The sequence below is a fragment of the Dysidea avara genome, chromosome 14 (assembly GCF_963678975.1).
Source record: "Dysidea avara chromosome 14, odDysAvar1.4, whole genome shotgun sequence".
Classification (NCBI taxonomy): domain Eukaryota; kingdom Metazoa; phylum Porifera; class Demospongiae; order Dictyoceratida; family Dysideidae; genus Dysidea; species Dysidea avara.
This window is the reverse complement of record NC_089285.1, coordinates 3334511-3445442: the sequence shown is the minus strand read 5'-3', so window position 1 is coordinate 3445442 and position 110932 is coordinate 3334511. Positions and strand designations below refer to the sequence as shown.

General features: G+C 37.4%; 5 protein-coding genes across 11 annotated transcripts; 2 read left to right on the top strand and 3 right to left on the bottom strand.

The window, feature by feature from the left end:
* Window positions 1-10181: 10181 nt before the first annotated feature.
* On the bottom strand, window positions 10182-15585 carry LOC136244308 (uncharacterized). Its single transcript, XM_066035862.1, has 7 exons — window positions 15388-15585; window positions 14804-15118; window positions 13161-13439; window positions 12742-12984; window positions 12328-12395; window positions 11007-11374; window positions 10182-10712 (listed from the first exon to the last, which is right to left on the bottom strand). Exons 1-7 carry the CDS (start codon window positions 15440-15442, stop codon window positions 10346-10348), a joined length of 1695 nt encoding a protein of 564 aa, XP_065891934.1. The 5' UTR covers window positions 15443-15585; the 3' UTR covers window positions 10182-10345.
* A 36-nt stretch (window positions 15586-15621) lies between these two features.
* Window positions 15622-38453, top strand: LOC136244309 (uncharacterized). Of its 3 annotated transcripts, none has more exons than XM_066035864.1 (12): window positions 15622-15953; window positions 18135-18425; window positions 19832-19906; window positions 20790-20837; window positions 22927-22980; window positions 29095-29175; window positions 30001-30033; window positions 30086-30112; window positions 30249-30308; window positions 31636-31686; window positions 32042-32074; window positions 38259-38453. In XM_066035864.1, exons 1-11 carry the CDS (start codon window positions 15662-15664, stop codon window positions 32071-32073), a joined length of 1044 nt encoding a protein of 347 aa, XP_065891936.1. In that variant the 5' UTR covers window positions 15622-15661; the 3' UTR covers window position 32074; window positions 38259-38453. The 3 variants fall into 3 exon arrangements, with proteins under 3 accessions (XP_065891936.1, XP_065891935.1, XP_065891937.1); XM_066035863.1 differs by lacking the exon at window positions 38259-38453 and adding an exon at window positions 34966-35249; XM_066035865.1 differs by lacking the exons at window positions 20790-20837; window positions 38259-38453 and adding an exon at window positions 34966-35249.
* Window positions 38454-42993: 4540 nt separating this feature from the next.
* On the bottom strand, window positions 42994-50645 carry LOC136244379 (uncharacterized). 3 transcript variants are annotated; one of them, XM_066035951.1, is made up of 7 exons: window positions 50533-50645; window positions 49411-49713; window positions 48378-48653; window positions 47895-48137; window positions 47449-47516; window positions 45416-45762; window positions 42994-43701 (listed from the first exon to the last, which is right to left on the bottom strand). In XM_066035951.1, exons 2-7 carry the CDS (start codon window positions 49709-49711, stop codon window positions 43152-43154), a joined length of 1785 nt encoding a protein of 594 aa, XP_065892023.1. In that variant the 5' UTR covers window positions 49712-49713; window positions 50533-50645; the 3' UTR covers window positions 42994-43151. The 3 variants fall into 3 exon arrangements, with proteins under 3 accessions (XP_065892023.1, XP_065892022.1, XP_065892024.1); XM_066035950.1 differs by lacking the exon at window positions 50533-50645 and adding an exon at window positions 50008-50190; XM_066035952.1 differs by lacking the exon at window positions 50533-50645 and adding an exon at window positions 48835-48923 and having other exon boundaries at window positions 49411-49548.
* Window positions 50646-59207: 8562 nt separating this feature from the next.
* Window positions 59208-104272, top strand: LOC136244209 (uncharacterized). Of its 3 annotated transcripts, XM_066035757.1 has the most exons (9): window positions 59212-59713; window positions 83569-83643; window positions 89292-89378; window positions 96492-96518; window positions 96568-96615; window positions 98559-98603; window positions 100705-100785; window positions 103887-103950; window positions 104112-104272. In XM_066035757.1, exons 1-8 carry the CDS (start codon window positions 59395-59397, stop codon window positions 103946-103948), a joined length of 744 nt encoding a protein of 247 aa, XP_065891829.1. In that variant the 5' UTR covers window positions 59212-59394; the 3' UTR covers window positions 103949-103950; window positions 104112-104272. The 3 variants fall into 3 exon arrangements, with proteins under 3 accessions (XP_065891830.1, XP_065891831.1, XP_065891829.1); XM_066035758.1 differs by lacking the exon at window positions 96492-96518 and having other exon boundaries at window positions 59208-59713; XM_066035759.1 differs by lacking the exon at window positions 83569-83643 and having other exon boundaries at window positions 59210-59713.
* An 863-nt stretch (window positions 104273-105135) lies between these two features.
* On the bottom strand, window positions 105136-110420 carry LOC136244184 (uncharacterized). Its single transcript, XM_066035722.1, has 7 exons — window positions 110174-110420; window positions 108724-109023; window positions 108397-108672; window positions 108017-108259; window positions 106994-107061; window positions 106507-106931; window positions 105136-105892 (listed from the first exon to the last, which is right to left on the bottom strand). Exons 1-7 carry the CDS (start codon window positions 110250-110252, stop codon window positions 105373-105375), a joined length of 1911 nt encoding a protein of 636 aa, XP_065891794.1. The 5' UTR covers window positions 110253-110420; the 3' UTR covers window positions 105136-105372.
* Between the last annotated feature and the right edge of the window lie 512 nt (window positions 110421-110932).

Here is a 110932-nt window from a genome sequence, read left to right as displayed (position 1 = left end):
TTGAAATATTATTACACAGGCACTATTTATTGTGTTTTGCAATAATTATCATACTTATTGTCTAATTTTGTCTATTCTGAGCTTCATATTTGATACAGTTCATGCATACTATAACTTATTAGCAAAGAGGTTGTTTGCAAAACAGTTCTCAGTGAAAGCAAGCACTTGTATTGACATTACAGACTTTCAAACTATGTGGTTGTGTTTCAGTTTTTTACACTCAATAGTGCAATAATAGCTCATGCAATAAATGCACGTCACAAATTAAATATTGCCAAACCATAGCTACTACCACCAGCTACTCCATTAGTGCATTTAGATATTTTTATTCATGCTCAGTACAATAATCATGCCTGCAGCCAGGATTTAATAGATGAATAATAACACACTTAGGTCTATGTGTCAAGCAATAGCAGAAGAGAACATATGAATTGTGCATATTATTACATTGTTCTACATCATTGGAAGTGTTATCAACCAGAGGGACCAGGGACCTGTAAAAAGTTAAATACAAGAAACTATGAAAAATGTTAGACCCAGTGATAATCAATCCTGTCTAATGACATGCAGTGTAGTCAAGTGCAAAAGAAGCCAACACAGTTGCAATGTCTCTATTAATCTGTTTATTAAAATAAGAATTTAATTGAAAAACACTATTCCACTAGGGACTTGTGATATTGGGTATAAAGCCAGGAAGTAAGCCAGAATCATCTGATTTGGACTGTTTAAAAAATTGGTCACTGATTCTGATACTCAACATCAGTAGGTGTAGTTGACCTAGTAACTTGCAAAGCCAATAGGTTTGTGGGTTATACATATTAAGTCCACTGTAAACAGTGACATAGTCAAATCAGGGTTATGGTCAGGGATAGAACTGTAAATCACACTAAAAGTCCTGGTTATTGAAGTTCAACCTGTCAGCCCAAACTACAGTTGTACAGTACTACTGGAAGCCCAAGTAATTCACGAATGGCTGGCTATCCCACAGACTGTAAAGCCACCAAGTGTGCAGTAAACAAGTTCCTGGAAAAGCCACCATTAGTTATCACTTACATCCTGGGAGGATAAAATGAATTTCCAAGAAATACCACCAAGAAGCCAAATACCTAATTTAGTTAAAAGCAAACTATACAGTACAGTAATCATACATATGTAAACCTGTAGATATTTACACACCATTCACACATCGACACTATATCTAGGAATAATGGTCTATAAGATATGTGTTGTGCAGGTGGCACATTTTGATGGTGCACATATAAGACTGTATGTAGCCCACTCCATTATCTGATATGAGACTTGTAAGAACAGATATGTTGCATTACATACTGACACTGAATTGAAAATGGAGTATTATGGTAGACTAACTGTATTTGGCCTGTACATCTCTATAGTAAACATGCAGTACATGCTGTGTGAGCTTGTTCACTGCTAGGTTATCAAAAGTACAATAACTAACATTTGTGACATTTTGCAATACTGCATAATGTTGTTTACTCTATAAATAAAAGTTTACATCATTGACCGTTATGGGAGGTAAAGGGAGGACAATGGGTCACGTGCACCATGCAGCATTACTATTTATAGCTATGCATGTGCATACTCAACTCAAGGCACAGACAAAAGTATTGAAATTGGGCGCAGCGATGCTGCTTGACCAGAATGATGCTCGCTACTTAATAGCTATGGTGATGAGATCATGATATTAATGCAGAATGCTGTGCACTAACTTGGTCAGGCACTTCACTCAGCCTTGTTCTGGGCTGCCCAATATTTTCCCAAATTAGGCCAATCATGCACCTGAGCTTGGGTAATCTTGGCTAATACAATAAGATGTTAATTTGTAGTTTGGGATGAAGTACAAATACAGTGCTATAATAATTGGACTGTACCATTTCACTTTATAACTACTCTGATGAATTTTCATAGGTTTCTCTGTATCAACACTGTTTATAGAGTCATAACTTTTTTGCACTTTTTGTGACTTTGACTGATTGCGGCAAGAACACATCTATATACATGTGCTAAAAACCAAATACACACTTCTGTTGATACAATTAGCTTAGCCTGAATGATTACTCCAACTTAATCATCTGCAATTTTGTATGAGTGTATGTATCACACACATGCATGCACGCACGCACGCACGCACACACACACACAAACACACACACATCATTGTATATGCTACCCTCCATGATTGGATAATTCATGACATATACAATCTCTTATCATTTCTAGGAACTGCTTTTACAAAACCACAAATTGTAAACATGATACTTCTAGGAATACAAGGTACATTTCTTTTATAATAAATATGGACTAGTAAGGGTAATTTTTGGTATATGCAGCACTGATAAGTCATACTGTCTGGTCACTCTGGTATGTTGTTCAGAAAGAAACATAGCAACAAGTTAATGGCTAATGATTATATATCATGATCTATACCCACTGCAAAACTATGGACACTACTGAGAAAGCAATGAAACATGAAGAAATTGTTGGTAAAAAATTCAGTACAACACACACTACCATACATGTTTTAGACTTATTCATTAGTAATAGTAGTACAAATGTATTGTATGTGGTGATGGCTCATTGCAAACTTGTCCATTGCATGTGGTGGACTTTTTTTATAGTGTATACCTTGATTTAGGCTCAAACATTGCTAAAGGGTCTCTCACAACCAAAAGCTTTTTCTAAAAGTGCTGTATATAAATAAATTTTGGTTTTATAAACTTAACTTTGGACTGACATCTTTAGCTATGTACATACTATGATAGCTCTGCATATCAGTGCAATAAAATTAGTAGCTAATTTAATGCAGTGTAGCGTATTTGGCATATTGATGAACCCATATGGTGAAATACCTATGCTTGTGGTGAGTAACTGGGGGAAGTACTATGGTGCAAAAAACAGTTACTACAAATGATATATAAAAATCACTTGGAATAGGCAGAATAACCGCATGACTGGCCTCACATTCAACATTCCTCCATTATACTCACAATAGCTACTAGCTTACCTTCTAAAGTAAGCAATATGAAGTATATATGGCATGACTAAAGATGTGTGCATGTACTAGTATTGAATGCTCACCTTATCATATATACTACACATTGCTGGAATGCTGGACATGTTGCATTATAAACAAGGTCACAAGGAACTGCAATGGAATTGTAATGTAGTAGTATATACTGTCAACATATATACGTACTCCACAGTACATGCACACACACACACACGTACACACACACACACACACACACACACACACACACACACACACACACATGCACACGCACACACACATGCACACACACGCACACACACGCACGCATGCACACCCACACACGCACATACGCACGCACACACGCACACACGCACACACGCACACACACACACGCACACTACACACGCGCGCACACACACACACACACACATACACACACAGTAAAGCAAAGCAAAGCCTTCAGCTTAGCATGGTCATGCCTACCAGCACTGGGACACTAGTGCGCTACTCAGGTGCTTGGAGTCAGTGCAGCCAAATCGTCCTGGGGCAAGACTAGTAATTTGCAGGTGACCCACAGGTGAACTTATGTGTGGGCACCTGAAATCCCACCTAGACCTTCACCTGCTGTATGAGACATGAGCAGTTAAGATTTGCTTCCCCGGTTAATACCAGATACCCATTGATGTTACAGCTGGGTGGGCTGCTTTCCCAGTTGACACCAAGCCACCAGGTCCCCATTTGAACAGCTGGGAAGACTGGAGCAATGTGAGTAAAGTTTCTTGCTCAAGGAAACAACAACACCAATTTGGCGTCATCAAACTGGGAACCTTTTGATTACCAGAATGATACTCTAGCCAGTTGGCTATACTGCCTCACCTGCAGACACACATACACACACAGAGGTAAGAACACTTACAGTGAAAATTAAAGTTCAACGCAGTTTCTTTTTTGATAGCTATCATGGTGGGTTTGCTCTGTTGCTATTTTTTGAGGCCCATTTCTGGTTTGCTTTTCTAGTAAGTGCCTACGGAGCTCTAAACAATTCTCCAAGTTCAGTCTGCTGTAAGGGATAGTTGGCTTCAAGAGCCACTTAGCTACAATTGCAATGTTGCAACAATGTACGCACATGCAAAGGTATGCAATGTGATAACATGTAACAACAAACAATTATGTAGGTATAAATTTTTCTTATGTACAAGCTGCTAGGTACATGCATATATAGAGAGATTGCTACTACACTGTGCTGTGCTATTTATACCATGGCTACAGAATTCAGAATAGTGAAGTAATGATCAATGATGAGAAGAGAATCCAGAGGTGCATAAGAAACAAAAATAATGCAATCTCTTTACTCTACCCATTTCACATTTATAATAATTTAACAATTATCAACCAGAAACAGGGACACATAGCCAAAATACAAGCTGAAGGCATAGTTATATACTCTAATAGAACAGTCACCATACAATATAAATTAAAGTTCCCTACTCTCTGCCATGGTGTACGTTAGCCTAGCATACTTTCAATCTATTGATCAATCCACTGATCCCATATAATACTTGTAATGTAAAGCATCTTTTAATGTGACTTCAAAATATGGCTCATTAGTAAATTGGATCTCCCCACATCCAACCTGTCTGTCGCATAGTTAAAGTTGTTAACTTGATACTTGAGGCATCAGTGGAGGTATAGTCAAGTCAGTTGTGTAAGTTCTCCCAGTGAGCACAAAGACCACCAAATATTTGAATAAACTCTTTAATTTTTGTTCTCACAGGGTTTCTGTACATACGTATGTTGTTGATCACCACGATGTAATGTATGCTCTCCACAGGTTGTCCAATAGTATCAGTATGCTATAGTGATGAGTCATGGTGTAATGCTGCTGGTAGGTTTGTATGATGTTTGTCAGCAAGTACGTAACTGCATGTATATGTTGTGTCTGAGAAGTACTATGATGACAATGCTGACATTATTATGTTGTTGTGCCTATAGCATTTAGCTGCATGTACACATTCAATTTTTCACATTGTTCATTGAAGTACACTACACACAGCGACAATACAGTATGATCAACTGTTTCAAACAATATTACAATCTGCATGACATGCATGTAAGTATGGTAATGCAGGAATCATTAATGGCTGGCTATCCCCCTGGTTGTAAATTCACATGTTCAATAAACAAGTTCCTGGAGAAGCCACCACCAGTTTATTACCTACCACCAAGAAGCCAAATATCTAATTTAGATATCTAATTTAGTTAAAAGCAAACCATACAGTGCATTAATCATATATACATAAACCTGTAGATGTTTACACAACATTTGCTATACATAGGAATAATGTTGCTCTATAAGAATATCGTGTGTTGTGTAGGTGGCACATAGATGGTGCAGCATACGCACATAAAAGACTATATGTAGCCCACTCCATTATCTGATATGAGACTTGTAAGAACAGATTTGTTGCATTGTATAGATAGTACTATGAAGTGCGCGAAACTGAAAAGGAGTTACATGTGTAGACTAGTGGCCTGTATATCTCTATAGTTACATAATAAACTTGCAGTACCTGCTGTGTGAGCATGCTCTTCATAATATGTTTAGGTTATCAAAAGTACAGCAACTAAATTTGTGGCATTTTGCTTACTGCATATACAGTACAAATACAGTACTATAATGGACTGTATAACTACTTTGATGAATTTTTGTATGTTTCTCTATACCAATAGTATTTATAGTGTGTGATGTTGACTGATTGTGGAAAGAAAACATTTACGTATATGCATGTGCTTAAAACTAGATACTCACATACCTCTGTTGATACAAATAGCTTATAGCTAGCCTGCCCGAATGATTACCCAACCTAATCATCTGCAATTTTGTATGCATGTATGTATATTTGTGTGTAAGACGCACACATCATTGTATATGCTACCCTTCCACACATCCATGATCAGATAATTCATGACAAACCATCTCTTATCATTTCTAGGAACTGCTTTTACAAAACCACAAATTGTAAACATGATACTTCTAGGAATACAAGGTACATTTCTTTTATAGTAAATATGGACTAGTAAGGGTAGTTTTGGGTATACAGCACTGATAAATCATAATCATACTGTCTGGTGACTCTGTATGTTGTTTAGAAAAAAACATAGCAACAAGTACTGACCAATGATTATAATATAATTTACCCACTGCAAAACTATGGACACTACTGAGAAAGCAATGAAATATGAAGAAATTGTTGGTAAACAATTCAGTACAACACACACTACCACACATGTTTTAGACTTATTCATTAGTAATAGTACAAATGTATTGTACGTAGTGATGGCTCATTACAAACTTGTTTATTGCATGTGGTTGGACTTGTATACCTTGATTTAGGCTCAAGCATTGCTAAATGGTCTCTCACAACCAAAAGCTTTTCTAAAAGTGCTGTATATAAATAAAGTTTGGTATCATAACTGAACTTTGGACTGACCTCTTTAGCTATGTACATACTATGATAGCTCTGCATATCAGTGCAATAAAATTAGTAGCTAATTTAATGCAGTGTAGCATATTTGGCACATCAATGAACCACATGGTGAAATACCTTGCATGTGGTGAGTAACTGAGGGAAGTACTATAGTGCAAAAAAACAGTTACTACAAATGAGATATAAAAATCACTTGGAATAGGCAGAATAACTGCATGACTGGCCTCACATTCAACATTCAACATTCCCCCATTATACTCACAATAGCTACTAGCTTACCTTCTAAAGTAAGCAATATGAAGTATATATGGCATGACTAAAGATGTGTACATGTACTAGTATTGAATGCTCACCTTATAATATATACTACTACACATTACTGGAATGCTGGACATGTTGCATTATAACAAGGTCACAAGGAACTGCAGTGGAATTGTAAAGTAGTAGTATACACTGTCAACATACATATGTACTCCACAGTACATGCACACACACACACACACACACACACACACACACACACACACACACACACACACACACACACACACACACACACACACACACACACACACACACACACACACACACACACAAAGCAAAAGCATTCAAAAGCAAAGCCTTCAGCTGTTGCACTTGCACTGTCATGCCTACATAGTGAACCAACACTGGGACACCTGTGCATTACTCAGGTGTCAGGAGTCAGCACAGCCAAATCCTCCTGGAGCAGCACACACATGTGTGTAGACACATTATATATCGTGTAAAAATGGTAAGCACACTTGCAGCGAAAATTAAGGTCTGTTTTTTTTTTTTTTTTTTTTTTTTTGCTAGCTGTCATGGTGGGCTTACTCTGGTGCTATTGTTTGAGGCCTATTACTGGTTTGCTTTTCTGATGAGGAGCTCTAAATAATGTTCAAGTTCGGTCTGCTGTGGATCTTCCTGAGGGATAGTTGGCTTCAAAAGTACAATTGCTATATGTGTTGCAACAATGTACGGTGGTGGATCTAGAAAATTTCAGAGGGAATTTCAGGTTAAAACAATTAGGATAATTAGGATATTCTTTGCATGGGCATTAGTGGAAGTCTTTCAACAAGTGTGTGGAGCACCATGCTCCAACTAGGAGTCTAGGAGCATGCCTCCCCACAGGAAAATTAGAAAAATTAGCTGTAGCCTTCTGAGATTAACGCTTTTGATTAAATGAACACTATATGAATAACTACATGGTGATATTTTATTGTCCAACTCTAGAAGTGGCAATTCTAAAAGCTGACATTCAGAGGACAAAGCAAACCAACTGAATGCCCCCACCCTCCCTCACACACACACACACACACACACACACACACACACAACACACACACACACACACACACACACACACACACACACACACACACACACACACACACACACGCGCGCGCACACACACACACACACACAGAGGAAACTTATTTGGTGCTGAACTTGTTGAATAAACATTGTAAGTGATCTTGTTGAAAGAAAGCTCATTATTCAATACCAGTCTCTAGAAGTGGCAGTTATGAATCTGCATGATATACAATACGTGGGGCACAACATAAAATTAATGTAGTAGTAGTAGTAGTAGTAGTAGTAGTAGTAGTAGTAGTAGTAGTAGTAGTAGTAGTAGTAGTAGTAGTAGTAGTAGTAGTAGTAGTAGTAGTAGTAGTAGTAGTAGTAGTAGTAGTAGTAGTAGTAGTAGTAGTAGTAGTAGTAGTAGTAGTAGTAGTAGTAGTAGTAGTAGTAGTAGTAGTAGTAGTAGTAGTAGTAGTAGTAGTAGTAGTAGTAGTAGTAGTAGTAGTAGTAGTAGTAGTAGTAGTAGTAGTAGTAGTAGTAGTAGTAGTAGTAGTAGTAGTAGTAGTAGTAGTAGTAGTAGTAGTAGTAGTAGTAGTAGTAGTAGTAGTAGTAGTAGTAGTAGTAGTAGTAGTAGTAGTAGTAGTAGTAGTAGTAGTAGTAGTAGTAGTAGTAGTAGTAGTAGTAGTAGTAGTAGTAGTAGTAGTAGTAGTAGTAGTAGTAGTAGTAGTAGTAGTAGTAGTATGATTTCATGCATCCAGAAAACTCCTGATTTTATCCCACATTGGAATGACTGATAGGTTCATCTAGCCTACTGACAGAAGTAAGTTATGGAGAATTGTTCAGAATGGTTACCAGGAGTGGATCCAGACTTTCAATGAAAATTGAAGTTCAACACAGTTTCTTTTTTGATAGCTATCATGGTGGGTTTGCTCTGTTGCTACTATTTGAGGCCCATTTCTGGTTTGCTTTTCCAGTAAGTGCCTATGGAGCTCTAAACAATGTTCCAAGTTCAGCCTGCTGTGAGGGATAGTTGGCTTCAAGGGCCACTTAATTGGCTACACACATGCAAAGGTATGAAATGTGATAACAAGTATTTACAAACAATTATGTAGGTATATGTACAAGCTGGTACATACATACATATATAGAGAGATTGCTACTACAGTGTGCTATGTTATCTGCACCATGGCTACTGAATTCAGAATGGTGGAGTAAAGATCAATGATCAGAGAAGAATCCAAGAGGTGCACAGGGAGCAAAACTAATGCAACCTCTTCACTGTCTCATTTACAATAATTAGTTTTAACAACTATCAACCAGTGAACAGGGACACATAGCCAAAATACAAGCTGAAGGTATAGTTATATACTCTAATAGAACAGTTATCAAACAATATATAAAATAAATTGCCCTGCTTTACATACTCTCTGCCATGGTGTGTATTAGTTTAGTAAATTTTCAATCCATTGATCACACCATTAATCAAGCCAATGATTCCCCTTTAATACTTGTAATGCAAAACAAATATTTAATGTGACTTCAAGATATGGGAAAAATATTGTTATGGCTCATTAGTATACTGGACCTCCCCACATCCAGCCTGCCCGGCAGACTATTCATACACCATTAAAGTTGTTAACTTGATACTTGAGGCATCAGTGGAGGTACAGTCAAGCCAGTTGTGTAAGTTCCCCAGTGAGCAGAAAGATCACCAAGTATTTGAGTAAACTGTTTAATATTTTGCTCTCACAGGATTTCTATGCATATGTTGTTGAACATTACAATGTAATGTATGCTCTCCACAGCATGCAAGGTTGTCCAGTAGTATAAATTTGGTACATAAGTCATGGATTGTTTCTCCAATATCCATTTGGTTCCACATGGGGTACTTTGAGATAATAAGTCACTCTCTAGAGTTCCTTGGATACATATACATGAAATTGACAAGGAGAAAACATCCTGACTGCCTGGCAGACTCCTGTAAGTGTTCGAGCGTTAATTGGATGGCTGCAGGTTCGAGGCTGCCTAGGTCCAGTCATGGATTTTTCTCCTTTCTCCACCTTTTCAAACACACTTTCAGTAACAACTTTAAACAGGCTGTAGGACCAGGTGTCCTACAGACCTTCAGCACTTGTGCTGTAAAGCCTTAATAAATAAATGAATAAAATTAATAATGATGAGCCATACTGTAATGCTGCTGGTAGATCTGTAACACGTCCATCAAACATAACCTATAAAAGTACATGCAATGCGCAATGATAATGCCAGCATGTAAGTGCATTCATATGTTGTCTGAGAAGTATTACCATGATATCATCACGTCTTGGTGTGTCTATAGCATTTAGCTACATGTACACATTCGATTCATTTACATTGTTCATTAAAGCACACTACACACAGTGACATTACAGTGTCATCAACTGTCTATATTACAATCTGTATGACCGACATGCATACATGTAATTTAATCAAATGACAAAATTAATATTATAAAACATTTATGTATCTATGCCAAACAAATGTCATGCTACACATCAGTTCCTGTTGATGATGCAAAGTCTCTTGTAACTCTTTGTACCATAGCTTCATATTTTAGAATCTCCAATCCATTATTTCGATCAACTTGTGTATAACATCTGTTTCTTTGCAATGTGGATTGTTTTGGTACAGTAGTGATTGTGTCATTAGGCTGGATACTTGACAGTGTCTCACTATTGCTGCTTGCTACCACTACATCCTTGCTAGCTGGTACTCGTATGTTTTCTTCAGGTATAGTCTCCTTTGTTAAATGCAACTGTTGAAATGTAGTTACAGGGTCTCTAGCAAGTGGATTAGGTGTATGATCAGCTGAAGTTTCCTTCCGTGGTACACACTCATTCACTCCATTTAGAAGCCTATTTGTGTAATACAGGTACATAATAATAAGTCAATTGCAAATTTAAAAGTACAGCAATGTTATGGGAGTGTGGTTATAAAGATAATATAGAATCATTGATATGTACTTCAGAATGATGATATGTCATAAAATTACACATAGCAAGTAGACATATATAAATTTATAACAGCCAATAATGATGAAAAGGTTGAAATGCTGTGTATCTGTAATAGTCCCTGTAGATTTAGAATTTTGGATAGGGTGATTATAAACAGATGTCTGAATACTACATTTACAAAGCAACAATACATACTTGTATATTACAAAACTGATGATGACTACCAGCAGGATTACTACTGCTGACAAAGCCATCCAAATTGCTATTCTATTATCACCATGGTGATTGTTGTTATGATGATCGTCTTGATCAGTTATGTCAGTGACCTCTTCACATGGTGTATCACATATGTGTAGTGTTGCAGTTTCAGAACCAATTTCAATAGCCAATTCTTCATTTGTTAAAATTTCCTTGATATTTCCTGCCATAAATCCAGTCACAGTAACATAATAAAGTGCTCTTCTGTCACTAATACATTCAAATCTCTCAGTTGATATGTTGACATTACATTTACAAATTTCATATACGTTGTTTTTTAAAATCGCAGAAAGAACTCTTCCATACTAAAGAAATATATGAAGAACAGAGTAAATTATTTAATTACATTATATATTTTTTGTAGTGATATTCACATGCTAAGTAAAGAAAAAATAGAGGCACTCAACTATACAGTTGGTTGCACAATTCATGCATGCACTGCAGCAATTACATATGACAGGATATCACAGGTAATGTTTGTAGTGAGCATTGTAAGATTGTGACCAATAATTATTTAGGTGAAATTTGGTATGGCTACTATATGTGTGTTGTGTGTGTGTGGTGTGTAGTGTATGTGTGTGTGTGTGTGTGTGTATGTGTGTGTGTGTGTGTGTGTGTGTGTGTGTGTGTGTGTGTGTGTGTGTGTGTGTGTGTGTGTGTGTGTGTGTGTGTGTGTGTGTGTGTGTGTGTGTGTGTGTGTGTGTGTGTGTGTGTGTGTGTGTGTGTGTGTGTGTGTTTACTCACATTGCTCCAGTCTATCTAGCTGTTAAAATAGGGACCTGGTGGCCTGGTGCCAACTGGGGAAGCAGCCCACCCAGCTGTAACATCAGTGGGTACTTGGTGTAAACTAGGGAAGCAAATGCTCAACTCTTTGTGTCTCATATGGCAGTTAAAGGTCCAGGTGTGACTTCGGGCGCCCACACTTTCACCTGAGACATGGTACAGCCCCTTGTGGGTTACCAGCCGTGTCCCAGGAGGGCATGCCTGTGCTGACTCATAGCAACTGTACAGGTGCCCCAGTGCTGGCTACTAGGCAGCGTGACCATGTAGCGGGAGCTGAAGGCTTTACTTTTGTGTGTGCGTTGTATGTGTGTAGAGTGTGTGTGTGTAGAGTGTGTGTGTTACCTGGCTTCCCAACCAAAATAATATCAAAATATAACAGCTAGCAATAATAATTATTGACAGATTAAATAATCTTAAATAGCTTATGTGATAAACTGGCACATCACAATTAATTTAACTTAATCAAGATATTTACCTTAAAGTGACAATCGCTATTATGAATAATAGCCAAGAACTGAAGGTGGCTAGTTACATTGTTAATGTCTGTAAATAAACATAACCAATAATATAATAGTGTATCCCATAACTAGCTGTTGTGCAAGGTTTAGCCTGTTGAGGCATGCTTAGGACTGCCTACAGGATATGTAGTGATGCACATTTGTCCTGATAAGGTAATTCATGTCCAACACCTGTTAGGTGTTAACTGTCTCATTACCTTAACATCTGTGCTCGCACATGAATAACATAACAGATAGAGTGATTGTGGTAAAGCACAATAACAAACCATACTTGTGGTGAAAACCCTTAGAGTTATATTGTAAACACACCGTACTGCTATAGTATTCCACTTCACATAATAATGTGTATTTCACTAAAACGAGCACCTTACCATACACATACAAATAATGATCCTCAGTAACAATTTGTGTTGAAATATTTGCAGTACAAGTGTATTTTCCAGTATGTTGAGCTTTAGCAGAAAATGTTATTTCATGTTTTTCTGTAATTTCTCCCAGTGGGCTGGAAATATGAACATCTGGTGAAGGTCTTCCTTCTAGTACGGTGCATATAATGTTTACTATCTCTCCAATGTGTGCTATCATCAGTCCATCTATTGCTATTTTTGGTGGAACTAAATTGTGTACAAAATAGCCATGGCAATATATATGCTAACTACTAACAATTTATTTGAACCACACAGTTAGCCTTATATGGACCTATATCAGTTAGTTTTAACTACTGCTATACACATAGTTTAGGGCATGGCAAACATGTGGTTTTCTAGTCTGCATCATATATGGGACAAACCTTGTAAATAAAGGAGCATCTGCCTGCCATATAATCGAAAAGTTGCATTTGCAATACACAAATATCTTCCATTGTCTTGTTCAGTTAAATTGTTCAGCAATAATGTAGTATGTGTATCATTAGTCTGAACAAGATCATTTGATAAGAACTCTTCTTGTGGTGTCTTCCAATAAATTGTTGCCTTAGGTTTTCCCCAATAAATAATCTTACAGGAAAGAGTAATGTGTGATCCAAGGAATGCAGTATAGTTTACAATGACAGCGTTGATGACAGGAGCAGCTATGTGCAAAACATAATAATTAGTGTGTGGTTAAGACGATCAACGACAGTTTAATTTCAGAATAAGTGTCACATGCATTTATATAAATATGCTTGCACAAAATTTAAATCAAATCTCTGCTGATACATTTAAGTATAGCACAATCATGGCTAAGAGGTCTGGGGCAAAATGTGACAGTTGCAGCCTTAGGAATAGAGAGGAATGTACTGACTGAGAGCCCTGCAGGAATCATTGCTGAAATTAGAGCATTTTCTGTTAAAAATGACTGGCTGCTTGCAGAGATTCTGCTTCAGAAATTTACTGTGATCTTTTGCTAACTTCAGCTAATAATAAAGTCTACATTTAAAAATCCATGCAAAGTTCCCTCCAAGAGATTACAGCACACCCTTAAATTGTATATGTACTAAACACTACATTGCATACATACAAGTTCCATAGTATAATTGAATAATGTGCCAACTTTACACTTAGGTGTGAAGATAATTTATTTAAAATTATAGTAACTAAGTTTATTGTAGTACATAGTCTCATGCTTCATTAGTTTGTACTGTACCTAAAACTAAAGTTTCCATACTTCTGAATGGCTGTAATTGATATTGCAGCCATAACATGTGCTGCAGCCTTTGGATTATATACATACATACATATATACATACATAAATATATATATACTCAAACAGTTACATTTCCTTTTCATTCATTAGAATGTATGAATCATTTAATGGATGTTGATTTGCTTATGAATGCACAACTGCTATCCCATGCACTGCATACAACAGATTTGGGCAGCTGCGATGGTTTATGGTCATGTGACTACCCCACTTGGCTAATGCATACAGAAGGTCACTATGCTCATTAACACTATAATATTAAAACAACATACAATGCTGGTAACCTTTCAAATATATTAATGCTTACTGTCACCACTATACAAAGTGAATATCATGCAGAGAAGTTCTATTGCTGCATTCAAATTTTTAACCCAGTTTGCATGTGGTTGCCAAGCTGGGTTAAGAAATTAAACATGCTGTAGGAGAACTATCCAAGTTAGGCTGTCACTCGCAAAGATTTGTTTTGCTATCTTAATGCAGCCGGCTATTAAATACTTATAACACTATTTTATGACTTAGAAAGTGTATATAGGCATTACAAAAATAGGACATGATACCTTGAAGCCATATATAGCTAGTATAAACACTTTACACCTCATAAATCACACCTATATTGTCACCCATACATAGCTCAGCAGTTTATTTTTAGAATGTCCATCATGCACTAATGCATGCATGCATTCACTTTCATGCATGCTTAAATGTAGCTATATGTATGTACTGTATTGTTGGCATATGACTATATTACTTACCAAAAAGTGTTATATTAACATGTTCACTGCATTGTCTATTTGGTATACAGCAGTAATACTGTCCCTGGTCACTATTTATCACTGATGGCCAAAACACTAGGGTGTTTCGGTGAACTGCTACTCTAACTGAATCTGAAGTAGTGAACTGATGTATGGTTTTATTTGAAAATGATCTAATCCATATTGAGTTGGAGGGCTCCTCAGTAGTGCCATCTTCCTTGATAATACAACACTCCAGTCTAGCATATTGACCTTCAAAAATGTACTTAATGTTGGGCAAGTCTGTGCGGACGACGACACTTTCAGATAACACCCCTGCATGCGATAAATTCACACATAGCAATAGTCGATAATTTATCTACCGACTAGCTAGCTCACTTATATAGGTATTATATAGCTAGCTACACATGATTAGCTATAGCTACCATAATAGCAATGTAAAACTGTTGTATATAATTGTGACGAATTATACACCTGCATGCATAGCCGAACACAGCTATGTAGCTAGCTACTGCATATTGATGGCATCACCGATCGGCAACTCAAGTTGCTAGCAATTACTGATCTGCTACTGGAAGCTTCACCTGTTGCGTGTAGCACTGCTACGAGGATTGCAAACGAGAACGGTGTCCACGGCATGATGAAGATGACTCGGGTAGCTATCAGACTAGCTCAGCGATATAAAAACGCCGTAACTGGTATAAGATGCATGAAAAGTGGATAGGCTACATTATCCTAAATCAGTTGCAATACTTGAGAAACTCCACTTGTTGGTACGTCGATTTTATACTGATTGTGCAGCTCACGTGTCCGAACTGCTAGTGTCACGTGAGATGCAGTGTCAGCTGTTTATAAAACATGGTCAATTATAAGTTACTTGTTACGATCATATTATGGTCTTTAGTAAAAAAGGCCATTTGTGTTACTGACATCGTCTTTCGTAGTTTGATAGAAGATGCGCAGCTTGACATAAGTAGTGATCATCATGAATGTTTTTGGTATTATCGTTGTCCACTCGAGGATAATAGCCGATTACTTACAAGCGTGGCCGGATCAGATTTAACACTAGATAATGATAGCGACATCGGGGAATATTTCTGCTGGGACCAACAATCTGAAAATACTGATAAACTGGTGTTTGTTCATCGTGGTAAGTCTCAGAGTCCTACTAGCTAGCTAGCTATAGTAATAGCTAGCTAGCTACTTGTGCACATGTTGTACCATTGTAGATATACGCTCCTGTCTACTTATTATAAATCATCATACTATAATGTGGTCAAAAAACGAATAGTAATATTGAAGTAATTATGTGGCTTCTCAAACCTCCCACATGCACTGTGTGCATTAATTGGATTATAATATATAGCATTTAGGAGTCGCCATTTATCGGCAGGTACCACTTGTAAATTATACAGACTAAGGAATATATGTTAGCTGAAGTTGCCATATCCACTAATGAAGCTTTGTGCATTGAAGCTACAGTGCCAATACTGATGGAAAATAAATTATTTAATCGGTCATAAGTCACAGCTACAAAGTTGGGACTTGTGTCATTGTATTCACCATGAACCAGGGCATTGTATAGTTTTTGCCCTATATTATATCCACCCGTGCTTGTAAACAAGAAGACTTTCAAGCTTAGAAACGGTGACAATATGATTTTGTTACTTGTAAACAAACATAACGTAAGCAACCAATTAACGGAACGTTTATTTCTGCCGCACATCTCTTCTTGTCAGAACATTCCTGGAGCACGATTTTTGGCAGAGGTATTCCACTTGACTTCATCTTCCTGTGTACCAAGTTTGGTGTCAAAAGGTGCTTCCCCTGACCAGTAACAGCTGAAAAGGTAAAAAGTTGAAGTAATTGTTTATCGAAACCATGGCTCAATTACCAGAACTCCATAGGCTTGCATGTTTCAATTACCGGACAATAGTCCAATGACTGGTCATGGCCTTGTGCTGGACCTCACCAAAATTTGAAAAAACCTGCTTATTTATGAAGGTCTATCTGACATCCATGCAAAATTTCAGCACATCAGATCACGTAACGTATGAGCTATGTTTTTTTTGTAAAATTGCATACAAATTGCTTGATAATTAAATACACAATGATCATTCAAGGCCTCTACAGTATTTAATGGTGGAACAACCAGCTCCCAACCAATTATAAATTGTTCTCTTGGTTCTGTTCTTGATCTCTTGGTGGTTTCTAGATGCTTTGTAGGGAAAGCATGGTGGCATACTTGAACTCCGGTCATGGAGATGAATATTAATTAGGTTTCCTACGTTTCTCAACAGTTGGCTAGATGGTAGTACACTATTTTGGACTACATTCTCACCAAACTTTGCCTTCATTACAGCCACCATGTCATCCTAGGTTACGCCAGTTCAACTGGCAAGTTTGACACTAGCCTTACCATGTTTTTCTGTGAAAGTTTCAGTGGCTGCTGGTCTTGATCATGGCTTGGCTTGTTTCCTTTATTGTTTGGTAACTAACATTGAAGCAGAAATCAGGCTGAGCTCGCTTCTGAAAACAGCTCCAAATCTACAGTACGGAAGTTATATGAACTTTTAACCTTTGTCCATTCCTTTATCGGTAGAATTACAACCTTTAATAAACATAACACACTCTTTGTCAACCATGCCACTTCCTTGTACCATGGAATTCCACTGTTTTTATTAGTATAACACCCGTTTAATAATTGAAGCATGTGTTTCCAGTAAATGAGCCCTTCCGACAAATGGTTGCTTACGCTACATAACTCACATTTGCTTTGTGGTACAGAGAGATATTTTACTCTCCATGAAAAGGCAGTCTTCCTATCACTGTTTACTAAAGCATTTATTTTACTTAAGTGGAGTGCCCAAAATGTAGGTCTTGGTGCATGCCTTCATTAATCCAGGTCTGATCTGTATTACCATCCACCAAAATGAACCAATTTCACCCCAACCAGCTATTGTTGTTTGGGAAAATCCATGCTAGCCATTCTTGCAAACCCATGTCTCCTAAGGATAACTAGATGTTAGTGGTTTCATGTTGTAAATGTCTCAATCTTGATCAGTCAACTGTAGTCAACCTTTTAAAAGTTATTTCTTCTGATCAAACAATAAAACTTTCACATGTATGGTTCACACACATAGCTAGATGTGACATGTGTATGTATTGATCAACATTTTGTGGAAGGCAAACTTTACACTAGCTATTAGAGATATTGCAAATCAAACATTCTGAAGAATGTTACTGTGGTGTATCTTATTTAAATTAATCTTTTGGTAATTAAGTGTGTAGCATTTACAGTGCGTGATATTGGTATCATTTTCTTCTGTAGGTCAGCAATCTGAATGTGGCTATTGCATGAAGCCGACACTTTGTCAGGGTGTGGAAGGTGTCTTTGTACGGCTAGAAACATTTGTGCAGCCTGGAATATTCAACTTAAGTAAATGTAAGTTGGTCAAAAATGGACGTACAATATGTGACAACATTGGGATTATGGATTGTGAAAACCCTGGCTTCACTCTTGATGATCATGTCTGGACAGAATGTGAACTGAATTCAACAAAAATTATAATTACATCAACCAAGCAGCGAGCTGGTTCCATGCCAACGACATCATGTTTGAGTAAGTAAAGCATTTTGTGTGTGTAAGTGATTGCTGTGACTGATTTTGTTCTTCATGAAATAGTTTCTTTGGACACTAACATGATAGTTGGATAGGAAACTGCAAATTATAAAATATTTTGCATTTCTAAAGTTCACATAGGATACCTCTACCGAAGACTTAGTCAAGATTAATAGTGTATTATAAAACTTATTAATTTATAAATGTAGTATGATTTAAAATGATTAGTAGTGAAGCAATGATATGTGAACGATAGATAGTTATGTGGAAAATCTTTACTTTTGTATTGAACAAATTGTGTTAATATGCCAATGTAGGGATTTCCAAATGACATAGCTATGCTGTAATACCATACCATTCATTATCTTGTTTTACTACTGTAATTTAATAGATTTTTGTACACAAATTTCCTGGTCTTGTGAAGAGTAATATATATTTTCACTGAGTGAAATTGATTTTAATCTTTTTTGTACCACTGGTAGCTGCAGTGGTAAAACCGATATGTTTGATGTGTCTTAGTCGTAAACAAAAGGCTGTAATAGTGATGTGCGATATATCGAAAAAATATCGATTTCGCGATAATTTTGTCGATATCGTTATCGTATTGATTTTTGATACTGCTTTAGCAGATTTCGATATTTATCGAAAAGGTGATATTTTGCGATAATTATCGAAATATCGAAGAATGTTTCAATAAATCTACAGCATTTAGTGTGTGATTGTGCAATCACGCTAGAAATGAAGGTTGGTTTTGTACTATCTAGCCACTTTAAAAACTTGTCTGCCAGTTTTCTAGGCTTATTATTAGTTTTATGCAATAATTTGTGTGCAAATTGTATTTCAAGCATATTTATAAATATCGGCCGCCCACGCAATTACACCACCCACACAATTAAAAATTATTGAAAATCGTATCGAAATTTCGATATTTACCCCAATATCGTATCGATATAATATCGAAATAAAAATCCTGATATCGCACACCACTACGCTGTAATACTTAAACCAGTATAGGTAAGCTACACAGTTGGAAGTTGTCTAATGTTGGAACCTTTTACATTTTTAGTAGGCAAGTAGCTGTTATAGCTGTCTCTATGTATCCTTTGCCTGTGCTTTCGAATCAGAATCCACTGAAAGTTCAAACCACATGCTGGAAAGCTGAAATGAATGCAGTACAAAGTGCAATGTCGTTTCTTGTGTGTGCATGTGATCAAAAATGTACTAATTAGAAGGCATGGCAGGTAGTGAGTCATATTAGCAAAATGGCTGTTATGCCTTTAGTGACTTGCTAGCAAAATGACTGCAACGCCCTTAGTGCATTTTTTATTCATGCACACTCATGAGAAATGACGTTGTGCTTGGGCAGTGCAGATATTAAATGGATTTTCATATATGTTCTATTCTAGGCACAAGTGTTGCTCCAACTACTGTAGTCCCACCATCAAGTGAACTTTTTGTATCACCAGCATCTGAAATAAAAGGTATAGTTTATTGTGGTGTTTACAGAATAATGTAACACTTTCACACCTCAGATCAAAGGAGTCAACCGAGCTACATTTCATATGTAACCCAGCTAACCGGGCTACATATGAAACGTAGCCAGGCTACAACTGGGCAGTGATTATATAGATGTTGAGGCTGAAACCAATTTTGGGGATTGATTAATACTCACATGATTAGGATGCATGACTTGGATTTCACCATGAAAACTACTCAGACGGAGAGCGCTTTGTTATCCTTGCCATCCTACAAGTTGACAAACATTGGGCTAACTAGTGTTATAGCTTATTCACTGATCGTTTTTCTATGTTTTCAAATATGGACACGCCTCCATCACGAAGCTACCACTCTGCATGGAGTAACCTCTGTACAAGCAAACTTACCTATCTAGGCCTATAGTAAACTCTGTTCTTTTTCCAGAAATGATTCAATAGCACTGATTAAAACATTAAACTTGCATAACTGAAATTCTCCATGATATCTCCAGGATATGTCCATTCATCATAACTGAACGTAACCAGGACGTACTAGCTGCTGACCTATAATCAAAAATTTTATGTATGCATATATAATACATCCAGTGGCTGTACTCATATTGGCTTGGGTGATTGATTGCCTGTACAGACTATCAGCCTGATAGGTGTTACATATTAGCTGTAACACGGGACATTCGGGCTTTGCCTGATATGTATACCCGGGCCTGCGGCCTTTGGGCAGTCGGACATACATATCAGGCAAAGCCCTCATGCTCGTGTTACAACTATTACTTGTAGTATCTTTACTGTATAGTATTCACTGATGACCATGCACATACTGTTTAATTTCTTAATACTGTACATCAATGTATGGCTGTTGTTCATTTAGATGCTACAACATCCTTTGGAGTAATGATTTCAATTACTGCACAACACAGTGAGAATGTTTTGTAAATGCACAACTGTACACTTATAATCTGTTTGCAATAGCTGTCAATATAGTGAACACGTTGGTATCATGTTTTCATGTTAACATGTTCAGAGACACAGGCCATGATGAAAATGGGGCTAACTCTCACTGGCGTTTAGTACAGTCCTTAGCTTTCATTTGTCTCCTTTGAGGCTTGAAATGTTTGCTCACGTGGGTAAAATAATATGGACAGACATGTATACTTTGCTTTCTCAAACCAATTTCACTAGACCAGGCATGTTCCCTGGGATAAACATGAGTGCTGATATTAATGAGCACAGAGTATGTATAAAATAGATAAAATCCTTACCGTCAAATTGTACATGCTCTAATCTACTAAAGCTATCTTATCTGGGTCATTTGGGTCACTTTTCTGGGTCATTATCTGTATTATTGACTATCTGGTGTCTGACTCAGATGAGATCACTTGTGATCATAAAATAACAATATAGATGGAAATGTAGTTGAACATACTCCTTATGTGGAGCCACACCCACCATTTGGAATGTACTTTTTTGTCCATATGCCCACTTATCTCGAGTGTCTGCGTTGCTGCTTGTAGGTAACTAGTCTTGTGTCAAGCGAACCCACTTATGGGAATATTGTGTTGCTGTAGCTGCCTGTTGACTTATGTGGAGCCACACCCACTTATCAATTGTTAATAGTGATTCTTTTCTTTGATGCCAACTTAAAGAATGTCACATAAAGTTTACATATAAGTGTGGGCTAACTAGTAGAGCTTGAGACTTGTGGAGTTCTTAAAATATCTAGCCTTGATGCAAGCCTTTGTTTCAGGTCCCATCTGATCAGTGGATCAACCGGCAATCAGTATTGATCTGATGGGTGCTGCACAAACTCCAACCTCAAACTCACCAAAATCTTACCTTCATACAGACTGTGAATGACATTATTTTACTTAACAGGGAAACCTCAGTTAGTACTAGGGTCAATTTCAGCTTTGATTATTCAGCTGAGTTTTTCATTGGTGCTCACCAGTGCAGTATAACTACTTTTTTTGTCTGGTGCTAGTAGTTGTTCGATGGCTTCTTAGTGCTACCAGTATCCAGTGGAAATAGACATTGTTTTGCTCTAAGCAATGCCAGCCTTTAGGTACAGATGGATATACAGCCAAGCTTTAATGTTATCAAATGTGTTATTATTGAATACAGTAATTAGTTAGCAAATTTATTAAAAAGTGCACCTGGTATTCAAGCTAAACCTGGAATACTTCCGGTGTCAACTTGATCTGTTTTCATGTATGTGTTACGGACGTCAGTATTTGGCCATTCCACCAATCAAAGAGCAGCTACCAATAACATTAGTGCTGCGCTGCATGAAGGACACAACTTTACCCCAATGAGCTGATCACACCAGTAGAGTTTGCTCGTCTGTGGAATGAGATACCAGAAAAACTCACACAATCGAAATGCTGTTCTTTAGATAAGGAAACAGCAGATTCATCTGAACGCAAGATGTCTAATGTGTCAGTTGCAACCTTGACGGTGCAGGAGGAGACGTTATCAAGGAGATCCAGTCTGTCTGACTTCTCTCTGGACCAGAGGTCTGGCAGTACCAGTACACTAATGAACATGCACGAGAAGCACAAACAGCAGCTAGAAGAGGAGAAGAAATGTTGGAAGGAGACAATTGTATTTGTAGAGAGATACCTCAATGTACCACAAGTGTGGAACTTCTCCAGTTAAGAGCAGAACACCTTGACCAAAGAGGTGGTAAACCTTGCAAAGTCCTTGGTATATTTTGGGTTTTACAACTTCCAAAATCTTCTACAACTGACTAAAGTGTTACTGTCCATGCTGGATTGCAAGAACCCACAGACTCACACTTCATTTGGGTTTGGACCTAACAGTGGTGGCATGCATAAGCCAAGTCTTGGTGGTGTCATTGGGCCCCTTCGATTGCTGCTGTGGCAAAGGCAGATATTTATATTTACATTGTTCCTAGATAGTGCTTGATAATTACACCTTTTTGTGGCTCATTGATTATATCAATGTGTACTTGATGTAGCTTAGCTGGTTACTTTGTTTTTTAATCATAGGTACTACAGCAACTGTTGTGCCACCAACATCTAAACCAGGAACAAAAAATACAGGTAATGTCATGTTTAGTATAGCATACAGTATGGTGCTACGGTATATTAGGGAATGTGGAGGTTTGCACTTCATCACAAAAAAATATTTACCATAAAGAAGCTTCACAATACCATCATGGTGCATTGGTAGTATTGGTTAGTATAACCAAGCCCCACAATTGCCAGCCTGAAACACTTCCAATAGGCTGCTACAGTTTTTTCTTTACTTAATCAGTGGAATTTTCTATTGACTGACTTCCTGCCTAACTGACTGACTGACTGACTGATGCCATTAGACAAACCTAACTCGATAATGGCTAAGGCTACAGGTGTGATATTTTTGTACTAAATTCAGCCTGAAAGGTACCTTTTGACATACCACAGTATATACGATGTATGCTTTATGTACTTACCTGTGTTCTCCTTTGTGTGCATGGTATTAATTTGCAGTAGTGCTGTGTAATGGCTTCCCTACATTTGTAATGGGACTTGTCCAAGTTGATTACAAAGGCTTCTCGTAGTGTTCTTCATTTGTAATGTTATGTAATGGACTGAAAATAGCTGAAAATGACTTTCAATAATTGATAGTTGAGGTATGTGTTCAGACAGAAGCAATAAGCCTGGTGCCATGTTGTCTAATGTGATATTCACAGGTTCACCAGTCATAACAATGTTACAAAAGTATACAAACAAATGAGGAAATATTAGGAATTTGTCCAATTAGGGATCACAGTAATAGGGATTAAATCTCCACTAGCATATCTTTAGGTGTAGGCAACTTCCCTTGCTTCACCGCTTTTTATTTCTGTGATCCCTAACATTCCCAATTTTGCCTTGTACTTGTGTAACATGGCTATATGGTCCTATATACACCCCAAATCTAAAGTCAAGAAGTTTACTTTTGAAGCCCAAAACCTCAGTTACCTGAAGATGAGGGATGTATATGAGTGTAGTCCACGGGCACACAATTAACACGAGATACACAAAGTACTAACACACTATACATGCACAAAATAATGTAACAAAGTAACTTACGTGTGATTCAGTGTAGTTTGGCAGCTATAGTACTCTAGCATCAAATGTAATATTATGGGCAACCCACAATCAATTAGGCTTGAGCCAATTATGCTTTGAAAATTGCCTATTATGCTTTTGAGCAGTGCTCAAAAATCCAGCCTATTATGCTCAAAAATTAGGCTCTCAAAATCAAGATTATTCTCGAGAGCTGACTGTTTTATTAGAGTATATCTGCATTTCCTGACTGCTGTATTAGAGTAAGTGACTGTTCTATTAGAGTATCTCAATCTTATTTCCATAAAGTGTGAATAATCAGTCAAGAAATAGTAAAAATAATAACACTGCAATTTTTTTTGATATGAAATGCAGTAATAATGTGCAGTGTGTTCATGTTGTGCAGTATTTTTGGCACGCACATTGCGTGATTTAATTAAAATTCTTGAAAATCGTCCTATTATGCTGGCATAATGCTTGATGCTTTTGCTAGCCTATTATGCTTAAAATTATGCCGGCATAATTGGTGCAAGCCTAGTGTTTACCCACATTCTACAATCGATTGTGGCATGCACACATATTTCCATGATATCCCTGGAGCTTGCCTGTTTATATCAACAAACATAGTAAAACATTATCTACTGCTTACCACAAGCAACCATCATCAAATAAAGTCTTCAGGTATGTCTATAAATGAATCAGTGAGGGGCGATTGGTCACCCAGTGCAGTGCAGGTAATTAGCCTGCACTGGCTTTGGTGATAGGTTGTACTGCCATGGGTGATTGTTTGCCTGTGCAGACTATTAGCTTGCAAATAGTCATGACACATTAGTGCATCTTGACCTTAAACCACAGGTGAGTATATAGTACTAGTATTTTTTAAAATTGTAAATTTGAAAATGAAGTAGGGATCTATGTAACAAAAAGTACTGAAACAAGAGATGAATGATGGTGTTACAGCATAGCTCAGTGGGAATGTCCCTACTTTGGCATTGAGGTTATAGCTAATGTGCCAAAGTAGGGATTTTCCCACTGAGCTATGCTGTAACACCATCATACACCTCTTGCTTCACTACACATAGATCCCTACTTCATTTTTAAATTTACAATTTTTGAGACCACATCAAGGTAAAATCCTTGAATTTCATTGGTTACTTACAGATCCTGTAGATCCCTTGTTCATGTCTCAATAGGTCCCTGTCTCTGGGGCAATGCAAAACACGGCAATTATGTGTCTGTAATATTGGCAATGCATGGGCATTAAACTGGATAGTTAGTGCCGTTACAAGTTACAGGGGGGCTTGTTCTACTCACGAACACTACATTTCTTTTGTTACAAGCAGCTGGGAAGGTACAACAAGCAACAGTGAAGGTACATGAACGAGCTGTGATCTAAATTAGTTAGACACCGAAATACAGGGTTTTATGGAATTTAGAAACCCTCAGGCCCTGTAGTAGTGCCCTCGCTTTACTTGTGCGCCACAACACTGGGCCTTTTGGGTTTCTAAATTCCGTAGAACCCTGTGTTTTGATATCTAACTATTATTTAAAATACTAGTTTGCTTAGTTTTTGCTGTAGCACAGCTAGCTGCAATGTAACTTGTGACTGTTCTATTAGAATATCATACATGACTGTTGTATTAGAGTATATCTCAAGTCAGCCAAGAGGTGTGCAGCTAGTTAGACCAATGAGTGGTGAAATCATCTTGTTTACTGTTAAGTAAACAGATAGATTGTTAAGAGAGGTGTGGTCTCCATACTCTATCGCTATTAGTCCACCTATATCTTTAATTGATGGGCGTGGTCGCAAACCTATCGCGAATGGGATCCCAATTACAATCTTGCACATATCTAGTCTTATAGTAGCGCCAGGACTAAAGCACTTCTGAAATCCAGCTCTGAAATAATTCACATTAATAAATCCAGCTCTGAATGGTAGGATATTTCCCATCCCAAATTTGAGTTGAATCTACCAGCCATAGATATGTGCCTTCAGAGTTTATTTTTCTTATCTTCTTTAGTTTCTTTTCTTTAAAATTGTTTATACTTGCACATTCTTTGAATGACCTCCTTTAAATTTGGAACATAATACAGCACCTTTACAGTCCAATTTTTGTAAGTATATTATGTTAAAGCACTGCCGTGAGTGCTATATGAAAAATAAAGCATGAGGCATGTGGCCAAGCTGTTAATAAAGTACAAGGAAAAGCCAAGTGCTTTATTTTTCATAAAGGACGAGCAAGGCAATACTTTAAATGATTTATGGAACTTTCTAGTGGTAGCTTGAGGCCATACACTAGGACTCGTAATTAACACACGTTGCACAAATTATTGCACACAAACTAGTTTTAACAAAGTAACTCTCACATAGTTTACCATAGTTTGGCATGGTAGATGTTCATCGCATATTATGGCAGGTTTTGGTCACAACCCACAATCGATTCTACTGTGACACATGGTGAAGTATTTCCGTGATATCTCCAGGACTTGTCTGTTTACATTAACAAACGTAGCAGCACTGTTCTTCTCCCACCCATTATTGAAGTATTTAGATATGTCTATAAAAGCAATCCAGTAAGTAGAACTGGTATTAGCTGAGATGATTGACCACTCAGCACAGCAAGGGCTATCAGCCTGCACCAGCTTGGGTGATTAGTCGTACTGGTGTGAGCGCCACAGGCTATTAGCCTACACTAAGGCACGTGGGCAACTGTGCTTTATTACCCACAAAGAGTGCTTTATTACCCACAAAGAGTGCTTTATTGCACCGCTAAAAGTGCTTTATGTATATGTTAAAGCATAGCCGCGAGTCAGTGCTATATGAAATAAAGTACGAGGCGCATGGCCGAGTACTTTATTTTTCATATAGCACAAGCAAAGCTATGCTTTAAATGATTTATGGAACTTTCTATTGTGTAGCTTCACCATACACTAGAACTCGTAATGCACCTATCAATGTTTTGCCCCACTACTATGAACACGGGCAGAATTGGGGGCTAGGTGGGGGTTAGTCGGGGAATCGACCTCAAACCGTGCCCCAGGTGGTGGTGTATTTGATGCAACGAGGGCGTGTAATGGGTGTTTCGGGGTCTTTTACTGGGGGATAAGTGGGGGATTCGACATCAATAGTAGCCCCAGGTAGTGGGGATAAGAATTTTTAAATGTTCAAATCCCCACCTATCCCCCAACTCTGCCCGTGTTCATAGTAGTGGGGCAAAACATTGATATGCACATAATTAACACGCATTGCACGAACTATTAGCAGCCTGAACACACACAAACCAGTTTAACAAAGTAACTCACGTGTAGTTCACCATAATTTGGCATGGAAGATGTTCATCACGTATTTTGGCAGGTTTTGCTTGCAGCCCACAATCGATTCTATTGTGAGCCACATGGTGAAATATTTCCGTGATATCTCCAGGACTTGTCCGTTTACATTAACAAATGTAACAGCAACATTACTTTCTCCCACCCATCATCGAAGCATTTAGGTATGTCTATAAAACTAATCCGGTGGTAGAAATCGTATTGGCTGGGGTGATTGATCACTCAGTGCAGCGAGGCTATCAGCCTTCACCGGCGTGGGTGATTAGTCGTACTGGTGCGAGTCCTGCAGGCTATTAGCCTACACTAAGGCACGTGGGCAACTGTGCTTTATTGCCCACAAAGAGTGCTTTATTGCACCGCAAAGAGTGCTTTATTGAACAAATAAAGCACTCTTTGCGGTGCAATAAAGTACTCTTTGTGGTCGATGAAGCAGTTGGCCAGCTGAGAGTGTACTTTATGAAAGTTAAAGTACACTTTTTCCTTTGATCTCGCCCACGTAAAGTTCTATAATGTACAATTAAAGCACTCTTTGCAGTGTAATAAAAGCACTCTTTGTGGGCAATAAAGCACTGTTTACACTAAAGTGTACTTTATGAAGTTTAAAGTACACTCTTCCTTTGATCTTGCCCACGCAAAGTTCTATAATGTTTGAATAAAGGACAAAGGAATTATGAGAAAAATACAAAAGCAATTTGTTTTCCTACAGAGTTTAAACCACTTGAAAGAACAGTGTCTGTACTAGTAACTATCATAGTATAATCCTTTTGTGGTTTGAAAGTAACCTAGGTGATGGTAATGGAGTTACAGCAAAATATCAACCATGCATGTGTACGTAACAGATGCTTGATAGTTTCATGAATAAAAAGCAGTTTGTTGTCACAATTACCAGACAATCATTGAAGGAAATGTAAAATTTAGATTAATTTACTGCTACAACTGGCTCTACAACTGGCTCTACAACTGGCTCTACAACTGGCTCTACAACCATTTCACTGCTACAACTGGCTCTATAAGAGACGCTTCATATAATTCTAATGCACTACCAGTTTTATCATGCAAGATGCACTTACCCTGTAATGGGCATGCCCACAGAGGTCCCTTTCTGGGATAACTGGATCCTTCGCACACTATTGCAGGTTTGTTATGTGATACTGCGAAGTTTTTCTTATCAGAAAAGATGAGTTTTATGAATCCTCAAGTTGATAGTCACATTTCGAAGTCCCCTGGATTGTTATAGATAGGCTAAGACAGCCAAGGATGACGGTGGGCTGTTTTTCAGAAATGAGGCATGATTCACTTGTGTGTGTATATATATGCATGCGTGATACAAGATTTGAGATAAATCTTGAAGAAACCAGCTAAAGAAATGATTTGCTAGTCTCCCAGAAAATTTAACAGTGAAAGGGTTTTAATTGATCACTGTAGATTGTTCAGAAGTTGAGAAGTAATCAGATTAAATACAATTGAGTTATAATACAAAAACCATCTGAGTGTCACCAGTGTACAATTGAGATACTTTAATAGTGTAATCACCCTATTAGAGCATTCAGAGACATTACAATTCACCCAGTAGAGAGTGCAGCTACGCTCAGTAGAGAGTGCAGCTACATCAAGTCGAGAGTTCAGCTACATTACAAGTCACTCAATAGAGCACTTCAGCAACATTAAAAGTCTGGAAATAAGAAATAGTATGTGACATTATTGATTAATTCTAACTAAGGCACCTAGTTTTTAGATGTAGCACAACATCAACTTGTTCTATTTACTGTGTGTATATTATTTCCACTTTTTTAGATTCCAATACAACTTTGATTGTGGTCATATTGGTAGTCGTTGTGACAATACTGATACTGGCATGTGCTACTATTCTGTTAGGTTAGTACATGTATGCTGATAACATCATCCATTGCATTGTAATTTGACTAATCCACAGTATAGCGTTTATCCTAATAATATACTTAGTTGAAGTAATCTAATTTCAGGTAGAATATATGTGGCAGAAAATTGTGGATTTTGTTTAAACGTTTTGCATTGTTTAATCGAATATTATGGTGTAGTGCATACGCGGGTATGAGAGTATTTGAATGTAGATGTTTTTTTTACAAAAAAAACATCATTGCTTCAACCAGCTGCTCACCATGGCCAGAGTGGCTCAGCATGTGACAAACCTTTCTGCATGATATTGGATAGCCTTTAAGTTCATTCATATTTATTTCAGTATAAGTCACATAGACATTGACTTTGACATTGTGTCGGCATTGCATAGACTATGTGTTAGATAAACGTTTTGAGTATGGTAGAACTTAATAGTAGCAAATGTCCCCGAAAATGTAATGGTGTCTCCAAAAATGTTGTATTTATGTATCTTATACCAAACCAAAACATCACAAGCAAAATTTAACAAAGTTGACCGAATATGATTTTTGGTGCGTCTGCCAATTCTAAATGTTAGAAACTAAATGATGCATTGTATGAGTATAATCTTCCTATTATCACTCTGCATACCCATTAAACAGTTGTTGTTATCTGTTTTGATAAATGAGAACAATAAACTCAAATTCTGTTTATTTATATAGCAAATAACTATTTATATGATTGTCACAATAGTCTGTTAAGGATATTTAACAATTAATCTTTAAAATGTATGCTATATTCACACATGTACAAAATTGTAATATTGTGAAGATAATTGTTTCACAGTTTACAGGTTACATTCAAGGAGAATTAAATGTGGTATGTTAATTACAAAAATTTGTTTAGTAACAATTACTTGTTATATATACAGATGAGATTTGCAGTTTTTGTTGTGAAAGTGAGTTACATAAATTATGCAGAACTAGCTAAGCACAAGAAAACATTTGTGTTGCGCTTTTGTTGCTAATGTATACATTCTATTGTGCACTTACTAATTATGTGGTTCAGTGCATGTGAAATTTAAATATTTACAGATACTAAGAATTGGAATCATCAACCTGAATCAGAAGATAGCAATCCAGATCGATCTTCACGTAAGCTGAAGTGGTAAACATTGTTGATTAGATTTTACAATAGTAACCACAATAATGCAAATTTTCTTTAATTAGCAAGCCTCTATAGGAGTGCATACAAAAGAAAATGTCATTCTTACTGTACTTAATATCTTAAACTTATTGTCATATGTGACTGGATCTGCAAAAATCTGGCATAATTGTGAATTCTTGATTATTAAATATTTATAATCAACATAGCCAAATGTATACTCTGGCTAAATTTCAGTCTCGTATGCCATTAAATTTTGGAGTTGTAGCCTACTATGTAGCGACAACAGAAAGATTAATTTATACTGTAATTAGAGGGAAAAGAAATTACAGGCACTTACAAAAATGGTTGTAACTTACAAACACAATGATATACAGAGTTGAAACTTGTACCATAATGTTCGCTGTGAATATGGGAATTCGTTACTGGGTAGTGTTTCCTTCTATATTACCTTTCTTTGGTAAATATAGAAGCAAAATCAGTGAAGAAAGATATTTTGTACAATCATTTAGATGCCCATAACGCACGTATCTGTTGGTCTACTGCAATGAAGCAAAGATTTTTTTGGACAGGTAAATGTGATGATATTTAAGTTTTTACCATTAGACCCTTTCTTCACAGAGAAAAAATATTGTTTTAAAAATTAACAGTTTTTAAAAAAAATACACAAGTATTTATGCGTTGTAATTGATGCTGTAAATTGAGGCTTACGCATTATGCTTGGTTTTTGCAGATCTGGTCACATTTATGTATCACCACACACTCAGTTTGTAGCCAATTAACCAAGACGTCCACAATTAAAAAGGTGTCTGACTGACTGAGGTGCTGTGAAGCTATATATTTGAGTGACTGCTTCACTTTGTATAAGCATCACTTATATGTAGTTGACCTTAGAAAATAGTGCTATATGTTCTTAAGCCTTTACAATAGTGGCTGCTATTAACTTGAATGTGTGGCTGGAGTTATGTAGTTGAACGGACTTATCTGGTAAGTAGTTAAACAGGTGGAAACATAACTTCCGTTATATAGCTTGCAGCTAGAAGCACAGCCCCCTGGTAGAGCAGCATCAGCAATTTCCCCTTGCAAAGAGAATATTTTCTAGTGACTAGGCATTTCTTATATCCATGTCAACATTCAATTTTCTTGTATATCTGTGTGCTTGTTTGTATTGCTCAAGGATTCATAGTTTGTCCACAGTTAACCTCTCAACAGAAATGGAAAGCATATTAGCTATGAGAAATGTTTTTACATAATTGTGTTGTAGAGAAACATAGTGTGAACAATAAGATTATTCTTGTGTCTTTCCATTGACTATAGATTCTCCAGATCCTTCTGTTACTACCACTGAACCAACATCTCAGTCTTTAGGTAAGATCTGGATATTATGTAGGATCACACTGTCCCATAAACATGATCTTATCAGCATGTCCTTATCAACATGTCCGTTTGAGCGGTGGTACATGTTTTACTATACTATGTCATGCACTGTATAATGCCATGTTGGTATATGGTGACTACAACTGATTCTGAAGGTTGTCAGGTTCTTAAGGCTGAAAGGTATCCATTAACTATCTACATATAAATTTTTGAAAATAGTGAACAAGTTGGACTTTGCAAAATTAGAATTTGTAGTTGTTTATTTGAAGTCTAGAGAACAATGCATACACATGTAAGAAGATGCATCTATGTATATACTAATGACAAAAACTTTTTCATATTACAGTACCACCGTTATGTCACAAAAATATACTATAAGGTAAGTATGTGTATATGTTGTCTTGTTGCTAAATATATTTATACATATGCATATAATTTATCATACAGTATGTGGTAGTACAATGTATTAGAGATCATGAGGTTTGTACTTTCACAAAAACTATTGACCAGAAACCCACTTCGCATTACTTTCATGGCACCTTAGTTAGGCCAATAGCTACAAACCGTTTTATTTTCTACTGACTGATTAACTGCCTGTCTGTCTGATGCCTCAGGTAAGGCTATGAGCTTGATGCCGCTTCAGCCACATAGGTACCAGCATATGCATCATTGGCTTACCTTTGCCCTCTTTTGTGTCTCATTTCTCCTTGCTGGCAGCTCAAGGTACCAATTTGCAGTGGTGTGTGATGGCTCTCTATGTTTGAAACGGAATTCTCCATATTTTTTGGAGTAACTGGATTAGGTGCTTCTTATATTGTTCTTTGTTTATAATGCTATGTAACAGGCTGAAATTTCAAGTGTAATGCATATGACTACGTTTTCAGTAATTTATAGTTATGGTGCACATTCAAGCGAAACGTTAAGTCGGATGCCATTTTTTGATGTGGTATGTGCGGTTTACTAGTAAACATCATGTTTCAAAAATGTAAGCAATAAAGTACAAGGAAAATGGGAATGTTAAGGATCATAGAAATAGGAATCACTCTGCTGGTATTTTTGGGCTTGGTTATACCTAACCAGTACTGCCAAGCTTTTCATGGAGGAAAAATATGAAGCAGGTTTTGGGGTGATTATTTTTTTGCCAGAAAAGCCCAAATTAACCTTCTATGCAGTACTACCATACTGTATCGAACAGTGCAGTAGTACTGTAAAATTAGGGATCATGCATGTGCAACATATATCTTACACAACAAGAATCAATTTTATGGAATAATATTAATCCATCTAACATCAAATACAGCAATAATGGTACCACTCAAGTGAGTTTTTTAATCCTTGCACTCTCACGATATAACATTGCTTTTGAGCAGTACCATATATCAAAAACACTCACTACTTGTTTCCATCTAGGACTTGTGTTTACATTGGGAATGGACAAGTCTTGTTACCACTAAGTTAAAGGGACAATGTGCCTAAGAATTTTGAAGAAACTGTTAACAATTTATCTGACAGTCAAATCATGATTAGATCCTTTCCATGTTTAGGACATGCATTAACAATGGTAGGGCTAGCAACATGTCACTACCTGAGAATTAATTTTAAACATGTAACACCAGTCACAGGTGGAGCATTGGGCTTCATTTCTTTTTTACAAGCAGCTGTCAACAGTGTCAAAGTACAGCTACATAGGGTCTAAATAAGCTAGACTAAATATCACATGAGGTCTACTTAATTTAGCAACCCTCAGGCACCTAAGGTGCCTGTAATAGCACCTTAGGTGTCTGTAGTAGCCAGAGGTATAGCTAAGGGGGGGAAAGGCCCCCTCACTAAGTGTTTTTTTAACTTCTATCACAAGCTTACCAGTATTAAACTGATACGCAAATGATAAATTATGTGCACAACTATGTGGTATTGCCAGGGGTTCAGGGGTTGCTAGTGAATGCGCACACAACATTCAACTCGTTCATGAATCCACTGAATGAAAATATTAGAAACACACTTCTATATTTAGCCTAGATTACTCACGTGATAGAGCATTTTTGAACCTAAAGAGTAACCCGCTTGAAGTGACCTCACAGGAGTCGCAACTCACAAGTGACAAAAGAGACCAGATGACGCTATGAACCTACTACCTACAAGGTGATAAAATGTTAAATGTACCTGGCAAGATTATTTTCTCGAATTGATCACACTGGATCTTGTACAGCAGTGTAGTGGCATGCCGGTCTAATTTTTTTACTTTGTCAGTCAGGCGGATCAGTCACAAGGTTACAAGTTCTACTAGCAAGACAGGTGTTGAACTGGGATTTCGTGCAATACATGGAATTTGAATTTTGTCGGTTGAAGTGAGTGAACACGTCATCCTCTCCGCAGTGTGCATGCTAGGACTGCAGCACAGGCTGTGGCTACTTGTATTTACACTAAAAATAACAATATAGCTCTAGCGGATTGTGGATGAATTTGTTGGAGTAAAGTTGTGGCACGTGTGATGATGCTTGACGAATATACCTCCATTGATAAGCGATAAACAATCAATACTGAAATAGTTACGTAGCTAGTTATGTAAGCTGTAATAATACAACACCTTATGTTGACTAGCCCACCATTGGGTCATTGGCCTTTTTTGCAATCATAAATAATTTTGAGTATTTTGTAGGGGCTTGCCTGCATCTTCTGGTTAGCTACGCCCCTGGTAGTAGCACCTCACGTGCCACAACACGGGGCCTAAATCATGTAGACACTCGTAGTATAAAGTCTAACTATTACTTAAAGCATAATATTTCATAAGGAACATGATCCTGATGCCTGTGCTAATAGGTGCATGGGACAGTAATCTTATAAACTAGCCATGATAGTATTCTAATGCTGTAAAAAGAATAAACACACATCTGAGGAACAAATAACATCACACATCAACCTGCGTTTGTCACAACTAAGATGAATGCAGCTGTATCCACAATGGTTATTGTCATAAAATGAAGCACTTTATCTTGAACAGAATTATCATTGATTTATAACAATGTTAGATAGCCCAGGGACCATTCTTTTCTGGTTTACAGTCATCATTCAAGGACAAATAAACAAAAAACACTACTTTCATGGCACAAGTGCTCACCAAAATGATGTGATTTATCGTAAACTTAAACGGCTTTATTATGTGATGCATTGTCCCTTTAAGTGTAATGAATAATGTGTGAATAGTTTGTTAAGTGTTGGTAGAAAGCTATGTGTAAAGAATATGTGTTAGTGTTGTGTAATACTGTGTTGTAGGTGGGAAAATGATGTCCAATCATATACTTGAAGCATAAATCATTTTTATCATTTCATGTAACAATTACTAATAGAGTGATCTGTGTATAGGTATAGTTATCACTCTAGTATATCACTTGTAAAAGTATTAAGTATGTGGAGTAACTGCATATTTTATTTTCCTTATTAAAAGTATAACTAACATATTTAATACATTGACATTTTAGCCTTCTTGTCATTTTTTGATCAATTCTGTTGTTTCACTAGTGTACTGTGGCATATGTACTTTTTGCAATTGATTATCAGTGACTAAGTTAATGGTATAAGCATATATAGTGCTAGGTGGGATTGGTCTGTTACAGGCAAACATCTTCATTTAACTTTTACATTTTCCAATATATAAAATTCTAGTTCTCTATGACTTGGCATATGCACATATGTATTACTCTATAAGGTTTAACATTAGCCAAGCATTCCATTGTGAAGCCACCTAAACCTGATAAACAAGTTCTTGGAAAAGCCATAATCAGATTGTCAACTATAGCTTGGGAAAGTTTTCAACCAAAAGGAAGCCACACACTGGTGTTCATTTTACAAGCAAGACATTTCTGCTAATCACATACATTTCTTTACAATTACATGTTTGCTTACAGGATATGCTGCATACTAATAGTGATGAATTGTCTAAAATTCATCCAGCTGGATCACACTTGAGTTGCAATTGATATTTGGCTATTTATATATTACTAAGTAGTCAGTCCTGCTGGTGAATTTCTATATGTGAATTGCTATTTAACTTGCTACATTGACAACTTGCTTTTTTTTCCTGTTAGTGATAGCAAGAATATAGTGTATAATTATGGGGGAGGGAGAGCATTGAACTACACTATGCTCTGTGAAAAAATGAGCCCGTATAGTCCTATAGCATTGTTCGAATGACTGAAAGAACACTGCACTCAAGAAATGTTTGGCACATCACACAAGAGAACTTGGTACAAAAAGAAAAAAGAAGGACACAGGTAGCTAACCTGGAAAACAAACATCACCAAGAACATTGATGCTGCCTTGGACAAATTCAGTTTCAGTTCCCACATGTGCTGTACTTGCACGTGATGATCTCGCATGTGACGTCTTATTCGAGATTTCATCAAGATCGCCATCCACTACCTTGACAGTTTTGCTAACAAAATTGACATGTCTAGATGGAGTTTCAGCCATTGCAGCTCCATGCGGACCGCCCACCTTGAACTAGTAATGTGTTAAATCTGGGAAATCAACAGCAGTCAGGTTTATAGGAGGAAACAAAGGTATGCGAGTTACTTTACGGGCTCAATTTTTACAGCTTTCAGTGCAATTCAACACTCTCCCTCCCACATTGGTGGTAGCCATATTTTGCATATATCAGCAGATTATATATGAATTTTTAGGGTTTTAGAGGTATGATTGTAACTATAGAACTCCATAGAAACTACGCTCTATAGAGAGGAGCAATTTGAGTCATACTCATGGTGTTCCTAAAGTAAATAGTGTCATTTGTAATGGAAAATTGTACTTAGAATCTGCAGGTAGTGCATTTGTCACTAAGTACCGTTGGAGAAGTACACTGCTTGTGTACATCCCAGCACATGTCCATCATACCTACATACCATCTGTTAATCGTTTCTAGGAATTGGTTTCAAAACCTACAAATGGTATACATTAATGCACTTCTAGGAATGCTTTTATTGATGGTGGTCCAGCAGGGTAATTTTTTTGCTATGCATCACTGATAGTAGTGTTGTCTGGTGTTTGAGTTTTAAGTAAGCTAACTCATCCCTTTATCATCTCTATACATGCTCTGCATTCATTAGCTACAGTATATGATAATGTGTTAGTTCAAGTATGTAAACATTTAATTCATTCATTTGCGCATGCACCGGCCTTGACACACCCAATAGAATGTATATATACGTATATATATTGTAGTTGTAAGCTGAATCTTCTAGCAATTTTGATTCTAGCAATTTTGATTTAATTTTGAATTACAAGGCATAATCATTATGTAACTTCTGGGTACAGTGTCTATACATCCAGGGTTCCATCTGAACTACCAATTTGAATTAGGTTTGGTCATTGAAAAGCCCTACATGTATTGGCTGCATTTGCAAGTCTTGTATGTTGTATATAGCAGGTGAAATTTTTCCTGAATTTGTTGTGCTACATATATACACACTTCCAGAATATCTGCATCTATGTTTTAAGCATACAACTAGGTGTCCATTTACATATACAAAACTGTTACAGTACCGGTAATGGAATATGTTAATTATTGCTTTGTGCGAATCGATTAACCATGCAGGGGTGTCCTTTAATGATTTAAATGAAAGTGGGACCGCCTACAGGGGGAGAAACTACCCTGGGCTACACTTTTGTGTTGTAACATCCATACTTTAGGGCACCCACTTATGTATTTTGTCTCAGGCTTCCTAACATTTCTAGGCAGCCCTGGGTAAAAGATGTGGAGTCAAAACCAAGTGCATGTTTAAGGTACTCTAAAAGGACAATCACTTGAGGAACATTAACAAAGAAAATTCCCATTCCACATATTCAATGCCCAAGGCCATAATTCAATGAGCAACCACTGCCAGCTGTCTTCCTCCTATACTTTCTATGGTATGAATGAAAGTTCTAGACATGCAAGTTATAGAAAAATGATAATATGCGTATTGGATCAGTACCATGAGTTAAACAGTAGCAGATATATGTATCCAATGTTAGTATTGGCAAAATCTTAACACTAATATGAATATGTATATATAATAATTATATATATATATATATTATATATATGTGCATAATCAGCTCAGCAATAAATGTAGACATCCAGTTTATGTAGCTATATCTCCACAAGAAATATTTGTAAACTGGTCACTTGGTCTATATACGAAAAATGGTTTAAATTCTTGCAGTTTGTGCCTGCATTCACAGACCTTAACCTTTCTTGCAGGTCCGGACCAGTGGGATATGCTTCCAATAATAATTTATCACCTTTGTAGTAATGTGCCAGGGGCCATTCTAACTTAGCTCACCTGGTTTACAATCATCATTCAAGGACAAAAGAACAAAACTCACTATTTTCATGGTGCAATTGCTCACAAGAAATGACACAATTTCTTATGATTATGTTATAAATGTAAACAATCCGGACACATTACCCATTTGATAATGTGGGATGGGTTTGTTAAGGGCCATTAGAAAACTACATATGAGCGATCCAGTAACATACATACATATATGTGTGTTAATTACGTTGTGTAATAATGTATTAATTGTAGGTGGGAAAATGGAACCATCTTTTGAACTCAAGGTCCAGTCATTCATTTGCAGCACAATCATTTTTATCATTTCATGTAATTAAAGTATTAAAAGAGATAGAGTGATGATCTGTGTATAGGTATAGTTATCACTCTAGTACATCACTTTAATTATTATGTACACATGTGGTAACTTATTTTTCTTATTGAAAATATTTTTATTCATTTGTGGAGGTTACAATCCAAGTACAATGATCAATCCTTTTGTTTCAGTGTACTGTAGCCTATGTACTTTTGCAATTTTCAGTGACTATTTTAATGGTAGCATTTTTATAGGCATATATTATAGTGCTAGGTGGGATTGGTCTGCTGCAGAGTAATTATAAAATCTTTGTTTAAATTCTCTATTTCTTGATATGAAAAATTGCTAGTTGTTTACAACATGGCATGTGCATATATGTCACTCTTTGTGATAACATTAGCTATGCATTCCATTGTGAAGCCACCTATATGATGTGTTGATAACAAGTTCTTGAAATGGCTATAATCAGATTGTCAAATACATAGCTTGGGAAAGTTATCTAAAGCCAGGCAAGACATTTCTGCCAATCATATGACAGTTGACATAGTTATATACTTTCTTGCAGTGCATGGAAATCTCTTTATTAGCTCATGGTGCAGTGTGCTACATGTTCATTTATTACAGGAGGAGATCTGCTACGCATTCAATTTCAGTAACTTATCATGCTTGAATTGAAAGCAATGTAGTTAGCATTACTGGGAAATAAGCAATGAAATCCCTGATCTTATTATGTATAGTTGTGTACTGGTATAAGCTCTTCAAGCTCTTTACCACACTATGTAGATAAGTTGCAATTTTGGCTTTAGTAGTCAGATACAGTGATATCTTTGTATATATCACAATTTAAATTTATGTATGAATAATGAGACCAACCTATTTTATAAAATTACACTTTCAAATTGGCCTTTTAAGTTTTTATTAGTAACGCTTTACAGTGACCTGCACTGAAGGTCTGACAGCAACATGTGCTGTAGCCTTAGGATTACCTAACCTAAGTTTTGAAGATAACAATGTAACTATATGACTGCTCTATAAAGGAAGGAGCTTTTTGAGTCAGACTCATTGAGTTCCTGCTGTACAATGCCTTTTGTTTGTGGAGAGGACACTTGAAGGAAGGAAACAAGGAAGGGAACACTTGTGCAGGTAGTGCATTTGTTATTAAGTGTCATAGAAATGTTGGAGAAGTATGTTATTTCTTGTGTACATCCCAGTTGCCAGTGTGTCCACCATACCTACATACCATCTGTTAGTTGCATCTATGAAAATGATTTCAAGACCCACAAATCTTATTCATTAAATATGGTACTATTGATGTGGTGTAACAGGGTAAATTTTTGCTATGCATCACTAATATGCCATAGTAGTGTTGTCTGGTGTGTGGTTTGGAATGATTTATTGCAAGCTATGTAAGCTAAACAATAGTTTTGTTGCTTACCTCTTAATTGTCTCTGTACTGTACATTATATGCTCTGCATTCATTAGCTACAGTATTATAATATGACATGTTAGTTCAAGTGTGCATGTATTTACAGTATCCAATACATGCACTAGTGCCATGCACCTGATAGAATGTGTATGTATGTATTTTAGGTGTAAACATTTTTGAGTTGAAAGCTAGGCTGAATATTAACTTTTGGATGTGTATAAACACTGGCTGTACAACCAGGGTTGCATTTGAATCACCAATAAGAATTAGTGTTGCACTGATAGTTGGATGGCTCTATTTTTGTATGCACTGTGTGTTGCATTTTGAGTATATGTGAAATTTCTTTCTGAGTTTGGTTGGGGTACCATCTATGTTTTAAGCATATAGGTCAAAATCGTGCTGTCTGAGTGGGGTTGTTTTCATAACATTCTTTACATGTATGCACATTATGTGGCTAATACTCTAATAAAGCAGTCACGGATTCTAAAAGAGCAGTCACACTACCCTTACCTGTCAGGTATATATGCACTACTAAACCATTGATTATATAACTATTAGCTATTGCAGTATTAATGCTTGTGTTACTGGTAACCAAGGTAACTTCAGTATGCAGCATTAACCACTAGCTTAACAGCATACGGATAGGCCATAGCTATTGGCTTTTCCTAACAGTTTAAATGTGGTCCTTTAATAATTGGTCTATATAGTAACTCTTCTATCTCTCTCAATAATCTATGCTTGTACAGTGAATCTATAAACTTATGACTTTGAATCCTTAATCACTGAACACCGGTATACTTGCTGGAAAGCCAGTAACTTTCAGTGAGCTCAAATGTCAACTTTTTCATGACTAAATAACTATGGTCCTAGATTGGAAAGTGACAACCCTTCGTTAAACATCAGCTTTCCCACATGATTACTGAAACTTTCTCAAAGTTTGCCGAATAGTAGGCTAGTGGGCTAAGACTTCACATTTGAATGAAGAGCTTAAATTATTTTATTTCATTTTGGATCATTTGAACAACATATACTTTCATGACATAATATAATAATAGCTAATGAGACATTTCAAATGGAAAGCAAAAGTGTCAGTGGCGGATCTAGGAATTTATAAAGGGGGTTTCCAGTTTAGAAGGTGGAGATATATATTGACATGAGATACGCAAACGTTTGCACTACATCGTCTGGTTTGGTAAGGTGAGACCAAAAAAAAAAAAAAAAAAAAAAAAAAAAAAAAAAAAAAAAGGTCACAGCCTAGTAATAGTACATAAAATATATTAAAAACTTCCTACACACTACTTTAGTAGCTACTGTGACTGCTCTAATTACAGTATCTCGATCGAGACGCACGCCGCGATAATTAAAACATTTAATTGTTACGCAATCATTTTTCAAAGGGGGTTTCCGTGGAAACCAATGAAACCCCCCTGGATCCGCCACTGAGTGTACATGAGCAGACCTTTAATTTCCTATAGTGCTTAGCTATATGTATATTGTTGTGCTCAATTGTTTTATGCAGTGTAGCTATCCATCAACAATTTTCCTAGTGTATTTTTGTAGAAGCATAATTTCTAATGCTGTAAGAATGTTGGTTAAGCTTGGTTAATTTAAATTGAGCAAATAATACTATCAGTGTTGGGAGTAACACGCTACATATGTAACGCGTTATGTAATATTATTACTTTTGTGATAACTAAGTAATATAACGAAATACGCTTTAAAAACAAGAATATAACTCAAGTTACTTTACAAATGTAATGCATTACCTAAGTAATATAGTTACTGTAACGAATCTAATATTACGTAATATTATTACTACAAGTGACGAAGTTACTAATCTCATTAGTAATCCACTGAGTAACGCCTAGCCACAACGAAGTAATAAAGCCTACTGAATGAAGCTTATTTACCAGCTTCTTACTTATAACCAAGATTTGCACATTGTCCAACAGTGCAATCATATCATGTGATAAGATGGTAGTTTCACACGTGACAGCTTAAGGCTGTGGACACAAAGTAATATAATATGTAATATTATTAGTTACTTTATTTTATGGGTAATATGTAACTGTAATTAAATAGTTCAGTTACAAGTAATATGCAACTAGTTACTTTCTGTAAAAGTATCTTGCCCAACACCGAATACTATACAGTGTGTCATCACAGACACATTACTGGTATAAATGTAAAAGTATTATAGTCTTGAAGTCCTGATCATCCGCCCACCTGCATCCTTTTGTTAAACTAAGGTATGACTTGGAGTAACCTATAAATGAAAACTTGCAATGCAGAAGAGAATATCACTATTGGATCAGTACCATAAGGTAAAACAGTAGCAGATACAGCTTTACAGAAACAAGTAGGTATTTTTACAGCTTTATTAAGTAGTCATACATGAATGTAATATGGAAGAAATCATTTCAAATAAATATGGGATCTCAAGATTTCACCATTATACTTCTCCATTAAAAAAAATTATCAGGGTACATAGTTAAGGATTACAGTTCCAACAATATTACTGCAAGACTGGTTAATATATGTGACACCACCCACTGCCTTAAAATTAATATGAATATGTGTGGTTGTTTTTGTTGCACATATAAATGCAATGGACCACCTAAAATATGTAGCGTCAAATTACTGTTTCTGATCTGTGTTATTCCATGTAAGTATGTTGACTCAGATTACGTATATAGAAGTTTGAAACAAATCCTTGGGAAACAAGTTGAGTTAATCTCACAATATGGGTGTTGCACAGCGTATTGCATGTATACAGTACATAACTTAGTGTACCGAAGTAATTTTTGTCAAAGACTGCGCTCTCTTAGCTGGATGTACCTTGCAATCATAACTGGCTTATGTGCTCACTTGATGACTGGTTTTACATCTGCAGTTTAAAATTACCATATTAATGTCCTCACATTGAACTGTTAATTCCGAAATGTGCATGCAGTACTGAATCTGATGCGTCTAGCATTGGTAGATTGATCATATATTCTTGTTCATAGTAAATACAAATTGTGACTGAATTTGACAAAACAAGGCTTCCACACACATCCAGTTTTCTGACTTTAACCAATTGTAACTCAACTACTCAGTAAGCTATTCATCTAACATTTTCACACAATGATTCCATGGCATTGTAAAATGCCAGGTCAAAATTTGAAACTAATGGCATACTCCTACATTCAGTTAGGATGCTTCAAAGTCATGAAAGTGGATGTGTGTGGAAGCCTTGTTTTGTCAAATTCAGTCACCAATAGATTACGCATACATGTACACACAGAGAAGAGGGTCACAAACCACTAAACAACATAAAGAAAAATAAATATGGCTGAAGCTACATAAATAAAAATAGATCAAGGTATATACATTATTTTATTCACTGCCAAACTAATGTCATTAACTACACAGAACTTTCTTTCTTTTTACCAGTGTCAATTTGGTGATTACTTTTTGTTGAAACATTATACACATTTAATGATTGTGCAGTAGTGATCTGACACAGTTCAAACTGTGCTCCTGTTTTATCACTATTAGTATACGCCCTGTCAACTTTTAATGGGAAGTTCTCAGTGAAGCTCAGTATATCACATGTCAAAGCTGAGGCTTGACTGGTACTATTGAAGTCTGAGGTAAACTCTTGGTGGTGATTCATGGATCGGCAATTGTCTCTTATTCCTCCTCTTCGACTTGTTTGATTTTCTGATTGTGAGTTGCAATTTACTGGGTGATCATTATCTGTTCTTGAAAATTTATTTAAAGCTTCTACAGCCTGTTCCACCTCACTACTAGCCATTGCAGCATTGTTTTGTGGTGGTGAAGCATCACTTCTATGTTGAAGTACTGTATTCTGATGTCGCCTTGAAAAGTTAGCATATGGATTGGGCATGTTATCTGTAGCCGTTTCTTGATGTGGTACATGATTCCTCAGAAATTTTACATATTTACAAATCCTGGTGAGATACAGATACAGCATTAACCACACACCTCTGCATTATTTTAAGCATGTATTTGCTACAATTGTACATGTGGTCATTTACATAAGTAAACTACACATGTATGTATAATGGTAGTGCTAAATTGTTACACCAGTTTGGTAAGGATAGATCATTTTCTGTAAATGCTACATAACTTAATTCATTGGCTGCATAGCTAGTTATAAAAAAATTAAAGCTTTACATTTGAGTTGAGATGATAGAAATAAAAGGATACCATTTACTTACACCAGCTAGTGGACGTTAAATTCCTATAGCTACCTCAGTCATATTCAGTTGTGTGCGGTTTGCTCAGCCATGACTGAAGAAGGGATTAAATGTTTTCTAGATGATATCCCTTGCCTTTTATATTTGTCATCCCTGCTCAAATTTTAAAATTTTATTTTGTCTTACACTTGTTTATTTACCTCTATTACAGTATGATGAACCAACACATACTGCATCAAAGGAAAGAATTGTGCCAGACACATAATAAAAATTAATTGTGCAATTAAGCATGTGCCCTGAGTCGTGTCCCTAGCATTCATTTTCAGCTACATTCCACCTGTTATAAATGGAGAACAATACAAGGAGCATCGCTACAATCAATCTAGTGACCACAGAATTTACAAGTAAACATGAGCACAGATTACCATAATCGCTGAAGAAAGAAGTAGCCATTACAGTTTACTTTCAGCTATGCTCCGCTTGTTATGAATGGTATGAGAAGTGCCTCTGCAGCGGCGGAGCAAGTAGTTGATATGAGGGGGGGCTGGGCTGACCCAGACTTATTTATTTCTATAGTTTGGTAAGGTGAGACCAAAAAAAAAAAAAAAAAAAAAAAAAGGTCGCAACCAACTGACAAGAGCTTTCCACCTCACCAGCTACCATTTCTAGCTGATAAACTACATAAAAATCCTTACATAGCTCGCTACACACTGAATACTTTATTAGAGTGACTGCTCTATTAGAGTATCTCGATCTTTATCACGGTTTTCAGCCCCACTCCAAGAAAGATAATTTCGGTGTGATATCATTCTAAGGGGGGGCTAAGCCCCCCCTCAGCAGATCGTAGGGGGGCTTCAGCCCCCTAGCCCCCCCCCCCCCCCCCCCCTTTCCGCCGCCTATGTGCCTCTGTAATCAAACCAACCAGTGGCAACCACTATGAAAATTATAGACAATTCTTGTGATAGCCAGCAGAAACCATGATTCATTACCACCTATATGGTAGTGGAGGAAATAATGAGACACAAAGAAGGACAAAGGTAAGTTCATGATACATACACTGTAGCTGCTGCGCTGGTGACAAGACACATCTTGGGTCAAACAGTGAAGAAATCAAGCCCATAGCCTTAACCATAGTTGAGTTATGCTTGGCTGAAGGCATCGGTATACACAGTATGCAATTTTTTTCTGGGGCATTCATACATGATTCTGAACTATGAACACAGCTACAATAGCTATATTATATATTTAGTTAGTTAGTTAGTAGAAAACTAGTTTTTAAGGATCACAGAAAACTTGTTGGAAGGGTTTGGGATAATTTTTTGAGTTTGATCACAACTAACCTATATACCATACTTATTATATGATACTACCGCACTGTATGATTAGCATAACACAAGAGCTAAAATATTTATTGAATAGCTAGGAGTAACAAACTACTATAATATATTGTAGGTATATAGCGTACTTGTAAGTTAGAAGTATAACAATGATTGCAAACAGGACTATCAATGCAGACGATGCCATCCATATTGCTATTGTAATACGGTGGTCTACTTCATGACTACCATCAGTTAACTCTTCACATGGAGGGTCGCATATGTATAATGTAACAGTTTCTGAAACAAGTTCTATTCCTAATTGTCCATTTGTTAGAAACTGCTTGACATTTCCTGCCATGAATCCAGTTAGTTTGACATTATAAAGTGCTCTTGCATCACTGATACAATCAAATCTTTCAGTTGAAATGTTTACATTACATCCACAAAGTTCAAATATATGTTCACTTAAAATAGCAGATAGTTCAGAGTCATACTAAGAATTAACAATACATAATTATGCAACAAATCAAACTGAAAGTAATTATGGTAAACAAAATAAGTAACAGTATTTTTACATATTACTCTGCAGATAAAAAGTGTTGCAACATAATTATGCTATATATGTCAATTGTAGCGTATTATCAGGTACAGTACTTATTTCAGTGTCACTACAATGCAAGCAGCAAGATGTGTATGAGTCCAATTTATAAACGTAAGATTCTGAATTTTAGGTTCAGAGTGTAGACATAATGACATGTTATGAACACCATTAGGGAGCAGCTAATTTGTTTGCTCAGGTGTAAACCATTTTAGATACTAAATGCAGCTTCATACGGTACATTATATGGTACAGTCATACTGCTATAGTAGAAACATAATGAATGTTCTGTTAGAGTAGTTTTGACTGTTCTATTAGAATGCTATTAGAAGACAAATTATGATTTCCTAATTATACATGTACTATTATTTCATACATTATATTTATAATGCTTTCTCTGGAAAATTTTTCTTTGCTTATTGCTCCCAAGTTAATTATTCTCAGGAGAATATGTGTACTTTCTGCAGCTAGTAGATTGAGATACTAAAGAACAGCCATATATCACTTGGGTGGTTGTTTTGTTAGTAGTTTAGAGCAGTTACTTACCCTAAGTAACTGCTCTATTAGTGTATCTTAACCTTGTATGATGCCTTCAAGATGGTACTACAAGTAAAACATGTGAATTTTAATTGATTGTTCCTGATGATTATAGATCATATTGCTATCAATTATTTCAGAAGTCATTGCATGCATGCATACAAGAGTTCAAAAATTAGATGTAACTACAGGAACTCGTCTCCCTTCCCACTTATTCCCTGTTTGAAATTATATATGATGCTAAGTTTAAAAGCATATATAATTAGCTAATATTTGTTTTATGTATGTGTAGTATAGGTTTAAGGAGTTAGCAGTGTTTGTTAACAGATAACTACAACAATTTCTAGAGTCAATTTGCATTCATCTGAGCCCCCTGCCAATATCAAAGAGGTGAATATGTGTTTACTCCCAGTAATATAATAATCACACTCCCCATATGTGACTGGGTCTGGCAAAACCGGTCTTATCGCCCATGACAGCAGATTTGATTTTTCACCAAGAACACAAAGCTACATAAATAAACTATCAAATTTCACAATCAAAATCAGTCAGACTTGAGTGGTCTGCTTTTTCTGGCTGCTTTTCCTATGCATAGTGGTGATCTGAGCAAGCGGTCTGGGGCCCCAATGGAGCTCTGGCCAGTCTGGAGATGCATGGGTGTGTGTGGCTGCACGGCTTCATGGAGTTGAATAAAGACACGTGCTGTAAATGTGCTTTCATTTTAGTCAGTTTTGAGACCGTAATGGCTCATAACTTGGCCCAATTCATCCCTACACTTCCTCTTTAATTATTTTAAACAATCCCTAAAATATGGTGGGAAACTTGAGGCCTGGCTACTTCTACTGTGGATGCTTTTGAAGGTAAGAAGTTGTTGTAAATCATGTGAAAACTTGGTACACTCAGTTAGCTTTTACCATTGGTGAGCTATAACACACTGAATACTTAAAACTGGCATTTCTCAATACTTTTAAATAGGCGGTAAGACCGTTTTTGTCTGACTGGGTGACATATGTGATAACCGGAAAATCTTACGATAATACTTACATTAAAGTGACAATCATTATTGTGGATAATAGCCAGGAATCGAAGGTGACTAGTTGTATTATCAGTGTCTGTAAGTAAACAGCATCAAAACTTAAGATACTAGAATGTGTAATGCATAATGACTATTGCCTTACAAGGCATAATCTGTTCTAAACTTGTAATGCTGCTTTAGGCTAATTCATACTAAGTGCCAGAGCTATCAACAGATGTGCATAATAACCACATAAATTCCTTTATGCACTTGTGGCGAGTCACAATAACAAACCCTGCTGTGCATTTAAGGTTTCTATTGTGTACAAACACAATGGTACAATCCCTACAGTACATGTCTATCATTTTAAACTATGTTAAGCTCCATTCCAGTACCTGCAATACTACACCCATTTTCCAACTACTTTTGTACACTAAATACTTGGTCACATACACACATAGCTACAATATCTCACCATAGACAAGCAGGTAATGATTCTCAGTGACAGTCATTGTTGAGATGTTTGCAGAGCACGTGTAATATCCAGTATACCGAATAGTTGCTATAAAAGAAATGTTCTGATTTTCATAAACATCTCCCAGTGGGTTGGAGATATAAGTATCAGGAAGAGGCCGTCCCTCCAATGGGATACAAGTGATGTTTACCAATGTTCCACTATGTGCTATCGTTGGTCCATTCAGTATTATTTTTGGAGGAACTGTATATAAATATTTAAATTGCAGTAATAACCTTTTAGAGGGAATGTTGGTTTGTGGGTGGGAACTACACAATATACAGAGGCATAACTGTATTTACACAAGTTTGTGAGGAAATGCAATTACTGAATAACAATGGTAATAACTAAATTCTTTAACCAAATTAGCCTAAGGCTAAACTATTGGTTATCCAACCAGTTTCAAGTATGTGTTTATCATGGCTATAATTATATTGTGTAAACCTTGTAAATGAAGGTATAATAGTTTTCCCACTGGTGAAAGAGGAGAATCAGCAATGCACGCATAAGCTCCACTGTTATATTGAGTTAAATTAGACAGCATTAAAACAGTATGTGTATCATTTGTAGTGATGAAGTCTTCAGGAATGTATTTGTCTACTCTCATCCAACGAAACTTGGCTGGAGGTATTCCCTTGTTGATTATTGCGCAGATCAAATTCACTTCTGAACCAATAAACGCAGTATAGTCTTCACTGACAACTTCAATGATAGGATGAACTGCAAAGTATCAATAGAATTTAAACTAAATGTAAACCAAATGTTTGCTACAGTAGTCACCATATATACAACAGAAATATACCCTGTATGTCAGTAAAATAGAAGTATATAGGCTTTACCGAACTGCATACATACATGTTTGCACAGACCAACAGAATAATATTATATAAGTAGTCCTCACGACTGTGGGTATTTATTAGTTCCATGGTCTTTGATGCTTTGACACAGATTTTAAAGTGCATAGATTTAAACGGCACATCCACAAGATACCTAGTCAAAATAAATAAATCTTCTCAAAATTTGCATATTCTAATATATATGTACAATGTTATTTACATCCCACACAGTCATCAGTTCTATATAGTTCTAATGAACTTCATAATGATAATTATCCAGCTATGCACAAATGACTCACTATTATTGTTTATGCCATCAGTAAGCTATACACATTCCATCATTACTAGCTAACTCAGTAAGGTCATGTATGAGCATGTGACATATACATAGCAAGGTCATACCACATACACACACTTTGTCAACAACACCTGGAACATGGCTTTGCATGCCACCATGAGCTTATTATACCCAACTTGATAGGTTATTTTTATTTTCAATTGGCACAACTTACTTCATTTATTGCTTCTGTTCTTATATACATGATGATGTACAAAATATGTATTGCTCACATGCAAAAGTAAAACAAGATACATAAATAAAAGTAATATTGTAGAGTAATTACAAGCACTTAATAGCTTACCAAATATATTGACATTTAAAGGTTTACTGCATGGTCCTCCTACAGATGTGCAACAGTAATACTCTCCTTCATCACTACTTAACACTAGTGAGAATACTAAAGTATGTCTAAAAACTCTCACTCTTTCTGATTTTGAGTCATCAAATTGGTGCCAAGGTAATGATCGAAACCAAACTGAATTTTCCACTTCCTGCTTGGTGGAATTGTCTTCAGTGATGGTGTAGCATCCAATAACAGCACTATCATTAATAAATATATACTTGACATCATTTGGTTCTGTTACAACTCTTGCTGCAGCCATTCCTGAAAAACAGAGTGTATGTTAATTGGTCTTACCAGCTATACAGCTAGCTATAGCTACAAATTAGCTACGTAGCTAAATAAAAAAATTGGCTGTGACGTTTTGGACCACGTAGTTTACCGAACTCGAAAAAAGCTTTAAACGAAGCTCAACGGTAGACTAGATGAAGCACTAATAATTGCTGTCAGATCTTCGGTGTTGGTCACTAAATAATAATAACAATAATAATAATAATAATAATAATAATTGTAATCTCGCTTGTGTGTGCATGTTGCAGCTATCATCAAGTGCTGCACCTGTTGTATGTAGGATTGTTGCTGTAAAAATGACGACATGCAAAACTGAGATATCATTGCTGTTGTAGACTCTCATCGTCATCCGCTGCACCTCCCATTAACTAGCTAGCTATAGCTGACGATACCATTGCGCATATACACAGAATCTTAAGCCGGCACAGATCAGTTAGCTTCAAAACGTCTAAAACGCCAGCCTTTATATACTTTGGCGGCTTGCGCGGCCGGTCTAACGATAGCTTCCGGCCCCGCGCTAATAGCAAAGTGTTCTGCGCTAGGTATTAGCGCGGCGAGACTAGTTATCCCTCCTCCCCTTTGGTTCAATACATTCGCCGAGCTGAACTTGTCAAAAAACGTATGTATGATGAGCGAGTTCGTGATCTACTGAGCTACTGTTGTTTACAAACGGCTCGCTACAGTTCCTTCTGAAGACTTACAGTCCGACATTATTCTGGATTAGGTGCAAGCCGTCTTATTCCTTTCTTCGTTCTGCGATAATGTCAGTATTTACGAGGGTCAAGGTCTCACCCGGCCATCATCGACATCCTAGTCGACATCACAAGTTGCATGATCCAGCAATTGACTTCGCCTGCAGCTCTAACAGTTTAGAACCTGAATAGCTAATCATGTAGTGTATTTCTCTTTTTGTGTTGTGATGCATGTAGCAGTGTTTATTCTAGGGCTGTTAGGGGGGGAACCTCCCCCCCTAAAATCTCAGACTCACCCCCTAAAATTGTGAGTGACTACTACACTATACTTATAGGTTAAGCTTGTTTTTAAAATGGCACACCAAACGTGCTCTCAGATTCAATCTCAGAGTGGTTAATATGAAGAATTTTCCCAGGTTAAAAATTGCAAATGCAACCTTAAAATGCTCTCAGATTCAGTATCAGATCAATTAAGTTTTAAAAATCTGCTAGGGTAGCTACACATGCAACTAACTAAATTTTATGCATATAGTGATGGCTATTCAATATCTGAGAGCCCAAGTCTACCCAGTTTTTTCCAACTACCATGCTTAATTCTGAAAATTGTCCTTAAATTCAATCTCAGAAAGTGTAATTTGTAAAAATTTCTACTTTCGCAATGGCATGCACAGTCACCACTAATACTCACCAGATTTAATCTCAGAAAGCCTGATCATACAATCAGGTTTCACCCAATTACAAATATCAAAATTAACACTCATGACACAACGTTAAATGACTAACTAGTGTTTGGCAACTATTTCAAGTGTTTAACATAGTTCTGAACTTGGACGACTATATAGCAGACTTTCACCTGGTCACCCTCCAAATTCCTGATTCCCCCCCCCCCCCCCCCCCCAAAGGAGAAATCCTAGAATAAACACTGGCATGTAGGTTAATATTAAGTACCTATCAATGTCATGCCCCACCCCCGGGTAGGTGGGGGAATACAGGGGACTTGACAAAGTCTACACAGTAACACAAACTAGTGACGTTCACTACTTTTGTAGTGACCTTAACTACTCTTTTGTAGTGTCCCTCACTACGTAGTAATGAATGTCACTACCATGTTCACTACAACCTTAGTAGTGAATGTCACTACATAACAAAAATAATGCATGAGTATTGTGGCAGACATTAGTAGTGACCTTCACTATACATGTAGTAGTGACAAGGGTAGTGACCTTCACTAGTTAGTTTTTGCAGTGTAGTGTCAAATTCGTCAGTACTGGGGCTAAGAAGCTTGTCAAAACCCTGTTATGTCCCCACCTCAATAGAGGGGTTTCTATAGGGGATTTGATTTACCTATTAAAATAATTTTTGGTTCAGCAAACTACCGCTGTCAAATGAGCCAGGGGTGGGGCAAGTGTATAGATGTCAAATCCCCAGTAGGTGCATGAGGACCCCGGGGGTGGGGCTTGATATTGATAGGCGCATTACAATGGCGGATCCAGGATGGGGAATTTGGGGCAAATCCCCCCCCCCCCACTTTGTGGAGGAGCCATGCAGCCATATTTCTGATTAAAACACTAAACTTTGTCAGGCCAAGATCAGTTTATAAAACTCATGAAAATATACACATTTTACTAGCATTTATTACACATTCACCAAACCTAAGCGAACCAAAGTGAAACTAACTGCGAAATTGTCATCCAGCACCTTCGTGCGTACTAAGCGCCTCCAAAAATAATTAACGTGTTGCTAAGCAACTTTTAAGACTTCACAAGCATCTGCAAAGGCCAATTGGCAAAAACCAACAGTGTGACACTGCTAAGAGGTGGTTATTTGCTGCTTCAAAAATGCAGCAACTAACAAGAGAATCTGGTTCTCCCAAACCACCTACAACCACCTACAACTTAACCTGTTTGTGCCCCTCCCCTTTCCAGCTCCTGGATCCGCCCCTGCATTAATATTTTACTCTCGTATCCCTGCATGTGGCTAAAATAAAGGTCTTCTTTGTAAAATACAGATGGTGGGTGGTAAAATACACTCTGTTTTTACATTCATGAGCAGTTTCTGAAATTTCTTCTTACAAAGTCTAACACCTTTTTTGCATGCATAGCTAAGGTCCAGCCTTGAATTGGTTGTCAGTGAAAATGTAAGTAATCAGAAAATTCATTGAGTGTATCCTATCATTCGCATTCAATAATTGAACGTATATATTGTCAAGTACAATACATAATTTTACAATATATGTACTAGCTACTATATATACTACCTATATACTGATTGCTAGCAATAATTTGGTGGGGTAATTTGTTCCAATCTCAGATGGTCTTGAGGGAAAAAGCTCATCTGAAAACATGTTGTGATGACCATGGCATTGCTATGTGGAGAGGAGGGTGTTGTAGCTAAACAGAAGTAAGTGGACTGTACACTGTAAAAAATTAGTAGTGAATTGCTCTGCCACAATACTCACTACTTGGTGGTCAATGTAGTGAGTATTGTAGCAGCCATTAGTAGTGACGTTCACTACATTTAGTAGTGACGTTCACTAGTTTGTTTTTACTGTATATAGTGAGGTGGTACGTTGATAGATGAACTCTATGAATAGAGCAGGCCAATATCATGTTTGAAAAACGCTTCTTGTCAATCGATAGTCTTACATTTCAAGGGTAGTCGTTTCCAATAGTCCTGTAGAACCACCCGGGATTAAAATCAAATCAAGCGATCAAAGGTTAACTGAAGTTGCACTTAACCAAGCGATCAAGATGTCCTAGATCAAGCTAACTCAAAAGCAAAACAAAAATTTACATGTGTTGTTAAATTTAATTGCCAAGCAATCAAGGCCCCCTTTCTATCCCAGAAGAATTTGTGACTGGAATACTTTACCCACACCCGTAATCTTTACTGTACTGATACTTAATCAATTATGTACGTATGTAGTTATTATGATATTGTATCTGTATAAGTATAGCTATGCCGGCATCTTTTGGACTGTGCCTCTGGGTGTCACCAGCACATTGCTGACTACCCAGTATTCAAATCTTGATCCTCGCAAATAAATCAGTTTTGCAGATGGTTTTACAGGGCTATTGCCGTAGTGAGTACCACTTGTATTTCCTAATCAGTTACGACAGTTAGCCGGTCAAATATCCGTTCCTAGCTTGAGGAAAACCGGTGCTGGTGTCACCGGCAGTGATATATGTTTCCCCGGGTAACGTGTTTCCTGCACACATATCCCTAGGGATCCGTGTTTCCCCGCACACATATCACTAGGGATCCGTGTTTCCCACCAAAAGCTGTCAGGATTATGTTTTTGTAGTGTTGATCCCAAGATAGGTCTGATGATATTATAATTCCGAGACTTTTATGTGAACTATTTGTTAAAACCTGTGTGTCAGCTATTTTGTAATTAGTGATGACTTTTGCATTAATATAAGTGGACACTCTTTTTTGGATTAAAGGACATATTAAATCTCGTACTCTACAAAGTTGCTGAGTCTAAATCATTTTGAAACAGTGAAATATCTCCAGGACTACAAACAGTATTATAAATCTTGGTGTCGTCAATGAATAGTAAAGTTTTACTGATGGTAACACAAGATGGTAAATCATTCATGTAAATAATGAAGAGTAGGGGTCCCAAAATACTCCCTTGGGGAACCCCAGATGGAACCGGCAAGGGAGTAGATAATGACTGACTGCATGCCAAAGCTGTAGCTACATTGATTAGTTATACATAGCTGCAATCACATGATTTACTCTATATAGCTAGAGATAGTATTTTATTGTATATACATGTACTTGTAGCTACTGTTTTATTAAACTGATGCTATAGCTACATAGCCAAACCACAGCACAGTTTAACAGTTATAGTTGAATGCCAGTGAATGGCTTGATTTCCTCCATCAACATGTATAATTATAGTATTAGTTCTATAGGTATGGCTAGCTATGATTATATTATTATTAACACTTTACAGTGACCAGCACTGAAGGTCTACAACAACATGTGCCAAAAGCTGTACGTAGTGTTATATGCTATAACACTACGTACGTTGCACATGACTTTATAAAGGGGAAACGTATTACCCGGGGAAACACATATCACTGTGACTTGTAGGTTGCTAGCGAGTTAGTGATATGTGTGCGGGGAAACACGGATCCCTAGGGATATGTGTGCGGGAAACACGTTACCCGGGGAAACATATATCACTGTGACACCGGCTTTATATCCACTTCGTAAAATTGGCCCCTTCTAAAAAAAAGACTTTTGCGTCTCTAGAGGTAAAACAAACTGACTGTCTACGCCAACCCGGCATTACTAGTCTGGCGCCACCACTTGCCACCAGCCCCATCGCTTACAAAGTGGCGGCCGCGGGCGGCGCATTACGTGACAAAATTTATGTTTCGTGTGGGTGGGCGCGCGCGTGGTTCTAACAGTACTACGATTGAACCATAGATAATATATACCTCCGGACACGGGATATGAAACGGCTTCACTTCACACTTACAGTTCGCACCTCGCCTGAGATAAACTTGATGCCACAATCGCTTCTATTGTACACTCCAAGAAGATGGATACTGCTCACGCTGCTGCCGATAGACGAGATACTCCAATTTGTTTGGTGGAGAGCGTCATTTCAGGCGTTTTAACCGATGAGGGATTTACTTTGCCGACAGAAGAATCTAAATTGTATTTGCAAATTGCTACATCTCTCTCTGAAGCATTTAGCCAGCGCTCACGGAGCTGTTTAGACCACTCAAAGTGGTTGGTTGAGCAGTTGAGTAAACTTATTGATAAAGCAAAAAAGCGTGGTTCTCACTCGCTTAATGAAGAAAGACTGTGGAGTACATACCACCAACTGTGTAGTTCAGACACTTTTGAAGAAAAGTGGGAAAGGTTTCTTGTTGGAGAGAAGCTTGCAAAGGAACCTTTATTTTACCAGTACATCACAGACCAGACTTTTGAGCTCCTCATCAAGAATAAGTTACCAACAAATGAACAAGGTGGTACCAGTGTAGATCAAGAGAAATTGACATTTGAAGAGGAAAATGCTGTACGATATGTTGGAGGCTATGTCATTCGACAGCTAATGCACAAGAGTGTAGATAGTGGTGTTAAGCAGGTGCTTAGTGAACTAATAGATACAGGTGCTTGTACAGCAGAAGGACCAGCTCAGGAGTGGGTCAATGCTATTGACAGGGGAGGGTTGACCAGGATCACCACAGAAGCTTATCGACTATTTTATGCAATTGAAATGTGTGCAAGGCGACATCTGATCACTGATAATCCTAAAATACTGGAGAATATCAAGGATACATTGCAGGCCAATATATTACAAGATAGTGATGTTCTATTTTATTGGTGTCTTGCTGGACAGATTGAAGGTAATGAGGTTGCTGACAAAAGCTTGGCAAAGATTGCCGATTTGTGGATAACCATAAGAGCCAATTCCTTTGCTAAAAATATTTTAGAGATGTACAAGCAGAACAATAAGAAAGGAACTGAAAAGGCTAAATCATTGCGCAGTACTTTGTGTACATAATTACATTGTAATTCATTATTGTGTATACAATAATAATGAAATAGGAATAACAAATCAAGCATGGGTAAACAAAATGGTTACAACTGGGAAATGCAAAATGGCTACTTGCATAGATAGTGATATGCATCAACGAACAGCCGAATCAAAATTTAAACTGTCACTTGGATGTGTGCCTCCGCCTTTTTTTGAGTGGCTCATTCAAATCAACTGACTCTAGATCATAGCTTTTTCTTTTGCATCCACGGCAGTTACCAGTTATATCCTTTAGCCAAATTGAATTGATGACACGGATACTCTGAGTATTCTTAAGAAACTGGGCGACAGTCGGATTCTCATTGCTCTTTCCTTGCTGTCTCTGTATCCCAAAAAATTTTTCAAGAGCATCCTGGCTGAGCTTTTCACTAAGGAAACTGCTGACCCCCTCAATACTAAACAAATACGGAATTAGTTCCAGGAAAGAGCAAACTAAAATTATAAAGTAAAATAACACAATGGTAACCATCAAATGCACACCTGTCATTCTAATTCCCTGCTCAGTAATACTGCTGAGTAACATCTGCTTTTTTTCATCACCTTCACAGTCATCTCGGTCATTAACAGTTTTCTTCCAATGATCCAGATAAAGTATCAGCTCCTTCAAAAACTATTCATAGAACAATCAAATAATTAGATTATGTAAGAGGCTTGAAAACCTACTGTTAGTCTGAAGTCTTCAGCACTTCGGTATGGCTGTAGAAATGGCTTTCTACTTCTTTTGCCAGCAGAGTACGATGACACGTTAAAACAGTCGAAAAACTTGTCCATCTTGGCTATGAAATAAGATGTCTCAAAAGCTTCCCCACCACCAGTGAGCAAAATTGCCTTGGATACCGAGTCACTTAGAACCTTTATGCACAACACAAATGTACAATAATATAAATATGAAACATACACAGACACTAACAAACCTGTACTGCCAAATCCACACGCATCTTCGAAAAACTTGTGAGCTTAATGTGCTCATATGTCAACTTTGGTACTAAGCAAATACCAGGTGTTGAAGTATTAGCACCAGCATTCCTGTGATAAAGCTCCACAACTAGTTGCCAATCAACCGCACTACCATTGCACTACAAGAAAGGTACACTATAGCAATGATTTAAAAAAATGCATACTTACCCAAAGCTTTTCTTGAGCAAAACAATTCCTAATAGTTTTAATGAGGTGTGAGGGATCAGAAATAAAAAAAACTGGTGGTTTTCCTTTGCAGAACACATTCATCGTCTTGCATACCAAGCCCTTTCCTCTTCCATGCAAAGAAAACATGCACCGGTTGTCACTGGCTTCGTCACAAGTTACTGACACCACAGTCAATCCAAGGCGAGTCAGACGAAAAATACATTGCCGCAGAAGTGGAAATAACTGAGCACCCTTTGTGCTAGAGGCCGGAAACTGTGCATACGCAAACTTGAGGCTGTTGAAGAGCCCCCTCACCATTATCACAAGCATGCGCTTTGCTAGTGGTCTTTGCAAACCACTGCTGGGGTTCTGAAATTTCTGTTCTGCTTCCATCAGTACATTATTGACTTTTCCCAGATCTTCATAGCCCACTAATGTCCCTGTGGTCTTGTCGTACACCAATCCTTCCTTTATATACATTTCATCTATAACAATGTTCACATATTTTGACAGCTGACGAGGCTTTTGCTGCTTTAGGTGGTCTAGAAGTTGTAAATCCGTCGACACTGAAAAACCAACAACAGAAGGAGTAAAGTGTTTGTAATCTTTCAATGTCCTTTCTGATGGTAGCCTTATAACTCCCGAGTTTCGCAAAGTTGAGTAGCATCCACTAGATCTGTGGTGCAAGTAAAGGCACCATCGAATCACTGCTGGATGCCATCGCATGGAACGACTATCTTTTAACGAAGCTGCCTTGAGTTGCTGCTGCCAAAAAATTTCTTTAAATTTAGTATCATTTGCATCGTCACCTGAAGGACTGTGCTTATTCATAATTGTCAATAAATCACTGTGCATGTTACTGTCCACTTTCACTCCTTCCTCACGAATCATATCTTCTACTTTTTTGTGTAAAGATTGTATTTGTCGCTCCTTCTTTCTAACCTCATCATGCAGATTCCTCATTCTCTGATCCTTTTGTGATGATGTCAAATATCTGTAGTTGGTATGGCTAGAGGCTCCAGTCGATTCTGAGTTCGGTTGCTGTTGCTGCTTAAGCAGTCGATTAAGGCCACTGCGTAAAACATTCCTGTACTGTTTGCAGATCTGGCATCTACTTCCTGAAGTACCTTCCGGTAGTTTCCACAAACACCTGACATGACGGATTGTCAGGTGAAGCTGATCGTAATAAGCAACAACAGATGACCCTAATGGACAAAACTTACAGCACATGCCCATGCATGAATTTAAGATACTGTACCTTTATGATTGGTGAAAATACCCTCGTGCTTAATGATTAACGGATGGAACTTGATATCATTATTCCCTTCACACATCTTCTCTGGCTCAGGCAGATCTTCATCCTCAGCCAGTTCATCAAAAGCTTCAAAATCAGTCTGGCATGAAACATCAGCAGTAGTCACAATGGCTTCGACGGATATATTCCGTGCTGTTGGCGAGGCCACCTGGATGGAGTTGCTGGCAGTTGTGACCTCCTCCATGCCATCACTGCATGTAGGTGCATCTTTACAAGCAGGACTACTTGAAGGAGCAGCGTTCTTTGTTGACTTCCTTGAAGCTCCTTTTGGGACATACAGTCTAGTCTTGCGAGGCATGTCCTTAAAATCTATAAAACAATTACACTTATTGTTGGAGGAAATTTATTCACAGAACTGCACAATGTGATACCTACCTTACTTAAAAACACTGGATATTTCTTCACACCTTGCCCAGTTATCCAAATATGGGTACACAAAGAGTAGCCTCTTTATAACACATATTGCTGCCTGGAACGAAGAAAGAATATTTAATGGAAGTTTCACCGCCACTACCACACACAGTTGGGTACTATTATACTATGAATAAAGTTACAAGTGCGCATCTATCGTTACGAGGGAGTTGTGGGTACACAAATGCTCCCACAGCCACCAAATCTCTCCCAAAAACACAATAACCTTCGTAAAATCCTTACCTGACTTGTTCCCTCAATGGTTGAACGTTGCTGGACGCTGATTCAAAGCGATACACTCACACAAAACGAAAGCACGAGGAAGAAAATTAATTCGCGCAACCGCGCCTCTGGTATATTCACGGATACTGTTTCCGTGTAATGGTTATCGACACCTTCCAAAGGTGTTGATAGCCGAGGTGCGGAGTGTATATCAGAATGTATAGTGAAGTACTGCCGTTTCATATCCCGTGTCCGGAGGTATATATTATCTATGATTGAACCAGCACACACCAGGCAGAGACTGAGTAGGTGTTTTGCTAGCCCTGATGCCTAGGAGTTCTTTACATAGTTTACTAGTGTTCTACTTGCTGCTTTATCACCTCCGCAGTACCACAGTAACTGGCACTCAGGCTGTTACGAGATTTCAGCGATGGATTGTTGGTGACGACGTTTCCGCCAGTGCAGAATCGCAGTGTTCAGGCAGTGTATGTTATTGGTATAGCTACATGACTCGTAGGGATGGAACCATAATCAGTAAAACTTCGATGTTTACTACCAACCAAATTGGTGAATACATCTGGCAAGAACGAGGGCAAGAAGTCAATGGAGCACGAGTTGAAGTTTTATTCATCTACAAAGTGACTAGTAAGAATTGATCGTATAGTATTCGCTGTTAACACACAGCCAAATGTAGCTGTGAGCATGTCTTTTAAGCAGTCATGGCTTCTAGTGAAAGTGAAAGTGAAAGTGAAAACTGAGCTATGAGGACGGCTGTAAGCAATTGTGACGTTATACTTCCGGCCGGAATTCCGGCCGCTTACAGCACAGCGTTGCTATCGTGAGTAGTGTACTGCTACATAGACTACCACTACCGCCAAACGTTGGTACTTTGATTGTCTTAATACAAGAAGTCTTTGAAAATTTGGAGAGATGCACATTGTCCACAAGCTTTGGCTATCATACAGTAGTTAGCTATATGAGTTTTACTCGATCAGTAATAATAAATTCACACAATAAACAATGCCTACTTGTTCTAATTTCCTTCTGCTATACTTCCTTGTTCATTGTGTGACCCTTGACTTAGCAACGAATATTTTTTTATACTTTTTAACTGTGGGTTTCAAATCTTTTGTCTTTGATCGATACCATGAGGTTTCACTTAGGGAATTTAATACATTAAGAACATTAAGAACACTTACATTGGTAAATGCATGTTTTATCATTGCTGTTACTGAAAAATTGTAATATTTTGTAAACTGCTTTTTGTCTGGTATAAAACATGTTGCATAGTTAGTATTCATGTGTTAATTGCTAATATCATGAGTATACCATGATCAAATGCTAAAAAAGCAAAAAAAAAAATCCATGATCAGTTTGAAGATTGTTCCGTTAAATTTGAAAGAGGAAAGTTTTTCTGAGCATGTAAGTAACAGCGAGTCAGGTAGATGCCAGAAGCCATATCATTTAAACTCTTTTGTCAAGTAAGCAATGTTGTCGGTAAAGGCATGTATAATAAGTGTATTCATGTTATAATGTGGTGCCTCCGTGTCTCCGTGTGTCTCCATGCATGTATTATGCCAGATGGTTTGTGTGGGAGCAGCAAATAAACCCGCCCCCGCACAAACCAATAGTAACTACCCCACACAAATTGTCTGGCAAATGAGACTAGTGATCTAGATCATGATCATCTGTGATGTGAAGTCTGTATCTATTTCTATAAAGCACAGTTCCTAGATGCTTTGGTCTATCACTACTACCAAACTAGCTTGGTTGACATGTTCTGTGTACACCCTTGGACACTTGACATGTGGCCAGCATCCACATGGGTGGGTAATGGGTTCTGCATATAGATATGTGCAGTTTATACCATTGTAGTGATTCTGTTTGCTTTGTATAACCCATTTCAGGAAAGCTGTACTATGTGATCATCTCTATGCATCAGTAACATTGGCAAAATAGTAAGGCTCAAACGATTAGCCGAATATTCGAAGTAATATTTGTTTGCTTTGTAGCCAAATAATCAAGACACACGGTAGTGTGTTGTGCGGCCCAAGAAGCCAGCGCGCCACACCATGAGTATATTTGCAGGAAGAAAGAAAATGCGATTTTCACACCTTTGTAGCTCCATGATCCCTTATCCGATTGGAACTAGTTTCACTGCAGAGGTGCCCGCCAGGTAGGCCACGCCACATACCAAATTTGAAGGAAATCTCCCTAGCCGTTTCTGAGATATGTGTGGCCAAAGTTTCGTTTTAATTTCTTCGTTTTTTTTTCTTTGCCATAGGGGGGCTACGGGGGCTTCAATTTCTTTTCGTACCCTTTGCAAATATTGCTAAAGTGTGGCCTTTACAATACATCAAATGAATTTTTACTGGGGCCCCAAACAGGAAAATTTCCCTTCCCTTCTACCCCTAGGTGGTTGGTAACTCTTCCATATGGTGAGTAGCTGTTCAGATCAAATCTGCATATTTTCTGTCCATTTCCCCTGCCAAGAGTATATAATAGAAACCAAGAGTGTCAAACGGTGTATTAGCATTTGCATAAAGTAACACGGATATTTCAGTAATTGTTCGTTTACGCAAAATGGTAATTTGAAATGTGTACATGGCAATGGGTCTTTGTTTGCCAGTTTTCCATGTTATTCAACCAAGTATTCAGTTATTGTACAAGGAAAGTGTAGTAAGGACCCAAGATACTCCAGCTTGCTAACAAAAATGGTTGCACAAATGAGCATGTTGTCACGCCTTCAGGGATCCGCTTGGCAGTTCCAGAACTTTAACATTACCCATATCCCTTTAATGCTATAATGTTTTCACTGGTTTAGTGGTGGCAGAATTGGGATAAATTCAGCAACCCTTAATGGAAATATAAACAAACAATTACTGTAATATCTGTGTTACTTCAAGCAATCATTGATCACAGGGTAATATACCCATTCGATACTCTTGGTTACTATTATATACTCTTGGTCCTACCATTGTGCTCTGGCTCAGATAGACGAAATGATCTGACGAAATGATCTGATGAAATAGTTTACTTCCACCATATCCCACAAACTACACTGGCAAGGCCACCAGGCAGAAAATAAAAAGGGGCCACATACAATATGGAAAAGTATACCAAATGCTGACATTTTACTGAGGCCAAACAAGCCATGGTAGGAAAAGATTGCTCCAGTTACCACACCCCTTTTAAGTGGCCCTGCACACTGGTAGTACACGAATATGGTAAGTAGTTGTTCAGAACAAGTCTGTAAATCAGATGTCCTTTACACAGACTCTAGAGTGCATTTCCGTTTCCAAGGAGACAGGCACATAATCAGTTTAAGACTTTGAAAATCAGATGGTCACTCTATAGACCTTACATGAATATGATTGAGCATAGCTACTTTGTTAGTCAAATTCTTTCATCAAAGGAATGCACTAGTATTCCATCCCATTTCACATTCCATGTTTCACAAAATCCCCCACAGTGTTGCACTCAGATAAGTACTGTGTTTGCTGATGTTGGTGTTGATAAGAGAAACCTTTTAATGTATTAAGGTGGTAGTCAAGCAGATGGCAGGTGTAGAAACCTGATAACCTATGAAGCCAGCTGTTGTGTTATAATTTCTTGCCATGGTACGTAGATGCTGTTGAGCTCATAAGTGCTACAAGGCACAAATGAGTTTAACACTTAGGATATAGCTGCATTTTATTTTATCTTTTGTGAAATGCTTTTATGTCGTTATAGAAACAGCAGTAATTGCCTGGGCTGTGCCTGGTTAAGCTAACAGGTGCTATAAGCATCCATATAATGTTATCACAGCAGTCGTATTTAAAAGAATGGTGATTTCAATAAAGTTGTGTTTCTTGTCCCCTAAAGCAGAGACCTTACAAAATGGTTACCGTGTTCTTGTTACAGTATTGAAGTTTACAAAAAGCACACAAGTACTTTGAGTCCTTATGGCTTCCTTTAAAACAAATATCATAAGCAGGTGATGATGCTATTAAACCATAGGATGGCAGCCCTATATGGACTTCAGGGTTTGTTTTTTACACTCCTTCACACCTTTAGTTCCTATAGGCAATTCCAGAGAATACATTGTAACTAACAACCCCTCAGTGTAAGTTCTTGTAGATAAGAAAGAACACACCATTAAAATCTGTGTTACGTGGTTATAAAACTTCTTTAATCAAGCGTGCATTATACCAGTGTACCTGCTGAGAGTTTTCTTTCCACACCGGCTTGTAACAGGCCAAAATGTGAACACTAGTCATGGGTAGTAGCAAACATAACCATCATCCTGCAGTTAGATGTTTTGTGCATTCTGTAGTGCCAATATTGACGATAATACAGACACTGTTAGGAATAAAATGGGGGATGATCACATTTTCTTCAAGTAATGTTATCTAATAGCACAGCAATGCTATTCATCTCTTGTTTCACTACTTTTTATTGCTTGGATCCCTACTTTATTATATTTTTAATATACTAGTTTGGTTGGTTTTTGTTATAGCATACAGCTATACATGTATGACTGCAGTATCTCGAGTAAGCCTTTCACCTACTACTACCAGGGGGTGTGTTACTCTTTCATTGTGCTAACATTATGAATATAGCTAGGCCAATAGTTAAAATATATTCTTACAACTTGTTTGTCAAACCAAACTTGTTTGTAGCTGAACTCTCTACAGGAAGTACATGGTTTTGAATAACATAACTCTATAGGATTTATTTTGTAGCTGACTGCTCTAATAGGGTGGCTGCACTGTCAGAGTATCTTGATTGCGCACTTGCTACATGTAGTTAGTTTTTGCCTTATAAATGAATGGTTTTAAATCCAATTCTGCGAAACCACAAAGGCCTTTTACTAGTGATTAGTCTACGGTTTTTGATGAGTGGGGTTTGTCTGGGAGTCATAGTATGTAGTTGGTTTTTTTTGTATTAGCATAACTTGATCATGTAATTATTACACATTGTTGCATTTTGCACTGTATCTTCATGGTCTTTTAACTTTAATTTCTTTTAAGCCACAAAAGGTTTGAGGTTTAATAGTTAACCTCCTTCTTGCTATAATCTGTAGACATGGCAAAATATTAGTTTTATATTTCATGGATAATTGTTAATAACTCTGGCAATGTTTGTTCCATCCAAACCAAACTTGGTACCAAGGTTTTCCTTTGAGTCCCCCTTATTTGTGTTGAATTTCAAGACAAATTGGAAGAAATTGAGCCAGTTGTTGAAGGTTTAAATCTTGGGAATGCTTGTGGTGATTATGCTCAAATTTACGTTCTGAAGGACCTATTCTGATTAGTTTGTTCACTTTAAGTAGCACAAATATACCTCATAGCCACTCTAAGTTACTAAACATTAACCAATGTATTTATCTCACCCAGTCTGCCTCTCCTGTTTCAAGGTTTGTTCCCATGTGCTAATTGACAACCCATGCACTTGGGTGATAAGTTATGTAGCTATCACCCATTCTGGTACTGTGATCATTCCATGTACTGAGATCAAGACACACGGTAGTGTGTCGTGCGGCCCAAGGAGCCGGCGCGCCACACCGTGAGTATATTGACAGGAAGAACGAAAACGTCATTTTCACACCTTTGTATCTCAGTGATCACTTATCCGATTGGAACCAAATTTGCTACACAGTTGCCCGCCAGCCAGGGGAGTCTACATTCAAAATTTGAAGGAAATCGCTCCAGCCATTTCCGAGATACGAGCTGCCAAAGTTTCTTTTTTTTTTCTTCGTTTTTTTTTTCTTCTTCGTCTTTTCGCACACTTGCAAAAATTGCTATAACAAGCAAACGCGTACTCCGATCGCCATGAAATTTGGCACACAGAAAGGGAGTCCAAAGGCGAATCCTAGCATCAAATTTAGTACAAATCCGATGAATGGTTCAGGAGTTATGACCGATTATTCGCGTAAAACAAGATCGATTTGTTGTCACGCCTACAGGGTAAACCGCTTCATGGAATGAGTTGAAAATTGCTATGTAGATGGAGTAACCATCGTAGGAGTGCCTTTTGGTGGTTTGAAAGGAATCAAGATAAAGACCATGGAGATATGATACAAAACCCAACCTGTGTCACAATAACGCGATCGATTTTTACGAATAAAAAAGTATTAGTTTTCACGCCTAGAGTAAAGTATCAATTATCGGACAATATGATGTTCGGACAGCTGCCACCCACTTCCTGGAAATCCTGCAGCTTAGGTTATTGTGCCAAATGGTAGGCTACAATAAGCAATAATTATCCTCCAACAATCAGCTTTGTGTGATTAAAAGCTTAAGAGTTACAGCCAATAGTATGCTTAGTCCGATAAAATCTATGCTCGGATAAAACTATCAGTTGTCGGACTTTGATTTTTACTACCAGTAAACAATGTCCAATTTATTTCAAATTTGTATGCAATATACCTGTACTCATTAGCTATTAATGGCCAAAAAATGGTTTCGTTATCTTTAGCATAGAGGGAGTACGAGCCTCCCAATTTTTAGCGGTATTGTCGGACGCCCTCCGCTTTAATTTAGCCATGCCCACCAACAGAGTTTGTATGCTTTTGCAACAAATGCACCAGTGCTAAACCACAGAAAAAGGTAAATAAATATCTCTCAGGAGTAGAGGTGTGCTTTAAAGTTTATATTCAGGATATTTCCATTGGAACGCAGTATTTTTGACTCCTAAATGAAGGAAAGGTGGAAAAATGAAGTTATGCAAAACCACCTTCTGACCACCTACATATGCTAGTCTTGGTGTCCTATCACAAATGCTGTCACGGAAATTGAAAGGCTTTTCTTTCTCTACCTTATATGGGTGAAACAAAAAAGACGAAAATGTTGCTTTGTGCATCCATAGAAGGTAGAAAATGGAACATCTTTTCATTTCTAGGTGGTATTCGCGATCGAGGCACCAAGACTTACAAATGTGGTTGGTCAGAAAGTTGTGCCTCGTAATTTCATTTTTCCACATAACGTGCATCTCCTTCATTTATGAGCCAAAAATACTGCGTTCCAATAGAAATATCCTGAATATCAACTTTAAAACACACTTCTACTCTTGAAAGATATTTATTTACCTTCTTCTGTGGTTTAGCACTGGTGCATTTGTTGCAAAAAGCATGAACTCTGTTGGTGGGCATGGCTAAATTAAAGCGGAGGGCGTCCGACAATACCGCTAAAAATTGGGAGGCTCGTACTCCCTCTATGCTAAAGATAACGAAACCAGTTTTTGGCCATTAATAGCTAATGAGTACAGGTATATTGCATACAAATTTGAAATAAATTGGACATTGTTTACTGGTAGTAAAAATCAAAGTCCGACAACTGATAGTTTTATCCGAGCATAGATTTTATCGGACTAAGCATACTATTGGCTGTAACTCTTAAACTTTTAATCATGCGAAGCTGATTATTGGAGGATAATTATTGCTTATTGTAGCCTACCTTTTGGTACAATAACCAAAGCTGCAGGATTTCCAGAAAGTGAATGGCAGCTGTCCGAACATCATATTGTCCGATAATTGATACTTTACTCTACTAGGCAAACCGCTTAGAGCAATGAGCTGAAAATCGGTGTATAGCTGGAATAATATTCATAGAAAGGCCTTGCAGTAGTACAGAAGAATCGGATTACAAACCACTGAGTTATGATTCTAAAGCCAACTACGTGTAGCAAATGCGAGATCGAGATACTCTAATAGAACAGTCACCCTAATAGAGTATTCGGCTAATTTATTTACTCCATTATAGAATTTTATAACATCACAAATTATTCTGTAGGGAGTTCAGCTGCAAACAGTTAATCTTATAGACAGTGCAGCAAGAAGCAAGTCACCATGTGGAGAGTTAAGCAAATATATCACTATAGAGATTCAGAACATTACAAGTCACACTGAAGAAAGTTCAGCTATAAACAAGTCATGCACCCTGTATAGAATTCAACTACAATTAAGTCACTCTCTAGAGAATTCAGCTACACACAAGTCACTGTGGAGAGAGTTCAGCTACAAACAAATTACCCTGTACAGAGATCAGCTACAAATAAAACACTTTGCAGAGTGTTCAGCTACAACAAATCAACCTTTAGAGCAATCAGCAATGAACAAATCAACACAAATCTACCTGTAGAGAGATAAGCTACAAACAAATCACCCTGTAGAGAGTTCAGCTACAAAAAATTCACCCTGTAGAGACATCAATTAGAAACTAGACACAATGTAAGGAGTTCAGCTACAAGCAATCACCCTGTAGAGAGTTCAGCTAAAACAAATCAACCTGCAGAGAGATCAGCTACAAACAAATCACCTTATAGAGGGTTCAGCTACAAACAAATTACCTTGTAGAGAGATCGGCTACAAACAAATCAACCTGCAGAGAGATCAATCAGCTAAAAACAAATCACCTTATAGAGGGTTCAGCTACAAACAAATTACCTTGTAGAGAGATCGGCTACAAACAAATCAACCTGCAGAGAGATAAGCTACACACAAATCAACTTGTAGAGAGATCAGCTATAAAAAAATCACCCTGTAGAGACATCAGCTAGAAACTAGACACAATGTAAGGAGTTCAGCTACAAGCAGTTGCAAATCACCCTGTAGAGAGTTCAGCTAAAACAAATCAACCTGCAGAGAGATCAGCTACAAACAAATCACCTTATAGAGAGATCAGCTACAAACAAATCACCCTGTAGAGAGATCAGCTAGAAACTAGACACAATGTAAGGAGTTCAGCTACAAACAAACCAACTTGTAGAGAGATCAGCTAAAACAAATCAACCTGCAGAGAGATCAGCTACACACAAATCAACTTGTAGAGAGATCAGCTACAAACAAATCAACTTGTAGAGAGATCAGCTAAAACAAAATCACCCTGTAGAGACATCAGCTAGAAACTAGACACAATGTAAGGAGTTAAGCTACAAGCAATCACCCTGTAGAGAGTTCAGCTAAAACAAATCAACCTGCAGAGAGATCAGCTACAAACAAATCACCTTATAGAGAGTTCAGCTACAAACAAATTACCCTGTAGAGAGATCAGCTAGAAACTAGACACAATGTTAGGAGTTCAGCTACAAGCAAATCACCCTGTAGAGAGTTCAGCTAAAACAAATCAACCTGCAGAGAGATCAGCTACACACAAATCAACTTGTAGAGAGATCAGCTACAAACAAATCACCCTGTAGAGAGATCAGCTAGAAACTAGACACAATGTAAGGAGTTCAGCTACAAACAAACCAACTTGTAGAGCGATCAGCTAGAAACAAATCACCCTGAAGTGAGGTCAGTTACAAAAAAATCACCCTGTAGAGATATCAGCTAGAAACAAATCACTCTGAAGAGAGGTCAGCTACAAAAAATCATCTTGTAGAGAGATCAACTACAAACAAAACACTTTGCAGAGAGTTCAGCTACAAACAAATCAACTTTTAGAGTGATCAGCAACAAACAAATCAACCTGTAGAGAGATCATCTAGAAACAAATCAACCTGCAGAGTGATCAGCTACAAACAAATCAGCTTGTAGAGAGATCAGTTAGTAATACACACAAATCAACCTGTAGAGAGATAAGCTAGAAACAAATCACCATGTATAGAGTTCAGCTAAAACAAATCAATCTGCAGAGAGATCAGCTACAAACAAATCACCTTATAGACAGTTCAGCTACAAACAAATTACACTGTAGAGAGATCGGCTACAAATTAATCAACCTGCAGAGAGATCAGCTACACACAAATCAACTTGTAGAGAGATCAGCTACAAACAAATCACCCTGTAGAGAGATCAGCTAGAAGAGGTCACCTTGTAGAGAGTTCAGCTACAAAGAAATCACCACATAAAGAGTTCAGCTGCAAATAAATCACTTGTAGAGAGTTCAGCTACAAATAAATTCCCCTGTAGAGGGATCAGCTAGAAAAAGTCACCTTGTAGAGAGTTCAGCTACAAAGAAACCATCATGTAGAGAGTTCAGTTACGAACAAATCACCCTGTAGAGAGATCAGCTAGAAGAAGTTACCGTGTAGATAGTTCAGCTACAAACAATTCACCCTGTAGAAAGATCAGCTAGAAGAATTCACCTTGTAGAGTGTTCAGTTACAAAGAAACCATCACGTAGAGAGTTCAGCCTCAAAAAAACCACCTTGTAGAGAATTCAACTACAACAAATCACCCTGTAGAGAAGAAGTTACCTTGTAGAGAGTTCAGCTACAAAGAAACCACCATGTAGAGAGTTTAGCTGCAAAAAATCACCTGTAGAGAGTTCAGCTAGAAACAAATCACCCCGTAGAGAGATCAGCTGGACGAAGTCACCTTGTAGAGGGTTCAGCTACAAAGAAACCATCATGTAGAGAGTTCAGCTGCAAACAAATCACCCTGTAGAGAGTTCAGCTACAAAAAATCACCCTGTAGAGAGTTCAGCTAGACGAAGTCACCTTATAGAGAGTTCAGCTACAAAGAAACCATCATGTAGAGAGAGCTGCAAACAAATCACCCTGTAGATAGACCAGCTAGAAGAGGTCACCTTGTAGAGAGTTCAGCTACAAAGAAACCATCCTGTAGAGAGTTCAGCTGCAAACAAATCACCCTGTAGAGAGTTCAGCTACAAAAAAATCACCCTGTAGAGAGTTCAGCTAGACGAAGTCACCTTATAGAGAGTTCATCTACAAAGAAACCATCATGTAGAGAGTTCAGCTACAAAGAAAGCACCATGTAGAGAGTTTAGCTGCAAACAAATCACCCTGTAGATAGACCAGCTAGAAGAGGTCACCTTGTAGAGAGTTCAGCTACAAAGAAACCATCCTGTATATAGTTCAGCTACATTTCAAGTCACCCAGTAGAGAGATCAGCTGCAAAAAAATATCCTGTGGGGAATAATGGGCATGTAATAAATATATGTATATAATGTGTATAATTACTAATAAAATCAAAAATAATTGAAGTATTACAAATCTTCTTTAAGTTCTTTTCTTCTTCCTGTGGTAAAGAAAAAAACACATGGGTTAAAAAAGTCCCAAAGCCAGCCATAGGCCGGCTTTGCAGTATACAAATACAAAAAGAAGTGATATCTAATCAAAAACAGCCAAGCTGTAAAAAAAGGTGCGGCCCCCAAAAAGGCCATGGTGAAAAAAGATGTGAAATCCAAGGTGGCGGCCAAGAAATGGCTGTGATGGTAGGTTAATGGTAAAAATTTTAATAACGACAATTCAGGTGAATTTGATGCCACTTGGATTTCACATCTTTTTTCACCATGGCCTTTTTGGGGGCCGCACCATTTTTTACAGCTTGGCTGTTTTTGATTAGATATCACTTCTTTTTGTATTTGTATACTGCTAGGCCAACCTATGGCTGGCTTTGGGGCTTTTTTAACCCATGTGTTTTTTTTATTTACCACAGGAAGAAGAAAAGAACTTGTAGAATATTTTTAATACTTCAATTATTTTTTGATTTTATTAGTAATTATACAAATTATATACATATATTTATTACATGCCCATTATTCCCCACAGGATATTTTTTTGCAGCTGATCTCTCTACTGGGTGACTTAAAGTATAGCTGAACTATATACAGGATGGTTTCTTTGTCGCTGAACTCTCTACAAGGTGACCTCTTCTAGCTGATTTCTCTACAGGGTGATTTGTTTCTAGCTGAACTCTCTACAGGTTATTTGTTTGCAGCTAAACTCTCTACATCCATGGTGGTTTCTTTGTAGCTGAACTCTCTACATGATGGTTTCTTTGTAGCTGAACTCTCTACAAGGTGACTTCTTCTAGCTGAACTCTCTACAGGGTGATTTCTTTGTAGCTGAACTCTCCACATGATGGTTTCTTTGTAGCTGAACTCTCTACAAGGTGACCTTGTCTAGCTGATCTCTCTACAGGGTGATTTGTTTCTAGCTGAACTCTCTACAGGTGATTTGTTTGCAGCTAAACTCTCTACATGGTGCTTTCTTTGTAGCTGAACTCTCTACATGATGGTTTCTTTGTAGCTGAACTCTCTACAAGGTAACTTCTTCTAGCTGATCCCTCTACAGGGCGATTTGTTTGTTGTTGAATTCTCTACACAGTAATTTGTTTGAGGCTGAACTCTCTACATGGCGGTTTCTTTGTAGCTGAACTCTCTACAAGGTGACTTTTTCTAGCTGAACTCTATACAGAGTGATTTGTTTGCAGCTGAACTCTCCACATGATGGTTTCTTTGTAGCTGAACTCTCTATAAGGTGGCCTCTTCTAGCTGAACTCTTTACATTGTGTCTAGTTTCTAGCTGATCTCTCTACAGGGTGATTTGTTTGCAGCTTAAATCTCTACAGGATGATTTGCTTGTAGCTGAACTCCTTACATTGTGTCTAGTTTCTAGCTGATCTCCACAGGGTGATTTGTTTGTAGCTGATCTCTCTACAAGTTGATTTGCTTGTAACTGATCTCTCTACAGGGCAATTTGTTTGTAGCTGAACTCTCTATAAGGTGATTTGATCTCTCTGCAGGTTGATTTGTTTGTAGCTGAACTCTCTAAAGGGTGATTTGCTTGTAGCTGAACTCCTTATATTGTGTCTAGTTTCTAGCTGATCTCTCTACAGGGTGATTTGTTTGTAGCTGATCTCTCTGCAGGTTGATTTGTTTGTAGCTGAAGTCTCTATAGGGTGATTTGTTTCTAGCTGATCTCTCTTCAGGGTGATTTGTTTCTAGCTGATCGCTCTACAGGTTGATTTGTTTGTAGCTGAAATCTCAACAGGGTGTATTGCTTGTAGCTGAACTTACATTGTGTCTAGTTTCTAGATGATCTCTCTACAGGGTGATTTGTTTGTAGTTGATCTCTCTGCACATTGATTTGTTTGTAGCTGAACTCTCTACAAGGTGATTTGTTTCTAGCTGATCTCTCTACAAGTTGATTTGTGTGTAGCTGATCTCTCTGCAAGTTGATTTGTTTGTAGTCGATCTCTCTACAGGGTAATTTGTTTGTAGCTGAACTGTCTATAAGGTGATTTGTTTGTAGCTGATCTCTCTGCAGGTTGGTTTGTTTGTCTCTACAGGGTGATTTGTTTCTAGCTGATCTCTCTACAAGTTGATTTGTGTGTAGCTGATCTCTCTGCAAGTTGATTTGTTTGTAGTCGATCTCTCTACAGGGTAATTTGTTTGTAGCTGAACTGTCTATAAGGTGATTTGTTTGTAGCTGATCTCTCTGCAGATTGATTTGTTTTAGCTGAACTCTCTACAGGGTGATTTGTTTCTAGCTTATCTCTCTACAGGTTGATTTGTGTGTAACTGATCTCTCTACAAGCTGATTTGTTTGTAGCTGATCACTCTGCAGGTTGATTTGTGTCTAGCTGATCTCTCTACAAGTTGATTTGTTTGTTGCTGATCACTCTAAAGATTGATTTGTTTGTAGCTGAACTCTCTGCAAAGTGTTTTGTTTGTAGCTGATCTCTCTACAGGGTAATTTGTTTGTAGCTGGACTCTCTGCACAGTGACTTGTGTGTAGCTGAATTCTCTAGAGAGTGATTTAATTGTAGCTGAACTCTCTACAGGGTGCATGACTTGTTTATAGCTAAACTCTCTTCAGTGTGACTTGTAATGTTCTGAATCTCTACAGTGATATAATTGTAGCTTAACTCTCCACAGGGTGACTTGCTTCTTGCTGAACTGTCTATAAGATTAACTGTTTGCAGCTGAAGTCCCTACAGAATAACTTGTAATGTAATAGAATTCTATAATGGAGAAAATAAATTAGCTGAATGCTCTATTAGGGTGACTGTTCTATTAGAGTATCTCGATCTCGCATTTGCTACACGGAGTTGGCTTTCGAATCATAATTCAGTGGTTTGTAATCCAATTCTTCTATACTACTGCAAGGACTTTCTATTAAGATTATTCCAGCTATACACCGATTTTCAGCTCATTGCTCTTAGCGGTTTGCCTAGTAGGCGTGAAAACTAATACTTTTTTATTCATAAAAATCGATCGCGTAATTGTGACACAGGTTGGGTTTTGTGTCATATCTCCGTGGTCTTAATCTCGATTCCTTTCAAACCGGCACTCCTACGATGGTTACTCCATCTGCATAGCAATTTTCAACTCATTCCATGAAGCGGTTTACCCTGTAGGCGTGACAACAAATCAATCTTGTTTTACGCGAATAATCGGTCATAACTCCTGAACTATTCATCAGATTTGCACCAAATTTGATGCTAGGATTCGCCTTTGGACTCCCTTTCTGTGTGCCAAATTTCATGGCGATCGGAGCACGCGGTTGCGTTTTATATCAATTTTTGCAAGTGTGCGAAAAGACAAAGAAGAATAAGAAAAAAAAAACGAAGAAAAAAAACGAAACTTTGGCCGCTCATATCTTTGCAATGGCTTGAGTGATTTCCTTCAAATTTGGAATGTGGACTCCCCTAGCTGGCGGGCAACTCTGCAGCAAATTTGGTTTCAATCGGATAAGCTATCACCGAGATACAAAAGTGTGAAAATGACGTTTTCTTTCTTCCTGTAAATATACTCACGGCTTCTTGGGCCGCACGACACACTACCGTGTGTCTTGATACTGTAACATACCAAAAACAGCCAAGCTGTAAAAAAAAAGTGTGCGGTGCCCAAAAATGCCAGGGTGAAAAAGTTGTGGGATCAAAAGTGGCATCCAAGCAGTTGCTGTGATGGTAGGTTAATGGTAAAAATTTTAATAACAACAATGCAGGTGAATTTGTGTTACCTCCTCCAAGTTTCTCTAGGATTCAACACAAAATTTGCCTGAATTTTCATTATTAAAATTTTTGCTATTAACCTATAGCATCACAGCCATTTCTTGCCCCCCACTTTTGATTTCACAACTTTTCACCGTGGCCATTTTGGGGGCCACACACTTTTTTTACAGCTTGGCTGTTTTGGTTTAGATATCACTTCTTTTTTGCATTGCAAGCTACAAAGTCAGCCATAAGCTGGCTTTGGTTACTTCCTTTTAACTTGTTTTTTTCTTGACTGCAGGAAATATTGAACAAGAGAAGCAATTATAATAATGTGTGTGTTGGTTTTTGTCTGATTAAGTATTTGTATATTTAACACTGGATAAAATGAATGATTGTCATATAAGTAATAAGGGCGACTCGTTACATAACTGAACTGTAGCTGAACTCTCATTGTTTGTAGTTGAACTCTTTACAGGGTGACTTGTGTCTAGCTGAACTCTCTACAGGGTGACTTGAGATGTAGTTGAACTCCTGTTTTTAGCTGATCTCTTGACAGGGTGACTTGTTTCCTGCTGATCTCTCTACAGAGCGACTTGTTTCTAGCAGGTGATCTCTCTACAGGGTAACTTGTTTTTAGTTGAACCCTCTACAGGGTGACTTTAATTTAATGTAGTTGAACTCTCTATAGGGTGACTTGATCAAGCTGATCTCTGTACAGTTCCCAACTGATCTCTGTACAGGGTGATTTGTGTCCAGCTGATCTCTGTACAGAGTGACTTGTTTCTAGCAGGTGATCTCTCTACAGGGTAACTTGTTTCTATAAGCTAGCTGAACTCTCTACAAGGTGACTTTAAATGTAGCTGAACTCTCTACAGGGTGACTTTAATTTAATGTAGTCAAACTCTGACTTGATCAAGCTGATCTCTGTACAGTTTCCAGCTGATCTCTCTACAGGGTGATTTGTTTCCAGCTGATCCCTGTACAGAGCGACTTGTTTCTAGCTGATCTCTCTACAGGGTGATTTGTTCAAACCAATCTCTCTACAGGATGATTTTTTCTCTATTGTTTATACACTGGTAAGTCCATGAAGAATGGATTGTATGTACTGTGGTATGCCAAAAGGCACCTCTCAGGCCGAAGCAAACGTCGAACAGTGAAAAAATCAAGCCCATAGCTTTAGCCATTGTCGAGTTATACTTGTCTGAAGACATCAGTCAGTCAGATACTCAGTCGGTTATTCAGTCAGTAGAAAATTCCGCTAAATATTATTTTTAAAATTCCGTAGTAACTTGTTTAAAACATTTCGGGTTGATCTGAAGGCTTGTTTGGGCTCAGTTTTGCCTAACCAATACATCGTCTGGGAAAAGTGAGGCTGGTTTATAGGTGATGTTTTTTCATTGGCCAAGCCTACTCCTTTGTGGTCCCTACTATACAGTACGATATGTACTGTATGATTACTTATGTTATAATAAAGTAATATAATGCGTTACATGACAAAGTGACGAGTAATATATAATGGATATTACATTTGGATCAAATTGTAATGTGTTACTTCTTTTAATGCGCATTGTATCCAGTACAGGATTGGTTGCAATTTTGGCTCTTTTGTGTCCCATTCATCTTTGCTGACAGCGAAAAGTGTCGATTTGGCAGTATCACGTCATGGCTTCCCTTTTCAACGGAAATTGTCTGTATTTTTCATAGTGGTTACTTTGATTGCAGAAATGCTTTTCAAAAAGTTCTTCATTCGTATTACTGTGTAACTGGGATTGGACATAGCCAACAATGGAGTGTAATGGATGCTTCACTTCTCATACAATAATTGATATAACTGGGGCGCGTGGCACTATTTACTTTGATGAAGTATGTGTGGATTGCAGAGGTGCTTTTCAAACAGTTCTTGATTTGAAATGCTGTGTAACGGCTTGAACATAGCTGACAACAGATACTTCACTTTTCAGACGATAATTGATATAGCTGCGGCGAGGCGCCATTTCAGATGGCGGTATGTGTGGGTTCACCAGCTTAATAATTATTTACAAAAAAAGTTAACAAACAAGTACACGGAAAATTGGAACTTTCAACTAGAGTAGGGACCATAGCACATCAATAAAAGGTACTGAAACAAGCTGAAGTAGTGCGCGATATTAAATCACAGTAAAACAATAAGAAATGTTATATCCCTACTGTGCATTTCTGTTATGGTATCTTGGACAGTAGGGATGTGACAGTTCTTATTGTTTTATATCACACACTACTCCAACTTGTTTCAGTAATTTTTATCAATGTGCTATGGTCCCTACTCTAGTTGAAAATTCCAAAAAAAAAATTTTGTGTACTTGTATTATTACATAATGCGTTACAAAATGTAACTCATAACCCCCAACTCTAGCTACTTTGTGTTATAACTTTGTGGTTTTAAATCTGATTCTTCTCAACTATTGAAGGGTCTTTTTAAAGTGATTAATCCATCTGTATACCGATTTTTGAATCATTCCTCTAAGCAGTTTGTCTGTTAGGCATGGCAAGTATTCATTTCTTTTATTAGCTGATCTTGATCAAGTAATTGTTACACACTGTTGGTTTTTACATTGTAGCTTTGTGGTCTTTAGCTCAATCTCTTTAAAACTACAAAAGGTTTGAAGTTCAATAGTTAAACTATCTACGTACCGATTTTCAGCTTCTTCCCATAAGCAGTTTACCCCGTAGGCGTGACAATATGTGGCCTAATTTTAGAAAACCATCAATCTATGTGCAATAGTACTTTTGTAATAAAATGCACTAGTATATTAAAAATTATAAATTTAAAAATGAAGTAGGGTTTCAAGCTATTAAAAGTAGCCGGTGAAACAAGAAATGAACAATGGTAGATATTACAGCATAGCACAGTGGGAAATCCCTACTTTGGCATTGAACACAAAATAATTGTTATACCATGCCAAAGTAGGGATTTAACACTGAGCTATGCTGTAATAGCTACCATTGTTCATCTCTTGTTTCACTACTTTTTATAGCTTGAAACCCTACTTAATTTTTAATTTATAATTTTTAATATACTAGTAGGCATTCCAGCCCGATTTATAAATTTTGGAAAAATGGACTTTTTATATGCTCAATAGGTAGAGTATTGATTGCCGATCTCAGAAATATATAGTTTGTTGGGTTGGAATTAACTACTTTGGCATGCACAGTGCTTTAAAACTGAAAAAAGGTACATTTTTTCTCCGGGGCTACCCCATTTTAAAGGGAAAAATGGCACAATTGAATCAGGAAGCCATCTAGCAGTCTGGACTGTTTTGAAACTGCAGTTGCTTCTAGCTGCAAGTTTGTACATATAATGAGAGTAACTTCAGATGTTATCGGATCTCAGCGATCTTTGTATGCTTTGTAGTGAGCAAATATGTTTCACCTACTGCACACTTCTCTGCATACCCACAGGCAAGAGGCTATCTCAAGTAAGTAAAAACATCAAGTTAACAACTTATAAAGGTAAACAACTAAAGTGGAGGTGCCACAATGATGCAACAATACCTAAGGTGGAGCTGTGGTTTCAATTATGGCATTGTTATGCTGACTCTTTGAAGTGGTTTGTATTATTGAGCTGATGACAAAGCCATCAGAAAATTGCTCTGGAGCTGAAAATTACTAACCCGAGCAAAGTAACTACGCACTTTAAAGTAAGCACCAGTGACTACCTTCCACCCGACACTACGTTTTTTTAAATTTTAAAGTATTCTACATACGTTACAAGGCTTAAAAAGATTACAAAACAACACAAAACTTACTTATATGTAACGTGTATGACAAAACTAAGATTTTCATGATGATCAGCGTGTGGACAAACCCCATAGCGATTTTCATCGTCATTGGAGCTCGGACTACGGAGCAATCCCAAGTTAAACGCGAGTTGTTGTTTTGTGCCAGGGTTCTATTGGGGAATATACGGAGAAATTTTTTATTAGAAAATCTCGGATACTGGAATGCCTAATACTAGTTTGTTTAGTTTTTTTGTTAAAGCATACAACTAGCTATAAACATGTGACTGTTTCATCAGGGTGACTGCTGTATTAGAGTATCTCTAGTCAGCCTACGAAGATGTGCTTGCCCCAAAACGGGGTGTGGTCATCGTGGTTTCAATCGATTATTAGACTAGAGCATCTCAAATCAGCCTACCAACTTGAGAGTGTGTGGTCACAAATACAGCTAGCGTAAAAGGGGTGTGGTCTCGATCGATAGATGGATAATACGTAGAATTAAGAATGGGCGTGACCTTGTTATATATCGTGGAGTACTGGTACCTCCGTAAAGTCGGGGCCGTACAGTAGCATAGTCTAAGCTCCTCAAATAATTTTGTGGCATCTATTATGCTGCTTAAAGAAAGTGTTGACATGGAAAATTAACGCCTTGGTATGGTTTCGTTGGATGAAGAAGAAGACAAGCAGCCTGATTGAAGATAAAAGAAAAGACAAGATGCACAGGGCGCACACTCGTCGGAACCCCAAAAGCACATCCCACCGGTGAGTTTGTTGTTGTGGCATAAAATGGTGACTGTGCACTGTTTCGTTTGGGCTCTAGGCTTGCGACTGTGATCAGTGAGTGAGTGAGTGAGTAAGTGAGTGAGTGAGTGAGTGAGTGAGTGAGTGAGTGAGTGAGTGAGTGAGTGAGTGAGTGAGTGAGTGAGTGAGTGAGTGAGTGAGTGAGTGAGTGAGTGAGTGAGTGAGTGAGTGAGTGAGTGAGTGAGTGAGTGAGTGAGTGAGTGAGTGAGTGAGTGAGTGAGTGAGTGAGTGAGTGAGACGAAATTTCGAGTTTTGATGATTTTTAAAAAAATTCTGTATCCGGCTGCCAGTAAGTGTTTTCTTGTTTTTAATGCTACATTTGATGTTAGTTGGACTAATATTATTCCGTAAAGGTGATTTTTGTCACGTAAGAAGTTTCTAAACTGGTTTTTAATGGTGGTATTTTTGGCGGCGCGTGTCACTTTTGATGCAAACCCTACTTAAACAGTACTACTGTACTGTTTGATTTAAAAACAATTGGTAAAAAATGCAAGCTCCAGAAAAAAAATTATGCAAGTTTTTATTGCTTTGCTGGTCAGTGAATTGACACTCCAGTGGATCAATCCTGGGAATCACCGTGTTCCTCTATTCATAGAGAATTCAAAAATCCTTGTTTCATCTTCATCACAGGTGGATTTCTGAGTTACAGATGTTTGTTTACATTGCAGTGACAAAAGAATTTACGACAATCTTTCTTCAATGAATTTGCCTTCCTTCCAGATCACAGAAGAATACCTTTGGCAAAAACTATACCTTGGTGGATTCACAAATTCATGGCGAATACAGTGAGCAAAGATTCAACTCCGTATGCCGTTGTATCATTAAGTTATGATGGTTTATGTAAGCACCTGTAGATTACTTTCTCAATGTCTTCTGTACATATTGATTTATTCGCTTGTCCAGCTGTCTACTGCTGTATTTCCCACACTGCTTAACTCATGAAGCTAAAACTTAGCCAGTCCATTCCTCTGTCCCTGTAGACAATAAAGAACCAATAATCGCTAGTCAGTCTGCTTATCGTATTTCAGCCAAACTTGGTACCAAGATGCACCTATATACCTCCCTTCTGTGTGCCAAATTTCAAGGAAATTGGATATTGTGTTTGTGTTTTTGGCATTTATTGTAAGTGTGCAAAAAGACGGAGAAAAAAGCAAAGAAACTATGCCAATTTTTGAAGTTTCATATTCCAGGAATGCTTGAACTGATTTTACAGAATTTAGTTTGTGGAGTACTGATGTTGGCAGATGTGTCCACAGCAAAAATCGCAGTGTTTTGTAAAGGCAGCACGAAGTTATGAAGACGTGAAAATCTTGTTTTCTTCTCATGATAGGACTTGTCCGTTTACATTAACAAACGTAACAGCAACGTTACCTTCTCCCACCCATCATCAAAGCATTTAGGTATGTCTATAAAAGCAATCCAGTGGTAGAATTCGTATTGGCTGGGGTGATTGATCACCCAGCGCGGCAAGGCTATCAGCCTTCACTGGCTTGGGTGATTAGTTATACTGGCATGAACACCGTGGGCTATTAGCCTGCACTAATGCACGTGGTCAACTGTGCTTTATTGCTGCAAAGAGCACTTTATTGCACTCCAAAGAGTGCTTTATTGTACAAATAAAGCACTCTTTGTGGTGCAATAAAGCACTTTTTGTGGTCAGTAAAGCACCGTTTGCCCTAAAGTATACTTTATGAAATTTATATACAAGTACACTTTTTTTCTTTGATCTCGCCCACATAAAGTTCTATAAGAAAATATAATCTAATCAAAAACAGCTAAGCTGTAAAAAAAGGTGCGGCCCCAAAAAGGCCATGGTGAAAAAAGATGTGAAATCCAAGGTGGCGGCCAAGAAATGGCTGTGATGGTAGGTTAATGGTAAAACTTTTAATAACAATTCAGGTGAATTTTGTGCCAATTGACCAAGCGGCACCAAATTCACCTGAATTGTCGTTATTAAAATTTTTACCATTAACCTACCATCACAGCCATTTCTTGGCCGCCACCTTGGATTTCACATCTTTTTTCACCATGGCCTTTTTGGGGCCACACCTTTTTTTTACAGCTTAGCTGTTTTTGATTAGATTTCACTTCTTTTTGTATTTGTATATCCCAAAGCCAGCCTATGGCCGGCTTTCGGACTTTTTTAAACTATCCTTTTTTTCTTTACCACAGGAGGAAGAAAAGACGAAGCAGATGTACTTTAAATATTTTATCAGTAAATGTACAAATTATATATATATAATACATAATTATTACAGAACTCTCCATGGTGGTTTCTTTATAACTGAACACTCTACAAAGTGACTTCTTCTAGCTGATATTTCTACAGGGTGATTTGTTTGTAGCTGAACTCTCTACATGATGGTTTCTTCGCAGCTGAACTATCTACAAGGTAACTTCTTCTAGCTGATGTCTCTACAGTGTCACTTGTTTGTAGTTGAACTCTCTACATTATGGTTTCTTTGTAGCTGAACTCTCTACAAAGTAACTTCTTCTAGTTGAAGTCTCTACAGGGTCAGCTGAACTCTCTACATGGTGGTTTCTTTGCAACTGAACTCTCTACAAGGTGGCTTCTTCTAGCTGATCTTTCTACAGGATTTGTTTGTACTGTAGCTGAACTCTCTACATGATGGTTTTCTTTGCAGCTGAACTCTCTACAAGGTAACTTCTTCTAGCTGATGTCTCTACAGGGTCACTTATTTGTAGTTGAACTCTCTACATGATGGTTTCTTTGTAGCTGAACTCTCTACATGATGGTTTCTTTGTAGCTGAACTCTCTACAAAGTAACTTCTTCTAGCTGATGTCTCTACAGGGTCACTAGTTTGTAGCTGAACTCTCTACATGGTGGTTTCTTTGTAACTGAACTCTCTACAAGGTGACTCCTGTTCACGGAGAACCCAAGTTGCATCTTGGTAGAGGACTGCGCTCATATGTTATGATTGTTTAATGAAGTGCCTGTAGTTTATTTTCCATATTGTCACTGCACAAATCAATTTTTTTTTGTTGTTTCCACTTTTGTAGCGCTGTAACTTCAAAAGTTCTTGGCTTCTAGAACTAAAACTTTGGTTGACCATCCCTCTGGCTATCTAGATAAATAAAATGGAATTCAAAAAATTTGCTAACATATGGGGTTCTTGCAGATCCGGTCACATATACATTTTATATTTGAAAGTTAGTATGTTTGTGCATTATACAAAGGTTCAGATATGAAGTAGTGAACTAGGGTTCAAAACAATAAGCAGTGAGTCTAAATGCCACTGCAACATATACAAAATCACTGAGTGAAGTTCTTCTTTATTCAAAAAAATTAACTCCTTTAGAGGTGACAAAGAATTGATTCTTTCATGCATTTGTTTTTTCCAAGAGCAATTCGATTATGGAATCACCTACCCGATCACCTTGTGGAAATTGATAATGTTGATACTCTATTAGCTACTTAATTTTGTTCACTAATCATGTACATTATTCTCGTGTACATTATATATTGTAGTTAAAGCACTGCCGCGCATGTGTATGGAAAATACAGCACGAGGGGGCATATCGAGAGGCTAGTACAGCACAAGGCGTAGCTGAGTGCTGTATTTGCCTTGAGACACTCCCCGAGTGCTGTATTTTTCATACACACAAGCATAGGTGGTGCCTTAACTGTTATACTGTACTTCCTGGTTGTCTGGCTTGGAGCGATTTTCTATAGTACTTAAACCGCTGCAATTTTCAATGATCAGGATATCAGTAACTGTTTAACTAATCTATTTCTAGTCATAGAACAAACTAATTGGATTGGTTTGGCTGGTTTTAGCGATTTACAATGTCACGCACATGATCAATCGTGCTGTCTTAGTGGAGTTGTGCTTAAAAAAGTAATTGTTTATACAATCTATTCTTAGCTGTAGAACGAACTTGTAGGATTAGTTTGGCTGGTTTTAGCGATTTACGGTGTGTTGTTTACGTAACATTCCTTAAATAAATTCTCCACATAGCTGTACTGTATTTGCCCAAGTGTGCTGTATTTGCTCAATTAGCTGCATAACTGTACTGTATGACTCATACAGTACAGTTATGCAGTTGATTAGTACTGTATGGACAATACGATACGCTGCATCGCTTTGATCCTCCCACACAAAGTACAATATACAGTAATAATAATAATAATAATAAGAACAAATATAATAATAATAAAATATTTTAAGTGTCAAATGCGCCCATATGCATTGGGTGGTTTTCCAAAATTCGGTCACATATATTAAGCATACTACTGTGACACATAATCATACTTTGATTGTTGTTTGTATATCTTTTCTGCATACATTCCAGCTGAACATTAACATTATAGCGACTGCATACGTGGTAGCCAGCTACAAAGTGTTTTTTTCTCCACTGATTATAATACAACCATAGATCCTTTACGCCCCCTATGATACAACTGATTTATTATTCATCAGTTAGAGTGTAAAACCTCAAGGGGGAGTATTTACTGCTTTGTGAAATTCTTACCCATAGATTAGAACTGTTTATAGGGTTTGGTTGAGGTGAAGCTTTTGTACATTATAGGACTGCCAAGGTGTTGAATACCATATTTAAGTACAGGGCTATTATTTCCTTGAAGTAATTTTGGACCCAGCTTTTAACCAAGGCTGGCATCTATATTCAGGCTCAATTGTATATTTCAACACACAATGCGAAGAGTAATTGTGGACAAAGCAACGCTGGGAGTGCTTATACAATCAACTTATAGTTTGGAATGTTCAATTGCAACAATGAAATACTAGGTGAAGTATGTTTATCCTGTATATATAGCCATATGGACTCTTAATTGTGCAGCACATTACTTAATGACTCAAAACTCTCATGTCCATAAATATTAGGCCCATGTCTTTGCATGTAAGGACATTAATTTTGTTCTTAGCACCTTAAGAATTAAATTGAGATCGGTGTACGATAATACAGTACTACTGTGCTGTATTATAAGCAAGGTTTGCTCTACACCCTTGCTTCAGCAGCCTGTAGATGACAATTGACAGCTGTTAGAAGCTTCATTTAAGGGCGAATTTATTCTTAGATGATGAGTGCTTTGGTTGGCTGCTTCAATACATACATTGAATTGTTGGGAACCACGCTATAAGAATTAGTCAGACAGATGGTTTTTCAGCCTTATGCATATAGATGGTAATTGTCGATTATGTACATGCAAGTTTATTATTCTACAATATGGTCTTATGAAAGTGTTTTAGATTGTTCAATGATGTTATTGTGTTCTGCTGCCTTCATCATATAGCTACAAATGTTTCAACCCCCATTGCAACACCACCCACTGGTAATTCAACAAACCAGGGCTCAGGTGGAGATGAAGGTAGGCACCGTCATGCTTTAATGTTGTTTGTTTATGCATATACATATCTCATTATATGTGACTGGATCTGCAAGAATCCCATATGCTTGTGCAAGCCTAATTTTACATTAGAATATAATAAATGCAATGGGTGGAGTATTTTACAAAATCGTAAAATATATTTGTAAATTATTAAGTGCTTCTTTCACAGTGAAGGAAGGTGATAAAAGGTATAAACCTTCATAGCATCATGATCCCCAAAGCAAGAGGAGTTATCTTTGTTTCGTGTCAGTACTCCCAAGGAGATGGAAGGTATGAGCGTTAGTCTGCCTTAATTGCGTTGGACGAATAGTTCACTATCATGTATTCTCACATTTTTGCCTTTGCCCTGGATGTAGGAAAGGCCTAAAAGACAAAATTTACCCAGCAATAAATTCACCTGTTCACGGAGAACCCAAGTTGCATCTTGGTAGAGGACTGCGCTCATATGTTATGATTGTTTAATGAAGTGCCTGTAGTTTATTTTCCATATTGTCACTGCACAAATCAATTTTTTTTTGTTGTTTCCACTTTTGTAGCGCTGTAACTTCAAAAGTTCTTGGCTTCTAGAACTAAAACTTTGGTTGACCATCCCTCTGGCTATCTAGATAAATAAAATGGAATTCAAAAAATGTGCTAACATATGGGGTTCTTGCAGATCCGGTCACATATACATTTTATATTTGAAAGTTAGTATGTTTGTGCATTATACAAAGGTTCAGATATGAAGTAGTGAACTAGGGTTCAAAACAATAAGCGGTGAGTCTAAATGCCACTGCAACATGTACAAAATCACTGAGTGAAGTTCTTCTTTATTCAAAAAAATTAACTCCTTTAGAGGTGACAAAGAATTGATTCTTTCATGCATTTGTTTTTTCCAAGAGCAATTCGATTATGGAATCACCTACCCGATCACCTTGTGGAAATTGATAATGTTGATACTCTACTAGCTACTTAATTTTGTTCACTAATCATGTACATTGTTCTCGTGTACATTATATATTGTAGTTAAAGCACTGCCGCGCATGTGTATGGAAAATACAGCACGAGGGGGCATGTCGAGAGGCTAATACAGCACAAGGCGTAGCCGAGTGCTGTATTTGCCTTGAGACACTCCCCGAGTGCTGTATTTTTCATACACACAAGCATAGGTGGTGCCTTAACTGTTATACTGTACTTCTTGGTCGTCTGGCTCGGAGTGATTTTCTCTAGTACTCAAACCACTGCAATTTTCAATGATCAGGATATCAGTAACTGTTTAACTAATCTATTTTTAGTCGTAGAATAAACTAATTGGATTGGTTTGGCTGGTTTTAGCGATTTACAATGTCACGCACATGATCAATCGTGCTGTCTTAGTGGAGTTGTGCTTAAAAAAAGTAATTGTTTATACAATCTATTCCTAGCTGTAGAACGAACTTGTAGGATTAGTTTGGCTGGTTTTAGCGATTTACGGTGTGTTGTTTACGTAACATTCCTTAAATAAATTCTCCACATAGCTGTACTGTATTTGCCCAAGTGTGCTGTATTTGCCAAATTAAGCGCATAACTGTACTGTATTTGCTCAATTAGCTGCATAACTGTACTGTATGACTCATTCAGTACGGTTATGCAGTTGATTAGTACTGTATGGACAATACGATATGCTGCATCGCTTGATCCTCCCACACAAAGTACAATATACAGTAATAATAATAATAATAATAAGAACAAATATAATAATAATAAAATATTTTAAGTGTCAAATGCGCCCATATGCATTGGGTGGTTTTCCAAAATTCGGTCACATATATTAAGCATACTACTGTGACACATAATCATACTTTGATTGTTGTTTGTATATCTTTTCTGCATACATTCCAGCTGAACATTAACATTATAGCGACTGCATACGTGGTAGCCAGCTACAAAGTGTTTTTTTTCTCCACTGATTATAATACAACCATAGATCCTTTACGCCCCCTATGATACAACTGATTTATTATTCATCAGTTAGAGTGTAAAACTCAAGGGGGAGTATTTACTGCTTTGTGAAATTCTTACCCATAGGTTAGAACTGTTTATAGGGTTTGGTTGAGGTGAAGCTTTTGTACATTATAGGACATGCCAAGGTGTTGAATACCATATTTAAGTACAGGGCTATTATTTCCTTGAAGTAATTTTGGACCCAGCTTTTAACCAAGGCTGGCATCTATATTCAGGCTCAATTGTATATTTCAGTACACAATGCGAAGAGTAATTGTGGACAAAGCAATGCTGGGAGTGCTTATACAATCAACTTATAGTTTGGAATGTTCAATTGCAACAATGAAATACTAGGTGAAGTATGTTTATCCTGTATATATAGCCATATGGACTCTTGTGCAGCACATTACTTAATGACTAAAATTATAGTATAGTTTTTGCGCTCTGGCATTTAAGCACACCAAGATGAGTATTCTATAGTTTGGGATAAGGTACTCAGTGTGTATTTGAGCCCAGACATTTGTGTGAACCCATTTTTAATATGGTACCCTACATTACTCAGTGATTTTGATACAGTTAGAAACTCTTTTCACTAATTTATATTATATGAACTCTTGGTTATACAGTACTGTAGTAAAGCAGAAACAAAATGGTTCCCACTTTCATCAAAAATCAATATCTTACACATTGAAAGGCATTTACACAAGAGTCTATATCTAACATCAATTCAAACATTAAAACCATCCTTACAAAAGTTATAATGGTTTACCTTTTGAAACATAATACCAAAACCTGCCAAAATCTGGACTGCCTGCCTGCATACCTGTCTGCCTGCCTGCCCACCCGCCTGGCGGGCCAGCCAGCCAGCTTTCAAGGCTATGACTACTACTGAAGAAGAGTCATCTACTACCTCCTGTTACCCATTCACAAACTGTAATTGTCATCCAGCCACCGGATTGTTTGAGATTCTAGCCTAGAGAGGAAAAGATATTGTTGTAATTGTGTAACTGTATACGTATTTATAATTCTGTGTGGTGTGCTACTTTTGGAATAAGATCTTTGAGCATGTGTTTTGTCACTGCAGAAATGTGTAAAGTGTTGATAGGAAAAATCGTTGCCTAAATGTTGCATGATGATGACAACCAGCATGATTAACCCTTAAACCTGGAAAGAAATTTTGGTAATGCATTTTTGCACAATATGGCGGACTAGGGCTGGGACAAATATTGAAATTTACCTTCGAACATTTGCTAATAAAATGTTTGAACATACTAAGTTTCGGTGTTAGCTTTCAAGTTACAGGTTTTCTTGTATTTATGCACATCCTTCTTAAGTTTTGTCTTTCTAAACCTATTTAATAAGTTTGTAGGCATTTTGGAAGTGCATGCAGTACTGAATGACGCGATCAATCGATTGCAAATGGGCGTGTCCACTATACTGCAATCATGCATAGGTAAACACCAAGTAATGATGTTTTCTATGCATGTTATAAGGTGTTTTAAGGCTGCAACTATGGTAGCAACCTGAACTGTGATGGTTTAAAAGTGGGTGTGGCATACAAAGATCGATCGCGAAGAGATGAACATTGATCACGCGAGAGGAATAAGTAGCTGCAATAAAGATAACAACGTTTATTTGTAATTTTTTTGTAGGCTATGAGTGCACTACGAAGCTTCAAAGGATACTTTTATAATTCACAGTTTACTTAACCTTCGAATCCATGAAACATTCGAAGCTTCATCCCAGCCCTAATATGGACATGCATGGCAATACTAGGTGGAGTAACTTAATTCTTATAGCCTACAACTATACATTTATTAAAAGTCTGTTCACTGGGATACTTGGAGAAGGTTAAATGATCATTGAAACTACAGTGGCTTACTTGTTATGAAGCTCTGAACAACGGCGAGTTGTGTCTCTATGTTTCAAAATTCTAGCCATATAATGATTGTGGGTTTAATCACTTGAGACTTATATGGCCTGATTGTTGCAAGGTGATAGGAGTAACTACCATCAAGTTATGGATCATTTTATAAAGGTATGTAAAGGGTTTGTGTGTTTCCTTACTGAAAAGTTACTTACATGCCTAGTTCTGGCTTCACCATTTACCATTAAGGTAAAACCATAGGTATCATTTTAATCCTTGTTACATCACGAGTAGAATGATGTAAATTGCGTAGCCATAGGACAGACGTTTTGAAGGTTACAGTGCTTTGTGCAAAGCATTGTATTTGATTTTGCAGGTTTAAAGGTTAAAGATAAATGAAAAGCTAAGGCATAAAAAGCAGACACTCCAAAAGGCACATGCCAGATGTGAGTTTATAGCATTGTAATGTAAATGGAGGCTGTATGATATGTCATTTAACTGCTGTATGATATGTCATGCAACTGTGGTCAGGCTGGCAGGCAGGTAGGTCAGGCTGGCAGGCTGGATAGCTGGCAAACTAAAATTTGGATTTTGGTGATTTTTGGATTAAGTAGTCATTTTTCTGAAAGGTTTTCATGACATATTTTACATTAGAAATGATAAAACTCTTCGATGGTGGTATTTTTCATTGTATTTTTGAATTAAATAATTGTTTTTTTTAAATAAGAATTTTCTCTTTTTAAACAGCACATTTGACATTAAAATGATTAGTGTAGGAAACTTTCTGAACTGTTGCACAAAATAATTTTGTGTGTCACTTTCGAGAACGATGAGTGTTAATGGCATGTTAATGTTAGTGCTAAATCCGTCCAATAATGGAGCAATTGGTGCTAATTGTGAAGAATTTGAGTAGATACAGATAGCTGCTTTTCATCACACAAAATATTTTGTGACTATTTTTGGTGGCAGCATTTTGGAAGGTGCCATTTTGATTTGGATATACAGTACTACCATACTGCATGATTGAGATCATTTACAGGCTTTAATTTGGTCCATTTTGGACCAGTAGAGTACTAACTGAGCATAGCAGTATTATAGGCTGTGTAGTGATAGATGTGCATCGTCTGAGACTTCTCCTGCTGGCATGGTACCTACAGCTTCTGACTTCCAAACCATGTGTACAGGGTAGGATGGCAGTATGATGGTTTGTTGTCTTCATAGGGTGAGACAGGAGGAGTGGGCCAGAGAGTAGGTAGCTAAGGTATAACTGTACAGCAGTTGGTTTTTTATCCTGAACCATGCAATCTTGGACAAACTACCAGTAATAATCTGCCCAATGCAATGAGAACAGAATTCTCATCTGAAGTCACTGGATGGGCAAGTGATAGATTCTTAAGGTATGGTATAAGTCCGTGATGCATGCACTGCAGCTGCTACGACTGGTGAATAGGTACATCTTGGATCAAAGTGACTTCAAACGGTGAAGAAATCAAGGATGTAGCCTTAACCTTGCAGTTATGCTTGGTTCAAGACTTCAGTCATTTCATCAACTAGTCAACCAGCTAGCACAAAATTCAATTAATGTTTTAAAAATTTCACAGAAACTTGTTGTAAAGGTTTGGGATCAGTCTGCAGGCATTTTTGGGCTTTAACCAATACTGCCAAGCTGTCATGAAGGGAAGATGAGGCTGGATTTAGGGTGATAGTTTTGGCCAGAGAGTCTGAACCATCATGATCCCTACTATAAAGTACTACTGTACTGTATGTATGTGTATTCTAATTGCATTATTATTTTTAGGTGGCCTTTATACGGCTTTCATTACAACAGCAGGTTTACTTGTAGTCATTGTTATACTATTTCTGGTACTTGTGGTCCTTTACAAAGGTATGTATGTACATACAGATATGATGACTACATATATTCATTATGTGTATAATGCTGCACATTGTGACAGTTTTTCTCTATGTATAAACTTAAATGGGTATAGACTACTAGTAGTAGAGCACATAGCACCACAAGTGAGCATTTCGTGCATTTTGTGATACAATTATGAAACTTTCCACATGATTGTGCTCCTCCTAACATATGTTTTTTGATATAGAGCCATCATGGATTTAACCTTTGGTCACCTTTACAGTCTATTTTCATTGAAAATTAATCATTTTTGTCCTTTAATCATTTTGTCCTCTTGATCATTTTTGTCCTTATCTCCCTGAGGCATTATATTACACTGTTGAAACATGGTATCAAATTAAAGGTGTTGATCTAAGAACTATATTGACTTTTGTTTGAAGTTAGTATCTCGTTCCACTACGAAGTTATGATTGTTTTTATGTTATAAAATTCTTCGCCCTTGGGGTATAAATTACTAATGGGAAAGTAATTCATAGAATTTCATGGCTAATATCAAGACACACGGTAGTGTGTCGTGCGGCCCAAGAAGCCGGCGCGCAACCCCGTGAGTATATTGACAGGAAGAAAGAAAACGCAATTTTCGCACCTCCGTAGCTCTGTGCTGCCTTGATGAAACAAGACAAATTTTGCTGTGTACATTCCCTCCACCTTCAGTACTCCACATTCCAAATTTGAGCGAAATCGCTTCAGTCATGCCTGAGATATGCGACTTCAAAAATTGGCTTAGTTTCTTCGTTTTTTTTCTTCTTCTTCTTATTTTTCTTCCTCTTTTCGCACACTTACAAAACCTGCTATAAAACGCGAACGCGTTATCCGATTGCCTTGAAATTTGGCACACAGAAGGGGGGTATACAGGCGCATCTCTGTACCAACTTTGGCTGGAATACCATAAACAGGCAAAGAGTTATGAGCGATTATGCACGAAAAATAACACCAATATGTTGTCACGCCTACAGGGTAAACCGCGTATGGGAAGAAGCTGAAAATCGGTGGGTGAATAGGTTAACTATTGAACCTCAAACCTTTTGTGGTTTGAAAGAAATCGAGCTAAAAACCAGGAAGATACAGCGAAATAATCAACAGTGTGTAACAATTACGCAATCGAGATTAGCTAATTTTTATTATTATTATTATTATTATTATGCTTGCCACGCCTACCAGATAAACCACTTGGGGTAATGCTTTGAAAATCGCTGTACAGATGGAGTTATCATCTTAGAAAGGCTCTTCAATGGTGTAGAAGAATCAGACATAAAGCCACGGAGTTATAACACGAAATCCAACTTGGTGTAGCAAGTGCGAGATCGAGATACTCTAATAGAACAGTCATCCTAATAGAGCAGTCACCCTGAACAGAATTCAAGAGATCAGTTAGAAATAAGTAACCTGTATAGAGATCAGCTACAAACAAATCACCCTGTAGAGAGTTCAGCTACAAACAATTCACCCTGTTCAGACATCAGTTAGAAGAAGTTTTCTTGTAGAGAGTTCAGTTACAAACAAATCACCCTGTTGAAAGATCAGCTAGAAGATGTCACCTTACAGATAGTTCAGTTACAAAGAAACCACCATGTAGAGAATTCAGCTACAAACCAGTGACCCTGTAGATACATCAGCTAGAAGAAGTTACCTTGTAGAGAGTTCAGCTACAAAGAAACCATTCTGTAAAGAGCTCAGCTGCAAACAAATCACCTATACAGAATTCAGCTACAAACAAATCACCCTGTAGAGAGATCAGCTAGAAGAAGTTACCTTGTAGATAGTTCAGCTACAAACAAATCACCCTGTAGAGAGATCAGTTAGAAGAAGTTACCTTGTAGATAGTTCAGCTACAAACAATTCACCCTGTACAGAGCTTAGTTAAAAGAGGTTTCCTTGTAGAGAGTTCAGCTACAGACAAATCACCCTGTAGAGAGATCAGTTAGAAGAAGTTACCTTGTAGATCGTTCAGCTACAAACAATTCACCCTGTAAAGAGATCAGCTAGAAGAAGTTACCTTGTAGAGAGTTCAGCTACAAAGAAACCATCATGTAGAGAATTCAGCCGCAAACAAATCATGTATAGAGAGTTCAGCTACAAAAAAATCTCCCTTTAGAGAGATCAGCTAGAAGAAGTTTCCTTGTAGAGAGTTCTGCTACAAACAAATCACCCTGTAGAAAGATCAGCTAGAAGAAATCACCTTGTAGAGAGTTCAACTTCAAAGAAGCAATCATGTGAGAGTTCAGGTACAAACAAATTGTCCTGTAGAGAGATCAGCTAGAAGAAGTTACCTTGTAGAGAGTTCAGCTACAAAGAAACCATCATGTAGATAGTTCAGGTACAAACAAATCACCCTGTAGAAAGATCAGCTATAGAAGAAATCACCTAGTAGAGAGTTCAGCTACAAAGAAACTATCATGTAGAGAGTTCAACTACAAACAAATCACCCTGTAGAAAGATCAGCTATAGAAGAAATCACCTTGTAGAGAGTTCAGCTACAAAGAAACTATCATGTAGAGAGTTCAACTACAAACAAATCACCCTGTAGAAAGATCAGCTATAGAAGAAATCACCTTGTAGAGAGTTCAGCTACAAAGGAACCATCATGTAGAGAGTTCAGCTGCAAACAAATCGGCCTGTAGAGAGATCAGCTAGAAGAAATTACCTTGTAGAGAGTTCAGCTACAAAGAAACCATCATGTAGAGAGTTCATCTGCAAACAAATCACCTGTAGAGAGTTAAGCTACAAACAAATCTCCCTGTAGAGAGATCAGCTAGAAGAAGTCACCTTGCAGGGAGTTCAGTTACAAAGAAATAAACCATGTAGAGAGTTCAGCTGCAAACAAATCACCTGTAGAGAGTTCAGCTAGAAACATGTCACCCTGTAGAGAGATCAGCTAGAAACAAGTCACCTTGTAGAGAGTTCAGCTAGAAGAAGTCACATTGTAGAGCTACAAAGAAACTACCATGTAGAGTTCAGCTGCAAACAAATCACCCTGTAGAGAACTCAGCTACAAACAAATCGCCCTGTAGAAAGATTAGCTAGAAGAAGTTACCTTATAGGGAGTTCAGCTATGAACAGATCACCCTGTAGAGAGTTCAGCTACAAACAAATCACCCTGTAGAGAGTTCAGCTACAAACAAATCACCCTGTAGAGAGTTCAGTTACAAAGAAACCACCATGTAGAGAGTTCAGCTGCAAAAAAATCAATCACTCTGTTGAGAGTTCAGCTAGAAGAAGTCACCTTGTAGAGAGTTAAGCTGCAAATAAATTACCCTGTAGAGAATTCAGCTACAAACAAATCACCCTGTAGAAAGATCAGCTAGAAGAAGTTACCTTGTAGAGAGTTCAGCTACAAAGAAACCACATGTAGAGAGTTCAGCTGCAAACAAATCACCTGTAGAGAGTTCAGCTAGAAACAAGTCACCCTGTAGAGAGATCAGCTAAAAACAAGTCACCCTGTAGAGAGTTCAGCTAGAAGGAGTAACATTGTAGAGAGTTCAGCTACAAAGAAACTACCACGTAGAGAGTTCAGCTGCAAACAAATCATCCTGTAGAGAGTTCAGCTAGAAGAAGTCACCTTTTAGAGAGTTCAGCTACAAAGCAACCACCATGTAAAGAGTTCAGCTGCAAAAAACTCAATCACCTTGTAGAAAGATCGGCTAGAAGAAGTTACCTTGTAGAGAGTTCAGCTACAAAGCAACCACCATGTAAAGAGTTCAGCTGCAAAAAACTCAATCACCTTGTAGAAAGATCGGCTAGAAGAAGTTACCTTGTAGAGAGTTCAGCTACAAAGAAACCACCATGTAGAGAGTTCAGCTGCAAACAAATCACCTATAGAGAGTTCAGCTAGAAACAAGTCACCCTGTAGAGAGTTCAGCTTGAAGAAGTCACATTGTAGAGAGTTCAGCTACAATGAAACTCCCATGTAGAGAGTTCAGCTGCAAACAAATCACCCTGTAGAGAACTCAGCTACAAACAAATATGCAGTGGTAAAAGATCAGCTAGAAGAAGTTACCTTGTAGAGAGTTCAGCTACAACGAAACCACCATGTAGAGAGTTCAGCTACAAACAAATCACCTGTAGAGAGTTCAGCTAGAAACAAGTCACCCTGTAGAGAGATCAGCTAGAAACAAGTCACCTTGTAGAGAGTTCAGCTAGAAGAAGTCACGTTGTAGAGAGTTCAGCTACAAAGAAACCACCATTTAGAGAGTTCAGCTGCAAACAAATCACCCAGTAGAAAGTTCAGCTATGAACAGATCACCCTGTTGAGAGTTCAGTTAGAAACAAGGAATCCTGTAGAGAGATCACCTAGAAGTATCGCCTTGTAGAGGGTTCAGCTACAAACAAATCACCTGTAGAGAGTTCAGCTACAAACAAATCACCCTGTAGAGAGATCAGCTAGAAGAAGTCACCTTGTAGAGAGTTCAGCTATAAAGAAACCACCATGTAGAGAATTCAGCTGCAAACAAACACCCTGTAGAGAACTCAGCTACAAACAAATCGCCCTGTAGAAAGATCAGCTAGAAGAAGTTACCTTGTAGGGATTTCAGCTACAAACAAATCACCCTGTAGAGAGTTCAGCTACAAAGAAACCATTCTGTAAAGAGCTCAGCTGCAAACAAATCGCTTGTACAGAATTCAGTTACAAACAAATCACCCTGTAGAGAGATCAGCTAGAAGAAATTACCTTGTAGATAGTTCAGCTACAAACAAATCACCCTGTAGAAAGATCAGTTAAAAGAAGTTACCTTGGAGAAAGTTCATCTACAAAGAAACCATTTTGTAAAGAGCTCAGCTGCAAACAAATCACCTGTACAGAATTCAACTATGAACAAATCACTCTGTAGAGAGATCAGCTATAAGAAGTTACCTTGTAGATAGTTCAGCTGCTACAAACAAATCTCCCTGTAGAGAGATCAGCTAGAAGAAATTACCTTGAAGAGAGTTCAGCTACAAAGAAACCACCATGTAGAGAGTTCAGCTGCAAAGAAATCACCCTGTAGAAAATTCTGCCAGAAACAAATTGCCCTGTAGAAAGATCAGTTAGAAGAAGTTACCTTTTAGAGAGTTCAGCTACAAAGAAACCATTCTGTAAAGAGCTCAGCTGCAAACAAATCACCTATACAGAATTCAGCTACAAACACATCATCCTGTAGAGAGATCAGCTATAAGAAGTTACCTTGTAGATAGTTCAGCTACAAACAAATCTCCCTGTAGAGAGATCAGCTAGAAGAAATTACCTTGAAGAGAGTTCAGCTACAAAGAAACCACCATGTAGAGAGTTCAGCTGCAAAGAAATCACCCTGTAGAAAATTCTGCCAGAAACAAATTGCCCTGTAGAAAGATCAGTTAGAAGAAGTTACCTTTTAGAGAGTTCAGCTACAAAGAAACCATTCTGTAAAGAGCTCAGCTGCAAACAAATCACCTATACAGAATTCAGCTACAAACACATCATCCTGTAGAGAGATCAGCTATAAGAAGTTACCTTGTAGATAGTTCAGCTACAAACAAATCTCCCTGTAGAGAGATCAGCTAGAAGAAATTACCTTGAAGAGAGTTCAGCTACAAAGAAACCACCATGTAGAGAGTTCAGCTGCAAAGAAATCACCCTGTAGAAAATTCTGCCAGAAACAAATTGCCCTGTAGAAAGATCAATTAGAAGAAGTTACCTTTTAGAGAGTTCAGCTACAAAGAAACCATTCTGTAAAGAGCTCAGCTGCAAACAAATCACCTGTACAGAATTCAGCTACAAACACATCACCCTGTAGAGAGATCAGCTAGAAGTTACCTTGTAGATCGTTCAGCTACAAACAATTCACCCTGTAGAGAGAGCAATTAGAAGAAGTCACCTTGTAGAGTGTTCAGTTACAAAGAAACCACCATGGAGATTTCTGTAATCAATATAATATTATGTGACCGGATTTGCAAAAGGGGGTCTTCCACACACATCCAATTCCGTAACCGTTGGAGACCATAACTCAGTGTTCAAGTAACATATTAACCTGAAAATGTCACCACGTATTCAGCTATAGTGGTGCTCACCACTGTCCAAAATTCAAGACAATAGCTCTTTCCAATCTGAAGTTATCAATTGTCAAAGTTGGCAAATTGGATGTGTGTGGAAGACCCCTTTTCGCAAATCCGGTCACATATGTATTATACAGTATATATAATTTGTACATTTACTGATAAAATATTTAAAGTACATCTACTTCATCTTTTCTTCTTCCTGTAGTAAAGAAAAAAACATAGGTTAAAAAAGTCCCAAAGCTGGCCATAGGCCGGCTTTGGGGTATACAAATACAAAAAGAAATGAAATCTAATCCAAAACAGCCAAGCTGTAAAAAAAGTGTGCGGCCCTCAGAAAGGCTATGGTGAAAAAAGATGTGAAATCCAAGGTGGCGGCCAAGAAATGGCTGTGATGGTAAGTTAATGGTAAAAATTTTAATAATGACAATTTAGGTAAATTTTGTGAAGCGGCACAAAAATTCACCTGAATTGTCATTATTAAAATTTTTACCATTAACCTACCATCACAGCCATTTCTTGGCCGCCACCTTGGATTTCACATCTTTTTTCACCATAGCCTTTCTGAGGGCCGCACACTTTTTTTACAGCTTGGCTGTTTTGGATTAGATTATTATTAACACTTTGCAGTGACCAGCACTGAAGGTCTGACAGCAACATGTGCTGTAGCCTTAACCTAATTTCAAGGACTTAGACTTAGTGAGTGATAAAGTGTGACAGAACAGGGGCCAAAGTAAGGAAAAAAAGAAACTTTGGAATGCAATCACCTATTGACTTCAAATAAAAGCTGAGTAGTTTGTTTTAGCAGCACCTTTAATTTGAAACTACGCAAAATGATGCCTCAGAGAGATAAAGGCAAAAAATTATGACGAATTTTCAATATAAAATGGCTGTAAAGGTCACTAAAGGTCATATATGCGATGGCACTATATCAAAAATATATGTCACAAGGAGTATAACTTATATGGAAAGTTTGATAATTGTATGAAAAAGTGCACAACTATTGCACTATGCTGCTCTACTATAGAAACTTTTTGCTAGTTAAATGTTTTGTATACTGATGTTTTTATGTAGTTTATCGCAGAAAGGATGACAGCAAGGGTATGTGCATGCTTGTAGTAGTGTCATGTGATGATGTATTTCTATACAGAGGCATTTACCCCATCAACTTCTGATCAAGATTCTATGAGATATCCAAGTATGTGTAAAGTGGACCATTTTTTGTGTGCATAGTGTAATTGACAAACAGCTCAATAATATACTAAATAGAATGATACTTTGTGAGAATTATATATCAAGGCACACAGTAGTGTGTCATGAAGCTAAGGAAGCTGGCATACCACACAAGCGTGTTGTTGATCAGCTAAAACATTTTCATGTATGTATATATACATAATTATAGTGACCGTGATACTTTCTCTGAATAGGACAATTTTACAGTGGAGTTGCCACCAGGTAGGAAATTTCACTTACCAAGTTATAGCAAAATCACCTCAGCTATTCCTGATACTTTATCTTTTGTTTCACAAGTTAGACTTGTCATGGTGAACCACTGGAAGTAAATAATGAGCTGAAATTTGGTTGTAACCATTGTTAGAATGACTAACCCTTAAACCCACAAAGAACTTTGGGAAAATGCGTGTTTACACAATATGGGAATGCATGGCAACACTAGCAGTGGTGGATTTAAGGGGGTTTCAAGGTTTCCACGGAAACCTCCTTTGAAAAATGATTATGCAACAGTTGAGTAGTTTAATTAATTATTGCAGCGTGCACTTGTAATAAGCGATGTGCGTGCTCAACACTCTGTAACTAGACTTCGTAAATATTTATTTTTCACACTAAAATTGTTGCAAAATGCAGTCTCAGAGCATCTAAATTTCAAAAATGTCATGGAGGACATGCCCCCAAGACCCCCCTAGCACATGCACATGGTGAGTGTGCTTCTTCGCACACTCAGTACATAGGCGGCAGAAGAGGGGGTGCTGGGGGTGCTCCAGTACCCCCAACTCAAACCTGTATTGTGCAATAGTAGTCACGTGAACTTCCAGAAATTTGTCAATCACGACTAAAATACTCTAATAGAGCTGTCACCCTAATACAACAGTCAAGCGTGTATTAAAATAGAATTATTAATAGTACTAGTATTTGATTAACAGCTAAAACCACTGAAAATGCCTCCAAATTCAATCTCCTGACACCTAATTTTCAAAAATTTCCTGGGGGCATGCCCCCAGACCCCCCTAGAATTAGTGTGCAAAGCATGCTTGGCCAAGGTGTGCTTCACACACCTACTACTACCACCATAAATTTTGGGTATCCTCAACTGTAGCATCCTTCCGTCTCCTATGCAGTGGATATGTCCACCTTCTAAACTGGAAATCCCCTTTATAAATTCCTAGATCCACCACTGACTAGGTGGGGTAACTTAATTCTTATAGCCTACAGCTACACATTGATTTAAAAAGTCTGTTCACTGGGCTATTTGGAGAAGGTTACATGAACACTGTAACTACAGTGGCTTACTTGTTATGAAGCAATGAACAACAGCAAGTTGCGTCTCTGTGTTTCAAAATTCTAGCCATGTGTTTAATTTCAATTGTGGGTTTACTCATATGAGTCGTATATGGCCTGATGGTAAAGTTAATGATGAATCGAACGGAACTTGTTGCAAGGTGATAAGAGCAACCACCATTGAGATATGGATTATTTTGTAAAGGTATGTAAAGGGTTTGTGTGTTTCCTTACCAAGAAGTCCCTTACACAACTAGTTTTGGCCTACTGCTTACATAAGGGTAAAACCCTAGGTACTATTCTAATCCTTGTTACATCACAAGTAGAATGACGTAAATTGTGTAGCCGTACTTCAATAGTTACAGCGCTTTGTTCAAGGCATGTATAATTTATTAAGTTTAAATTCAGTTTTCTGGATTATGTGGGTTTAAGGGTTATGTAGGAGCAAACAAACATGTGTAGCTAACAACAAGTGATCAAGATGCAAATTTATAGTCATTTGAATACAATTTGGAGCTAAAGTTTTATTATATCGACTATTAGAGTATCTTGATAGCATGCTTATTATTTGTAAATATAACTACTAATTGTTTCTATAGTACCTTACATAATTTGTATATTTCCTAGTAACTGTGGCCGATGCAGATACAGAAGAACATTCATGTCCCACAAGTGAGTCTAATTAAGCCACAATGTATATATATACTTTGCTGAGCAGGTTCTTTGCCAGGGATATTCCATTGCATGAATAGTTATCATGACACTCAACTATAATACTAACACAACACATCAAAGTAACCGACTGAGTGAAAACCTGTCATTTTTACAAAATTCTATTGTTTTTGATACATTGAAATAGACTGCATGGGTATAAAATGCATGCACCTTTAAAAACTTTACACATGTTTAATCACTTTGGTATTATGCAGTGAAACAAAACTTGAAATATAACCTATACAACATTGAATTTGCCTGTTCATGAAGAGTAAGGAAACTTTTGTTTCATGTTTGTATAGTTAAAGGCATGTGATTATGGGTGCTTATATGTGGTAGACAAAGTTTGCCATCATCACAGCTTTGTTAGCAGTAGGAGGAAGATGGATTGTCCAATATAAGGTGAACAGATTGTCCAAAGTCCCATCTTTTTAGCTTGATTCAGTTGTGAGTTACGATAAGCACCTGTAATTGATTTTCCTCAGTAGCAATTGAGTGGACAAAGTTTCATAGTCTTGGAGTTGTAGCACTAAACAGTTGAAACAGCAATAATTCGATTTGTACAGCAACCATATGGGAAACAATAAAATGGAATTTGAGGAATGTACAAAAGACAACAGGTTTTTGTTAAGCCAGTCACAAATGATTAATGTTCTAACAATGAATTCTGTTTTATATATAGTTTCCATGATTATTGCATGATAATAGTATCACTAGTAGCAGTTGTGCAGAAGTTGAAGCTGTATTCTTGTGTCATCAATGTATCATACATGCATATTAGGCCTGAGCCTATTATGCTCAAAATTTTACCTATTATTCTTTCCAGAATTTCCCAAAAAATTCTCCTATTATTCTTTTTATTATTCTTGTATCCAGCCTATTATTCCATAATTATTCTCATTCAGTATATATCTGTGTCTAGTCGCTTAGTATTCAAGATGCTGCTATAGGTAGTTTTTTCCAAATTATTAATAGCCATATATGAAGCATTCCACCTTACACATCATTTTTCTATCAATAATAGTTACATCAGACTTAGAATAGCTATCTACAGTAATAATTCAAGTGTATTTAACAATTATTAGTGTATAATAATAATAATAATATACTGTAACTACTGCATAGCTACTAAGTTAGGTAGAAAATAATGCTCAAAGACATGAAGAGTATAAGATGTACAAGTTTCAGAATTGCAGATAATCATGCAATTAAATCCCTGATGCTGGCTGCAGATTAACGATCTGACTGCTCTATTAGAGTATTTGAGCGTTCTATTAGAGTATATCGATCTTTTAGAGGCGTTTTAGCTCCTTTCAGCCAGCACTCCTGTCAGCTTTATATCATTTGTAGTAGCTTAACTCTTTCTTCTAGGTAATCAAGAAGAGACACGCCTCCTAATTCCACCGATTATTCCCGTGGTCGTCCGATTATTCTAAAATTATGCCTGTAACTAACCTATTATTCCGGAATTATTCTCACGAAATTGGTGACCTATTATTCTCAAGATTATGCCGGCATAATAGGCGCAGGCCTAATGCATACAAGCAGTTTGTGATGAACTTTACAAGTATGCTGTACATCAGGAACATTTGGCTGTCGAACTTTTGCGGATGACTGTATTGATGGAATTTTAAAACATTTGATAATCAGTAATTCACTTCATTAATAGCACCACCCACAAGGAAATTTTGTTGGTGCATGGCACTGGGTTGTGGCTATATAATTCCAGGTATTTTGTACTGTAATGAACATCCAAGCTTATGTATTGCCAACATAGGCTTGGTTAGCAAGGTATTTCTTTACACTGATCCATTGAATTCAAGTCTTGGATGCAAGGATTCTGGTTAGCTAGCAAATGCAGATACAGTAGCTATCTTGTTTTAAGCATGCAGCTTTCTGTTGACATCTTTCGCTTCTTCTATCTATATTATTGTAATATTATTAATCCTAATGATGTGTATCATGTTTAGTTCATTCTTTTAACTTTTAAAAGCGTGAAACATGTATATCAATTCAGAAATACCTGTAGTTTTGACACCTTATTATTTTGTCATTGCAGTGGATGCTGATCAGACAATGCATAGTGAGCCAGCCGGTATTTTCTACCCCAGGAGCAGCACAGGAAATGGACATGAGCATAGTAAGCGTACATTTCTACATGTAAAAATGCACTTTGTTGGAAATGTGATGCACACATCATGGACTTACCTTTGTCCTCCTTTAATTGTGTTCCATGTTTTTTTTTGCTGACAGCCCAAGGTGTCAATTTGTGGTAGTTCAATAGCTTCCCTATGTTTGTAAATGGGAATTGTCCGTATTATCCGTGATGTCTGGATTGATTGTAGAGGCACTTCTCCTACTGTTCTTTGTTTGTGATGCTGTGTAACGGGCTGAACATAGCTGAAAGCGAAATGTAATGGCCACTTCACTTTCGAGTCAGTTGGGATGCGATTCAGACAAAACATTAACTCTGGTACCATTCTTTATTTTGATGGGATATGCACAGATTCACCAGTCATAATAATGTTGCAAAAAAAGTAAACAAACAGGTTTGAAAGAAAAAGTAGGGAAACACAAGGGAAGTCACTTACACCTGCAGATATACTAGTAGACAGTTAATCCCATGGGTATAGACTGAAGTAGGGATTGTAGTAGAGTGGCATAGTGCGCATTTCATGCACTTTGTGATACAATTATGAAACTTTCCACATAAATAGTAATCCTTGTGACATTTATTTTTGATATAGTGCCACTGCATATTTGGCCTTAGGCAACCTTTATAGCCATTTTTGCATTGAATATTTATCATTTTTGTCTTTATCTCCCTGAAGCATTACTTTACACTGTTAAAACATGGTTTCAAATTAAAGGTGTTGTTCTAAGAAACAATACAACTTTTGTTTGAAGTGGATAGCTTATTCCACCACAAAGTTATGATTGCTTTAAGTAGTCATAAAAATTGTTGCCCTTAGGGTGTAAATTATCAATGGTCAGTAAACTTCATAGCATTTCATGGCTAATATAAATTATCATAACTTTGGGATGAAATCACCTATTGACATCAAGTAGTTTCTGTCAGCAAGATCTTTAATTTGTAACCATGTTTTAACAGTGTAAAATAATGTCTCAGGGAGATAAAGACAAAAATGACGAATTCTCAATGAAAAAATGGCTTTAAAGGTCAGATCTGTGATGGCTCTATATCAAAAAATAATTATCACAAGGAGTATTGTTTGTGTGGAAAGATTCATAATTGTATCACAAAGTGTATGAAACACCAATTTTTTTTTGTACTATGCCACTCCACTATGGGTAGTATCATTGTTATTATCATCTTCGAAACAGCTGAAATTCTTTCCAAGGCAGATTCACCTTATATGATGCTCGATTGCGTTACAATGTTTGGAGAAAATGACCATTAACCATGGAGTAATGTGGTCCAAACTGTTTACATTCCATTTACGAGATGTATGCCTTTGAACTCATGCATGTTGTGAAAGCCACTAGAGTGTATGGAATTTACGTTTAACAAAACGCCTTTTAAAATAAACTTCAGGGCCCAATGGTTAAGCAGGGGGCTAAAATTTAATACACATTTTACCATTGTTAGCAATAAACCAAACTGTACTTGCATAGAACTGGCACACACGAGTCACTGCCCGTAGAGTCATGCATCAAATGAGTCACTGCCCGAGAGTCAATCTATCCTGAAATAATTTAAGTACTGCCTACCTTGCTTAACTCCATGTGTTATCTATCACCAAATGGATTTCGAGACAAGTTTGACATTTTATCTGCTAATTTAGTTTCAATCACTTTGCACAGCACGACTCTAATAAATTCGGGCAGTGACTTGTGTGTGCCAGTTCTATGCAAATACATACAGCAGGAGAACACGTAGCTTTGTAGCAATCATGTAGTAAAGCACATTAGAGAGTGTTTTGGTTTAGTTAGTTGTTCCATAGATATTCAAGAGAAGGGATAGGCAACCGAGCGCGCGCCGTGTATATCTACCATTGATTGTGGTTGAAGCACTCCTCGGTATTGATTAAATCCATGCGGACAGGATGGTAGTTTGTGGTTTAGTCGTCTTACAGTTGATTTCAACCACCTTGTGGTATTGTAGTTGATATACAAGACTTTTAATGCTTCTGGCTTCTGTTGTGTAATCATCTTGGGTGGTTTTCATCGCCATTTACGATTTTGATCATCATGGGTACCTCCATTTTTTGTCTACCTGTTACGAAGAACAGAAGTCTAGTTCCACTGGGGAAATAGTGCTGAAGTCTTCGCAATACTATGAAGTTTTGCACAGTACCACTGAAAGATGTTTCTCGCATAACAGCGCTTGTGCTGAAGTTGATAAATCATGGAGTAGTACTTTAAAGAACCGAGATGAGACTGCCAAAGGGAATTAATCAAGCGGAATAATAAAATGAAGTACACCATGCAAAACTATGTTACTTTAGGGTTACTGTGGCATTGTTTGCCAGTCGAAAGTGAACTTACCATGAACACAACAGGTACACAAAAAAATCGTGTCAACTGAGATTAAAATGATTGATGGCGGCAAAAACTCACAACAAGACTTACAATATGAGTTTGCCTAGTACTTGTAAAACATAAAGAGATTGTCATGAAATACTCCATGCCCGTAGAAAGTAGTCCAGAGCAGAAGACACCATTTTGGCCTCATGAATTCACCAAAGGCGGAGTGTTTCAGGGTGCGCGCTCGTTTCTAATCCCTGTACTCTAATATCTATGGTTGTTCTACAGTGGATACTTTGTGTTGCTCAACCATCACGATCGCGTGCTTGGCACTGAGAGTTGCTGCAAGGTGAGTTATAAGCGCTATAGAGGATGTAAATAGCAGTAAATATTTATAACATGGCTAATCTTGCTTACCTGGAGAATTGACTTTTGGTCTGGTCCGGGTTTTCATAGCCCCCCATTATTGGTGTGATATTTATGTACCACAAATCAACATTTTGCACTGTCAGCAAAAGCAATTGAGACACTAAGGAGGACAAAGGTAATTAATTTCATGATCGTGTGTGAGCAATTATCAGTATTGTAGCTAGCTAATTAGTTATTGCATGCAAGCACATGAGCTTGATTACTATTCAACTTGTGTTGAATTTGGGTACAAACACATGTGAAGCAATCCAGATGTTTATGTGTAACATGTAAAATTAAGTTAGCTCAACTACTCATTACATCACCTGTGTATATATTTCCCAGGCCATTTTCCACCTATGACTGGGTTATCATACCATGGTGATGAATCTGATGATGAGTGTTAAAGGTATGTATGGGTATTCTTGTAATGTGCCAACGTTGGGTATAAACTGACATGATTAAATCTGTTATTGGTATTGATAACTACAGTAGTAGACGTACTGTTTTGTCATTGTTGCATGTTTCAATTGTGGTGAACCATTTTGTATATATGCTGTACCAATGCAGGTGCTGGCCTCTATAGATCATTGCTGAACTGTTTTGACAAACACTATGCCACTTGTAGTATGTACTAATGTAGCATTACTAACAGTAAGTATCTTATAAATATTGTACTAAGATTGTAAATTGAATTTTAAAGTTATATTTTAAATACGTGTAAAACTGAAGGTATGCATTGTGCAGATGTAATGTTACACAACAGATGTACTTTTGCATCTCTGTAGCATTATCATCCTTAGACAATTAATTTGGGTTCCATAGCTAATACTTTCACCTTAATTTCTTCTTTGTATATGTGTAATCTCAAACTTGGGGGAAATAAAAGTATATAGGAGCAAAGGAGCATTTAACTGACACTTATAAATATATAAGGTGTTCCAATGCAACGATTGTCAAATGTGTATGCAGAAGACAATTGCCCAGAATGTGTGTAACAGCAGGCAAGCCAATATTACAGGTAGTACACATTTGGTCATTTCCTTTACTTCACATGACCACTCAATTATCAACGTTACACTAGAGTATATAACAGTGGGTTATATAGTTATATATGTGTGTGAATTTTAAAAACAAGGCAAGTTTGATTTCTGGAGTGTTATGTATGCAGTATAAATTAATTGATAGTCAGGGTGTATGTTTAGACATACAATTAATTTCATAATATGTCTGCTGCCGCTTTTTCCAGTATACTTTACACAACTTTTACCATAACCAACAGAAAAACAACCACTTTTACCAGTCATATGCTTTTACAAAAATGTCAACACACACTTATAAGAACAATTAGGAAACTTAAACTTGAGTGTAGGGATCATAGAAATAAAGTGTGATGAAATAAGCTGCAGATATGCTACCATGTCTTGACTGAAGTAGGGATGAAATGTCCACTACCATAGCAACAGATGTTCCTTGTTTCATTTCTTTTTACTTTTATGATTCCTACTCAAACGTAAATTTCCTAATTCTTGTTACACAAATCATATAGCACAATAAGTATACAAGAGCAGTAAATAATGTATTTAATGTTCTATGCAATAATACTACAAATATGACGGAATAGGAATAAAATAAATTACAAACTTGATTACTACAAGATAAATCAAAGGTTTCAAAAGTAGCATAGCACCAGTGTATATATATATATATACAGGAGATAGCCACCAAATACATTAAATAAACATAAGGAAGCACAATAAGTGACACCATTACACATAACATGTGCATCAGCAAAACACATCCTCACACCTGCCAACTGAAATAACACAATTCACAATGTTGTTTCATGATGTTGCTTCCCACTTGTAGTGGTACCAACTTCAGCTGTTGTGTTTACTTCCCTTGAATTGGCATCATCATTATCAATATTAGATTTGCACTGTGTGTGCTCACTTCTATTGTCACTAACATCTGATAAATATGTGAACGCAGATGGCATTTGCTGCTTTGCCAACACTTCCTCAGGGGAACCATATGGAGCTGTGACATTTCTGTTCATATCACTATGCTGAATATAATCTCGTCTTGATACAGATTGTTCTTCAATTGCTTCAAGTGTTGTCTGATATTTCATTGGTTGGATGGACTCTTCTGGATAGCTCTTAATGGTATCCATAACACTTTGTGTAGCTGGTGCTGTCTCGTTAGGAATACTTGCATTCATCAGCTTGGATTTGTGTTCAACTATACTACCCGGGAATATTTGTGAATCTGTTTTTGTTGGTATTGACTTTTCTTGGATATAAGAACAGACCACACAATATGTAGTCATCTTGTCCGTTTGTTTTATCCTAGATCAAGAATATAACATAATCAATTGCAGTTACTACATGTTGTATGTATAAGTTTAGCCATTAGTGCTATATATACAGAGCATGACATGTGAGGTGCAGCCAAAATTATTAATATATGCACCTTGTGTTATATTAACTATGAGACGTTGCACTGATGAATGCTTTCTTTTTCGTATGCTACGAGCAAGACGATGCTTTAAACTTTTATGGCAGGTAATACTGGTTACACACTTGCATAACAACAGTGTTAGTCTATGCATGTTGGCCACACCCACTTGTCCTGAGGGTTGTTGACAGCAAACCCCTGGTGCTTGTATTATAATTACAGTGTTTTTGAAGCTTCATTATAAAGTACATGGGCAATAAAGCACACCTCAGCTATACTTTATGGAAAATAAAGTACACTTTCGTACACAAACTTTTTATGAGATTAAACTTTTTGTGTCGTATCATCATACTTTCAACTGCAAAATTGATTATCATGCACTAAAATTAAAGAGAATTTATGCACAATTGCAAATATTTTCAATTCCCTATGTTATAAATCTCAGCTTTTGAGTAGATTGCACAACGTACGCACTGAACCTAAAAACTGATCAAAACATACCTACCTGTATACCAAGGTTCCAAGTATTAGACACAAGAAGACCATTGCACAAGACGCAATTGATATAGCCAAAATTGAAGTAATATTGTTGTTGTGTGTGTTGTTTGATGTTGTACTCTCATCATTATCATCACCATCACCATCATGGCTGACATTGTGAGTAGTATTTGTGTTGGTGACCAGTCCATTACAAGATTGGTTACATACATATACTGTTGCAATTTGGAGATCAAGTTCAGGTGCTAGGTGACTATGTTCAATAAAATCTTTTATGTTTCCAGCCATGACTCCTGTTATTGTAACATTATATAATGCTCTTGAATATCCAATACATTGATATCCACTTGAAGTGACAGTTACATTACATCGGCAAATTCTTAAAATTTCATCTTCCAACAGCACTCTCAGCTTCCTTTCAAACAGTTTAGGCTAAATATAAATAATATAATTATGTACATAGTGAAGGTGGTTTACCATTACTTTATTTATACCTCATGTCTGCAGTAGTCATTATGAATTTCAACAGCAAATGGGATTAAGCTCGTGGTATTATCAATATCTGAAGAGAAATAAAACAGTTATAATACCACGAAATGCAAGTGTTCCTATATAATCAAGGTAACATATTCAGTGACAATGATACTTAAGCAAGTAGTACAAATAAATGCTTCCTGCTACAGATTAGAACCATTTACATTGTATTGGTAGATAGCCACATTGTACACAATATGTACAGCTCTTCAACCTTGGTATGTGCTTATGAGGACTAACAGTCATAATTGTCATGTCATGCAATGAATACTTAAACAGGTCAATGGGTATTGTTCCAAAGAGCAGGTGTCAGCAGTGAGCACATGAATCTAATCTGTTGGTCTACTGTTACTAACCCAGGATTTGTTTACAAGGTAAAAATCCCATATATCCCATTAGGAAACCTTATAATGTTGCTATGTGACAAAGGTATATCACATTACAGTGTTATGATTTTATGACTTGTACAGCTTCACATGACAGCTAGCTAGCTAGCTACCACTGTTCAGAATATTATGCAACAAATATATATTCATCAGAAAGTGTTTTGTGAAATACCATAATGTTTTGATGAGTGATCCTAGAGACTCCAGTTAACCATTTGAATAGTTAGTCTGATTCTGTGTAGCAGTTATACCCAGCTTGTTGTTTGAAATTTGAATGCTTAATTATGTCATTAAAAGTGTCTACTGAGATGGAGCTATCTGTATTGTTTTGTTTATTGAGCCTGACAGTTATGTGACAAACAGATTTGCAAGTTCAATTTTTATATTGTAGATATCTATAGTTTCTCAAGAGCTCTGCTTAATTTTTTGCAGTACCACAACTAAGTGATAACAAAAGCTTGGCTAATTAGCCCTATGACTCCGATGATTGTATGTTCATCATGAAATATGTTAATGCAGGAAAGCAAATGTTAATATACACAAGAAGTTTATACACAGACAACACACAGCTTGGCAAACACTGACAACTGTACATACCATATACATGTAGGTAATGACTTGCTGTTACATTAATTGATGAAACACTGGCAACACATAAATAGTTCCCAGTGTCATTAGGTGTGGCAGTGAAGGTGATCATGGAGTGCTGTATCACTGTATTTGAAGGAGTTACTAAACTAATATTTGCTGGTTTTCCTTCTAGTTGGGAACACGTCAACTGAACTTTTGTTCCAGTCTGTACCATACTACCTGGTCCATATATCATCACCTTTGGAGGAGCTGTATGCAAAATAGAAATAATTTATGCACAACACTGATAGTTCCAGAGCTACAGTCTTATAGAGGGATACATATAGCAGTTCCAAATGCACAAAAATAATATTACTGACACATTTTCAAATACGGCAAAATTTCACCTTGTAGTCTAATATACACCGAGTACCTCTCCAGTGATAATGGTCCATCAGCTACACACTGATATTCTCCACTGTCACCTCTAGTAAGATTGGTCAGCGCTAATAAAGTGTGAGTATCATTGGTAGTGATGTCTCTGTTGGTGACTTTCTGGTTGTGTCTTTCCCAATAAAAACTCGCAGGAGGCATACCGATGTAGATGATCTTGCATGCTAACACCACACTGTGTCCCTCGAAACCAACGTAGTTAGTTGCAACTACTTCAGCAATGGGATCAACTATAGAATAAGTAGACATTATAGATAGACTGTGAAGCACTAGGTTCTTACCGACGAGGGTGATACTGGCAGGTCCACTACAACCTTCTTGTGGTACACAGCACTCATATTGTCCTTGATCAAACTCACTCATAAATGAATCAAAGAACAAAATATGGCTACTAGCATACACACGATCTGAGGTTCCAATGTTGTGATGAACTCCATCCACCAGTCGATACCATTTAACATTTTTAGCAAAATTGTAAAACTCGTTACTCTGGCTAACATTGTGACATTCAAGTCTGGTGTCCTCATTTTCATGAGCATATCTGATGAGTGGAGATGGTACAATCTTAGCCAAGATCAACCCTACACAATGCACAACAATTGTTAGTGTACATGAATAATAGCGCCTAAATAATGTAGTATGTACATACATAACAAAATTTCTTAACAAAGCAATAATTTTACAGGAATATCCTGGTTTCTCGAGCAACCATTGTATTTGCCTTTACTAACTAGCCTTCCAATTTGCACTTTTAAAGTGATAATCATTTCACCACCAAAGCAACCCTGTAATATGACAATAATTTGTTGTTTTTTTGCATAACGTGGTTACAATACAGCAAGCTTTGACGCTTGGATGCTTTACTGCAACTTTGAAATGTCAACTAGTTGCCTGTATTTACTAGTACATATGCACAGCAGTAATTGGACATGCCAGGAGTTATTCTAGAATTTCATATTTAGAGTCTTCAAGGGGATGACAGCTGAATTGGTGAATGAAATACGCAATGTGATAGCACAGGGGTTACTTATCTCCAGCTATTGTATAAGGAAATTTGATACTTCTCTGCAAAATAGTACACAAATACATGTACCCTCAACTCAGCTGCTGTGTAATGAAAATCTACAAAACAAGTTGGTATCAGCAGTTAGCAACAACAGCAACTAGCAAGTACCTAAACTCTGTCACGGAAGCACTTAATTGCATGAAATAAGTTTCAAGTCAGCTTGTGATATTGCATTTGGCTGTGTGTTCTGTAGTTATCCAGTATAATACGTAAGATGCAAAATTGAACTGAACACAGCTATGCAAATTGTGTACATGACCTTTGTATGGAGTAGTAGGAATGTAGGATCAGATCAAGATTAGTAAAAGCTACACGCTTGCTTTACCCTGCATATAGCTGCTGCTGCATGCAGCTGCTCAGTATAGTTAACTACTGGGAACCGGCACTATCAGTAGCTACGTCACTATAGGTCCTCGAGCTAGGTCTTCAGGCCTCGTGTTATTTTTGCAAAGCAATGTAGCTAGTCAGTATAGTTAGCTGTACGTAGCTACCTAAAGTAGTTGTATAGTCTGTGTGACCAACGCTACATGTAGCTAGCTAATCGCTCAGCCGGCCGCTACGCCATAGCTATCAGTAGCTCAATCTGATGCACGATCACACCTTGCAATAAATCACTATACGTGTGCACTTGGACTTGAATTTTATAAAGTAGCAAGTTAGCAGACCTGTGTTTAGCTCCATTAGCATAAACATGACTCCAATGAGGTGGAGAAAACTGGTCAAGTCACATACTGATCTCTCCATGGTGGACGAAACCTGTCGTTAACTCGGCACAGATACGTATATGATGCTCTATCCAGACACGGGGTCAACTTCTGCCGGAGTAGTAGAAATGATACAGTGGAACAGCTGAAACTGTTTTTGATGGCAGATAACGATCGAAACAGCTAGATTTCCTCTCGGCTAGATTCCAATGACATATAATATGCGGAGAGTAATTATGACCTCCGTAAACCTATACTTTGTAATCACGTTTAAATTGTGTACAGAAAAAAATCCGGGCTGTAGTATATATGTACACGTTGAGCTGGATTCTCAAAACATTTAATAACTCATGAATGCAATTACACATGATCTTGAAATTGGCTCATTTGTAGTACTGCTTGACCTGCTAAAAAGCCTGACACAGTACAATCAAAATTTTCACCATACATTTGCTACGAGGAAGCCATAAAGTGCATTATTTGTTACAGTCCTTCTCCAAACTTGTAATGGAGCCAAACCACACATGTCTGTTGTTGACACCTTTGTTATCACCACTAATCATCTGGTTGGCTGAAATGTTAATTCTCTTGAGAAAAATCTACAATTTTACTGAGCTGGATTTTTAGGCCGGATCCAGCTCAACTTGTGCATACTATAGATGTGTTGCTTTTGCCAACCAGCAACCACCCACACAAGAAAGCACGCGCTGGACAACTAAA

Excerpts from the sequence above, each read along its gene's own strand:
- LOC136244209 (XM_066035757.1), top strand. The coding sequence starts at position 59,395 with ATGCCTAGGAGTTCTTTACATAGTTTACTAGTGTTCTACTTGCTGCTT. Across the intron at positions 59,714-83,568 it reads ATTCATCTACAAAGTGACTA|CTACAAATGTTTCAACCCCC; the intron begins GTAAGAATTGAT and ends TTCATCATATAG. Across the intron at positions 96,519-96,567 it reads CAGAAAGGATGACAGCAAGG|AGGCATTTACCCCATCAACT; the intron begins GTATGTGCATGC and ends ATTTCTATACAG.
- LOC136244184 (XM_066035722.1), bottom strand. The coding sequence starts at position 110,252 with ATGGAGAGATCAGTATGTGACTTGACCAGTTTTCTCCACCTCATTGGA. Across the intron at positions 108,260-108,396 it reads GGTGTATATTAGACTACAAG|CTCCTCCAAAGGTGATGATA; the intron begins GTGAAATTTTGC and ends TTTTGCATACAG. Across the intron at positions 106,932-106,993 it reads ATGACTACTGCAGACATGAG|CCTAAACTGTTTGAAAGGAA; the intron begins GTATAAATAAAG and ends ATTTATATTTAG.
- LOC136244379 (XM_066035950.1), bottom strand. The coding sequence starts at position 50,089 with ATGACGATGAGAGTCTACAACAGCAATGATATCTCAGTTTTGCATGTC. Across the intron at positions 45,763-47,448 it reads ATAATGATTGTCACTTTAAT|TATGACTCTGAACTATCTGC; the intron begins GTAAGTATTATC and ends GTTAATTCTTAG. Across the intron at positions 43,702-45,415 it reads GTTATACTTCTAACTTACAA|GATTTGTAAATATGTAAAAT; the intron begins GTACGCTATATA and ends GTATCTCACCAG.
- LOC136244309 (XM_066035864.1), top strand. The coding sequence starts at position 15,662 with ATGGTCAATTATAAGTTACTTGTTACGATCATATTATGGTCTTTAGTA. Across the intron at positions 30,034-30,085 it reads TTCAAGGAGAATTAAATGTG|ATGAGATTTGCAGTTTTTGT; the intron begins GTATGTTAATTA and ends TTATATATACAG. Across the intron at positions 30,113-30,248 it reads TTGCAGTTTTTGTTGTGAAA|ATACTAAGAATTGGAATCAT; the intron begins GTGAGTTACATA and ends AAATATTTACAG.
- LOC136244308 (XM_066035862.1), bottom strand. The coding sequence starts at position 15,442 with ATGCCGTGGACACCGTTCTCGTTTGCAATCCTCGTAGCAGTGCTACAC. Across the intron at positions 15,119-15,387 it reads AGCAGTGCTACACGCAACAG|GGGTGTTATCTGAAAGTGTC; the intron begins GTGAAGCTTCCA and ends TATCGCATGCAG. Across the intron at positions 12,396-12,741 it reads TCATTATTTGTATGTGTATG|ACATTAACAATGTAACTAGC; the intron begins GTAAGGTGCTCG and ends GTTTATTTACAG.